Raw genomic sequence first — 144,179 nt, 5'->3', positions numbered from 1 at the left:
TCTAAAATTGACTTTGGATATTTACCTTTCACTTTCCATCTTGTTCTTAGCAAGACATATTCTTGAGTCTTTCCTCCCTTTTTTTGACAGAAAATGCAAATAAGGTCATTTTTGATCCCCTTATCTCATTTCACTTAAATTGGATTCCTGAGTTTGATAGAAAAGATGCAGAGGCCATAAGTGTGAAAAGCATAGAAAGAACACTTTTTTTCAGTAAAAAAAAATACAGAAATGCATTTGAAATAAAAAGTCAGGTAAATTATGACAGCAATTTTGCCTGCTTGGTTGATTTATATAGCTATTCATCTCACTTTTATGTGATCCAAGCTCGCGTATAATAAAATAATTGGTAGACACAAGACACAATATTAAAAAAAAGCAAATATCAATAAAACACATAGTAGCTGAGTATAATCTAACCATTCATCTGCGGAACCAGGAGATAGGCTCAATCTCATTCCTGAGTGTTCAGACAAAAGTGCCCAAGTGCTTATGAAAGGCTAACAAGGAACAGGCCAATCTAATCTCAGAGGGGATGATGTTCCAATGGGTGGATGTCACCAGTGCTTTTTTTGTAAAAAGAAAACATGCCGGAACTCACACATGTCATACAACCCGCCTTGCCTACCCTACAAGGTTCCATCCAAAAAAGGTGCCGGAACTCCGTTCTGGGCGTTCTATGAGAAAAAAAGCCCTGGATGTCACAACAGAAAAGGATCTCTTTCTGGGCTTGGTCAGATGGTACCCAGAATATGCCCTTCCTGCCACTTCAGACAGAAATAATTGGGGACAGACAGTCCCATAAATAACCCAATTCTAAACCATGAAGGACTTTAAAAGTAACACCCCCCACTTTAAAGCACTGGCACCAGAAAGTGCCCGTGCTGCTGCACTCTGCACGAGTTGGAGCTTTTGAATACTCTTCAAAGGCAGCCCCAATCATGAGCAGAACCCATTGGTCCAGGAATGAGTACAACAGGATACACAGCCTTAAGCTGTACAAAGGTCCTCCTTGGCATGGCTACCATCTGCTCTTGGAGCAACAGCTAAGAGTCCAGGAGGATGTCCGATTGTCTACTGGGTTTATCTGGGGCATTGCCATCCCATGCAAAGCCAAGGATGGAAGGTCTCAAAACTGAGAGACTGGGTTGAGTTGAAGCCAAGATGCATTAGTAGGCATTGGTAGCATAATCGGAAATAAAGAGATGCTTGAATAGTGAAAATGTGTCTTTGACATCTTGCTGAGATGGGATTTCACTGTCTTATCTAATTCCTTTTTTTCCTAACTGAAGGAAAGCATCACAGTCTTCACCTACCATCTTTTCTCCCTCTCATCCTCCCTCTGCACTTCTAAATACTCGAATCACAGCTATCATCCTTGTTCTCCCACAGCACTTTGCAGGAACAGATGGAGATTTCCTGCTTCTTGGTGCTTACGCTACAACTCTGAAGAGCTAATGTAAATGTGACAATAATTGTGTGAATTTCTGTGATGTGAAAAAGATGAATGCTTGTTGGTGCAATTCCAGAACAATAAGGTATATTTATTTGGGTTTTTTTTGTTTATTAATCAAATATATTTGCCACCCATTTTGCATTTCAGATAACCTTGAATGGTTAGAGTTAGGGTTAGGGTATATATATGGAGGTGAAGTTTAATTCACAGTCACAATTGGGACAAGTACCGTCTTTAGCTGCTGTTTTCATTTTATGCAAAGCCACTGTTGCTAAGATGCATAACCGGAGACTGCAGAATTACATGTGTTTCCTGCCAAAAATCTGGATGTACTCCCCAGATTAACTATCATTCCTGATGAATTCCAATACTTGAAATCCTTCCATATCTGTATAATGTCCACTTTTCTACTAGATTTGTAGAGGCTCATGTGTTTTTTGCTTCTTTCTGTTGCAGCTGTTGTGAACTACCCAATAGCTGTTGCATGCATGTATGCAGGGCTTTTTTTGTCATAGAACGCTCAGAACGGAGTTCCGGCACCTTTTTTGGATGGAACCTTGTAGGGTAGGCAAGGCAGGTTGTATGACATGTGTGAGTTCCGGCACCTTTTTCTTTTAAGCACTGCATGTATGTATGTATATAATCAAATTGTGGTTCACTGCTTATGTCTTTCAGTGGTAGGATAGGGGCAATAGTATGTTGGCTTGCAAGATAGTTCATAGTTTAGAGATCCTGGCTTGCATAGAGACTAGATTCTCTACCATAGAAAGTGCCTTGCAAATGTGAGTGTGCATGGGGCCAAACTGGCCTTTAGTTGCACTTATGGCATGTTGGTTAAAATATGTCTCAACTTTACCATTAGCAGGAAATGCTGGAAGTGGCAGTAGTATGATTGAAGCTGTTGAACTATTTTATACCTTCTTTGTCTTGGTAGAAACTATTATATGAAAACTTCATTTGATTAAAGACATAAAACTGTGGAAATCAATACCTATGGATCTACATGATGGTATCATGATTATGACTAGGAATATGAAAAGAATAAATGGTAAAGAGCACGAATTAACAGATGAAGTGGGGAAAAGGTTTACGGTATGTCTATTAAACAAAGAGATAGAGGAAGGAGGCAATTGAGCTGAATAAAGGTAATCTGACCATGTGGAATGGATGAATTAATACATGCAAGGAAGTGAAAGAATAGGCTTAATTATGAAATAAAGGGCTATATTGCTTCTGAGAAAGAAATAATAAAATGATATTCTCTAGAAAGATGTACATGTCCATGAATGTCAGAATCAACAAGTTGAAGTCAGTTGCATGTTATGGTCCTATCAATGTTGATTTAATTTATAAAAAATACTGTTACCATGCTTAAAAATTAATTAAAAACATGCATAACATGCACACACACCATACATGGAAAAATGAAAAAAAAACCAATAACAAGCCCCATCAATATATTATAAGAAGTTATTCCATTTTAAAATAATTAGGAAAATGTCATCCATAAGGAATTCTATTGATCAGTCTTTCCCTTCTATTGATTTTTTTTAAAGTGAGCACATTTCTTTATATGTTTAGGATTTTAGATCTGGACAGTGGTTTCCCCCCAGCCATGTAAAATCATAATTTTTAATTATAATCTGAACTTGGCAAGTCTAAAGTTTTTTGTGAATTGATACATTCCCAGGTTTCAATATGTATTTCAGTATCAAACAAACACCTTTGCAGTACAACATATTTCTTTTCCTAAAATTCACCCCGTAAGGTGAATATTCACTCAGATTGGGGTGGTCATAAGAGAAGTCAAATTCATATCTGTCAGAACCTCCATAAATACATTAGATCTCCAGAATAAAAAAAATAACCCTCATTATTTCTTAAACAGCCACTGAAGATTCCATTAAACATACTTATAAAATATGTTATTGGTGAATTATTCTTGCTTGTGTATGTATGCATTTGCCCCTTTGAGTCAGTGAAGTGGTTTGCCTTTGCCTTCTTCCTAAAGCTAAAAGTGAATGGGTCAAGGTCACTCAAATGGCTTTGTGCCCAAGGTAGGACTAGAACTCCTGGTCTGTTTTCTAGCCTGGTGCCCTAACCACCTCACCACACCAGCTCGGTCTCATTTTATATTTAATTTAAAAGACAGGACCATTGATTTTTTCAAATAGACTGCTCCAGATGGAAAAAGAGATAGGAGTTTTGGAGAAAACTATGGGCTATTCTGAATCAGTATGATCCAGGGAAAAATGGTATTTTGCTAAGTAATGAGAATGTACCAGTAGGAAACATGTTGAAATAATGAAGAAAAAGCTACCAGACCTAGGAATAAAAGAGAGCAGTATTTATTTGATAAGAACCTTCTTTAAAAGAGAGCATGTTTTTCTTGGAAAAAATGGTTTAAGTATTCTTATGAACAGATAGCAAAAGAATGAAAATAAATAAAAAAAGCATGACTGATTTGACTATTTAGAATGAAAGATTGAGAGACTTATGAAGATGCAAGAGTAACAAAGAAATAGAGACATTACATATGCCTGTGAAGGTGTCTGGCACAGCTCTGATTGAAAGGGTACAAGCAGTCAGAAAGAGTAAAAATAGATTGCAACTTATGCCAAATAGGAAGTGTAGATTTTTGCTGTTTTACAAGATGTTAAGAAATGTATGAATGTGCAAAAAGAAATTTTATTGTATATTTCTGATCTTTTAGAGATAGTGTGTGATAAAATGAATGCCCTTAAATGATGCAATGTTTTGCATGAGTAGGGAGTTGATGGTGATGATGGTAGTAGCTTAATTTGGTATATATGATGGAAGTAAAGCATTTTCAAGAAGATTTAGTTAATTATTCAAGAAGGAGTAAGGCAAAGATGTGTGATGTCCCCTTGGCTATTTTTATTTTTATTATTATTATTATTTATTATATTTATATACTGCCCCTCTCCGAAGGGACTCGGGGTGGTGTACAGGGCAATTAAAACACTATAAATAACACATAATGTATAAAAATTAAAATAGAATTGAATCAAATAGCCCTAAACAATACACAGTTTAAAATTTAATTTTTTTTAAAATTTAAAACTAAAACCCCAATCCCTCAGTCCAGGCCGGCAAGTTGAAATAGCCAGGCCTTCAGGTCACAGCGGAAAGAGCGAAGGTCGGGAGCCATCCGGAGCTCAACCGGAAGCTGATTCCAGAGGGCAGGCGCACCCACAGAGAATGCTCTCCCCCTGAGGGCCGCCAGTTGACATTCCCTGACTGACGGCACCCTGAGGAGGCCCTCTCTGTGGGAGCGCACAGGACGATGGGAGATTAACGCCGGCAAAAGGTGCTCCCGTAAATATTGATGTATTTATGAATAAATGTATATGAAATACCTTGTTGCCCTTTTGGTGTGCTGGGCAGTTTGTTTCCATCTGCCTCTTGTTTATGCTATCGTCAAATTTGGTATCATATTGTTTGTCACTGACTGTGTAAGATTCATCTCTCACAGCCAGGATGCATAAGATAAGTTCAGGAATGAACGTCTATTGAATGAATGTGGATTGTATCTTCGTAAGCTGCCCAGAATCACTGAGAGTAAGTTGAGTAGCCATATACATGTTCATAAGTAAATACATACATACATACATACATACATACATACATACATACATACATACACACATATATACATACATACATACAAAGTCAAATGAACATTAAGAAAAGAGCACTTTAAGATGCTCTTAAAGTCATATAGAAAGTATGAATGAGGATTAAATATCAAAATACTTAGATAAAAGAAGAGTGGAAGCATCAAGAGGAAGGGGAGAGTGAGAAAGTTGTGGCTGAAAGGGGTCGATAAGATCTTCAACAATAGAACAAAAAGCACTGTATGAAGGTATTTGGACATGTTAGAAGCAAGGATGACTTTTAAGAATAGAAAGATGTGGAGAGGTACACGGGAGTTAGTATAAATTAGACGTTACAGTAGGTCGATTTTGTTTTCTTACTGCATACCTTTAGCTATTTTAATTTACTAATTCTTATTCCTGATCTGCACTTTTCATAATATTGTTTTCCATGAAAGGGAATAGAGTGAAGAATATGAATGTACTTTTGAATGTACAACAGAAATGTATGTCTGTTTTATAGACCACAAGAACCGTCCTTGTTTGTTGGCTGGTGTTGGCTGGTGTTTAAGATAATTGGCTGCTTATTCTCCTATTCTCCTTCACCTTAATTTCATTATGATGTAGCCATAATTGTCGGTGCTCTGCTTCTAGGCAGCCACACGGTATCGAAAACAGGCAAAAGAGGGAAAGTTCCTGGATGAGATCACTGTACAGACTTTTCCAATTCAAGGGCTTGCTTCTTTTCATACATTAGCTGCCAACCTGGGATTTACTCAGCTCAAATAACTTATTTATTTCCAGCAAAACTGAGCCTCTGTAATTTATGCTTCCTCCATCCTGTATTCTTTCTGCTGAGAAAAGCCACGCTTTTATCTATTAGTCAACTGCAACATAAAATTTTAACAGCAGTAAAAACAGCCCAAAAAAGTTAAACAAATTCAGAAGATTTATGAGGCAGAACTAGAGTACATGGAAATGTTCATGATTTGGTGAGAAAATTCCTATGTCTAGATCTCAGTTGATGTAAGGGAACACTGCAGCCTTTATCTGCCAAATGAGGCCTGCTCATAGCACATGTAAAATGTGTCATTGTTAATGAAGTTGATTTTCTGAATGGACAGCTATGAATAGTAAGCCAGAATAGAGCAGCCATAGTATGAGCCCTGGATGGATGGATGGATGGATGGATGGATGGATGGATGGATGGACGATGGTAAAAGTTCAGGACCAAAAGACAAAGCTGGACTTGGATGAAAGAGCAAACCCAAAATCAGAATCAAAGAAGAAGCAAAGCCATTCAAGCCATCTAAGGGACCAGATGGACCTATAGCCAAACACAAGAGGAAAAGGATGTCCTCTTCAATGCCTTCCACTCTTAAGAAAATCCAGTGGGTAGACTCACTTGAAATCCCTGAGGTCTCCTGTGAGAAGTCAGACTTGGTAGTTTAGCAACTCATCTTACAGGACTGCTGTGCTGAGAACCCAGCTATGCTTGAGTACATATATTAAAAAAGCTGCTTTAATTCTTAAAGTGTAGAAACCAATAATGGTAGGCTTCATTACTGCTCAGGTGGCACTGATAACCATTCTATCTTTTCAACCATGAGATCTGCGACCAGCTTGAAAAAGGAAGTAACATCCACTGGGGAAGTGTCCTTGCAAATGATTTTTACTTCCACTTGAGTTTCATATAAGGCGTATTCCATGTGACAGGAGAGGATGCTTACTCTTTTGAGATAAGTTCAGGATAAAGCAAATTGCAATCCACTGTAAAAAAAAAACTAACAAAGGCTCAGTTCAGATTCATGACAAACTGTGGCATGAAATGACATTTCCTTGTCTTTTCAGCTATTGCTAGCGCTTACTGAATAGTAATAGATGCAGTGGCTCAGTGGGTTAGGATGCTGAGCTTGTCAATCAGAAGGTCGGCAGTTTGGCGGGTCGAATCCCGAGTGCTGTGTAACAAAATGAGCGCCTGTTACTCATCCCAGCTTCTGCCAACCTAGCAGTTTGAAAGCACGTAAAAATGCAAGTAGAAAAATAGGGAGCACTACGGTGGGAGGGTAACAGCATTCTGTGCACCTTTGGCGTCTAGTCATGCCGGCCACATGACCACGGAGACGTCCTCGGACAAGCGCTGGCTCTTCGGCTTTGAAACGGAGATGAGCACCGGCCCCTAGAGTCGGAAACAACTAGCACGCATGTGCGGAGAAACCTTTACCTTTACCTTTACTGAATAGTTAGCTGTGATGGACACCCCAGAAGAAAAAAAGGGAAGAGAAAGAAGCAGCTAGGTTCCTTCTCTTGATATGGAAACCTTGTCTGATACAACTAGTCTTCTTTTGGTGAGGTTGCACATCTAAGTTGTCTGATATTGATAATGTCATTTCCTGCTTTTAAAGATTTCAGTCAGTGCTAAAGATAGCATGAGCAAACCAAGCGAGTGGAGATTCAGTTACAATCCATGGAAAACAGATACAGTACAGCTTTCTCACTGGCGGGTAAGCACTGAAAAAGGATAGCAATATGATAGGAAGCTGTTGGGGCAGAGAGAAGCATTGCAAAGAACAGCCAACCTTTTCTAACATTTTTAGCTGCCAAGATAATCTGCCTTGTTATTTCTATGACCCTGCTTGTGTGTCAGAAATTAAATGTCAAGCTCCAGATAATGGAATGCTTCTCGCTTTTGTTGGTGGTGATCAGAAAACTGATGTGGGAAAATAAATATAGCACTTTCACCATTAGTTACATTACTGAATTTTCCGTTTTGTTTGCCATTTCCATTTATTTCCTTCCACAAATGAGCTGGCTATTGAAAGAACCCGGTAACTTGACATTTCTAGCAGTTATATAATATATTTAAGTCAGCGATAAGTTTAAAATAATATTTTCTTGTCAACATTGACAGCCACATGCACAAATAAAGAAGAGAGAGAAAGGGAGAGAATTAAGGAAAAATTGCTTTGATGTAATTGAAAATAATTAAAGAGACATGGAAAAAGATAATGGCTCCCAGTTGCTGCATAACCACATTTTATTAATGTTAGACATCTGATTAAAAAAAATAAAGAAACTTGGTGGATAGCTTTTGTAATATACAATTTCACCGCTAGGTAATACTGAACTTTATTTATTTATTTAAAACACTTATATAACTGCCCATCTTCTAACCAACTCTGGTTGGTTCCCAATCAATTGTTTCTATAGCAAATAAAGTCCTTTTCCTTTGTCTACTACAGCTTTGCAATGAAGAACAAAATGTCCATCAACATTCCATTGAATGTCTTCCTTCCTAAAGAATGAAGAAGGAAGGGTTAAATATCCCCTGCATATTATACATGAACACTAGGTGAGGTTGCCACTATTTGTCCCCTGTACCCCAGGATACCCTGGTCCTCCACTGATAAACCTGCAGTCTCAGTGAAAAAAGGCTACCAAATCTAGTAGTCTTTTTAAAGAACTTGTTCTAGTGTATTTTGAAATACACTAGAACATAATTCATTGTATTAACTCTTGGTTGTGCATATAGGATATCACTTTGAGACCTTGGGCAGAATCATTGATTATAGAATAACTGTTTATACTAACAAATGCATTTTTGTTTTGTTTTGTTTTTGTATTGTATTGTATTGTATTGTATTGTATTGTATTGTATTGTATTGTATTGTATTGTATTGTATTGTATTGTATTGTATTGTATTGTATTTGCAAATTTCTTTACTATTCCTCTCAACTAAGTAGCTCTGGGTGGTTTATAAATAAAAACTGTAAAAAGTGACATAATTAAAAACAATATGAAAAACAGAGCTAAAAAATTAAAAGTTAAGAATTCGAAAGATTAAAGTTTTTTTTTAAAAGGTAGAGGAAGTGCCCTAAGCCACCATCCACTTCCAGGGTTGCACACCACTCTTAGAACCTCATGCCAGTTGGCAGAGCCAGAATCTGACCCTCTTCCAGAAGGCTAGGTGACTGGGGGTCGGGCTCACTTCTAGGGGCAAGACAATACATAGGTTCTCTTCCTAGACCCTAGAAATTCTTTAGTCAGTGGGGTGTACAATATGGAATCTCCTCCCTGCTTGAGCAGGGACAAGTTGATGACAGTGATACAAGATGGTTTCTCAGGTATCCTGGTCCCATACCATAAAGAGCTTTACAAGTGATAACCAACACCTTGAATTGGACCTGGAAGAAGGCCAACATTCAATGCAGCTCATGTAGCAGAGGTGTCACATGTGGCTCCTGGAGGCACCCAAAACTACTTGTGTCACCACATTTTGCATCAGCTGCAACTTCCGGATACTTTTCAACAGTAGCTCCATGTAGAACATATTGCAGTAGTCCATATGAATGATGACCAGGCATGAGTGTTGGAAAGAAGGTTCTCTTAATCCAGGAAAGGGTGCAACAGGCGCACAACACAAACTTGAGTAAAGGGCCTCCTAACTGTGACTGCCACTGTTGCTTGTGCAGAAGTTTATACACCGGGTCCATCTGACTGGGACTGATTTTTCTCCTGTTATTTTGGAGGCTGGTTTTGGGATTTCAGGGACAAGCAGAAAGTTCCTTAAGTTGCAGGAAAATTGAGACACATAGAAAACTGGAATGTTTTCTTATTCACTCATTCATACATTCATGCTTACACCACTCCCAAACCACATGCATACATGCTTTAATTTTCTCTTTTCTCCTTCATCACTATGTTTACCCAGTCCTTTTTTTTCTCATGATAGTATTATTATTTGAGTCAAATCTTTGTGTGAACCATATAGAAAGTTCAAAGCCAGAACAACCTTTCTCAGTCTGTTTGAGATTCTCCAAGAGACCACAGATCTCCATGATTCATAACTCAGTAGATTGCAGATCATACATTTGGGAAGGTTGGAGAAGTGGGATGGAAACTTGGAATAACTTCAACTTGCTTAAATATGCTGTGTGAACTCAAATCCAGAGTGCAGTTGACTCAGCCACCTGATGGCATTCATAATCTCCCTTCTTGCTATCACTGATGCTGGCCATGCAAATGCATAGGATGGTTCTGCAGCTTCCTTCTGCACAATGTCAACAGGATATCTAACTAATACCTTTGATGGCTAGAAAGGATGAATTGGGTTGGAGATATGGTGGTGATAATAGTCAGCTAACGGCTTGGTTCAATGAAAATATGAGCAATTAATAACTGCACCCAGAACTGGAATGATTCTGTGAAATCTAAAATATTGTGGCTTAGCAAAATCACAGTAGTTTTGGAAGTGTTTATTGCGTATCTATCCAGATCATAGTACGGTAAGATAGGAGTGGGATATACTCATTTGATAATGAGCTGTGGTGAGAGTTGAAACCTTTCCTGTGCTCAGCTACATCCTTATGAAACTGCTATCTGTCCCCTGGTGATGGGAGATAAGTAAGAGGAACAGGCAAAATGTACTCACAGTCAAATTACAGCAGTGGGCAGCGTGGACGACACTATTAGAGAAAGTGCCATCATTCTTGCTTTTACGGTATTGAGGAATTCATGTCTGAATGACTGTTTTAGAATCCAGAAGATGAAGTTATAGTCTGAAAAATAATTAAGGTTTCCCTTATATTGAGGCATCTTTTTATTTCTTTTATAATGTTCTGCTGGCCAGTAGCAATAGCAATAGCACTTATGACTTATTTATTGCTTCACAGTGCTTTGCAATCCTCTCTAAGCAATTTACAGAGTCAACATATTGCCCCCAACAATCAGGCTCCTCATTTTACCCATCTGGGTGCCTGCAATACTATATTCTAACCAGTATGCCATCAGGGCTCAGTACAATTAGAAAATCAGCATCTTATGCTACAGTTTACTAAGAGGTCTTACCACATAAAAGAGGAGTAGATGGGATGTCATATGTGACTAGCTAAGAACGCATGGCATGTTGGAGTGTGAGGGGACCATTGCTTTGTGCTTGGGGAAGGGGAAGGAAGAATCTCAAGATGTCAGAGGACCATAACTATCACCCAAACCTGTCACTTGTTTAGCCTGAATATATGCTGGTTGACTTGGATTGGATGCAATTCGGAATGTGCTTACTATAATACATAAATGTAAACAATCTAGTCCCTATATTTTTGGCATATGTTAGTTGGGAGATTTATTAGAATTTTCATTCTGTTTTATTTAATAACAAACCTGTCATAAACACGTACATTTTTGGACTCTCTACACATTTCAAAAGAGAGGCAGTATTTGACACTCTGGTCCAGATGACATCAAATTTTGTAATCTGCACCTGAAGTGGTACATGTTCAGGGCTCCATATCAAGATATTCCCCCTGGATAAAACATTGGCATATCATGGAGGAAAGAGTCCATGAGATGTTCTTTTTCTATATTGTGCATTTTTTAAAAAAAGATGGGAGTATTTAAGCATTAGAGAAGCAAATTGTTTTCAATCAGTTCACCAGTTAACCAAAACCCATTTATTGGAACTCTTGCCTGTAGTTAAGCTTCATCATGAGACAGGTCTATAATTCTTAGATTGATAGGATTCAAACCTTAGAACCACTGTAGTCTTGAGATGGTCCTCTTTCCTTATCTCAGCTTTATAGGGTTTTTGTTAGATTAAATAAATATCTCTTTGGGAAGAAAGGAAATAAATATGCAGTTATAGACCAATGGTACAACTTCGACTGTAGTGTGTACAAAATACAATCTAGCGTTATAAAACCAACCAACCAACCAACTAACAAAAAGTTGCGGTACAGCTGTGAATGTTTAAAGGGCTTCCCCCCCCCCCCAATTCCTTTTAAAGGTTAGGATCTTTTCCGATTCTCAGAAAACATGCAGCTCTTTTTTGGTCTGAGTTTTGTTGTTGTTTACTGCCCTTGTACAAACTGAATTGCTACTATCTCATTTAACCGTAAAGAAAATATAACCGGTTCTGTTAATGATCATCATTGTAATAATGCAGTGCTGATAAATGAGGGAAAAACTACGTGGTACTTTGTCCAGAAAGACAGCATCTGTCCTTTGAAGGTCCAAGGGCACTGATTTTCGAGCAACTAATGACATCGCTTGCTATAAAGTTTGGTGGCTTTGCTCATTGTAAGAGTTTGCTTGCAGATTTACAAGGTTTTAGTACATGCTCACACCAATTAAATTAAAAAAGGATTTGGTTGCTGAGTATAGAATGTATTTTCTGCTGTGGAAAATCCATGACTTGTTTTCCTGTGCCGGGTGGATACATATTAACATTATTATTAATATTGATTGGATAATTGCAACCCTTTGTAGAGAGGTTGCATGATAATTTGATAATTAGTCACTATGCAAATAAGCAAATAAAAAGTCCAGACTGTCTCTGACTCAGCAAATGCCATACACGTTGTTTTAGCATACACTAAAAGCAATGCTTTGCATGGAACATTGGCAGCATGAGGATATAATATGAATTTGCAAGAGTGTCTGGTATCAGTAAAGTCTACTGAGCAGCAGATCATTTCCATGCAAGATGAATGGGTTTGGAAAATATAATCATCGAAATACATGGCATTTTAAAGACCATAAGAACATTTCAAAAGGCAGATCTCTCTGCTGAGAATTTGATCTGAATTTTGCAAATGCACTGAAGTGGGTTAAAATGTCCTGCAATTGGGGAAGAGTCTGGGACTGTGGAGAATGGTGTAAGGGGCTTTTTATAAAAGGGCTGAAGTCTTCTGTAGCACTTAGGTTTTCAGACCTGTTGCATATTTCAGTAGATAGGTTGCTTCTGGCACTCTGGTACAGACGACATTAAACTTTAGTTTAGTTTAGTTTTATTGAATTTTTATACCGCCCTTCTCCCGAAGGACTCAGGGCGGTGAACAGGGCATATAAATAGAAATACAAAAGTTAAAAAAGGATTAAATTATTGCCCGATTAAAACAATCAAAATATAAAAAACATTAAAACCCTAACATTCCCCCATCAGGCCAGGCCAGCTTGTTCGAATAGATGGGTCTTTAACCCGCGCCGGAAGGAGCGAAGATCCGGTGCCATCCGGAGCTCAACCGGCAGTTGGTTCCATAAAGCCGGGGCGCCCACAGAGAAGGCCCTCCCCCTGGGGGCCACCAGTCGGCATTTTCTGACCGGAGGCACCCTGAGGAGGCCCTCTCTGTGGGAACGCACAGGGCGGAGGGGGGTCGACGCCGGCAGCAGGTGGTCCCCGAGGTATTCCGGACCCATGCCATGTAAGGACTTAAAAACCATCACCAAGACCTTGAACCTCACCCGGAAGACAACTGGTAACCAATGCAGCTCGCGGAGCAAAGGTGTAACATGGGAGTACCGGGAAACTCCCAAGACAACTCTCGCGGCCGCATTCTGTACCAGTTGGAGCCTCCGAGTGGTCTTCAAGGGAAGCCCCATGTAAAGAGCATTGCAGTAGTCCAGATGAGAGGTCACGAGCGCATGAGTGACCGTACACAGGGCATCCCGGTCCAGATAGGGCCGCAACTGACGCACCAGGCGAACCTGAGTGAAAGCCCCCCTAGTCACGGCTACTATGTGATCTTCTAGAGTAAGCCGTGAATCTAGGAGGACTCCCAAGTTGCGAGCCCTATCCACTTTGAAATCTACAGTTGAATAGATGCAAGATACAAGCAACTGGGAATGGTTAATAGTAACCCAAACTAGAAAATCTTGCCGAACCATCTGGAATAGGCATAAAATGTCCTTACGTTTGTTTGTTTTAAGAAATAAACTACTCTTACATTTTTTTTTTTAAAAAAAGCTCTATTGCATCACTGCTCCACTCACTGATTGCCAAAAGGAAATTGAAAATAGGTGTCCTTCCCGGGGGAAGTCATGTCAAAGACATGTCAAACTCGCGATGTCACGTGATGTCGTGCAACGTATCGGGACAGTTTTGCCATTGCCGGCAATGGGGTGGGCAGGCAGTTTGACACCCCTGATCTAGGAGGAAATTCTACAAACAAAGAGAAACATGAAAGATGGACTAGATTATTTGAAAGATCAGAAAATATGGGTCACTGGCTGATAGAGAAATTACAGTGATGAAAGGAATCTCGAAGGTCATCCAATCTATTCCTGTGCACAGTGCAAGACTGACCATATTTAGTCATAGAACTTGAAGATGTTGATGCATTATGAAGGGAGAGGGGGAGAGACAGTGAAGCTTTTCCTATATTGCCTGCATAGTAGTAAAAAAAAGGGCTTGTGTTTTTGATGCCAGGCAGTTAAAAACAAGAGAAAGCTAATTAAAATCCAGGAATCTGCTTTACAGTCAGGTGAATACCGTTTGTCTTTCCGGAAAGCTGCTTATCCTGCTCACAAAATGAAGATTAATTTCATTCCAGGTTCCTGTAAGGATGTAGAAAGTAGCCTGTTCCCTCTTTTGTGGACCCTCCTAGATTGGGAAGAGAAGAATGATGTTCTTTGATCAAAGTGTTCTTACAAATATGCGTTGAACCTAGACCCCCATGCCTGAATCTCAGTAAGAGATTTGGAGACAATCTCAGAAAGTTCAGGCTTCTTGTCCCTTTAACCCAACATTGTCGTCTTTAGCAGCCTTCCAGGGATTTAGACCTTGCTGTTGATAATTCTTGATTCAAGAGCATGCCTATTCTTAACTCTTATATCCAATACAAATGGAACTGTCATTTATTTGTCATTGGTCCTGTCTAATGGTAGTGTTGGAAGAAAAGTCTCCATTGGGGTCCAGTCCAAGCTGGGAATAAGCAAAATGGAGACTGCTTTAGAAAGAAGGTTGCAGTTTATTGAAGAGGAGAGCCAGACAGAAAGATGGCTCTGGAAAAAGTGACGACATGTAGCAGGGAGTGGTGGGCTTTTATATCTACTTTGGGCTTTGCATTTGGAGTTCTTACTGTTTGAGGCTTTGCATTTCCTGTGTCATGCACTTTGAGTGTGCCCTTTGGGTATTGATGGGTTAATCCTATTATGTCTCCTGTCCTTAGAATTTGGTTGGGGGTATGCAGATTTTAGGTGTCTTTGTCTTCCTAATACCTTCCTGGCTCCAACCTTCCTGAATGGATTATTACATCTGCATTTCTAAAAGCTGGCCTCTGACTAGTTTCTGCTTGGAGGAGGGGGGCTAGAGCTGGTTTCTGTCTTTTTAAAGATCTTCTCTCCCCAAAATATTTTTTTCCTCTGGATTCTTCCCACAGTAGCTTAACACACTGACATTTTGGAGAGGAAAGGATTTCCCCCCCCCTGTTCCAGACATATACTGGAGGCCAAAAAAATGGAGCTATCTGGTTCTTGTATGCTAAAGGCTGCATTAATGAGAAATATTACATCTTCTTACCCATAAATGAATAGGTAACAAAGCTTTGAGCCCAGTCACTGCTTCTAGGAGAACTCACATGCCTCATACATTTTTAAAATCGTACCATTCATTCTTTAACTTATTGGTTAAAAACTAAAGCAAGAACTAAAGTTATTAATGAGGCCAAAATCCCTGTAGTTTCTTTGGCAAGATTTCAGAAGTGGTCTCCCATTGCTTTCGTCTTCCTAGGCCTGAGAGAGAGGGACCAGCCCAAACTCAACTATGTAGCTTAATGCCTAAGGTGAAACTAGAACTCATAGTCTCCTGGTTTCTAGCCTGGTACCTTAACCACTAAACCAACTTGACTCTCTTTTTAGTGTACTTGTTTTATTCTGTTCACCGCCTAGAGTAATGGGTAGAAAGTTATCTAGATGCTTGTTTAATAAATTAATTCATAAAACAAAGTACCCTTGAAAAAGTTGTACATCTCAGATGTATTGATTTGATTAATAAAAAAGTTTTCTTCACTGTCACTCAGGATTTCATTTCTTCCCCTCTTCAGTATAAACATTCACTATGCCGCCTAGTATAGTAAATATACACCTTACTATGCAACTTATTTTAAATAATCTATACTGGCCAGAATCTTCCAATAAGCTTAAAAGATTATTTTCATCTCATTCTCAACTTTTTTTAAAAAAAAAAAATCTGGCCTTATGCATACTCTCCAAAAGGCACTGAAAACAGGATTGAGTTTATCTCAACAGGATTATTATTTACACTATCTCTTCAAGATATTGTGGAGTATGTGAATATAGGTGTGGATATTCTGAATTTGTTAAAAAAAAGGTTGTCTTTCTCAGTGTCACAAGGCAACAGTATGCAAAATAGTACGTAGTTATCTTCCCTGCTAGATTAATTGGACTGATATGTATATTTTTTCCATTTTGGGGGATGGGGTCCTAGATTTTGGTGACCTTTCATGATAGTTTTAAAGAATTAACAAGATTTACCAAATTTCAGAAACCAATTATTATGGAACATAGTTTTTGCCCTGGTATGTAAAGACATGAAAATGGATTAATTAGAAATGAGATGTTTCACTGCAGTCATTTTTAAAATAAACTGTAACATGGAACCCAATGACCACTTTGCCAATCATACATCAAATCATAGTGATTTGGTAGCTGCAATTTATTCAATTTAATTTTCTTTTTTCCAGTTTGTATACTGCACTGTTTTTTTTTAACTGAGGGCCTCTCAGATAGTTCACCATACTAACTATAAGGGCTGGCCAAAATATTACAATTAGAAATGTAAATATAAAACAAACCTCTTCCCTGTACTATGGAGAGTAGAGGGGGTAGAAATTGAATATTACAATTTTAAAATACTGAACACAACAGCAACAAAATTTGGAAGAAAATAAAATCAAATTACAGCCATTGTGTGATAGAGGCAATTCCACATAATTGAGGGTGGTTGCAGTGTTGTTTTTGCTTGCTGATGACTTAATATTAATTTTCACAGGGCATCTGAGGGTTAAAGAGCCTTTGCATTTGGAACAGACACATGTTATTTTAAGTAATTTTAATCCAACTAAAGTGTTCCAGGTGTGATGGAACTTCAGCTCTGGATCTTTGAGCCTATAGCCCTGTGGCTGAAATCTCCCAACCTTCTAAAGGTTGTCAACCTGGAGAAAATGGATCCAATAGAAAAACCCCAAATTATTAAAAGAAATCAACCCCGGCTTCTTTCAGCAGCTTTGGTAACTACTACACCTTTATTTTTCTAAACAAGGATTTCAGGGAAGATTGAATAGCTCAGTTTATCTTTAACACATGTTATTTCCACTTGGTTTCCTGCAAGATGGGTTAAGCTGTGTGCTCATAGTTTAAATGGATTATGGAAAACCTACCAGGCTGATTTTGGTTTTGTATTTCACAGCACACACAGACTTGTTTGTGTTGTGTCAAACAGATTACAAAACTGTTTTCTGATCCAATTTTCCAAAGATCTGGATTTCTTTGGAAAAAAAACCTTGAGAAAGTATCTGCTTCTTTAGTACAGATTATTTCATGAGATCATAGAAGGCAAAGTTGAAAAGGATCTTGCAGTTCACATGATGAACCTCTGCTCACTGCAGGAATCCACTATTCCAGCATCCTCTACAGAAAATGCTGGAATGAGAGAAAAAAAAATACTTATTCCTATGCATTTATGTAGCTCATGCTTTCTTGGCTCTCTCATTCTCCTTTTTTCAATAGACTGCAGATTATAAAGTTATCCAATATATGCATTTCTCCTGCAAGGCACTGTTTTCTCAGCTTCCTTAACAGTACATGTATCTAAAAGCCAATGAGGAATTATTTATATGGTAGTGAGAATCTACGAGGAAGTGAACTTCTATTTGTAAGGTTTTTTTAAAATTTTTGCTTTTAGTATTGTTGACATAATAAATTGATGTATATACATTCTTTCCCACAAATCTGCATTCTGCATACACATTATTTTTTGACAAATATATTTAATCTAACCATTTTTGCTTTGTTCCTGACAAACCTCTGGAGTAATTTGTACCTTGTTTTGATGACATGCTTTCTACAAGTGCTAGGATCTATTTAAACCATTATTTCACAGGAATGGATGTTTTTTAATTCAAAGAGAGAAAAATGACATCCCCACCCTACAAAATAAAGCATTTCTATGCAAAACAAGGATGAAGGACAGCTGATCTCTAAACAAAAATCATGTTTAGAGTCAACAAAAATAGAACTACTAGTCAAGTGATGGAAAAGAAGCCAAGTCTTTTTTGAGGGTGGGAGTCAAATTAAAATTGTAACTATGCATGAATGTCAACTGGATCAAGAATTTTCAGACAAAATATAAAAAAGAAGACTAAAAGTTATCTATTCTAAAAGAAATATAATTGCTACATTTTTAAACAGCACATTTCATCTTAAAAGTACATTTTCTGTTACTATTCTTGTTAGATGTTTAGTGCCAGCCATTGGCAGTTACCCAAAAGGGTCATCAGATGGAGGCAAAGAGGCTTCTTTGCTTCCACTGATGAGCCAAGGGTCTCAGACCCCTACAGCCCCATTGGTGAGAGAGTTTTATGGTTAGGGAGGGGCCCAGACCCCCCATAAATACCTCTGCACGAGGGGCTGCTCTTTGTTCAGATTCTCTTCAGTTTAGTTCTTGTTCTGTTCCAGTTATGCTATGCTAGCTTGCTTTCTTTTCTTTTGTTCTCTCTCACATGCAGGCATGAATGCCTTCATGCCAAGTATTTCTTTCTCTTTAATCTATCATTGAATAAACTTTATACGATTGCATCTCTGCGTGATGCCTTTTACTTGGAAGCACCTTAACGACCCATCGACCTCGTGAGACCATCTCACAATTCATTTATATTTTTTACAACTGGTTAAGGGTAGCTCTTGTTCACGATGGACCCAATCCCCATGAAAACCTGGATTGTGTCCTTTCCTTTCCTTCCACTGAAATTCTGATTGCAGTGCTGACTCCAAACACCATGCATTGCCTCGAGCCAAACCCCAGTCTCTTATTTAGCCTTGATTGCTGCAGCATCTTTACTTTCCTTCTTCGTTTTTTAAAAGTCCTTTCATCTGACTGAAGGAGAGAAGAAAAAGAAAAATGGAACTGACAGATAATTTTGGAGCAGAAAATAGCATTATTTTTGCAAGACTGGAGATTTGCACATGAAGGAAATGCCAAGTGTCATAATTCTGATGTTTTGGAGAACCAATGATCACACGATAGTGGTGATTTAGAATGGTTCTTGAGTCCAGTTGACCTGGAATAGTCTTTCTGCCCATGTGAAACATCAGTAAGGAGGCCCAAGCAACGGAGAATACTTCTTTTCAGTGGAGTTTGCATCTGTTTGCAGCTGGACTTTTCAAAATGAGAGAGATTGCTAAGTGAAATCTGTTTCACAAATTCCACTGAGTCTAGTTGGAGATGTATAATATTTTGAGGCCTGACGAGCTGTATAAAAAGGACAGTGCTAGCTTTCCTGTTCTGCTTACCTAGAGTATTCTTGTCCAAGGGAACAAAGTGTAAACTGAGCTTAGTAATATCAGTAAAACATTCTTTTACAGTCTGCATATTTGGGCATTGTATGCATCTGTATAAGTATGCATGAGTTTATTTATTGGCATCTTTCCTCTGGGAGCAAAAGACAATCTACATCAGGGGTGTCAAACTCAATTTCATTGAGGGCCGCATCAGCATTGCGGTTGCCCTCAGGGGGGCCATGTGGGTATGGCCAGGGTGGGTGTGGCCTACTGGGTGGGCGTGGCTAGAGTGGGTGTGGCCTACTGGGTGGGCGTGGCCAGCTCTACATCGTTCGTATCAAGGGTGCCTATGGGGGCCTGGGCAGGAGTGGGACAGATCTGAGGGTCTCTGGAAGAAGGAGGGTCTCTGGGCCCGGGCCAAGGTAGTGGGGGGCGTTCCCTCACTGTTTCCAGGATGGCTTTGCGGGCCACATGAAACCACTTCGTGGGCCGGAACTGGCCCCTGGGCCTTGTGTCTGACATGTCTGATCTACATGGAACTGCCTCTTCCAACTTTTCCCCACCACACCCCTAAGAGGTAGGCTAACCTGAAAGAGTGTGGACTGGTGCATGTAACACTTTGTGTGTGAGAGAGAGATGGGGGGGGAGAGGGAGAGAGAGAGAGAGAGAGAGACTGTTCTGCCTTGGTATGCTCAAAAGTCTCTTCCCAGGTTCAAATTATCTATCTAAATTCCCCTGAGGGTTACAATCTGTTAAAAAGCAAAGATGTAGCTTGAAGTAACATTTCCTTATTTTTCAATTTCTGCATATATTTGAGAAAAGATACTGAGTAGCTTGAAGACTGGTCTTATTTTCTTCAGAAATGTCCCCATTTTGAATTGGTCTTGAATGCAAGCCATGACCATTTCTCACTGAATGTACAGGAATTAAGTTTCCACTTGTCATATGAAATTATCCAGCCTTAATGTGTTAATATTGGTTTTGTATTCAGTGTTGGATCCATAAACTCTTTACATTCCTCCATCCATGATGCTGATGCAGAGCTGTCTGCAAGTATCTTAATGGCAATATATTACAGTTATTTCACATTGGGGAAAAATGTAGAAAGATTACCCTTTTATTTAACTGAGTACAAATCTTTCACAAATTTGTTAGTAACTAAACTAGAATTTACTGGTCTCATTTTTGTGTGGATATTTTGTTACTTACCAATATTTTGATGTTTGGAAAGTATCAAAATCTGTCATCAAGGTGTGCATTTGGGCTTTTAGATATTTTTAGATTGACAATCTCATGGTTGGCATCCATGAATCTTAAGCCTGATTTTTATGCTACTCAGTTGCAAATGGTTGACTAGCTAGGAAACTTGAGAGAGGAAGGATATGCCCCTGAGCTGGTCATGTCTTTCAATTTAGAAACCTGAGGACAGGATCTTTCAGATGATCCTGATATTTGCAAGCTGCCATGGGAGTCACTTTGGCTAAGCAGTAGGAGAAACAATAAATGCTTTGGATGTATTTAAAATCCAAATATATTCAAAGGTATGAGAATAAATTGGACCTGGACTCATTTCTCCATTTGGATGATACTATTAAATTGATCTTGGGAAATAATCTACTGAAAAGCTTGCTGTGGAATAAGCATTTTTTAAAATCGCTCTTTCAATGCCCATGATAAGCTGCTTGGGAAAGCTCCAGTCTCAAGCTCTGCCCCTCCAATTGTGAATGAGAATAAGGGGAGTTGAATGTCCCCATAACACTAGGAAAATATTTGCCACAGCAGACTAATTTAAGGAGTTTCCATCATGTGTGAAACATACAGTGCACTGCCTTGTCATCCAACAGAAAAGAATTACCACAGGACTTAGAGAATTCTTATTGCTTCCCACAGCAATCTCTAGCAAAACTGATGTCCACCTAATGAAAGGATTGATCCGTGGTTGCTGAACCATTTCTTGGTCTCAATTACAGATCTCAAGCACTCAGTAGAGTCTGACATCATCTGATTCCCTGCAAATTATCTGAAAGAAGGAGAAGGAGAAGTCTGGCCAGTTCTCCAGCTTTCAATTCACTAATCAAATGGCTGCAGATCATAGGATGAGAGAGAGAAAGACAGAAAACCTTAGATAATATATTCAACGGTGCATCTGTGAAAAGCCCAGATTAAGTTCCTACAAAAACAACAACAACAATAAATGCAGAATAAAAAAAGTTAGCCAATTCTCAATGCCAAGGAATTCCCCTTCCACCCACTAGTCTGACTCAGATACCTTCTTAAATTTCCTAAATCCTTAAATTCGAGTGAGTTAGAGGGAGAATCAAAGCATCAAATGCTTTATGCATCCAAAGTACTGCTGTGATGAGTAAAAAGTAAAATGTGTTGGCTCCTTTTAAAACCCTGGCTTAACAGACCAATGAACAATTGTTTCCCTGTTGTTGTTGTTTTTTTATTTACAAACGTGTTGCCCTCAAGGCAGCTAAGGGGACTTTCAAATGACGACGAATCAGTTATGCATGGTTTTTATCTGTAATCTTGCCGCTGCTGAACTGCGAGAGCAACCTACGCTTCTAAAAAAAAAAGATGGGAAAGCCGCTCAGAGAGCCGAAATTTCAAATAAATCTAAGCGGGGAGCCAAAGCGAGCATGTGATTTCGAGAGTAGGAATCCTTGGAGGAATGTGATACTAATCATGGGGCCGACAACACTCCGGGGAGCGGGAGGGGTGGGGGAGAGGACGGACCGGGCGTTTCGCCGCTCAGCCTTGCCTCGAGTTCTACAAAATCAAGAGAACTCGGCCGCGGATTGGAGGAGCGAGCTCTCTTTGCCTCCTTCCGGGGCTTTTTTCTCTGCTTCGCTCGGGCTTCGAGAAAAGGAGGAATTCTCCAGGGTGCTGAATCAGTTAAGCGCGGCCAGGCTTGCCTCTGCTCCGCGCAAGCCTTTCTCCCTCTTTCCTTCCCCGCCCCAGCCAGCTGAAGAGGGCGTCCTGCTACGAGGCAGAAGGAGGATCGCTCTCTCTCTTGCCTCCGAGTGATTGGCAGCCCTGCGGCCTCACTTCGCTTTCTTTTTCGCCGTCGCGTTGTATTATAGATGAGGAGGAGCTGAAAAATGCAGATCTGGCATCACACGCACACACGCACACGCACCCACCGGAATAATTCCACGAGCAGCCAGCCCATCGGATTCCCCTCTTCTCGAGGCTGAGAGATACTAAAGCAGAGCACCGCTTAACTGGTTGTCTGCAGCTTGCCCACTGACCGGTCCCCCTTAGACTATCCACATCATCCTTTGCTTAGCTTTATTCCGGTGATTGAGCCCACGAATATTGCCTTGCACTCCCTGTCCGAAAAAAAAGCCATGAAGACAGGCACTGTTCCATGGTGCAAGACAGCTGGCCTCTTTTTACTGGGGTTCCTTCGCTTTGCCTCTGCATCTCAAAAGGCCATCTATACCAATCATTTTTTCGTTGAGTTTCACAAAGCGGGAGAAGCAGAAGCCAAGCAACTTGCTGCAGAATACGGCTTTAATGGGGTCAGGAAGGTAAGATCCCCCATTCTCCTCTCGTTCTTCCTTCCTCCCTCTCTCTCTCCTCCCCAGACCACTTAGTTCTGCATGATGTTTATGAATTTGTTCTGCAAAGTTGGCATGATCTGTGTCTGCATTTTAGTGCTCAGCTAGAAGATTAGAGAAAAAGAGTTTTTTGAAACTCTTGCGAGAGGTTGATTGTTCCTAATCTAAATGGCTCCTCTTATATATTTTTAGCACAATTTTCTTTTTTCTTTTCTTTTCTTTTTTCTTCTCTTCTCTTTTCTTTTTTCTTTTCTTTTCTTTTCTTTTTGGAGGAGAGTTGGCTATCTACCTATGTCTCTGCTTGAAGCTACAACAGTTTACATGATTCATTCTTTGAAGCTCACACTTTGATCGTGTCCACTAAGTTAAGAGCAACGCAGAGACCCTCGTGGGTGATTCTTCTGTTTCTTTGACTTCCAAGATTTAAAAAGTCAATGTGCAAAAACCCCATGGCACAATATCTTAGAATTGGATACTCTGTTTTTTAACCAAACTAATTAGAACTAAAAGGTCTTTTCTCTACTGATTAGTTTTGCACCAGTGGATCCATACTGTATAGGTACAACCCACCTATTTGCCAGTCTTCTTCTCCATTTGCAACAACAAGGGGTCAGTTGCAGTAGTGATTATGGATGGCCAGAACTGTCTCTTCATTCAAGAACCTTTCCGAGCTTTCATTCGGGAATCTCATAACAAGCCCACCTTTAGTTTTCTTTTTTGTTTCAAACAATTTCTGTCCTGTAATCTCTTGGAAGTAGAGAACATGTGTCTGTAATAACTAATTAATGTTCCTTAACTGTAACCACATATCCCTGTACTCTAAAAATAGTGTGTGGGTGATATAACATGCCAAGTTTATACATGAAGTTGAAAAAGAACTATGGTGTCTAACAGCAGGGGGGGGGAATCGGAAGACAAGATGCTTATGGTATCATTGCACATTAGTCACAAATGACTCCAATGTGCCTTAAAAACCTTTCCTTTCTGTACCTGAGAATGAAAACAAGCAGTGACTCCACGTCAAGAAAGAAATGAATTCCATTTAATTAAACAACAATAATAGAATGTTTGGTCTTACATAATGCTTCTACAGTATTGGCAAAACCCTTCTGTATATGTGCGGCAAGAACCCAGCAAAGGTGTACCTAGTATAAACCAATTTCATCATATTATCTCCCCCCCCCCCACCAGTGATTATGCAAGAAGGACCTGAAATAACGTCTACTGCAGGCAATGGGCTTCTCCCTGTTTACTTCCATAGGACTTAGCTCCCAAAAGAATGTCTGGAGAGTGAGAAATTACAAAAAAAGAAAAGAGCATTGATAATGCCTGCCTAACTTAAGATTTTTTTTTTTTAGCCAGCATGGATTTAGTCAGATAGGAAGACATTAAAAATGAAGAAACAAAAACCCCTCTGGTTTAATCCCATGGCTGTCTGATAGACTTGGCATTTCTGAAATGTCCTGTTTGACAAGGCAGAGGCATTGTGGCATTGCCAGAGTTCTGGGGAAGCGTACTTATGGACAAATATCTATTTCTAACCCAAGCTTCTTTGGTAAAGAAGTTTAGTTCTTAATGCACTTTTTGATTTCTTCCCAGATTCCCTCTCCTCCACTCTTTTTTTCCCCCCTTCTTGATTTTGAGAGATGGCTTTTTGCTAGGTCTACTTTATTCTTATTTTCTTCCATCATGTGATTGCTTCTTTTCTGCTCATCAAATAGAAAAATGTAGGGTCAGGGCAGAAATGTTCATGAAAAAGATACATAGTATTCAATAGACATTTGGGTGTTAAGTGAGATCCTGATGATGCCTGTGTGCATATAAAAAGGGTGTAACCTCAAAATAACACTATTTTTCCCCATACGCCTTACTACAAGGATCTCCGTGTGAGTTCATTTCCTTCTATTGTTACTTGTAGGGGCTTACCTAAGCATCGTTTCCTCTTCCTAAAAGGAATGAAACAAGATGATTTATTTTCATGCACAACTTAGGCTGCAAATTCCGCATAGAATAAGCTCTGCTAAACTTTAATTTTGAGCAGGTATATGCAAGTTGTATATTAACCAACAAGGTTAAAAACAAACCAACTACCACCACCTCTGCCAGAACTGGCTAGCAAACTCATAATGAAGCACTGTATGACTGATCTTAGCAACACTTTTCTTATAACAGTTGGAATGCAATAGCAACCATTATAACTCTTGTTGAGTTGAGTGACTCTTTCCTTTAGTTGATAAGTACAGAATCAAAGGCCTACTTTCCTACTGTTCCCGCGCATGAGCAACCAAAAAAATTAAAGACTTAGCCTATATGGAAACTATATCACTGAGTGGTGGGCCTTTTTCTTTTGCCTTCCTCCCCCTTATTGCATATCATTTTTCAGGGAAGGAAAAACAACCACTCCATTATTTATAAGACATATCTTTCATTTTCCATTGATTCCAGCTCTGCGCAAGATGAAATTCAGCAGAAAGTCCTTGGTTTCTCCTTTCCATTAACAACAGTTCAGATGTTCTTCCTGAGCTGCCTTGCTCTCCGGGAACATTTCTACTAAGTTCTAACAGAGATTTCCAACAGTCAACGTGACTAGGATTATTGTTAAAGAAAACTCCCCTGACAGGATGATTTTCCCCTACAAGTACAAATTTAACTGAGTTATTTTGCTTTCTTTATACTCATCATCATGATGGGGAGTTTGTGGTGGAGAGGCAGCAGGAGGAATCCAAGCTGTTTCCCAAATTGCCTGTAATTTTGTGATTCTGTTTCTCATTTTACATTATGCTGATTTAAATGGGAATGAGAAAAGACTAGTGATGTAAGAGAAAACCCGAAAATAAAAATAATAAATTCCTCGGAAAAAAGGAGAATATGAGTTAAATTTCAGTTAATAATCCCTTCTAGAAGAAGTTATGCTAGGTGAATAATTTGCGACTTTGATCTCAATTGTGGGTGGGTTTTTTCCCCCAAATTCATGCTTGTTTGGAAGTTTTTAAATGGCCTCCCATACAAGTAGCATTGGGTTGCTTCTAGCATAGTGTTTGTTGTCAATGAAAGAACAATGTGTGCTATTTTTCCTTCTGCATGATAAAAACTAGAAAGAGCTAGCTTATTTTTCCCCCTGAAGCTCTCCCAACCCCCTACCACATAATTATCCATTCTTAACATGAGAGACAAATTGCTTCTAATACTGTTTACTCCTACATGGTTATTTGGGGGGACTTCTCATTATTTTAGAATAATTCTTCCTCATGTAAATATATAATGCTAGCATGTGCAGACCTTACAACTCAACGCCTATAGCCGTACAGGAAAATGGTTACATAATTGATGCTTTTTTGTGAATGCATTAACTGTCTGGATTTCAGCTCATCTGAAAGATTGAAGGTAGATGATAGATATTATTTATTATAAAGAGGGTGGAATCATCACCATTAAAACAACAGTGACAAATCCTTATCATGTGATGAAATTGGGGAACTATTAAGTTCAGTGAGAAAATGAAGAACACAATAACAAAAACCAACAACAAAGCATTAAATGGTTACAGCACAAACCTATTCAACTCCTTTAAACCATCACCAAGTTAATATCACCTTTGCATTTCCAAAGAGATGCCTTTTTTAAATAAAGGGGAGCTGTTTCTGTAGCTGCTTGTTGGAATAAATATCCAGAGCATTAACCAATTTTCAGGATGTCAAATGTTATAATTTTCAGAGCATCAAGAGCTGGACTGGAGTAGGTCTTTCTGTGGCATGCCATAGGCTACTCTTGAAAACCTGGGAGAAGTTGGGCAGGGGCAGGATAAAAACCACATTTGCTTGAATGTAATTGATTAAGTAATATGTTTAAATGTAATACCAAGAAAAGACAAGTAATTGGAATTAATACAGTTGCTTTCCATATATATATATATATATATATATATATATATATATATATATATATATATATATATATATATATATATATATATATATATATATATATATATATATATATATATATATATATATATTTGGTAGGAATCTGAGGAAGGTGTGAGGAGACTACTATAGACTGGGGCTAAAAGTTGCATAAACTCCACTCCCCAAATCTATATGTGAACAAGAGTTTTTACAACATGACCCAGTGCTTGCTAGAATATGTGGAAAGTCACAGAGGAGAGGACAGCCGTATGCTATCCAGTGCATTTCCTTGACTTCTTCATCTGAAGCACATTAGTGAAGCTTCAGCCAGCTTTACTTCCAGATTTGCCAGTGTGAATTGGGACTTTAAAAAATATATATCAGGCTTTGGAATTGCTGCTGAAGCCAATATATTCAAATTTCAAGGATCACAATAAACACATTCCTCCTTTGGACTTTTTGTCTATTGTCCAGGAAAGAAAATGCTGCATTTTCTCACAATAAACCTCTCCAAAGTGTGGCTCTTGAAATACATTTGTGTGACTAAATGCTACTTCACTGATAATGGTCTATTCCTGGATGAAACACTGTATAGTCAACTAGAGTGATTCCATACAGCCACACTTTTCATGACCCAAACCTTTCTAGAGCAATTTGCAAGGCTCTATATAGCAATTCTCAATGGGAACTATCTTCACAGTGTGAGAACGTTTCACAGCATGCCTTCAGTACAGAAGGGCAAAAATCATCAGCCAGCTACCCCCTTGTCCCTCCATTCTAATTTAGCACAGCATTTGTCACTTTAAATAGCCAAATCTACCTGAGGGCCTTACGCACTTCAAAAAAACTGGTGACAAGATGCTATGGTGCCTTAGTTTCAGTGTAACAGTATAAAAGAGTATAAAAGAGTAACAGAGTTGGAAGGGACCAACTCCTTGTTCAGGCAGAAAACCCTATACCATTTTAGACAAATGGTTATCTTTTCTTAAAAACCTCCAGTGTTTGAGCATCCACAACTTCTGAAGGCAAGTTGTTCCAGTGATTAATTGTCCTCACTGTCAGAGGTGAGGAGGATCCCAAGAGATCAGGTGAACCAAGAGTCCTCATCAGTGAAAACCAGCTCCCACCAAGATCCAGATCTTTAGCAACAGAAGGCATTCACAATGATTCTTCTGGAACAAGTGCTGTGTTGAAAATTAATAGACTCCGTTATTCAATAGTGAAGTTGCATGCAACCATATTGACATAGAATCAATCACGAATAGTTCATATGTGAAGGGTCATGAGCTCATCAGTAAATTCCATTGCCAATCAAAGCATTTGTGAAATTCTCCATTTTTACCTAGATGGAAAAAAAATAATGGGATGACTACCAAAGAATTTGTGTTTTCTGTATCATTTTGCTACCATTTCGTGGTCATCTGGATTTTTGTAGCCCTAATTTGCTTATCCACATCAAATCGAGACAGGTTATGCCAGCAATTCTTAAATTCTTCAATATGGCAATAAGTTGAGAATGATAAATAAATGTGTAACCCACTCACCTGCCCTCTTGATGAATAAAACTAAGGATGTAATGGGTATAGGGTTAAGCAATATTTAAATATGCCGCTTTTCATAAATATATTTTAACCTATGCAAGGCAGAGATCTTCAGCAGTTGTGATACAGCTACTGTCCCCTGCAAGCTTGTGCAGGTATAATGGGAATCAAACCCTGCAAGTTTGAACAATACTTAAAATATTCCAAATGGACTTTCCAACTGCCAAAATTTGGAAAGCCATTCTACTATCTTTTTTTTCTTTTTTGCACCTGAAAAATGCATCTGAAAAACCTCTTCCTTCCTCTCTCCCTCCCTGTGGGTTTAAAAAAAATCTTGCAGGTATGTCTGATGATAGGAAAATTTTGGCTCCTTAATGTCAAAAAGGATGGAATATAACACCCCTGAGAGAAATAAATCTTATTCACACACACACATGCACACACACAAAACCACAAAGGCAATATAATAAGTAATTATTTAGCATGATTCACTCGGTTCTAATTAAAAAAAAGTGGAGAGGGAACACTTGAGAATATTTTAGCTGCAAAATAATTTTTTCGCTAATTGCTAAAAGAATCTCAGTTGTTAAAACAGATTGCAATGTGTTAAGATGCTTGCCTTCTTCCAACATATAGCTACCAGTGTTATATGTTTGGATATATATTTTTAGATATGTTAAATCACCCAAAAAGCCTTTTAGTATCAGGAATGCCATCAGGGGTCAGACCAAGGCAGAAGACTACAGCCCAACTGAGAAGAATGAGCAGGTAGGTTATCAAGCATAAATCTTAGCTCATTTTCAAATTGATAAAAAAACAGGCTGCACATTCATGCTAAAACTAATCCCCTCTGTGCAGTGCCTAATTGCATTATTATTTGATGTGCTGCTTTTTGAACATGAGTCAAGCATCTCCGGGGATAGCCTGCTATTGGAAAGATTTGGGACTCTGCTTATTTAACATCAAGCATTCAGGCTGCATTCCCAGGAATAAAAATGAGAATACTTGAAAAGCAAGATACATCTTGTCTGGGATCCCTTTCCTACTACAGGATAGATAGTTGTTTTTGAAAACTGGTCTTGCTCTTCGGTATACTTCTGCACATCCACTATTTGCTCCTCAGCAACTGATAATTAGATGTAAGTTGTCCTAGAACATAGCAAACCCATTTAGTCATCATGGCTAATAGCCACTGATGGCTCACTCTCTTCTTCGGATTGATTTGCTCTCCTCCTGTACTTTAAAGCCACATAAGTCACTGAACATCACAGCATCTTATGGCAGAGTATTTCATGAATCAGTTGTAAGCTGCATGAAGAAGACCTTCCTTTTTGTCCACCCTGAAATCCTTCCCATTTTGGAACAGGGATTGTTCCAAACTTAAAACTATGATTGGGTGGAATTATAAATGGTCAATTATGACCTTGCACTGCTTTCCTCGGCCTGGTGCCCTCTAGTTCATAAGCAGGAGGCCCTGTTGTCCTTCTGTCCTGCTTGAAAGTTTTTCATAGGTATCTGGTTATCCACCGTTGGAGCCAAATGTTCAAAGAGTTGACCTTTTGGAATGCCTGCGCAACCTTCTTCTCATGGGCATATCTAAGATGTAGGACTGCACTTCTGTAGAAATCCTGCCTACCAGGGAGCTTCTATTTAATTTGGGCCATTTATTCACAGAACAGCAATGCAGAGGGAAAAGCAGAGTTATTTAGCATGTATTCCATTTTTTATGGATTATATTCACGTGAGCAATTCAGCTAATTAAATATTTATGATGCTTGGTAGATAAAATACTTGGCATTTTGCCCTTAAGAAATGAGTTGAGAATCTTTCTTCTTACCTACCGTCTTCATCTTTCTTTAGCTCTGTCACTTTAAAACAATAAAAATAAAAATAAAAGTAATAACAGATGGTTGGATGGTCGGATGGAGGGATGTAGAAAAGTACTATTCAAAGGTCAAATGGTTCCTGCAGGAAAATTAATTAAAAGGATCTGTTTATTTTACACAATTGATGTAATAAAGGAATAGTAGTTTATCAGTATGCATAAGATTAACCTCAATTTATATGAGCAATAAATAGCTGTCATTTATTAATTGGTATTAACTATCAGTCTGTTCCTTTCTTTTACAGAGGCATATGTGGGCAATGTTTTGTTACTAAACTTTCCCCTTATTCTGAACTGGGAGACCTTAGTTATTTATATCAGATGGAGGACACTCTCTTCCTTTTTTAAAATCCATGACTTCTACTATATCTCTGTAAATTAATAATGTATAAATTATAGTTTTAGAAATACCTTGTTTTATGTTATAGATGTTAATTCCATTGTATTTTATGGTAGTTAAAGATCAACATTGAATAAAAAGGTCTCCTTACTCTTATATGCCCATTACTGGAAGGAAAAATTGGATATGGGGTGGAAATAATAAAGACCCCGCACTAGTACGAACCTTGCCTTTTTAAAATTTCAACAAAAAATCTTTCACAAATATTTTGTTGTTGTTAGCTGCGAAGTCGTGTCCGACCCATCGTGACCCTATGGACAACGTTCCTCCAGGCCTTCCTGTCCTCTACCATCTGCTGGAGTCCATATAAGCTAACGCCTACTGCTTCAGTGACTCCATCCAGCCACCTCATTCTCTGTCGTCCCCTTCTTCTATTGCCCTCAATCTTTCCCAGCATTAGGCTCTTCTCCAGTGAGTCCTTCCTTCTCATTAGGTGGCCAAAGTATTTGAGTTTTAGCTTCAGGATCTGGCCTTCTAAAGAGCAGTCAGGGTTGATCTCCTCTAGGACTGACTGGTTTGATCTCCTTGCAGTCCAAGGGACTCGCAGGAGTCTTCTCCAGCACCATAGTTCAAAGGCCTCAATTCTTTGGCGCTCAGCCTTTCTTATGGTCCAGATTTCACTGCCATACATTGCAACTGGGAAGACCATAGCCTTGACTATACGCACTTTTGTTGACAGGGTGATGTCTCTGCTTTTTAGTGTGCTGACTAGATTTGCCATGGCTTTCCTCGCCAGGAGCAAGCGTCTTTTAATTTCTTGGCTACAGTCCCCATCTGCAGTGATCTTGGAGCCCAGGAAAATAAAATCTGTCACTACCTCCATTTCTTCCCCATCTATTTGCCAGGAATTGAGAGGGCCGGATGCCATGATCTTGGTTTTCTTAATGTTAAGTTTCAACCCAAGTTTTGCACTCTCCTTCTTCACATGTAACACGAGGCTCTTTAGTTCTTCTTCACTTTCTGCCATTAGAGTAGTTGTTGATATTTCTTCCGGCAATCTTAATTCCAACTTTTGATTCATCTAGTCCTGCCTTTCTCATGATGTGCTCTGCATATAGGTTAAATAGGCAGGGTGACAGTATACAGCCTTGCCGGACTCCTTTCCCAATTTTGAACCAATCAGTGGTTCCGTGTCCAGTTCTCACTGTTGCTTCTTGGCCCACATATAGGTTTCTCAAGAGACAAATAAGATGGTCTGGTACTCCCATCTCTTTAAGAACTTGCCACAGTTTTTTATGATCCACACAATCAAAGGCTTTAGCATAGTCAATGAAGCAAAAGTAGATGTTTTTCTGGAACTCTCTAGCTTTCTCCATGATCCAGCGTATATTGGCAATTTGATCTCTAGTTCCTCTGCCTCTTCGAAATCCTGCCTGCACTTCTGGTAGTTCTTGATCCACATACTGCTGAAGTCTAGCTTGTAGGATTTTAAGCATAACTTTACTAGCATGTGAAATGAGTGCAATGGTGCGATAGTTTGAACATTCTTTGGCACTGCCTTTCTTTGGAATTGGAATGTAAACTGATCTTTTCCAATCCTGTGGCCACTGTTGAGTTTTCCAAATTTGCTGGCAAATTGAGTGTAGCACTTTTACTGCATCATCTTTTAAGATTTTGAATAGCTCAGCTGAAATACTGTCACCTCCACTAGCTTTGTTGTTGCTCAGTTTTTCTAAGGCCAACTTCACTTCACATTCTAGGATGTCTGGCTCGAGGTCAGTGACCACCTCATTGTGATTATCAGGGGCGTTAAGCTCATTCTTGTATAGTTCTTCTGTGTAATTTTGCCATCTCTTCTTAATCTCTTGTGCCTCTGTTAGGTCCCTGCCATTTTGGTCCTTTATCATGCCCATTTTTGCATTGAACGTTCCCTTCATCTCTCCAATTTTCTTGAAGAGATCTCTGGTCCTCCCTATTCTATTGTTTTCTTCTATTTCTTTGCACTGTTCATTTAAGAAGGCATTCTTATCTCTTCTAGCTATTCTCTGGAATTCTGCATTCAATTGGGCGTATCTATGTTTTTCTCCCTTGCCTTTCGCTTCCCTCCTTTCCTCAGCTATTTGCAAAGCTTCCTCAGACAGCCATTTTGCTTTCTTGCATTTATTTTTCTTTGGGATGGTTTTGGTTGCTACCTCTTGTACAATGTTGCGAACCTCTGTCCATAGTTCTTCAGGCACCCTGTCTATCAGATCTAATTCCTTAAATCTATTTGTCACCTCTACTGTATATTCAACAGGGATATGATTTAATTCATACCTGAGTGGCCTAGCGCTTTTCCCTACTTTCTTCAGTTTAATCCTAAACTTTGCAATGAGAAGCTCATGGTCTGAGCCACAGTCAGCTCCTGGTCTTGTTTTTACTGACTGTATAGAGCTTCTCCATCTTTGGCTGCAGAGCATATAGTCAATCTGATTTCTGTGTTGACCGTCTGGTGATGTCCATGTGTAGAGCCGTCTCTTGGGTTGTTGGAAAAGAGTGTTTGCTATGACCATCATATTCTCTTGACAAAATTCTATCAGCCTGTGCCCTGCTTCATTTTGTACTCCAAGGCCAAACTTGCCTGTTATTCCAGTTATCTTTTGGCTTCCTACTTTAGCATTCCAATCCCCCATGATGATAAGGACATCATTTTTTGGTGTTAGTTCTATAAGGTGCTGTAGGGCTTCATAGAACCGGTCAATTTCATCCTCTTCAGCACTGGTGGTTGGGGCATAGACTTGGACTACTGTGATATTGAATGGTTTGCCTTGGATTCGAACTGAGATCATTCTGTCATTTTGAGGATTGTATCCCAGTATTGCTTTTCCTACTCTTTTATTGACTATGAAGGCTACTCCATTTCTTCTGAGGGATTCTTGCCCGCAGTAGTATACCTGATGGTCATCTGAATTAAATTCACCCATTCCTGTCCATTTTAGTTTGCTGATACCTAAGATGTCGATGTTCAGTCTTGTCATCTCTTGTTTGACCACGTCCAGCTTTCCTTGATTCATGGATCTTACATTCCAGGTTCCTATGGAGAAAAAATCTTTACAGCATTGGACTTTCCTTTCACCACCAGACACATCCGCAGCTGAGCATCCTTTCGGCTTTGGCCCAGTCGCTTCATTCTTTCTGGCGCTACTAGTACTAGCCCTCTGCTCTTCCCCAGTAGCATATTGGACGCCTTCTGACCTGAGGGGCTCATCTTCCAGCGTCATATCGTTTTGCCTTTTGGTACTGTCCATAGGGTTTTCATGGCAAAGATACTGGAGTGGGTTGCCATTTCCTTCTCCAGTGGATCACGTTTTGTCAGAACTCTCTGCTATGACTTTTCCGTCTTGGGTGGCCCTGCACGACATAGCTCATAGCTTCATTGAATTACGCAAGCCCCTTCGCCACGACAAGGCAGTAATCCATGAAGGGGTTCACAAATATAGTTTCTGCAAAAAGTAACAGATTGGCAACAATTGGCAACCAGCAATGCAGGGTGATGACATCTGCCCCTCCCTTAACAAGGTAGTTGGAATGATTCTTTTGCATTGACCTAAGTAAGAAATGTCCCCATACCACTGATCCATCACTGTAAATGGATTTTTAGTGAATTGGGAAAATGGAGTTGGTATGCTCAGAATCGTCTGTAAGCCAACTATTTCCACTTCCACAGTTCCAGAAAGATTAGGAAGAAAAAGAAGCACTGGTTTTTCAGTTCAAGGGCTGTGATATACACACACATATATATAGAGAGGCAATTAAATCAAAAGAATTGTGTTCAGTGTTTGTGTACAGACTTTATTCACTCCAGAATGGAAAAAATATGATATGTGTATGGATAATAATTTTCTTGTCTTTGATACCTCAAAGAAAGAAGAGAAGACTATAGCTCCCATTTCAGTTGTCCAGACTGGAAAGACAGTCCCAAAATCACAAGGAAAATCTGGTGATGGAAACTCTCTAACCCTGCCCAAAGGTGAAGGAACTGTAGGATTGCAAACAAGATTCCCAAATCCATTCCCCCTAATCTTTCAGCATGCTGCTAATTTGACACCACCTACACCAAACTTGGAACTGGTCTAAATTTATTGCCCTTCCCCTGAAACTCCCTGGTCCTTTAAAAAGGAAATTGGTTTTAGCAATGAAAAGGGTAAATGAAACAGGAATGCTGTTTCCTGCCAGAAGGAACTGTGCTGAGCGCTGACTGTTGCAAAACAGTCTCTTTGCAAATATGCTTGTAGAGTCCTACTACAATTTTGGGAGATAGAATTGTTGTTTATATTAGTCTGGTTAATCATATTCACTGGAATCCATTTCAGGCCAATAAGACTCAGCTTCCAGAGGAGTGATTTAGAGAATTTATTTCCTCATGCTCTCAAATCACGCACAACTCCATAAAATACCCTTCTGTTTATGTTTGCTTGATTCTGATCTATGCTCTGCATCTAATTCACCCAATAAAAAGAATTGGTTTGTAAGCACTGCAGTAGTTTCTGCACCAAGCTTGATGCCATCATCGTATCTTCAAGTGTATTGACAGTCAGAAATTCCAAGGAATTCTAAAAGTTGTAGAATTGCAATGAAACATCTAGCCGATTGTTGCATCAGTGAAAACTGGCTTTACACCATCTTAGACACTGATGGGGCTGATAATGACATGGGTGATTGTAGGCCAACCTGACTTCTTTTTTAAAAGAGGACTGATCAACCACAGTTTATATCATTACTGTTTTAGTTGTCTGAAGTGCAGGGAGATTTGTTGTTATTTCCACTGAGATTTATCAGACTGAAACAAAGGGAATCTAGCCGTGTATTATTTAATATGCTTTGAATTATTTACCAGGAGCTTACTGGCAGGAAGGCTGTCAAAGTTATATTATAAAGAATCTGTGCTGAAGATTTATGCTGGTGATTTATGTTCCGCACTTTTCTCAAATTTTGGGATGTAAGTTTTGAGTGAAGAATGTATGTTAATGGCTTAGTGCAAGTATGTCAATAGATGATAGGGAAATTTATTTTATTTTATTTTAATTCCATTTATATCCCGCCCTTCTCCGAAGACTCAGGGCGGCTTACAAACATAGCAGTAGCCTTCATTCTATGTATATGCCTGCTTATTAGGGCTTTCACACATACCCCCAAGCGGCATTATTACAAAGTCAGCTTAATTGCCCCCAACAATCTGGGTCCTCATTTTACCTACCTCGGAAGGATGGAAGGCTGAGTCAACCTTGAGCCTGGTGGGATGCGAACTAATTGCAGGCAGCTGGTGTTACTTAAGGAGGCATTAGCCCACTGCTCCACCAAGGCTCTTTTAACTGACTGCACTTTCTCCATTCATGTTCCTTGCTGGATTTGAAAGTTCCAGTATGACTTTTTTTATGGTTTAGTTCAATGCTTTCCTGAAGCTCAGAGTGGCCAAGAATTTTTTCTTTCTTTTTTTCTTGGTGGGGTTTCCGATTGCTTTGCGTTGTCATGGGTGCTGGAAAATGTAGGTACTAGAGGTTTATTTTATATATATTTTATATATATTTATATATATTTTATATATATTTAAAATATATATATATATATATATAAAAATATATATTTTTATATATATTTTATATATGTGTGTGTGTGTATGTATATGTATATGTATATGTATATGTATATATATATATATATATATATATATATATATATATATATATATATATATATATATATATATATATATATATATATATATATATATATATATATACATATACATATACATATACATACACACACACACACACACACATTCCACATCTTTCAATCACTCTGAAGCATTCCTGGCTGTCCACATTTTACCATTTTCAAAAAATTCCATGGGAAAAAGTTCCTCTTGGTACCTTTGGTGATTTAGATGTAGAAAAATGGTGTGCCTCAATTTTGCTTATGCCCCTTGCAGATAGATTCCATAGAAAGAGAATCCAGGTGGTGACAGGAACATTTTTTTCCTGAGCTGTTGAAGGGCCTAAAAATTAGCAACTCAAAAGAGCAGTTAGTCAAACAAACCTGTCAGCATTCCTTTAGAATGTGAGCTTATTTTTCTGGTCCTGAATACTATGAGCTGATCAGAACAGTAGTCTTATCCAGAAGGACTCATCCCTTGAACAGGCATCTAGTCCTTGTCACATTCTAGATAAGACAAAAGTTTGATTCTTTTTAGATTGCCAAGGTCAGACAGTATTTCTCCATGAATGTGTGAAAACCAACAATTTGTAACTGAGAGCTAAATATTCTGGGTGGTCTCAATCCTGAGTGCCTTTGAAGCTTCCTGGGATGCATCAAGCAAAAAAAAAAAAGTACTATCCATTTTTTTTATGTGTGTGTGAGAAGAGTGAGTACAGGACCTATTTCTGGAGTTAACATTTGCTTTAGTTAGCTAAATAATTAACCACGTTCTGTGTACAGCACAGCTGGTGTTGAGCCATGAGGTGGGAGAATATCATGGTTGGCATTTTTTTTTGTTCTTGGGAACCATATGCTCCTCTTGCTAAAAATGGCTTCTTCATTAGAGTCTTCTTTTGTATCAGTATGTTTATTTTCTTCTCTCCCTCTCTGGAAGAGTTCACTCATTCTCCTAGAATGGAGTAAATATTTTTTTCCCATCCATTATTTTTGTCTTTCAAGCAGGACTAAAATTTTTGGTTCTTCAAAACAGGTTTAGGGATCAGAGAATACAGAAATAACACACTGTAGGCCTCTTAAAAACTTAATTCATGTATTTAATATCTCAGAAACAAGGGGGGGGGGGGAGAGAGAAATTGCCATTGGCAATCAGTGTTTGTTGCTGACTTTTAATGATGTGAGTCAGATGAGATGAAGAGCATCCAAAAACATCACTGGAATGCTGTGTGTGTGTATCACAGGCCACAATTACCCTCTCCTGCTCTGGCAGTAGGAAGCAGGATGCTAATCACCTTAAGAAGAGGGAACATGCAAGGTATCCTATTTTAGGGAAGCTGAGCCTATGTTTGAAGATGTTCTCCATTTGAAGGGCAGTCCACCCAGTCTTAAAGAAACAGGATCAGGAAAAGTTGCCTATCAACACATAGCACCTGAAAACAGCCTGAGCAAGGACACAGATCATAGCATTCCTTATTCTGGCAAAATGTCTTGCATCGGAATGTAAAATATGTCCATCATTTCTATATATATATTCAACTGAACATGGAGGTGAACATGAATAACTGAAACATGTCTCTGTTCTCTTTTTTCCTCCTTTAGGGAATATATTTCCTCTGGTGTTGTGTGGGTGGCTCTTTTATTAAAATGTAATTTTATTAAATTTCAAAAGCACAAATAAAGAACAAATGAGCAAAAAGAAAGAGAATTGAAAACAACAGTGAAACAGAAACCAAGATGCAGGTGTTATAAGAAAAAGAAAAGAAGAAAATGAATGACTTTTGACTTTCTTTGGTACAGATATAAAAATGCATCCAACTCTAAAATTAACAATAGCCTGTGTTATTTCTATAACAACGTATAATTCTAATCCTCAAATCCTCAAATCAAAGTTTCATTTCTCTCTGTTCCTTACAAAAAGTCCAAAAGTGGCTTTCAAATAGAAATTGGTCAAAGTATTTTCAATCAGAATAAAGCTGGAATGGTCCTGGGAGGTCTTCTAGTCCAGCCCCCTGCTCAAGGAGGAGTCCCTATATCATTTCAGACAAGTGGCTGTCCAGTCTCTTTTTAAAAACCTCCAGTGATGAAGCACCCACAACATCTGAAGGCAAGCTGCTCCACTGGTTAATTGTCCTCACTGTTAGGAAGTTTCTCCTTAATTCCAGGTTGCTTCTCTCCTTGATTATTTTTCCATCCATTGTTTCTTGTCTTTGGAAAATAGATTGACCCCCTCCTCCTTGTGGCAGCCTCTCAAATACTGGAATACTGATATCATGTCCCCCTAGTCCAGGGGTAGGCAACCTTGGCTCTTTTATGACTCATGGACTTCAACTCCCAGAATTCCTGAGCTAGCATAGCTGACTCAGGAATTCTGGGAGTTGAAGTCCATGAGTCATAAAAGAGCCAAGGTTGCCTACCCCTGCCCTAGTCCTTCTTTTCTCTAGACTGGCCATTTCCAAATCCTGCAACTGTTCTTCATATGTTTCAGTCTCCAGACCTTTAATCATCTTAGTTGCGCTTCTCTGCACATTTTACAAAGTCTCAACATCTTTTTTGCAATGTGGTGACCAAAACTGGATGCAGTATTTTCTTTAATCAGAGGTATCAATTTTGTCATCTCTGCCAATTCCATCAATTTAACCCTCTATTCTTTCATTGCATGCCCTGCCACCTTTGTGCACATAAAAGCCTCGCTACTGTTATCATATATAAAACGTTGTGGAGTGGCCTTGTGACCATTCCAAAATGATAAATACAGAGATACATGCAGAGATGGTGTTCATCTCATTGATGTCATTCCCTCTTTATCTGAAATGTAACTGATAGCATCAAATAAAATAATTGGCACTAGTTATAGTTTAATCAAGACCTTGAATATGTTTCAATTAGATTGCATTCTGGGTTTTTTTTCCTTTACCAACAATGCTATAGTTATTTCTTTTTTTTCCCACTATGAAAAGAAGAAAGAGAAAGGAAAAGAAGGAGAAGAATTGCCCACTTTGATTAGTTATTTATATTCTTCATTCTAAATATTTTATATTGGTCTTCAATAGATTTCATGTCCACCCAGCCATCTATCTGTCACACTTCTCTTTTGCCTTCTCCCTATCCTATATCTCTTTGCATTCTTCATTTTCTATACTTCTTCAAAAGCTATGGCTAGAATTCCCTTTCTTCTTAATAACCATGAAATAGCTGCCACTAGTTTATTTGGTAGTTGTTGTGCCCTTATTTGTTGGCTTATTACATTTTTATCCAAAGATCACAAAATTATATGCAAGGTTTTGCTCTCCTTTTCCTTTACCTTACAACATCTTTGTGAGGTAATTAGGCCAAAAGATCATGACTGATCTGTGTTCATCCTGGGAACTTCATGGTCAAAGGTTTTTTTAAAAATCTGAGCTTTGCAATACTTGTTAAACAATCTATTAAACAATGACTGATTTTAACAACACTGAGAAATACAACACACCTAAATGTTTTAAAATAAAATTTCGGCCTACCATTTCTAACTTTTTGTGGTTGGATAGTATAAGGTGTGATATATAATGTTTGCTAGGCCCCGACCACTGTTTGCTCTTGCTGATGTCATCTTTCAGAAATGCCAATGTTCTTAACACCCATCGAGTAACTTGCTTATTAGTGTAACTTGCTTATCAGTGGTATAAAAAAGGTGGTAATACTGTGTGTGTGTGTGTGTGTGTGTGTGTAAATTTTTTGAGCTGTCACTGCTGTGACTACTGCCTGTGGATGGCCTTGGGTTAGGCTGAAACAGGAAATAAGATTTGTCCCGTGCTTGGGGGCCTAGCAAGGTATTCTAAATACTTAACAAACACTATATATATATATATATATATATATATATATATATATATATATATATATATATATATATATATATATATATATATATATATATATATATGTGTGTGTGTGTGTGTGTGTGTGTGTGTGTGTGTGTATATGTATATGTATATGTATATGTATATGTGTGTATATATATATATATATATATATATATATATATATATATATATATATATATATATATATATATTGAAGGCACGCAGTGGCTCAGTGGGTTAGGACGCTGAGCTTGTCGATCGGAAGGTCGGCAGTTTGGCGGGTCGAATCCCGAGTGCCGCGTAACAGAGTGAGCGCCTGTTACTCGTCCCAGCTTCTGCCCACCTAGCAGTTCGAAAGCATGTAAAAATGCAAGTAGAAAAATAGGGACCACTATGGTGGGAAGGTAACAGCGTTCCGTGCGCCTTTGGCGTCTAGTCATGCCAGCCACATGACCACGGAGACGTCCTCGGACAAACGCTGGCTCTTCGGCTATGAAACGGAGATGAGCACCGGCCCCTAGAGTCGGAAACGACTAGCACGCATGTGCGGGGGAACCTTTACCTTTTATATATATATATATATATATATATATATATATATATATATATATATATATATATATATATATATATATATATATATATATATATATATATATATATACATATACATATACATATACATATACATATACAAATATGAGCTGTCACTGTTGTGACTACTGCCTGTCGATGGCCTTCGGTTAGGCTGAAACAGGAAATAAAGATTTGTCCCATCTAAATAGTTAACAAGCATTTAACACACACACACACACACATATATATATATGTGTGTGTGTGTGTGTGTGTGTGAGAATGTCTTCACTTCTGAATAAGCCTCCATGTGTTTTGGCTTTTTATGAGTAATTAAAATGTATCATAAAGCGTCATTCACTTCAAATTGCCTTTCAGGATTTTGGTGTAAATCAGCCCTGAAAAATCTAAAACTTGAGATAAACAGTTCCTGTTTGATTGACATAACTAATTGAGCCATTAACCACCAATTTCTAAAGTGCGCATTTTAATTAGATTTTAATGGCTGCCTTCCTTAAGAAAGAATAATCAATGCCACTGAAACTGGAACAATTTAGACTTTCAAATCATTCTTCATGAATCTTTGGGTTGATCTTCAGGAACATTTTTCAAGCTGTAAACGGGATCAGACTATTTGAACCATTTGCTTGCCAAGAAAGACTGTGCCAAACCATTCGCAAATCAAGTGGGAGAAAGGTTGGCCAGATAGCTCAACCTGTCCCTTTGTGTAAAATCTGTAGACAGAAAGTGAAGCAATTTTGAAAGAACAGGCAAAGCCTGCCTTTTCTAGTTTTCTTTGCAGAAACCACTGAGCCTGGCTTTTGGTCTGCTTGAAAATATGGTCAGCTTAGCTATTTTAGAGTGGAAACAAGACATTGGATTCAGAAAGTGTCCACCTGGAGAAAGTATATATATATATATAAAAAATCAAGATAGTAGCTGCAACTTTGCGACTTAAGCCCTGCCCGTTTTCAATGTGTGGCTCACACACTTGACACATGTAGAAAAGGGATGGGGACTTCAATTCCACCTTTCTCATCACCTAATTGAATTTATTTTACCCTCCCTCATGAATGCTCCTGATTGGATTTCATTTTTTTTCTTACTTGCTTACTGAGAGAGAGAGAGAGAGAGAGAGAGAAAGAAGGAGGGAGGGAAGGAAGGAAGACAAGAAAGGAAGAAGGCATGGGAAGGAAGGAAGGAAGGAAAAATAAAGAGAAAGAAAGAAAACAGTTGCTGCTTGACACGCTGCGGCCGGGCGTGTTTTATTTTTATTTATTTTTTATTTATTTTAATCCCATTTATATCCCGCCCTTCTCCGAAGACTCAGGGTGGCTTACAATCTAAGCACAGATCAATGTGCTTAGCAATAGCCTTCATTCTATGTATATGCCTGCTTATTAGGGCTTTGCCCCCCCCCCCGCCCCAAGCGGCATTATTACAAAGTCAGCTTAATTGCCCCCAACAATCTGGGTCCTCATTTTACCTACCTCGGAAGGATGGAAGGCTGAGGGTGTGGAAGAACGTGGAAAAAAAGGAAGGAAGGAAAGAAAGAAGATATAACCTTCAGCAAAGCAGCTTCCATGCAAAAGAAACACATTCGCACTTATGTGAGCAGACACGTGCCCCCACAAGCAGCTCCCCCTCCCCCCAGCCTCCCCTGAGCCAAAAAACCCCACCCTGTCTTAATTGCAAGCAAAACCTGCCGAAAGCCCAACCAGCCTGTGCAGAAGCGCTGCCTGCTTGCCTTTCCAGGGTGCTCCAGCCCAGCTTCTTTCCTCCCTTTTAGCTAGACAACCTGTGAAATCAGCCTTTGCTATTTAATTATTTAATTATTTGGGGAGGGGGGGGAATATGCAAGCATGCCAACTGGGGCAGCGGGTCAGGCCGGAGGAGAGCGGGAGTGAGGAGAGCAGACAGGCCAGGAGGACGCACGACCTCCCCATCAGCTGATCCAGGCTGAGCACCTTGCGAGCAAGCGTGCCGGCTAGGTGATGCCGAGGCCACTTTGGAAAGCAAAAGTAAGCATCAGGCAAAGCAGAGCTCGGTTTCTCAGCTTGCCTCCATCCCTCGGAGCCAGGAGGTGCAACTTTGGAGGAGGAGGAGGAGGCGCCGTCAATCCAGTTGCTGCATCTCTTCCCTCATGGGTGGGGAGGCCATTGGGGGAGGCTCCTGAGCCCCGCAGCTCTTCCAAGGGGAGGAGGAGGAGGAGGAGAGTGGGATTGGGGTTGCTTCTGCCTGCTGAAAAGAGCCATGGCTCCATTTGCCTGGCAAGGCGGGGGAAATCTGCCCGGCCTCCCCTCTGGCCCTGAGCAGCACCTTTCCCTCGCGTGCATGTTTGATAAGCCTCCGTTTGCCTGGCAAGGTGGAGGAAATCTGCCCAGCCTCCTCTCCAGCTCCGAGCAGCACCTCTGCCTCACCCGCGCATTCAATCAGCCTCCGCGTCCCCCCCCTACACCCCATCTGATCGACCCACACACCTTCTTTCCAGCAGTCCTCCGTCTCTTCTTCTGCTGCCACCACGTGCAGTCCGAAGAAGAAAAGATGTTTGTGAGCACTCCCACAAACCAAAGAAGTTCAATCAATCAATTCGTGAGATTTTTGTTTTTCGTGAGAAGTTTGAATTGATTGGTTGAACTTTTTTGGGGGGAGGGGACTGCACATGGCAGAGGACTGGGAGCTGCAGGACACGGCTGAAAGAGCCACATGCGGCTCTGGAGCCGCGGGTTGCCGACCCGTGGATTAAGCTATACATTAAGTGCCTTCCCAATTTTTCTCCAAGGCTTTGCATTCATAAAGGTAGAATGTTGCAATGTAATGACACCTAAAGTGCAATAAAACTGAATCAAAGAAAATTAATTAATTAATTAATTAATTAATTAAAACACACATGCAACCATACTAGATTTAACCAGTTAGGCAGAAATCAATAGTAAGAGCTAATTGCCTGATTAAGCAGTGCAGTATGTTGACTGGCCATAGATCTGTTTGACCTTTTTTTAAAAAAAAATGCCTGTTCACATTATTCAATTAAGCCTGTTTGTTGGATTTAACACATCACTAAAGACAGACATAAGTGTATTTTTAAACACTTCTAGTTTAAATCCCAAGATATTTAACACTTTTCAGAGACTCAGCATCATAATAGTTTGTGGAAACACATAATAGAGTCTTCTGGTATCTTAAAGGGCATCAACTGTATTGCAGATAATGCATAAGCTTTCTTGGATAAGCGTGACTACAATTGAGGCATGAAGTATTATCCTGTTTAAGGGATATAGATATCCTCTTCCTCTTATGATATAGAACCAAGCATGACATTGAACAAAGTCTAGACCAGGGGTCCTCAAACTTGGCCACTGGCTGGCTGGAGAATTCTGGGAGTTGAAGTCCACAACGTGGCCAAGTTTGAGGACCCCTGGTCTAAAATGATAATTATATAAAGAAAGCAGCCAGTTATAGAACAATGGCTGACAATGTCAAAGGCAGTCTTGCATTGGTGTTGTGATAACTGGAGGGACTCGATAAAGAATGGAAACATTGGAAAGACCCCTGTGGCTTTTCAGAGGTACCAAAAAGGACATGTGCCAATGTATTTTTTAAAACTAATCCTTTCGCACAGTACAGTACAACCGCATTAATCCCTGCCTCCCACATTTCTCATTGTATAAAAAAGATCAGGAGCATTTCATTAGGAGGTAGCCCAAGTAGGTCACTGTCCTTTTTATTGTCATGATTTGAAAGAAGATTGCAGAATAACACTGATAAAAATGGAGAGGAGCAGCTAAGGCAGGCAGTTGTGAATTATTCTGAATAAGAATGTGCACCAAGGTGTTCAGCACAGATGAAACTGTTCTGTCAGAGCAGTCTCATGGAAGAATACACATGCTTTCTCTCTCAACCTTGTCCGCCTATCTAAAAGATGTGCGTCAACAGTGTGGGTCCAACAACCCAGCTTTTACTCTTTGAAATGTCAAGAGAGACTAGCTTTAGAAAAGATTTGTTCATCGAACATTTGTCTTGTTCACACAAAAAAATGCAAAGCCTGACCTAATTTTGTTTTGGTTCTGTTCTTAAATTCTTAGTTGCCCAGAGTCGTGAAACTGAGACGGCAGCCACACAAATTAATAAAGAGACAAACAAATGTAGCATAAATACAGGCTAAATACAGGCTAAACTTCTCTGCCTGTAGACAGTTTTTCAGGGGAATATCTTACAGGATCTCCTTTCATTGACTTGAACATCTGGTATATTCCAAGGATAAATAAAACTTTCCAGTTAACACAGCAAAATAACTGATTAATACATTTGTAATTATGAGAAATATCACGAATAACACTATTTCTTCAAAGCGTAGAAATTCCAGTGATGCTCTGCCTGGGATTGGTGCTTTTAGAAGGAGATAATTTGGGGCTTATGACACTATTATATCTATGTTTGCACCCAAATGTAGATTTTTGAATAGAGGCAGATCTGAGAGAATCCTAGTTGCCTTCTGGGAAAATGAAGTAAAGTACTTTCTCAAACATATGCCCAACCCACTATACTAAAGTTAGCCTGTGAATTCTTGCTTGTTTGTCCAAAAGTCATGGACCTTGGTATTTTGGGAGTCAAAGTTTAGAGAGGGTGAGATTGGGCGAGAGGAGGCAGCTGGCATCAAATTTTATAGACTAAAATCCTGCAGACCTTGCTCTATTGGAGCTGTAAAACATGAGATACCTCCCAAGATTCACATATAATTCCTTTTTAACAGACATAGTAGAGGAATATATAAACCACCAATAGTATAGGAAGATTTATCTGCAACACATTTATAGTCTATATCATAATTGTCCAACCTTTTGGCTTGCCTGGGCCACAATGAGTGAAGAGGAATTGTTTTGGGTTGCATATTTATATCCATTAATGATAGTACATATTTTATAACAAACTCCTTTATTTTTCATATTTTTATTACCGGTATCTTGTGAGGCTGCATTACTAGCTGTCCATGACCACGTGCAGCTTTGGCCATGGGTTGCACATGTCTGGTCTACATAAATGCTGTGGGACTGATAACATTTACAGTCTATATAATGGTTACAATACACACACACACACACACACACACACATATATATATACGCTATGGGACTTATAAAATAAGGTTCATTCAAACCTGACATTCAAAATGATTTAAATATATAAGAAAGGAAACCTCCTATTATTCTAATAAAAGGGAGAATATGGATATCGCCCAAATTCTCTGTTCTGAGCTACGAAACTTAGAACAGCTTAGACTGAGGCTGGTCCCACCTCTGGATTTCTCCTATTTGTTCACTTTCTCATGCTTCACATCATCCTATTTCATTTAAACCATGGGTGCCAGTTGCAGTTGCTTTAAATATTCATTTCTTTTAGGAAGCCAGTGCTTTTCAATAAAGTTATTTTATTGTTTATAATTCATCTGTTTCTCTATTCCCCTCCCTCCCCATCTTTATGCAATCTACCAAACCTCATTCTTATTCTGTTATTTTGTACTGATTTTCTCTGCTGCAGTTTCTCAAGACAAATTCATTGATTTATCTTTCTAATGTAGTAACTTCCCAAATTTATCAGCCTAGATCCTCTCTCCTCTCTGTCTCCCTGTACAAAATATCTTTTAAACAAGTCACTTGGTGGGAGAAATAGAAGTGATACAGATTTATTTCACCCTTCCCTGGTGCCCTTTTCCAAAGCAACCAGTAAGAAAGCATCCATCTACACTGGCAGCTCATGGCTGAAAGGATTGTTCAAGGGTTCCACTTAGTAGCAGCCATTTCAAGTTCAATTATAGAAAGTAGCAGTAGTTGCTAACTAATGGACTGATCTTACAAGCAACAGTAATACAATAAGAAGAAGCCTTGCTATCCATGGATAATGATCTAACATGTGCCATTCCTGAATAAGTCCAGATGTTCAACTGGCTCATGACAATGCTTGCATGCAGGAATGCACATCAGCCCTCCAACATGGCATTCTGGAAGCAGAGCTACTAGATGGACAGAAATGGATAGAAAATGTTGGGCTAGAAAAGAGTCACCTGTCTACCATCTGTGTCTCACAGTGGGTGAAGAAAGCCAAATGACATCACATGCATTGTAAGATTTTTTATGCAGATGATACAAATGATGCCATCTAGAGCAGACATGTCAAACACAAGGCCCGGGGGCTGGATCCGGCCCGCGAAGTGGTTTCATGTGGCCCACAAGGCCATCCTGGAAACAGTGAGGGAACGGCCCCCACTGCCTTGGCCCTGGCCCAGAGACCCTCCTTCTGCCAGAGACCCTCAGATCTGTCCCACTCCTGCCCAGGCCCCCATAGGCACCCTTGATGTGAACGATGTAGAGCTGGCCATGCCCACCCAGTAGGCCATACACACTTTAGCCATGCCCACCCAGTAGGCCACGCCCACCCTGGCCATACCCACCCGGCCCCTTGAGGGCAACCGCAATGCGGCCCTCAATGAAATTGAGTTTGACACCCCTGATCTAGAGGATAATTCACGATGGAATGATGACATGGTAGATGTGATCTTCTGACCCTTTGCTCTTCACTAAGGATTTCTTTTTTGGTCTCCAGAGAGCCATTTAAACCAACATGACTATGTGGAAGCTTTCCCCAAATTAGTGCCTTCTAGTGCTGAGGAATACTGCTATATAAAGTCCTACTAAAGGTAAAGGTAAAGGTTCCCCCACACATGCGTGCTAGTTGTTTCTGACTCTTGGGGCCGGTGCTCATCTCCGTTTCAAAGCCAAAGAGCCAGCGCTTGTCCGAGGACATCTCCGTGGTCATGTGGCCGGCATGACTAGACGCCAAAGGTACACGGAACGCTGTTACCTTCCCACCGGAGTGCTCCCTATTTCTCTACTTGCATTTGCAGTATAATTTCAACAGTTGTCTGACTAGTCTTTAATATGACTGTAAAGTGTGTGCAATTTTATGGACCATTATTCCTTGCTTACCCTTATTTTCCCCTTCTACTTTTAGATCATGAGCAAAATATGCCAATTATGAAATGGTTTACTATGGAGACGGAGATGACAATATCAAGCTAACCTTAGGTGATCCCTAAAAGAGCTAAATAGGATTTAACCTGGTTAGGAATGGGATAGGAAACTACCAGAAATTCCAAGGCTGTGGGGTAACTTGGAAAGCTTTTTAAAAAAAATCTGGAAGAAGGCAATGACAAAGTATTCCTGAAAAATTATATTGACATGGCCATGAAGTCACGAAGAAATTAGTTCCACTTTAACACATGATTATCTATTTTATACAGGTGCAAACTACTTTGTTGCCCTAACAATGCACGTCTGTAGAGTTATAGATATTTTGCATTTTGAACTATACTTTTTGGTAAATTTACAACATTCATTTTTTCATAATTTTTCATTTTTTTTGTAAAAGTAAGCTTGCCAACATTTTTTTTAAATTTCTTCTTTTCTTGTATCTAAGGTAATGTCAGATGCTTTTAATGATTGCAAGTTTAGCTACATGAATAGAAAATATACTGTAATTTATTCAATATGGCTAATGATTTCAATGTCATTTTTAAAAAATTTTTAGCTTCCCTTTATGGAGGATGGCTACCACTTTTTCCATAATGGTTTAGCCAAAAGTCGAAGGCGGAGAAGTCTTCTGCACCATCTTCATTTACAGAACGATCCCAAGGTAAGTGATCTTTAATGCCATCATTCTTACTATTGTAAAAGTTATACTTCCAACCTGATTGACTTTAAAAGGAGAAAAATAAGTGATGACTCAACATGATGACTGCATACTGCATCCAAGACTGAAGTAGGAAACCACTCAGTTTTAATTGCTGGAAGACAAAATTGGAAAGGATTTTGGCTTTGTGGCCTATTCTAAGGTTTCTAAAAAGGCATTTGATTGAATGCTGTGGAAACAGGATGCTGGGTTGAAGAGACCTTTGGTCAAATCCAGAACTTATGTTACTCAGCATTGTTTCCTCCCACTTGGTTTCCAGTTGACGAGAACAACTGAGCAATCAAAGCCCTCTGCCTTTTTTTTAAGGCCAACTGCACACATTGCATGCATATAAAAAAGAACAGGGCATTTTGAATCCCTAAACATTGCTGGGTTCTTACATGTTAGCTATATCATCAGAAATAGGAAATATCCTGTTCTGTCTGCAATTTCTTATTCCTCTTGGTTTTTTTCCTCCATAATACAGCTATGCAAATATTCAGACTCAGCTCCAAAAAGTTGCTTCAGTGTCTCTAAGCATGCAAACATACATCTGTCTGCAATTATTTAAAGCAACCTCTTCTTTGATCAGGACTGCAAGAAGGCATGGCTGCTTTAAGGAGTTCCAGATTCCACCATTGTGTCCCTGTGTGTTCTAAAGTGACTTTTGGGCAATGAATCCAAAATACTGCCCTAAAAATAAATCTTTCAATATGATTTGATTATATGACCTAATTGAGATATGCTATTATATTAAGCCACTAATAATCGAAGAAGTAGGATGATGTTACACAGTGATAGCCACAAGCTGTCCCTCTAGCATTACAGTCCCATTCTCTGGTTTAGTGATAGTTTTGCCTGTTTATAGTGGGCTACAGACATCCAGTTTTTCTTCTCCTGGGGAGGGAAGTTGCACTTTCAAACAAAAATGGGCAGTTTTTCTTTCTTTTTTTTAGTTGTATATATTTTATTGGTATTTTTGAACATAACATAAATCATTCAGTAATTTGTAAACAGTATGTTGTCTGGGTAACATTTATAAGACAATCTATATTCCATATGTTAATTTCAGTTGATTTCCCCTTTCCCCAAAGTATCTTTCTTTGCAAAACATTAGATTAAAACAATTCTCATTATTTTGATAAACAACAATTAAGTATATAGTTTTTCCAATAATCCTATTTGTCATTTTAGTTGCCTTATCATAAATCCTGTTACTGTGCTTATTTCAGCTTATTTCTCCCCCCAAATTCTAAATATTCTTACTAGTGACAATTTTCTCAACAATTAACTACTTTTACATTGGTGGATTTAATTCTATTTTTTCCATATAAGCCCTCGCATACTTTTATATTTCTTAATCAATAAGTAAAAAAGTAGAAAGAGAAAAGAAAAGAGGAGAGAGACAAAAAAGAAGAAAGAAAGAAGAAAGAAGAAAGAAAAAAGAACACAAAGAAAAAAGCACTGAGATACAAAAAATAACATACGACTGAAGATATGTATCCCTCTTAATTTAATACATATTTATTCCCTCAATTTCTTATTCTTTTTTACTATAGCTGAGAATGTATTTAATCTATTTAAACTTTAAGCGTTCCATTCAGTAGATCTAATATCTAATCCCTTAACTCTCATTCAAAACACGTTTTTTTATGCTTTTCTTATCGTCACATTTAAATAACTAAAACGTTTGCTTTGTTTAAATCATTTCAACTTTTTTTTTACACAAAGGAAAAAGAAAAAAAACATATTGTATTAATTATATATATATAAAAAATCATCCCTCTAAGAGTAATATATTCCAAACTTTTTCCATTTCTTTAGCCATATTCAAACAAATGTTTCTTATTGTATTAGTTAACAAAAAAAATCTCTCTAAGAGTTATATATTCCAAAGTTTTTCCATTTTTAGCCATATTCAAACAAATGTTTCTTTTTAAGTATTCTTTCTGGTAAGTCCCATCATCTATTTTCTTGATTTCCATTTTAATCTTTTTTCTCTGGCCACTGCCTTTCTTAATCAGTATGTTTTGCTGCATCATTCGTTTCCCTGTAAAGTATTTTTTCTCATTCTTTTCCTTATCTTCAAAGTTGCTTGGACGCGTTAAAATATTTCCCATTTGAATTAAATCAGGATTTTTTTTATTTTATATAGTTTCATCTTTAAGTCTCTATCTCAGAATTATGTTCAGTCATCTCTACTGTATTTTCCTGGGAAATTTCTTGGAGTGAAATTAAGTTGGAGATAAGTTGATTCATACTCTCAAGGTTCTTCTGTATTTCTTTGTGGTTTAAAATCATTGTCCTTTGAAATTGTTGCCACTTATCATATGTTTCTTTTTGTAAAGTATTCATTGCTTCAGATTTGTTACTCTCACTTTGTTTACACAGTTGCATTTTTAAAGAACTTTGAGGGTCACAGAAAAAAAATCCTCACCCACCAGTAGGTGTCAGCGTTTGCTCATTTTTCAGGTCTTTCTAGTCTTTTTTTCTCTCTCTAAAGGGTAAGTTTCGCCGCTTCGGGTAACCAAAAGAAGGGAGTAGAATCCCCCTCCTTCCCCCCCCCCGGATATTTTGGGACTTTCTTCTTCAGGAAAATAGGTAGGATAGAGAAAATCAATATTCTTACCCAGATTCAAGCATGCTGTTTAAAATCCGCTTAGTTTAAAAGCTTATGACTTCCGTTATTTTCAGCTGTGACTGGACATGGAGTTAGCCAGCCTTTTCTTCTATTGGTTTCTGGGAGGCTTCTCCTGGACCGTTCAGGGAGACTGCCATCTCTCCTAAGTCCCTGGGATTTTCTTCCTTCATTCCACCCCTTCAGGGTGAGTTCTGTCCCCTTAGGGTCCCCAACAAAAAGAAATTTCAGCTGAAGAGTTCGGCATTCCGAATCTTCTGACTGCTCCGCTGGAAAACAGGAACCGGAAGCCGGGCAGTTTTTCTTCTTGCATGCATTTTCCCCTCCCTCCCTCCCTGGTTATCTTTTGAAATAGTTTTGGTGCCATTTACCTTAAATGGCAGTAATCCATCTCCATTTTGTAAGGCTCATGAGCAAAGGACTTTTTTTTTAGCTGTTGGGGATGATATCACACAGAGAAAATATGGTTCATTTTCCATGAACTGTTTTAGCTACTGAATTCTCTTGGCAAAAGCTATCTTCCTTTATCCTCACACATCACATCCATGTTTGTCTAAAAGAAATGTTTGCTGTAGTGAGTGGCACTCTCCTTTTCCAATTACACAATAACCAATATGATTATACTTAAGACACAAAATTCAGGAATGATCTTCCAATAAAAGTAAAAATGCAAATGATAGTATTTATTATTCCTTCCTTGTCTTGTAACCCCTCTCCCCAATCATTTGCCCAAAGCAACTTCTAATGGTAGTCTAGATTTGTAAGATTTACATCAGCTCTATAAGTTTGACCAGATAAAGTAACAGACACTGTGTAGACCTAAAGTTACTTTGATTGTTGTTGTTGTTAGTTGCGAAGTCGTGTCCGACCCATCGCGACCCTATGGACAATGTTCCTCCAGGCTTTCCTGTCCTCTACCATCTTCTGGAGTCCATTTAAGCTCACGCCTACTGCTTCAGTGACTCCATCCAGCCACCTCATTCTCTGTCGTCCCCTTCTTCTATTGCCCTCAATCTTTCCCAGCATTAGGCTCTTCTCCAGTGAGTCCTTCCTCCTCATTAGGTGGCCAAAGTATTTGAGTTTTAGCTTCAGGATCTGGCCTTCTAAAGAGCAGTCAGGGTTGATCTCCTCTAGGACTGACCGGTTTGATCGCCTTGCAGTCCAAGGGACTCGCAGGAGTCTTCTCCAGCACCAGAGTTCAAAGGCCTCAATTCTTTTGCGCTCAGCCTTTCTTATGATCCAACTTTCACTGCCATACATTGCAACTGGGAAGACCATAGCCTTGACTATACGCACTTTTGTTGACAGGGTGATGTCTCTGCTTTTTAGTGTGCTATCTAGATTTGCCATGGCTTTCCTCCCGAGGAGCAAGCGTCTTTTAATTTCTTGACTACAGTCCCCATCTGCAGTGATCTTGGAGCCCAGGAAAATAAAATCTGTCACTACCTCCATTTCTTCCCCATCTATTTGCCAGGAATTGAGAGGGCCGGATGCCATGATCTTGGTTTTCTTAATGTTTAGTTTCAATCCAACTTTTGCACTCTCCTTCTTCACTCGCAACAAGAGACTCTTCAGTTCCTCTTCACTTTCTGCCATTAGAGTGGTATCATCTGCATATCTTAGGTTGTTGATATTTCTTCCAGCAATCTTAATTCCAACTTTTGATTCATCTAGCCCTGCCTTTCTCATGATGTGCTCTGCATATAAGTTAAATAGGCAAGGCGACAGTATACAGCCTTGCCGGACTCCTTTCCCAATTTTGAACCAATCAGTGGTTCCGTGTCCAGTTCTCACTGTTGCTTCTTGGCCCGCATATAGGTTTCTCAAGAGACAAATAAGATGTTCTGGTACTCCCATCTCTTTAAGAACTTGCCACAGTTTGTTATGATCCACACAATCAAAGGCTTTAGCATAGTCAATGAAGCAGAAGTAGATGTTTTTCTGGAACTCTCTAGCTTTCTCCATGATCCAGCGTATGTTGGCTATTTGATCTCTAGTTCCTCTGCCTCTTCGAAATCCTGCCTGTACTTCTGGTAGTTCTCTATCCACATACTGCTGGAGTCTAGCTTGTAGGATTTTAAGCATAACTTTACTAGCATGAGAAATGAGTGCAATGGTGCGATAGTTTGAACATTCTTTGGCACTGCCTTTCTTTGGAATTGGAATGTAAACTGATCTTTTCCAATCCTGTGGCCACTGTTGAGTTTTCCAAATTTGCTGGCAAATTGAGTGTAGCACTTTTACTGCATCGTCTTTTAAGATTTTGAATAGCTCAGCTGGAATACTGTCACCTCCACTAGCTTTGTTGTTGCTCAGCTTTTCTAAGGCCCACTTCACTTCACATTCTAGGATGTCTGGCTCGAGGTCAGTGACCACCTCATTGTGATTATCAGGGACATTAAGCTCATTCTTGTATAGTTCTTCTGTGTAATTTTGCCATCTCTTCTTAATCTCTTCTGCCTCTGTTAGGTCCCTGCCATTTTGGTCCTTTATCATGCCCATTTTTGCATTGAACGTTCCCTTCATCTCCCCAATTTTCTTGAAAAGATCTCTGGTCCTCCCTATTCTATTGTTTTCTTCTATTTCTTTGCACTGTTCATTTAAGAAGGCATTCTTATCTCTTCTAGCTATTCTCTGGAATTCTGCATTCAATTGGGCGTATCTTTCTTTTTCTCTCTTGCCTTTTGCTTCCCTCCTTTCCTCAGCTATTTGCAAAGCTTCCTCAGACAGCCATTTTGCTTTCTTGCATTTCTTTTTCTTTGGGATGGTTTTGGTTGCTACCTCTTGTACAATGTTGCGAACCTCTGTCCATAGTTCTTCAGGCATCCTGTCTATCAGATCTAATTCCTTAAATCTATTTGTCACCTCTACTGTATATTCAATGGGGATATGATTTAATTCATACCTGATTGGCCTGGTGCTTTTCCCTACTTTCTTCAGTTTAAGCCTAAACTTTGCAACGAGAAGCTCATGGTCTGAGCCACAGTCAGCTCCTGGTCTTGTTTTTACTGACTGTATAGAGCTTCTCCATCTTTGGCTGCAGAGCATATAGTCAATCTGATTTCTGTGTTGACCGTCTGGTGATGTCCATGTGTAGAGCCGTCTCTTGGGTTGTTGGAAAAGAGTGTTTGCTATGACCATCGTATTCTCTTGACAAAATTCTATCAGCCTGTGCCCTGCTTCATTTTGTACTCCAAGGCCAAACTTGCCTGTTATTCCGGTTATCTTTTGGCTTCCTACTTTAGCATTCCAATCCCCCATGATGATAAGGACATCATTTTTTGGTGTTAGTTCTATAAGGTGCTGTAGGGCTTCATAGAACCGGTCAATTTCATCCTCTTCAGCACCGGTGGTTGGAGCATAGACTTGGACTACTGTGATATTGAATGGTTTGCCTTGGATTCGAACTGAGATCATTCTGTCATTTTGAGGATTGTATCCCAGTATTGCTTTTCCTACTCTTTTATTGACTATGAAGGCTACTCCATTTCTTCTGAGGGATTCTTGCCCGCAGTAGTATACCTGATGGTCACCTGAATTAAATTCACCCATTCCTGTCCATTTTAGTTCGCTGATACCTAAGATGTCGATGTTCAGTCTTGTCATCTCTTGTTTGACCACGTCCAGCTTGCCTTGATTCATGGATCTTACATTCCAGGTTCCTATGGAGAAAAAATCTTTACAGCATCGGACTTTCCTTTCACCACCAGACATATCCACAGCTGAGCGTCCTTTCGGCTTTGGCCCAGTCGCTTCATTCTTTCTGGCGCTACTAGTACTAGCCCTCTGCTCTTCCCAGTAGCATATTGGACGCCTTCCGACCTGAGGGGCTCATCTTCCAGCGTCATATCGTTTTGCCTTTTGGTACTGTCCATAGGGTTTTCATGGCAAAGATACTGGAGTGGGTTGCCATTTCCTTCTCCAGTGGATCACGTTTTGTCAGAACTCTCTGCTATGACCTGTCCGTCTTGGGTGGCCCTGCACGGCATAGCTCATAGCTTCATTGAATTACGCAAGCCCCTTCGCCACGACAAGGCAGTAATCCATGAAGGATTAGAATAGCTAAAAAAACAGAATCTTCCATGTCTGAATGTACTTTTCTTCCTCCCTCTTTCAATTTCATGTGAACTGGAATGGGTATTGCTGCTACTGCTATCTGAAGGATTTTCCTAAGCCACTTCCTCAAGCCTTATTTATTCGATGGCTACCTTGGCAATGAATCTTCCCTCTGCCCTTCAAAGCTGTGCTCTGTACTTCTTATAATTTCAAATCATCCAAAGTTCAGTGTATCGAAAATGTTAAGCTGATGTTTAGCAAAGCCCTAGTTTGAATTCATTTGATTCTTACTTCCTGGCTAATGGGAACATACAGTTTCAGCTCAAATGAAAACCTTCAAAATCAACTTCAGATGATCCCACTTTTACTTTTTGTAATGAATTTTCAAAGCAGACTGAAATCAGACTAAGCTTGAGAAAATATAGCTATATCTTTATTGGATCGGCAGCTACTGAGAGGTGGACTTTTTTATCTTTTGTCTGTATGTTTCTATTACATGAAGTTAAGGAAGACAAAAGCTTGAAATAAATAATAAGAAACTGCCTAGAATCCATTTAGATAGACGGATGAATAAATTTCATGAATATATGCACGTATACAAAATATTCACAGGAGCATTCTGTTCCTAATCTGCTTTACAATATGTTCTTAAGGAAAACACCACCCACAAAGCTGAAGCTGAGATGGAAAACCAATGAGAATGGAAGATGCACATTCTCACAGTACTGTAGTGAGTGAGAAGCAATGGGACCACAGCCTGGATAATACTCAGTAATACAACTTTGCTAAATGGGAGAGACAGGAGGAGATGATTCTAACCCTGTTATTGTAAATGAAAACCATTATTGGAAATAAAAAGCTAACTATCAGCTTATGTTTCTGTCCCAGCAATGGAGCTAAAGAAAATGAAAACAAAATACCCTGAGGATCACAGGTGGCCAAGGAGGTTTCTTAACAAGAATGCAATTTTATGTTCCTCCAAGCCACAGGCTGCCATGCACTCCCAGAACATTTGTGTTTTTGCAATGACTTGGTTTTTCATATTCATCTCTTCCATTTCTTTTGGGGGAAAGTTTTTGAGGAAAGAATCAGATTGGACGTTTCTAAACACTAAAATATAATATCCGAGAGCTCTAGGAACAGCCCGTAGGATCCTGATGTTTCCTCTCACCATGCATGGAGTAGGAGTTCTACCCTTGGGAAGCTCTTCAGAATGATAACGGGAGGGCCTGCCAATGTCAGAGAAAGCAAAACAAGACCATTTGAATGATGTGTCAGGCATGAGCCTTTATAGGAAACAAGGGACCAAGTGACATTGCTAGCATCATGAGACTATTGTACAAATGATCCAATATTGCAATTTGCAGCAGTTGTAGCTGTGATACACTGCATTATTTGTGTCATTTGCAGAATAAAGCCATGCAACCTGGGATATCATCATAGCTCTATTGTATGCCTTTAGCATCCATAGCTGTTTTCAGTCCTCTAGACTGGAAGCCAAACAATTTCTCTTAAAGTACCCCTGAAATGGAAGAAAGGGATATTTTGGCCTTAGAGCTGATATATAGCTTGTGCATTAATTTTCCGGCCACAATTTATTTTTAAAACACAAACAAAAGGTAAACATGAAAAACAGAAAAGAGAGGAGAGGAGAAATGGGAATGGAGTGGCTCTTTTATCTTGCGATAGCGCAGTGAAAATTTGAGCATTTGGCTGTTGTAGATTCTTCTCTCCATCCCTTGTTGACCAGGGATCCCCTGTGGCCACGCATTTCCTCTGATTTTTCATTAGCTGCTCTCACCAAACTGTAAATCTGCCTTTTAAGCAGCATTTCAGAGCAGGATGGGTCTTTAAATCTCTCTGTGTTCCAAAATTAGTCACAGCTAGAAGCCAGCAGATTATAATATACTGAATTATAGGTTAAGTGCCAAATACACAGTACATTGCAGTTGATTCTGCCTATTTGGGCCAGAACTGCTCTCTAAGTCAGCCACCTTGAAATTTGTGCCTTCCAGATGTGTTTGACTGCAGTTCCCCAAATTCCCAGCTAGTATCGTTGCTGGCATTGCTGACTGAGAATTCTGAAAATTGTAGTAATGCTAACACCCTAATTTAGAAGGAACCAGGTTGAGAAAATATTTGTGAAACATTTCTGTGGAGGCACTTACTTATAAATGAAATTGTTTAAATATTGTTCCCATAGAAAACAGTCCCAGAATGACTGCATATTCTGAAGGCATTCATTTAGTGTCATTCCAGATTTTAACCAAATATAAATATTCATTGCACAAATTATAATGTTTCTGGCATTACTTACGTATGCTTTCACACTTTGATTCTCTCCTTTAAACTGCCCCTAGGGAGCTCATTATGTTGGTAACAACAAACAAACAGTCGTTGTTTGAAGAAGACCAATGTTAAAGAAGTAAAGTATTTTTCTTCTGGATAGTTTAGTAAAATCAAGCTGACTTCCCACAAATCACCATCCTTCTCCCCCTGAAAGAACTGCAAGTTCAAATAATCGTAAAATGAAAACATAATAGATAGGTACTCGGAATCTATATGTATGTATGTGAACAAGAGTAAAATAGAGGGAAAGACAAAACTATCCATGAGTGAATAATTAGAATAAACAAAGTGTTAAGCAATCTATGAGCATTAAGGCATTGTGTCAAAAAATCCAATAATCCAATTCTTCTTGCCTTTCTTTTGATTTTGTCGCTGTTCTGAACTATTGAAGTCCAGAAGAACTGGCTTGCAAAACAACAGATGACCAATAGGTGGCAGTAAAGAACAACTTCTCTGCATCCTGTTTCTACCATCTGATGGCCATCTGTATTTCTACAGCCTAAATTGGTAATTCCAACTGAAGTAGTAGCATGTAGATTTCTTCAAGCCACACAAACATTGGAAACTGATTTTAGTAAAGAAAGGCAATATTTCTCCCAAAATAGCTCTCGGCTTCCTGGCAAATAGACTAAGTAGAAAACACACAAATACATGAGTTCATCACTTATTTTTCAGATTAAGATGCCTCCAGTATAGGCTCCCATGGAGAAGTCTTCTGTTCTGCACTATTAAATAACTGCAAGCACACAAGTGTTCACTACAGTAAATATGTTTAAAGGATTTTTATAATGTTGTCATGGAAAACAACATCTGTCCCCATGGAATGAGACACAATAAGGAATCTTTTTGAAAGATGAAGATCATTCAAGATCCAGATTATTTGGAAGAAACCCATTTACTAAAAAAAAATCATACATAGGCAGAGGCAAGAGTCTTATGCAGATAGGCAAAACAAATACAGATAAATGTATGCATGTGTTGGGACTGTGCCTGTTATTTCCTGCCCAACTGAGGCTCAACATATTCATGCTCATAGTTGTAGGCTAAAACTATAAGTCTTTCATGCTATCTGTTTTGTCTTCTCAGACATACTTTACATCATGGGTGTCAAACTCGATGACATCAAGTGATGTATTGTGACATATCGTGACGTTTTTTGCCTTTACAGAGCTGGGGTGGGTGTGGCCTGTATGTGACGCATCCAGCCCATGGGCCACCCTCCTTTACATGATCACCCTCTATGGGCATGCAGGCAGCTCCATAGGCAGGACCTCAAGTCAACAGAAGTCTGATGAGACTGTGAGGTGTGATTCCCATTCAGATTCCCTCTTCCAAGTATTCATCTATGAGTGTAATTAGAAGTTAGATTCAGTCAAAAGTAAAACTGTATTTCAAATAAGAAAATATATCTCCCCCCACCCCCTTTAATGCAATATATTTCCATTGCCATTGAATGGCTGGCATACTTCTTTTCATGAAACAGAAAACTTCTGATTCAGAAATTTACCTTGATAAAAGCCACAGTTCAGCAGGAAAAACCAGGCCAAGGAGTAAACTAAGCAAATATATGACAGCAATCTGGGTCTTGTTGAGCCAAGCGCCCCCCCCCATTTTATTTCAGTGTAGAAACAGATATGTCTCTATCTATTAAAAGAAAATGAAAAGGGAACTGAAATTAAAACTTCTACATGAATAATAATTTGGTTCACTTCATGTAAAAACATCAAACAAAGAGAAGCTAGATAGTAGTATTCATGCAGTCTAGTGTTATCCAGTAAATTAACCAGGCTTAATCTTATCTGCAAGTAATAAACACAAACTGGCTTCCACCACAATTTATGAACAAGGCTAGTCTTCATTAGCCATATATGATAGATCATAGATTTGGCTTCAGCTGACTTTCTAAACTGTAATTTAACTGAAACAGAAGCTTCCAGACCATGGGCAGTCTCAGACAGGAATAGAAAAAATAGACTTGTGAGTTAACAATTGTTAATTAGGAAATTAAACTCACTCTCAGAATACTGAATAATAATTTAGCTTCTGTCAGAATCCATTTATATCATATTCATAAATGGAATGTTTCAAAAATTATTCCATGGATTCTGCCATCTCCCGAAGAGAAGAGAATAGATGTGTATTGAACCAGTATTAGGCATTTCAAAGGAAAGGAGAAGCCTTTTGAACTGGGGAAACAAAAGGGGGGGCTAGCATCTGGCTTTTGTCACGGAAGAGAGCAATAAACATGAAGGGTCCTAAGTTCCTTTTTTCCCCACGAGGGGGATGATACGAGATAAAGGATGGGGGACTGACCAAATGGGGTTAAGGGGGGTTAAACCGGGAACTCTTTATAAGGGTTTACTTCGTGGAATAATATTAAGTCCTGTCTCGTTTCCTACAACCAAGCATGTCATAGTAAAGATTCTTTTTGGAATAGATTTGACTCCAAGAATTTTGTCTTCCTAAGACGTGGTTTGGGGTGGGTCCTGACAGCTTCTTTCTTAATGCATTCAAGACACAAAATTGGACACACAAGGAGGACCTTCTAAGACTATCAGGCTTGCAATGTTAGTTTTTTTTGTTTTTGTTTTTTAAATGCTAGTAAGGTGACAGATGCAACGAGTATCACCAATTCACAGTGATGAGTTGGAAATCTTATATTTACCCTTTACTGTGTAGAGTTTAAATTGTGCACTGGGGTAGTCACATAAAAGGAGAATTAAACAGCAAAGCAATTGAAATGAATAATAAATAAGAGAGGGGAAAGCAAATTTAGAAGCAGAAAAGCCTAATTGGCCTGTATAGTCTTGCTTAATACGATGGAATAGCATTTACAGTTAGCATTCTTATCAAATTAAAATGTGTTACATTGTCTCATTAATTATGAGGAGGTAACACAATTCTTTCATATGGAAATTAAGAGAATTTTGTTACTGGTAGAGTGCTGCTGATTCAGTGTCACTCTTCCCCCACCCATCCCCAACACTCCCATGGTAGATTCTCTTAAGCTTATTCTAATGGTTCTTTGTGACAAGTTCCATCGATAGTCCTGAAAATGGAGTCAAACTTTGTGAGACAAATGTCTTGCTATAATACCATCTATTTTTCCACAGAGCCTGATGTGAGGTTGAAGGAGTCTCAAAGGATTCATCAGCTGAAAGAGTTATGCCCTTCACCCTTGCAATGCAGCAACTCACCAAGCTTCATCTATAAACATGTCATCAGCCATGATTTTCAAAACATAGAATCTGGATTCATCTATCTCAGGGGTCTTCAAACTTGGCCCTTTTAGGACTTGTGGACTTCAACTCCCAGAATTCCTCAGCCAGTGTGACTGGCTGAGGAATTCTGGGAGTTGAAGTCCACAAGTCCTAAAAGGGCCAAGTTTGAAGACCCCTGATCTATCTGAATCTGGATTCAGACAAAAATCAAATCCTATTGAAGCCTAGTCCTCTTCCTTGTCTTTGAGTGCTGCATAGATAAAGCTTGATGAGGTTCAGAGGTGCTTCTTTCAGAAAGCTGAAGGAAATCTTAGTTGTTTCACCAAAACTTAATTTTGGGACTCTAATTCTCCAAATTCTCTGTCTATAGTCACACTAGGTAGGAGTTACAAAAAATCTCCAGTTTGGTGAGAAGAATCCAGAATAAACTTCCTTGAGATGAGGTTTCCTAGCCTTCTCTTAAACATAGCTAATGAAGGAAAGCCCATCACATCTCTGGGTCATTAATTCCACTATCTCTTATTGATAGGCTGTTTTATTTTCCCCCCTAAAAATGTTCATTCAAAATCTGCCTTCCTAGAATTTAAACACATAATTGTATTCCTTGCATTCTGGAATAAGAAGCAACCATTTTTTTTAACCTTCTTCTGTATAACATCTTTTCAGGTATTTGAAAAGTGCTGTTAAATGTTCTTAAACCTTTCTTAAAGCTAAACATACTCAGATCCTTCAATATTTTTCATACATTCCCCCTCCCACCTCACAATTTTTTGACAGCTCACTTACTGTATTACTTTTCATCAGCAGTGAGGAAGGTCTCCTGTGGATCTGATGCAAGTGTGAAAGATCTCTTGTATATATCATGACTCCATCTGGTGGACACCTCTTCAGTCACTCATTGAGGAGCAATTTGATCCTAGCAAGTTTGCGAATTAACTTTGATTCATTTGTCTGGGATGTGTCCTCCCTTCATTTCTAAAAATGAAACTGAGCACCTGCTCAAACACAGTAAATGTTGCCATCAAAGGTTGTTAGCTTAGTCAGTCAATGGGAAAAGTCCCCATGTAAAGAATAAAAAATAAGAGTACTTCTACAACCAGTGGAGAGGGACCACTGCTGTTCTCCCAAAGCACATTGCATTTTCTGGATGGCAAAGACTGGTTTGGGTTATTTTTCCCCCCAGCTATTAATATTCCAAAATAGCTGCTCAAGAATGGGAAAAAAAGATTTTTAAAGAGGCTTGTATATTCAATATGTAGCTTAAATCCTAAAATAGACAAATTCAAATTAATTTGCTGTAAAATGAATATTTGTGAAACGAATAAAGATGAAGACGAGAAATGGTACGATCTTAACTCCTCACAATACTTTTAGAATTGTTTTTGCTTGCGTTAATACAAAGCTCAATACTGAGTGTCGTCTCTTGTGGCATCAGATGCAGTGAGAAATTGGTTTTCTGTTTAGAACACTAAGCTGATGTATGAAGCAAGAAAGGAGAGGATCACAAAAGCTGTGTACCTACGCCCAAACTTGCTCTTTTGTTGTCCTGATTAAATGTATGGGTCCAATTCATGTATTTAATTTTCAGTTTTTTCTCTTCTTCATGAAGTTAAATCCAGCATTTTGTACTGATAAGTAATTTAAATCAGAAATCTTTAGAGAACAAAGTATTGTCCAATATGGTCATGCCCATTCAGTCTCAAAGCAGTCTAATTAACAGCTAGTTCATGGGTGGGTCATGAAACATACAGAAGAAGAACTGGATTTCTCCCTCCTTTGCAAAAGGCTTAGAATGTATTTTCTCCCTCCTTCTACTATACACAATATTAACACTCTGGTCAATTTCACTCTGCCTGAAATTAAAAGTTTATGATAGACCAAACTCTCCAATGTTCTCAACATTTAAAATATCTTCCTATCAATTCTCATAATCTTTTTGAAATTCATTTTGTTGTTGTATTGTGTATTCAAGTTTACTTGCACAAAATTCTTTAGTGTGATATAGTGGTTAAAATGTTTCCTAAGATGGGTGGGTGGGTGGAAAGATGGGTCTGGTTTCAGCTGCACCATCAATGACCAAAACTAACTTTGTAGCCTTGGATCAATCTCTCTCAGCCAAATTCATCTCAGAGGGTCATTGTTATTGTATGAAGAGAAAACTCCATGTAAGTTTTGCTGACCATCTGGAGGACAGGCAAGATATAAAGCTGACATTTATCAGTAGGACACAGTCTATTTCCCTGTGGTAGTACTGGGTCAATAAAGATATTTATTCCAGGTACAGAGCAATTCCTGTTTGGCTATCAGGTTGGGTGACTAATCTTCAGAGAGAAAATATTAATCTGCATTCTGAGCACATTCTTCATATTTTCGGTGTGCACAATCAGGGTATTTGGTTGTTAACAATAAAGATATTTGAAGAGGATCAATTGAAAACTAGTACAACAGAACACATTTAAAAAATGGGGAAAAATGAATTGGGGAATTTCAGAAATATACTATTACAAGCTATCTTCTCTCAAATACTATTATTTGAATATTAGTTATTGGGTTAAGAACCATTTTGAAATCAATTTCTAATCCTGGAAAAACAACTAAGCTCCATGTTTATCCCCTTATTTTGTTAGGAAATGACAGGATGTATGAAAATCCAAAGGTCAAATGGGAAAATGAAATAGGATCAAGACTGAAAAGCCTGTAAATAAATTATTCTTAGAAAAATGTCTGGTCCAAATTTTGAAATCAAAACTGACAGAAAATTCAATGTTCTTCCTTACACTGTGAGAATGAGAAGCAAAAACTCTTTGGATTCCCCCCCCCACACACATTACTTCTTAGGCTAAAACATATAAAGAATAGTTGCTGGAATTGGGTATGTCCAGTTTAATGAAAAGAAGCACTAAGGGTGACATGATAGCAGTGTTCCAATATCTCAGGGGCTGCCACAAAGAAGAGGGAGTCAAGCTCTTGTCCAAAGCACCTGAAAGCAGGACAAGAAGCAACGGATGGAAACTAGTCAAGGAGAGAAGCAACCTAGAACTAAGGAGAAACTTCCTGACAGTGAGAACAATTACTGCATGGAACAACATGTTGTGGGTGCTCCATCACTGGAAGTTTTTAAGAAGAAATTGGACAGCTATTTGTCCAGAATGGTGTAGGGACTCCTGCTTGTGCAGGGGGTTGGACTAGAAGACCTCCAGGGTCCTTTCCAGTTCTGTTATTCTGAGTAGAAAAGGCTGTTCTGTTATCAAGAAATGCTTTCAATTTCCAGAAGCAGTTGTTCAGTTTGTGGAATGCCTAACCGGGACAATTTTTGAGTAGCTGAAATTAAAAAAAAGGACTTCCCTGCCATTAGAAGTCAGAGAAAGTATACCCTATATCTTGAGGAGATGTGCCACTACTCAACATATAATCTGAGTTGGAATGATATAGACAACATGGTTTGCTAGGTAGATTCTAGATTAGACATCCTGGTTTGTATAGAATAGTACAATGGGTTTCAACTCTTCCTTTACCACAGATCCCCTTTAAATACATTTTGTAGCCATGGACCATGGCCATAGACCCCCAAGACTTGACTCAAGATTTAAACCATAACATTTCTTCTAGCCTTTGCAGACCCCCTGTGATGACATTACACATTCCCAGAGGTCTATTGGTTGAGAGCCACTGGTATAGTATAATCAGATCTGGGGTACAACTGGGCTTGGGTTGTGTTCATGATTTATGGCATACTAGCCAAAAAAGACTGGTATTTCCTTATTATTAACAAGGAATAGTGCATGAAATGGTAAAGTACTTTCATTAATGAATCAAATGAAAGAACAATACAGTAGATAGGTTGTACATCTGTGGAATTAAGAAAAGAGATAGAATATAATAGATTTAAATAAGGTTCATCACATCTTGTAGAGTGGAGGGATAAATGCATGCAACTAAACTAAAAATCTGGGTTAATTACAAATGAAAGAGATATAGTGCTTACTAGAAAATATCAGTTAAAACTATTATAAATATATATATGAAAATAGGAATGGACAGATTCATGAAATTATATGTCACATTCCAATGAATGGTATTAATGGAAGTTTTTGGAAAAGTTGAGGAGTTAAGGGAAAATTGTGCAATAGTCTGAATGAAGATGATCCAGGCAAAAATGCATTTTTAAGGTGATATGGAGGATGTGAAGATATAAGAAGATACAAAAAAGTTATTGGATCATCCAGAAACCCAAGAATAAATCAGAATTTTGATTGAGGATTGCTTGGAAAGAAGTCTGTTGTTTGGAATATGACATTTAAGCATAAATCAATTTTATGTATACAGGACAAATCTCAAAATATTACCATGTTGATTGTTTATAATGAAAACTTGAGAGAATGAAGAAAGAATGCAGGGATGATGAAGTTTTTGAATTTAGTATATGTAATTTTTTTGATAATCTCAAAAATGGGAAGTTGTCATGGAAGAAAAGGAAAAATGTGAAAGAAACTGGAATAAAAGAAAAATGATTGAAGAAAGTAGAATAGTTATAAATCTGGACTAAAATTAGTTTTATCTCCCAACAGAATAAATAGAAAATGGACTTAGAGAAATACAACATGAAAGCTGGTTGGAACACATTGAAAAGAATCACAATACAGTGTGCCATAGATTGGGGGGAGAGGGCTATATTAATAGAAAATACAAAAAAAGATGCTTCGTGGAATGAATAACTGGAAGGAGCGGTGGGTGGGGAAAATGCATATAAGAAAAGGATTGCAAGAAAATGAGCAGGATGAAATTGAAATTAAGAAACCCCGAAAGAAGTATTTTAGAGATTTGTATGGTGATGCTATTCTGTTGGCTGAAAACCTGCAGGATTTGCAGCAAATATTAGATAGATTTATCTATCTTGCTTTATAGTATAATGCAATAAAGAGAAGACCTCTGAAGCCAAGATAACTTACGTTCAACAGGTAAAGCTGACTAGCATAAATGAAAAAACTAAGTCAGTAGCTGAATCACTGTACATTTGGCAGAATGTTTATTGAAAGTGGGAATTGAGACATTTCATGACCCTGCAATTACTGACAAAAGATAGTGGGCAACATAGTGTTGTCCCTTCTGAGAAATGAACATGTGCTGAAAGATGTGAAAATGGCTGTGAGAGAGTACATTTCTGTTCACATTATTAGTTGAAAATGTGAGCTTTGTGTATCAGGAGAATAAGTAAGCTGAATGCAGTGGGAATGGGAAAACAAGAAGAGACTCAAGAATGAATGGGAACTGAATTGAGCAACCTCCAAGAAAGAAGTATGTTTTTGGTAGCTTGGTCCTATTAAGTAGAAGGAATGGCGATTGAATTTTAAAATAAATAATTGAAGAATTAATGGATTGGAATTCAGGGAGAGACCAAAAAGACAGTGACTGGATAGAGCTGAGAAGGCCCTTAAGAAGAAAGAGGTGATTAGTTAATCAGAACAGAAGACCATAGATGAATCTGTATGTAAACATAGCAGATAGGTGACAACATTTTACAAAGATAGAAACATGTGAAGAGATATATTGAATGATGTAAGTGTAAACTAATTTTAATTATATTACCTATTCTTTCCCTTATGTTGTGCTTTACATTTCTGTGCCTTACAGTTTCTTATTCCTTTTCATGCATATAATGAGTACCTACCATCACCTCGTAGGTATTTACTGCTACGCCATAAGAATAGACTTTTTAAACGTGCCAGATGAATTGGAAATACCTTTCACTTTAAACAATACGTTTCACATGTTTTCTCCCGAGTTATTGTTGGCTTTGCTGAGAAACCTTTCAGAAAGGTATGCACATTGAAACACAACCATTATGTGGGAGTTAATTATAACAGACCCAAGAAAGTCATAGAAGAGGGTTTGGTTGATTTGCAGTGAGGGATGCAATACCGCAACATCTATGGATATTTCATATTGATGCTTAGAGGACAACATGCTATTATTCAGAGTGTATTTCAAGAGGATATATTAGAGGACAGTGAAGTGGAAGAAATCGTGTACAGATGAAATAGGAAGAGAGGAGAGGAGCAAGAGAAATTGGAATGGTAAAAGGAATTCATTCAGGATATTTTTTAAAAAAATGCCATCAAATTTAGGAATGCTAATTTACGTAGAATATGAGGAAATTCAAAATAATGAGTATAATAATTTCAGTTCAGATAGTCATAAAACTTGGCAATATCACTATTGTGTTGAGCTTCTTTTACTTTCATTTCCAATAACCTCTCCAGAAATTCTTCTCTGGAGTAGATTTTGGAGATGTGTGAGGGGTGCAAGCTTGGGTAGAGCAAAGGCCAGTTGATAGTATGAATAAAAAAAATGCACATAGAACAGCAATCACAAATATAAAGAACTAATAAATACAAAATGAGAGAAAGTAAGAAAAGGGGGTAAGGAGATTAATATGTTTACATGTTTTCAGTTCATACTAGGTCATATTCAAATTAGTATAAATTAGTATACATTTCAGTGGAGTTGCATCCCCATGTGCTTGGGCATATTTCAAATATAGAAATGCAAATTGTTTCATTAAATGCTGCACCTTTACCTAGTGCCATGGTTCTCAAGCTTTTGTTCACCATGGACCCCCTTTAAATAGCTTTTGCATTCATGGACTACCAAGACTTAAGATTTAAATCATACATTTCTTGAAGCCTTCATGGACCTCCTGTGATGACATCGTGGACCCCCTGGGGTCCACGGACCACAGGTTGAGAACCACTGATCTAATATCTTTTATTATATTGATCTTTAGTCAATCAATCTGATGAGAGAGGACCCGGTGAGTAGATAAGATCAAAGGAGTTCAGAAGGCATAAAGGGAACTTCATTGAGACATATGAACCTTACTTTCTTCTGAGATTTCTGTAAAGTGAGTTTAAGCATTATCAGTGTTTTACTGAGAAAATTTAGCTGTGAAAGCATCATCATCTTCAAATTCATAGGAGAAATGCAGCTTCAGTGTTTATGTCCAATAAGCAAAAAAGTGGGAGAATTATTTAATACTGAAATAAAAATAGTGTCTTCAAACACTCGTCGATCTGAACACAATGCTAAAAATTTTATTTTTTTCTGAATATCCAAATTCATATTGGTTCAATTTTCTTGCTTCAAATTTTGACATTTTTCAGATCTGTAAGTCAAAAACTAAAAGCTATCCTTGTTCCAAGTGGCAGCCCCCACCCCAAGCCCTGCTCTTTCTATTCAATGGCCATTTCATACTGGAGGCTGCTAGGCTGCCTGATATATGTCAGCTTTTCAAGCTAGGCTAGCTTGAGGAAATATAAAACCACAAAAAGGACTAGATCTCTAATATAGGCTATCGTAAAGCCCTAAATGGCACGGGTCCGGATTATCTTAGGGAGCACCTGCTGCCAGCATCCACTTCCCATCGTCCTGTGCGCTCCCACAGGGAGGGCCTCCTCAGGGTCCTGCTGGTCAGGGTGTGCCGGTGGGCGATCCCCATGGGGAGAGCGTTCTCGGTGGGCGTGCCTGCCCTCTGGAATCAGCTGCCTGTGGAACTCCGGATCGCCCCCGACCTTTGCTCGTTTCGCCGGGACCTAAAAACTTGGCTATTTGACTTAGCCAGCCTGGACTGAGGGGTTTTAAGGTTTTAAATTTTAAACTGTTTTGGGGCTATTTATTTTATTTTATTTTAATTTGTACATTGCACTGTTTTAATTTGCCCTGTAAACCGCCCTGAGTCCTTCGGGAAAAGGGCGGTATATAAATTGAAACAAACAAACAAACAAACAAACAAATAATAAATAAATAAATAAATAAATAAATAAATAAATAAGTAAATAACAAAGTCTCATAGCTCTCCTAGCATTGGTGGGAGAGGAAAAGAAACAGGAGAATCCTCCCACTAAGGGCCACCCTAAAGTACCATCTAAGACAGAAGACCTGACCACTACTAGGGTCAAGCTCTGGGAAGTGGGGGGGGAAGGGGGGTGGTTTGGGGTGGGTGGGTTTTGGGGATATGTATTGTAAATTTTTTTGTAAAACTCTTTAATAAAATAAAAAAAGAGGAGGCAGAGGCTAAAATCCACAAAGGGGTTCCTTAAAGTAACTTCACATGTAATTGCTTTACAAATAAGATAGAACAGTAGTTCAATGCTAAACATTTGTGTAACAACAAACTTATCTAATTAGCAAAACCCAAAGTCAAAATTTCATTTTTTTCCCATCTCAAGCATAAGATCCAGAAGAGGTTTCCAAGCAGAAACAAAGATGGATATATTCTATTCTTTGATTAGAGCAGTTAATTTAGCCATCTCTGCTAATTCCATCAGTTTTTCCAATCATTTATCTCTCATGGATCTTTCTATTTTTGTGCATAAAGCATTTTTGTTGCTGTCGACATATAGAACAGTTCCAGATTTTTTTTTTAGTTCTTTATCCATTATACCCAAAATAAAAGCATCTGCCTTCCTTTTTTATATTCACTTTAAGAATCTTCTGTATTAAAATATGAATCTTACCCCAGTATTTCTTTGCTTTTTAACATATCCACCAATGATGGTGCAAAATTCCTTCTTTGCATTTACATTTCCAACATACATTTGAAATACCTTTGTACATCTGTGACAATTTATCAGGTGTTAAATACTAACAGTACATCATTTTATCAAATTTTTCTTTTAGATTATAGTTTAATGTAAATTTTAAACTCTTTGTGCACATATTTTCCCATTGTTCAAGCATTATATTGTATCCCAAATTCTTTGTCTATTTAACCATGCAATGCTTCAGACATTCAATATCCAAATTCAAATTCAGTAACAATTTATAAACCTTAGAAATAACATGTTCATCATTATCACATAGTACAATTTTAATTTCATTTTATACAAAGTCAAATGCATAACGTTTTTAAAAATTAGTTTAAACCTGCCTGTCAGTTGTAAATATGTAAACCAGTGACAGGCGTATCCTTTTGATTCCAACTCTTCTTTGGAATTAAGGGTAAATTCATCTTGATTAAAAAGAAATATTATTTGACAATAGATCCACCAGTCTGGCCTCACCATCATTTCTTTTCTGGAAAAAGGCTTCCTGAGGTGACATCCAAAGAGGTATCTTCATAGAGAACCTTGCTTTTTATTTGGCCCAAATCCTTAAATAAGCAAAATGTTTAGATATCTACATAGCTGATTGTTGGTAGAATCTGTTACAGTAAAGCAGAAGTTGAAAAGCTTTAAAAGAATGCAAAATAATAAACAGCATTTGGAAGTGTTTGGAACGCTCATGTTGCCTTTGAAGAAAATAACAACAACAGCAAAAACAATAGCAATGTTGGAAGGGACCTTGGAGGTCATCTAGTCCAACCCCCTGCTCAGGCAGGAAACCCTATACCATTTCAGACAAATGTTTGTCCAGTCTCTTCTTAAAAACTTCCAGTGTTGGAGCATTCACCACTTCTGGAGGCAGGTTGTTCCACTGGTTAATTGTTCTAACTGTCAGGAAGTTTCTCCTTAGTTCTAGGTTGCGTGTATGTTGCACATCATGTGACATCACTAAACTTCTTTCTTTCTTCTTTCTTTCTTTTGGTATTCAATTGTCTTCATGTCATTCTAGTGTGATGGCATTAATGGCAAGTAATATTATTAGCTATATACCTGACTATTAAATGCAAAAGCCAACTAATTATACTTTATTGTGTTACATTTGTTCCTCCTCTATAGTCCCATCTTTGTACAGTATTGACTTTTACATACTTACTGGCTCTTCAGAGCCTCTCAAAAACCATCACAACAGATTGTGCTGGTAAGTGCAGAAAATTGGGACTTGAAGCATTTACAGGCTTTTACAAGCTTGAGAATTAACAGGCAGGAGAAAAGGTTTATAAAAATGATTAGGCCATCAATGGATCTGTAAGAGTCTGTATATATGGTTATAATCGTTCAAGAATTTCTTTCTCAGATTATTATATTTTAAATTGATGCCTTCAGGAAGAAGTGGATCTTTGCTGGGTTAATTCCATGCAATATAGGAATGCTAGGAGTTGGCACCCCACATATATAGGGTGTATCTGGCAAAAAAAAGTTATTATTGTCATTGGCAATGACGAATAGAAATATCGACCAATCTACACATGCAGCAGAAAGGAGAATGCTGGGGGAAGATGGGAGAATGCTGAAATAATAAAATGCCATGCACGGTCTCAGATTCTATACGGAATATAAGAGATGAACATCCATTTCTCCAGTCTGATGCAATAGACAAAATTTGTGCATGGTCTATTAGTGCAAGTTCACTTTTCATATGATTAATGCCTATTTTTTAGGGTACACAAGAATGTACAAAATGTACAAGAATATAGGGACGCGGTGGCTCAGTGGGTTAGGACGCTGAGCTTGTCGATCAGAAGGTCGGCAGTTTGGTGGGTCGAATCCCGAGTGCCGCGTAGCAGAGTGAGCGCCTGTTACTCGTCCCAGCTTCTGCCAACCTAGCAGTTCGAAAGCACGTAAAAATGCAAGTAGAAAAATAGGGACCACTCCGGTGGGAAGGTAACAGCGTTCCGTGCGCCTTTGGCGTCTAGTCATGCCGGCCACATGACCACGGAGACGTCCTCGGACAAGCGCTGGCTCTTCGGCTTTGAAACGGAGATGAGCACCGGCCCCTAGAGTTGGAAACAACTAGCATGCATGTGCGGGGGAACCTTTACCTTTACCTTTTTACACAAGAATACAAATCTTACATTGTTGGATAATAGGAATTTTTCCATAATTCGGTATGTGACTATCAACTTTTTGTTAAGAAAATTAAAATTTTGTTTGACCAGTAAATAAGAAGACTTGATCATATGTCTTACATTTGCTTTATAAAGGGATGTGTTAAAGGAAATGGAGTATGAAATGGAAGACTTAGATTAAATCTAACTGACTCACTAACTATACATGCTGGGTCATATCCAATTAATTTTTCCTGTATTTCTTGAAAGAGAGCAGGAAATGAATGTGCTCATCACATGTGGGAGTGTACTTTATAATTTTAATCCTGTGATTAAAACAGTGCAGACATTAAAAACAACAATAAAGCCGCAAATAGGATGAAACTGGTCACATGGTGAATACCTCATGGTGGTTAATGTAACTGAAATACTGCACAGGGTATCTACTGTGTAAAAGAGATGAATTTCCTACTTTTCCCCATGGAAGTCAATTAAAGCCATGTAGAAAGGGACATGATATAATCTAACCTCGTCATCTCTCTTTTCTAAGAGGGTAGGAGAAGATGCACTTTACGCATATCATGGTGATAGAGAACTTGTGACAGAATCTGAATTTTGAATGAGGTATCTGGGTAAAGAAGCCTCGTTTTATAATCCTTATTAAAAAAAAAAAACCTCATCCTTGGTTAACTGAATATATGCAGCCTCACACTGGTGCAGTGTGTTTACCAGGGCTTTTTTCCCTCATAGAACGCTCAGAACGGAGTTCCGGCTCCTTTTTTGGATGGAACCTTGTAGGGTAGGCCAGGCGGGTTGTATGACATGTGTGAGTTCCGGCACCTTTTTCTTTTACAAAAAAAGCACTGGTGTTTACCATAAGCTCATGAATTCTGTTAACTGGGTTCTATTAAAATGCAAAAAAAAAAATAAATAAAAAAATAAATAACCTTCCATTGGAATGCACAGCATGTTTGCAGTTTACAATATTATGACCCTTTTCCCTTCTTCCTTTGGAAATAATCATGTATTCAACTGAATTTGTTAATTTGTTCTGCCCAGCTGTCTTGCTGGTTTTTTTTAGCATCCTGTTATTTTATGCACTGTGCTTAAGTAGAAGTATATTAAAACTCAATACCCAAGGGTCGTTTTTCCTGTTGATGTTTTCCAATCACAAGGCCATCTTTAGAACTATGTGGACTTTTTTCTCTAATGAAGAACCAATGAGAAGCTTGCTAGTAATTTAGCCATGCAAGGATAGAAGTTCTAAATATGGGCGAAGGGAAGCCATTATTAGCAGGCTAAATTAAAGGATTATAAACTGAGAGGTTTATTACTTTCATAAGAGGAAGGAGCAGATTATAGTTTTAGTTTTGCAATGTTTTGGATATAACCCTAAAAAGATAAAAGATGGCTCTGGAAAGTATTCATTTGCAAAGTATTTATTGAGCAAACACGAACTTTGGGCATCTGTATTAAAAGCTTTGCATATGGATTTTTTTCTTATAAAATCTATTTTTTTTTTACAGCTGAACCTTTACTCAGAAAACTGGTGGCTGTTATTTCTAATACCTAAAGAATCATAGTTATCTCAACTATGTATTGAGCTAAATGTGAGGATAAAAAATGTAACATTATTTCAAATATAGTCTACGTTTTTCTCATTTTAAAAAATGTTATAATTAAGGAAATGAAGGGAGTTAACAATCCCACTAGATCTTCAACAATGAATGCTGATATTTAAAATAAATTGGCACAAAGCAAGACATAAAATTAGAATTTCACATGCTAAAATCATTAATCAAAATAGCAAAACAAAATAAAAAAGATACATTATTTAGGAAAAACTGTTGTTAGCATGTCTACCGCATTGCTTGAATTTGATATATCTCATTCCTCGAAATTGATATATCTTTGTAGTAAGTAGGACATTGCAATTCTCCACCTCGAGAGTAAAAGCAGCTCCTTTGGTGAAGGGATTCATTTGGTGAAGAACTTATGATGACTTATTAACAGAATTATCTTTGATTCTTGACAGAATTATTCAAATGATTGTTTTTTGTGTTGCCTCATGGGTCCATTATCCAGGTTAGCTGATATAAGACAGAAGCTTTAGTATGTCTGTGTGTGGTTAGAGCATTAAACTTCTACATTATTTTGTAGAAGTACTATAATACAAGGGTCCCCAACTATGGGCTGCGGCCCACTATCGGCCCTCAGCCAGCTCAGAATCAGGTCTCAGAAGCAATGGGCAAGCACACATGCAACTGTACTTGCACAGGCAGGTGAGTGTGTGCACCTGCATTTGTGCAAAAGACATGCATGCATGCCCACCGCTTGTGCAAATGGAGATGCACTTGTGTGGAACCACCCCCTCTTCCCTACCAAACCCTAAGGGTTGAGACCACTGCTGTAATACATTTCCTTATTGTTGGACCTGATTAGAAATACAGATTTGACAAAGATAAATAACTTTTTTATACAAGGACAGGAGAGGTGTTCATCCAGGGGAAAATGCAAGCCAAAGGGGTACTTCCTGCTCCTCAGCTTCCCCACCATTGGTTTAATCTGCTTCAGCTCTCATCTAGTGCTTGTAAGATTATGTCTTACTATTATTTAATTTCACTCAAAGAAGAAAAGCGAAACAACATTCAAATACACTATTCAAAAATGATTTGAAAAAGAAGGTTCCCACTGTGGCTAAATAAACAATGATCTTCCATAAGCCTAGTTCTTTTGTCGCTGCTTCTACTTATTTTTTTCTCCATTTATATGATGTTATGCTTATAGCTGTAAAATTGGCTATACTTTTCCTTTGAATTGATTATCAATTCTCATCTCACTTATCAAATATTCCAAACTGTGCTCAAATGGATACATAGTCTTAAAACAAGCTCCCGTCGCATAATTCCATTTATTCCTCCATGCGTGAAGTCTCTGAGCCCGGATAAAAGAGCGAGTGACACCCAGTGAATACAGATAAGGAAGATGAGTAAGAACAAAAGACATATGCGTGCATGTTGTACCTGTGTATCTAGCCCTCCTGCAAAAGATTGTTTAAGAAGGATTCTTCACCATTGAAGATATTTTGCTTCAGTTGTTTAATAGGAGAAGCTGACTTGAGTATTAAGGTTTGGTGAAACTCATATCCTTTTCTTGGCCCGACCTGATGATCCTACTACATTCATATTGGAATTTAGTAGGATGCCTCTTTATTGTAACTACTCATTTGATATCCTTGGAACAATGTTTCATAGCTTAGCTCCTTTCAGGCAGGAGCATTGGCATCAGCGCCTTGCACGTCTGCTGAGGAAAAGACAAAACGACCACACGAGGATCATGACAACATCATGCAAATATTGCATCATATGTACTTGCATGAGACATCATGACATTATTGCAAAACTTGTTTTTTTGTGCTCTGATATTATGGTGCACTTGTTCAGACATCATTGTGGCTTCTTACAAACTTTGTTGGATAAAGCTCCCTATAGGACAGGGGTAGGCAACCTCGGCTCTTTTATGACTCATGGACTTCAACTCCCAGAATTCCTGAGCCAGCATGGCTGGCTCAGGAATTCTGGGAGTTGAAGTTCATGAGTCATAAAAGAGCCGAGGTTGCCTACCCCTGCTATAGGAACTAGAGATGCAGTAAAACTACATTCCAATCAACCAGTAACCTCATTGCTAATATTCCTAAAGAGTGCATGCAGCAAAAAGTTGTAGGTGCTCCAATACTGGAGGTTTTTATGAAGAGATTGGACAACCATTTGTCTGAAATGTTATAGGGTTTCTTGCTTGAGCAGAGGGTTGTTGATTTATCATTTTGATATCTTAAACTTTGTATGAGATTGGGCAGGTATACAGCCATCTGTAGGTTTCATTCTGACATAGTATTTCCATTGAAGAATATTTTTATTGATATATCCCTAAACGTCTTTTCACAATAATTCATACATTTTAAGAAGGAAACAAGAGTTCTGAAAAAGGAAAAGAAGTGATGTGAACCTTTTGATGTCTCATAGTTTAAGACATGTTTTTCTAGATTTCCTGATATAGATTTTTCTAGATTTCCTGTAATCTGATATGCTCAAATGCACAAATGCACAGTATGAAAAATTACTAATAATACAGTTGGAAAGGAACACAGAGTTCTGTTTTGTTTTGTTTTAATTCCTTAACAACTGTATGTTTTTAAAACTTTATATCTTTGAGAAAGCATATGGGAAACTGATTACATTGGAGATGTTGAGAAACAATTTCCCCAAATGTATAAATTAGAGAAAGTTTTCCTCTGAATATTGAAAATACTATTAAATGAATGAGGAAAATAGGATAAAACATTTTTTAAAATAGGAAACATGAGCAAGGGAATGAAATTATACTAGATAGAGGTTTTGTTTTGCTTCATTTTGTGCCTTCGAGGCATTTTGACTCCTGGTCAAATAAATACATGTACCTGACAATATATGGCAACCCAAAGTCCTTAGCAATATTTTTGGAAATGCCATTCCCTTCTTCCTAAAATTGAGAGAGAGGAATTGGCCCAAAGTTACCTAGTTAGTTTTTTCTGTCTAAGGCAGGGGTCAGCAACCTGAAACAGTGAAAGAGCCACTTGGAACCGGTTCCCTCACAAAAGGAAAAACTGGGAGCCACAAAAAATGTGTGCACATGCGCGTACATACGCACATGCGCAGAACAGGATTTGACTGAAGAGTGGAGCCAAGGCGAGATATGCACCTACCCTGCATATTTGAATTGATTGGTTGAACTTTTTTAGTCCCACTTTTTTTTTTGGACTGCACATGGCAGAGGACTGGGAGCCGCAGGAGACGGCTGAAAGAGCCGCATGCGGCTCCGGAGCCGTGGGTTGCAGACCTGTGGTCTAAGGCAAGGGTGTCAAACTCACTGCATCACGTGATGTGTGACGACGTATCATGACTTTTTTTGCATTGCCGAAGCTGGACTGGGGGTGGCCTCCACATGATGCAACCATCCCACAGGCCTACAGTTTGACACCCCTGTCTAAGGCAAGATTAAACCTCGAAATATCCTAATTTATAGCCCAGTGTCTTTAACCATTATACCATACTGACCCCGATAAATCATACTAGATATATTTGCCCGTGCTATATTGTGGAGGTCCTCACCTTGAAAAACATACCCTATTCAAATCAGCTCAAGGTTTCCTAACCAAATTGTAATGCACGCTGTACAATACTGCCTCTTCATCTGCCCTAATATCTACAGTGTTGCATTTTAGGATTAAATACAATATTTTAGGATACCAAGTCACAAGGGTCAGCCTCGTCACACATTGCTCACCCTTTGTAAAATGCTACAGCTTGGTTTTAAAACCATTCACAATTGGCTTGTTTCCAGCAGTTGCATTTTCATTTCCTCTGTATCTTTCTCATTCTCATCACAAAATTTTCAATAATAACTCTTTAATCCTTTTCCGAATCCTTCTATCTCAGTAATGCTTTGCACGAGGTAGTATTCTATTGTTCAATTATAAGCTTTAAAAAGCATTTATGTATGCTATCTGGTATCACTAGCTGTAGCTCTGTAGATTTCATAATTAGATATCCCTATATATGAGAACACACGAAGCTTTGCATTTCATTTTCTCTGTACGTTCAACACTCACCTTATCTGTGTCATTGAATCTGGCTGCTGACCAAGTAAGTTCTAGCAACTGAATTTTTCCTATTTGAACTTGAAAATTCCAGCCATTGACACTCTTCTCTTTTCTTCCTGCTCAAAATTTCCTCCATTATTTGATTGCATTTGAACTCAGGGGAGATCTGCTGGCAGTCCACCTCTAGCTTGACCATAAATGACAAATGAAAAAGTGGGACACAAATGCCTATAGAAACAAGTCTGGAGGACATCTAGTGCATTTTGGTCTTAAAATTATGCTGTTCATTATTGTTCTGTTGTTCTCTTTCTTTAAGATTTCTTAACCACCCCCTTTTGCAACACTTTGGTGACTATGAATGCATGCTATACTGGGTAGTGTGTTGGTCAACACGCAGGTGAATGGACTTAAAAATAACTATGTACTTAGCAGAAAAAGGTGTTTCCTTGATTTTGAATTAATCAGATTTCAGCTCATCTTCTTAGCATTTTTAATAACATGTATAACCAATTTTTTTGAAGAAATATTACACAAGATCTAGCGGAACATATGATCAGATTTTCTGAACTTATCATCATAACTTTTGTAATTGGTCAGTATGAGATTCCCAATATGGTAGTTAGAATCCAAAGAAAGCCTAAACCTAGGTTACCAACATAGCCATAGGTCCTTGACTATGCCACCCATCCATCTCAGTTTTCCCTATTATACAGAAAAATAATAATGAGAAGAAGCGTTGGAAGGATTTTATTAGAAGAAGCCAGTGAACCTACTAAATATAAGTAATTTACTGATCCCATTAGATATCATCCCATAGTTTTGAGTGCGACCTATCAGGATATACATTTTCCAGAATTTTTGGATGTATGACTTTCGATGTGAGTTAATTAAACCAGTCTAACCAATAGCATAAAGCAATAGTGAAGCTACATTCCATCCCATGGTTGATAAAATTGCCTCATTTTGGACATAATACATGATGTTATCATATGTTTTGTTTGCCAATATGAGTTTTCTATTTTGATAGAATTCTTTATTAAAAGTTCATTCCTCTGGCAGTTTTGCCAGGCACAGATGAACTGAAAAGGGTTCACTGAGGATTCTGGTATTTATTTTAAAAATTACAGATTGCATTCAGAACAGAATGGCACTTTTCAATTTATTGTTGTGTATTTAGATATTTAAGGAAAAACATAGCTATAAAGGGAAAATAAGTATAATTGGTAAGAAAAAACTGCAAATCATATCTGAATGTGAAATATGAAATATGAAAGAATCAGTTATCTTCAAAGTCAACCATGAGAATATTTGCCTACAATACAAGATGATCTGATGTACTATTTTTGGGCAACATGAACAACTTTGGGCAAAAGTCATGTTGTAACCCCTGCCTTGCTTGTGATGCAAATTCAGATTTTCTGTTGACATAAAACTGAGATGGGAAAAGATGTAAAAGTTGGTGAAGCCAAAAGAAATATTTAATCTCCAAGATAATCCATCCTGTCCAGATTGTTGTATGGCTCCCAGAGTCAGTTTTTGTAAGATGGGTAGCTATAAAAATTATATAAATAAATATCCCATCCTGAACAAGTTATTACATTTAATGAACATAGCAAACAACAACAACAACAACAACCATAAGCCACCATAGATTCTGCTGTCAAAGCAAGAACATCTGATGTTAGAGATGATAAGAATTGGTGTGCTGGAGAACTGGAGGGAGGGCCTGCATTTCAAACTAATTGGAGAATGTGATTTATGACTGTAAATTAGAGGAGGGAATTGTGTTTTGATACTATGTGCTCAGGGGAGGGGAATTCAGATTTTGGCATTGGCTATGTAAGTGCCAATGCTATGCTTCTCAAATAAAGATTCTTTAAGGTAAGCAATACCTCAAAGTTATTTGAAGAGTTTCATCTGTCAGAACCATGACATTTGCTGAATTTTAGTAAGATAGTAAAATAATTCAGGGAATGGGGAAGAGAGCAGCTAGCATATGGTGTCTCTGAACCCAGGTTTTGACCTTCTCTTTGTGCCCTCTTGAGGGACGTGCTATGCATCAAAAGTAAAATTACATCTTTTTTAGGGACGCTTGCTCCTGCACTTCTAATTGTAAAATAGGATAAACAAAAACACTTACGTTCCAATAGATACATATACTTGATTTTTGCAGGTAAAGAAAGTTGTGCAGCAGGAAGGTTTTGGGAGAAAGAAGAGAGGATACAGAAGTATCAATGAAATTGACATCAACATGGATGATCCTTTATTTACAAAACAGTGGTACTTGGTAAGCAGACCTAACACTTTCCTTCTTCACAGCAGGAAAATGTATTGCCTAATATGAGGCCCTCTGACAGAACTTGGAATAAAGCAATGGAATGGTTGTGAAATATAATTAATTATTTTTGCCAGAATGTAAGCTCTTTTAAATCCCCCTGTATTGCCTTGGACAATTTTAAATCAAGAAAGTTTTGTATGGATAGGTTAGGTGGATATCTTCATCAAATTTCAATTGGCACACTGCAGTTGGGACTGAGCATTTCCTTCCCTTCCTTTCCCCTTCCTTCCCTGTCTAACATGGAGCTACTAGATTAATACTGTGGATGGGTTCCTGAAAAAAGAGGTAAAGGGGGAGGACCAGGATGAAGAAATTGTATGCGATATAGGAAATATGCCTTTGAACTGAGAGGATGAACACATGATGCAGTAATAGTCTGTTTAGGAGAATTACCAAGGAAAATATGGGCCAATTATCTCACTGGTCCAATATAACATTTGGCTGACAGAGAGCTGTGGACAGCCATTCTGCCTGTTGGCTAACTTGTACTGCACTGGATAAAAGATTGATCTCCATGTAAAATTTATCAACTCAATCTAAATAATGGCTAACACAGTGGTGTGCTAACCTGTAAGGTGTGCTTTGAGGACAGAAGACACAGGCAGGTAGCTCATTGCTTTTGTGGACTCAGATCACTTTTCCATAGCTGCCTTCTGCCTGTTATTCTGTTTGTGCCCACATTTTTATGGGCTTAAATGCAGCTACATTAACTGTAACTCTCTTACACTAGTCCTGATGATAACTGACTCCACTGAGTGAACATGCTACTTTTTAAACTAGTGTTTTTAAGAGGATTAAGTTTCTCACTTGCATATAAATGATTTCTGTATCTAGTTATCACTAGATATCCATATGGGGGCAAGGGTTACATTGCTGGGATAATTAACATATGCATTATCCCTAAATCACAAATTTCCTTAAAAGCACAAATTTTGTCCTTATAATAAATCAGTGTGTCCTTTCCATGGAGAATTTTGATGTCTACTGTAAATAAAGGTTCAGGCTATGAAGCAAGACTCATAGCAGCAATTGGACAAGACTAGATATATGGACAAGACTAAATATAGCAATTCAGGACCATGGCCAGTTCTACATATCTGCTTGAAGCTAGCAAGTACTGTATGTAATTACAAATTGAATTGTGTTTATTTATCAAATACATATATATGGCTGCCCATCTACCAGAAGGAATTCTGGATGGTGAACAAAAATAAAGACAGGATTTTATATCTAGACCAGGAAAGTCTTTTGAAAGCTCTGCCTTTCGAAGGTTATAGATAACTTTCTTTTTTAAGGGCCCATTTGGAGTCTGGCTTTTACAACAGCTTCTTCTTAGTAGATATATGAGGAAGTAAACAATAAGAACAGTGAGGAAAATATTGTGGAATGTTTCTCAACTTCTCCTGCTAACTGGAAGAGGCTAAATAATAGTCTTCCAAGTCACAATGCAGCAGCTACATTGCTGGGTGTCACATTGGATATAAGAGAGAAAGCCAGTTCAGAAGAGCAGGATCAGTGCTTCATGTCTCTTAGAGCATCTGTGGCTGGTGGGCTTTTGGTCCTGGGTCATGACACAATGGCATTTAAAACTGTTTCTCTCTATTTTTACTTTGCCCTTTATTTTATTACTCTCTAAAGGTTTGCATATCAGGTCTGGCTTTCATGAATATTTTAATGCAGACGGCTATGCTGCTTCTTTTTATGTATTAATTTGATATTTAATGAATATGTTGGTTGCAAAGTCTCCTGTGGAGTTATAACAAATCCTTATTTAATTTGAAATTTAATTTGTTTTGAGTGAGCGATCAACTGTATTGCCATGTTTTAAGACATGGCTATCTGGATAGCAAATGCATTTATCTGTCTGATGAGACATAAAATTTTCAGTGGCATAATCCTATTTTATGACAAAACAAGTGCCTGGATTCCAAGCTATCTTTAAAGAGTGTTTTATATACATATATTTATATATAGTATGTTCAGGAACAGGAAGCACTCAACATGCTCAGAGCTGAGACCCTGCCATTTTCCCATACTTCATATGATCAGTTGTTGAGTTGTGCCATTAAAACTGCATTTAAAATAGCCCTTCACTACAGCAGTGGTATCCACCAAACAATGAAGTCTATTAAACTGGTTGCATTGTGACTTAAATGAGATCCGCATTTTATGCCGGTATTTGTAGATTTGTGCCTCTTTTTGGGCTGCATTTCCAAGGAAATGAAGGCCATTTGGTGGCCGATGAATCAGAAAGAATCTCAGTGGATGTAAACATTCCTCTTTGTGCCAAGCAAATTAGTCTCTTATGCTTTTTGTTTGAAATGTGATTCATTAGATCAACACTGGGCAAGCAGATGGGACTCCTGGCCTTGATTTAAATGTGGCTGAAGCCTGGGAGCTGGGCTACACAGGAAAAGGAGTAACAATAGGAATTATGGATGATGGTAAGTGAAAAATAAAATATCGTGACTCGCTGTAAATTTCACCCTTTATTGTAACAAGGAATGCAATGTAACGTTAAAACTCACTCCATTATTCACTTCCTTCAAAATTCTGAAATGTTAATTAAAAACCTTAGAAGATATTCAGACATAATTTTTAATAACAAATCACCATCCAGACAAAGTTCCCTTTGGATACAGTCTGTGCATAATGATAACTTCTTAAATCCAGCCTAGTGTAAAGCATTTAGTTAAAGCAAGTTAGTTTACTAATTTGGAGAAGGGCTAGCAGAAGTAAACATTGAATTAATTGCATATTGGTGTGTTTTTTGTTTGTGTTTCCCCAATGTATTTCTAAAAAGAAAAAAAAGAAAAGAAAAAAAAGAAATTTTAATGTCTTCCTCCATTTACCTGAGCTGGACTTTTAGACTGCATTGTAAGCTTTCCCCTCACAGTGCTAAAAATAATCAGAAAAGTTGCTATGCTGGAACAAATCCACAGGGACTTATTCTTGCTAATGCTGATGCTCCACTGGATAAATGAGGCTGCTTGTCTAGCGATAGCACTATCCATTTGCACATGACTCACAGTTCCCTGGCTCCACAGAGCAACTTGTTACATTGTGCAGTGACTGAGCACAACTGAGAGTTTCTGTGTCCAAGATCTCCCCATTTATCTTTATGCATTGGGGATGGGCTAGGGGACAAGGAGAGCATAGAATGGAAACACTGCAACTTTCTATCATCTAACTGTAGATAGTTATTGATTTGCATCACTGAAAATCTTAGGAACAGCTTTTCTGCAATCTTAATTCCAACTAGTTTGGATGTCCCTACAACCCCATGATTTTTACCCACAAAAGGTTGCATCGTTGAGGAACTAGGTCATCATTACCATCATCAGTCCTGGTTCAAAAGTATACAGACCCACATCTACTGGGCCTAAATGCAGATTAGATCTAATTAGTTTTGCACTTTCATATTATGTCAAAATTTCTCATAACTGACATCAAAGTACAAATCTGAGAAATTATGTGGAAGTATATTTTAGACAGTTATAAATACCAACTGATATGGAAGTAGAATGGAATAAACAAGGGTGTCATTAGAGTTAAATAATTCCCCCCCCCAAAAAAAACCAACTGGTTGGAAACTCAGCAGAGCTAAGCAATGGTGCAAACACATTTTGGGGATTTAGAATCTCAGCAAAGTTGAAAGACAGGGCGGAGGAAGAGGCTTAGTTATATCTAATCAGCCTTCAGACTGTGTGCCAATCCAGAACATCTAGCCTCAACCCATTGTGAGTCTCTGCAAGCAAAGAGGAGCAATAAGCTAAATCCTGATCAATTGATCTATAGGCTGCCTACTAGAACTACTTAATAACATGAAAACAAAGCCTGCTGTAAGGTGCAAGATCAACAGTCCAAGTTCCTGAATCCTTGACTTCAAATTGTTTTCCCCCTGCCTCTTGCTGATTAAAGAGAAATACACTAATATTGAATGAAAGTAACTAGCAATAGCACTTAGACTTATGTAACACTTCACAGTGCTTTATAGCCCTCTCTAATTCTGACAGTCAGCGTATTGCCCTCCCCCCCAACAATCTGGGTCCTCATTTTACCAACCTCGGAAGGATGGAAGGCTGAGTCAACCTTGAGCCAATCAGGATCGAACTCCTGGCAATGGGCAGAGTCAGCCTGCAATACTGGATTCTAACCACTGTTCCACCACAGCTCTTATAAAAAAAGTAACTAATTTACAAAGCAACATTGAGGAAAAGTGAAAGCCCCTGAATACCTTGCTTTATTATTATTATTATTATTATTATTATTATTATTATTATTATTATTATTATTATTATTATTATTGTTGTTGTTGTTGTTGTTGTTGTTGTTGTTGCTGCTGCTGTTGTTGTTACTGTTACTGTTATTGTTATTGTTATTGTTATTACAAAACTTTTATTCATTAAACATGAACCTCAGTCAACTGAACATTCAAATTGACTGGCACTAATAGTTGACATGGATTATTATTATTATTATTATTATTATTATTATTATTATTATTATTATTATTATTATTATTATTATTATTATTATTATTATTATTATTATTATTATTATTGCAAACTTCTGTAAAGAACCACTTTGGTAAAGAGCAGTGCAAGCTGAATAATAAATAAACAGAGAATTGAACTTACTTAAAATGGAAGTCTGCACAATTTTGCTGTGCTAGCTAGAGGGAATAAGGATTACAATTTTTTCACGGAGATGGAATTGACTTTTTATTCCAGCCATCACTGCCATTCAAAAATATTTCTTTTATGTCCTTTCACATTTCTAGCCCGCGACAGAAGACCATATTAATAATTGATTATGGTTTTCTATACTGCAGCTGTAGCCAATATGGTTTCAGCTGGAAAACATGACACTTTGCCTAACTATTCTGAAAGAATAAATGTTCTGGAATAAAATATTAATTGGCATGGGTGATACAAGTAATAAGTTGATAGTAGATTTTGTATGCGTGCTCTGGTCAGCATGCTGGAATTCTAGGCATTCAAAATTCTGGTTCTCAACTGTGAAAATGTGCAAATTAACACATACATATTTCCACAGATGGCTTAATTAATAGGATGTTTTAGAGAGTTTGGTTTGTGCTTAAATTGTAAGCCGCCCTGAGTCTTCGGAGAAGGGCGGGATATAAATGGGATTAAAATAAAAAATAAAAATAAAAAGAGGGGGAGGAGGAGGAGGAGTCTGTTTGCTCTTATCCATTAGTGGTTTGAAATGGACTGCATAATTGCTAATCACACAAGGAAAATGCATTTAGTGGAATACACTTGTTTTTAATGGAAGGTAGTTTATATTTTACAGCTGAAGGCTGAGGCATCTAAATGTTAAATTTTTCATCAAAACAAAAAACCCATAATGGTTTTTCTCTAAAGCATAAATTGGGAATGATCCAATACATGATCATCCTTACAGAAGGAATAGATAACTCATGTACATAAGGTGCCTTGGTTTACAGCATTTGTAAATACCAGGCACTATAACCAATGTCAAGAGATTTATGGGAATAACAGTCTCAGACCTCTACTATAATGGGGACTGGATTTCCCCAAAACAGCTATGAAATGCAGAATGGCTATTATGCGGTTTCCTTTCCCTTGCTACAAAAATTTCTGAGAGATCATATTGACCACATATATTTGGATTGGCACTGAGAAATATCTAATGATCTATGTTCAACAGTTTCCAATAAATCTGAATACTGACTAGCTTGGAATAATTTGACTAATAAAAGAAGCATCAATGACATGAGGGCATTGTTCTGGAAAGACTTGTGATGAGCATAGTATCCATCTCAGAAACAGGAAGCCAATGCCCTGATGACTGTAAGCCAAGTCACATAGAAAAGAAGTTCCGAAGGGAAAAGTAGAAACAATTGTTTTATAGAACTGATGGCATAAAAAATGGCAAGAAGGGTAGTATGAGGGCTATGATTGTCATCTGTACCATAAATTTGGCATTAAATCATGGGCACCCAGGGAGGAGAAGGGGACAAATATCATCATGAGGGTAACATGTCAATAAAATTATTTAGGTACTTTAGTTGGAACTCATGACATCATTGCATCGTTGTATCATTTGTATGATAATATCATGGCACAATGGGTTATCATTTTGACATCATTATGGCTTGTTATGGATTTTGCTGAGTGACAATTTCCAGTTTAAGATCATTGAGGTCTTTAATTTTGTTGAAACTGTTGGCTTTGTAAGACTCTAGCTTGATAAATTAGGACCAATTGTAAAACTAATCTATCTCACCAGTATAGCAGCATTTCAATATCTCAGGGGTTGGCACAAAGAAGAGTGAGTCAAGAATCAACGGATAGAAACTAATCAAGGAGAGAAGCAACCTAGAACTATGGAGAAATTTCCTGACAGTTAGAACAACTAATCAGGGGAATGACTTGCCTCCAGAAGTTGTGAATGCGCCAACCCTGGAAGTTTTTAAGAAGAGACTGGACAACCATTTGTCTGAAATGGTATTGGGTTTCCTGCCAGAGCAGGGGATTGGACTAGAAGACCTCCAAGGTCCCTTCCAATTCTATTATTATTATTATTATTATTATTATTATTATTATTATTATTATTATTATTGTTGTTGTTGTTGTTGTTGTTGTTGTTGTTGTTGTTGTTATTGTTATTGTTATTGTTATATCTGACAACCTAATTTCTGTGTCTCACAATCACACATTTCTGAAACTGGCCTGCCAGCCTACATAAGAAGTCCTAAGGCCCATGTTTTACATGGGATATGCTTACTTACAAAGTAAATTGATTTCACAGCTGTTCAAAACATCATGAGTTCTACTATTTTTTCCCCTTGAATATACATTATTTATGGTTTATTGCTGTTCTTGATTTTTGCAGGAATTGATTATCTTCATCCAGATTTGGCTGCCAATTATGTAAGTATACCATTTCCTTCAGGTTACACTTCTATATTTTTCTAGCTAGTCATTTTTACATTAAATAGTTGATGCTGAAGAATATTAATAGCATAACTATTGTTGATTTAGGTGACAAAATGGATACATAAGATATGTACTCTCCATAATAAATATAGGCAAGGAAATTCCTGTTTAATCTGACAATTTGTGAATTGTAGCAGATATAGGTTCCGTATAGGAAATGACATAGCTTTCAAATGCCAAATACATTTTATTAGTAATATTCAGCTTTCAAATGCCAAATACATTTTATTAGTAATATTCAAATGTGCATAATCTCAAAATCTTTATGTAAAGTATCAGTCACATAATGGCAGCAGCCAAGATAATTTACAAAAAGTTATTACCTGAATTGGAATTCTTTCATATTTAGAAGACACTAGAATATGATGAGAATAATAAAAAAAACCTTATCAAAGTGCACCGGATAGAAGAAATTTGGTCTGTGCAAAATAAAATATTTGGATGGGAGATCACATTTTAAAAATCTGGCAACAGCTTACGGCAGGAAATTAATATATTCATGTTGCACAAATGCTTGTAAAAGTGAGAGTAATTAATCCTGGAAGGGATTATTGCTTTCAAATTAAGGTAGGTCCCAAAGTTAGTTCCCATTAGTTAGTTCCCATTCACTGAATATGTAGAAAAGGTTCAGATTTCATTGTTTTCATTTAAAACATTTCAAGTGGCAAGGCTGGGACAAATTATGTCTGACACCTTGGTTAATTCCTATCAGTAATAGGAAATAATTTGGGTTAGGTAGACCAGGAGAAAACAGCTCTGTTGCTAAACTCAGATGATGAAAATAAGTCGTCATCAAAAAATAATAGAAGGTTAATGAAGTAGCCGAAGGACCGCTCGGGACGACAGGCTAGTTTAACAACAAGTTTATTAGAGCAAGACAAACAGAGAATAACTTGTCCGGCTTTTATAGCCGGCAGCTGGTAGCGAGGACCAATCAGATGTATTTATTTTGGCGCCGTGTCAGGCAGGGACCAATCGGCGTCGTCTTCTGTTGACAGCTCCGGCTTCCTCGTGGTGTGGTGTTTTGACAGCCGCGAGCTGTCAGTGGCTGCGCCTGCGCAGTGTGGCGGACGCTTTGACAGCTCAGTCTTCTTCACGGTCCGGAGTTTGACAGCCGCGAGCTGTCAGTGGAGGCGCCTGCGCAGTACGGGGAACTTTGACAGCTGTCAAAGTTCCCGCGTGTATTCCTGTCAGGCGGCTTTCCTATATATATGCTTTGACGATACTTTTGTGCTGTTAACATATACACTCAAGGGAATGTTTACATCATATATAATACACCCCTTACCCCTCCCCTGGTGCGTTTCTTTCCTCTTGGATGTTTGACCCTGCCCACTGATAGTCCTTTAGGTAGGTGGGTGGTCTTCGATTCCTGGATGATCGGCGAAGGGGTGGTGGATGGTCTGGTTCTGGTTCTTCGTTTTGGTGTTCAACTTCCTGGTTTGGGATAGGCAGCATTTCCGGAGGGGGTTGTAAGTCGGCGTTGGTTGGTTGCTCGGAATTGTGTGGCGGTTGTCTGGGTCTGAGCTGGTCAATATGGCGGCGTATGTTGCCCTGTGCCTGCGTAGCTATGAGGTATGAGATGGGCCCTGTTTGTTTTATTACTGTCCCTTGAACCCACTTGTTTTTATCTGTGTATGATCTTGCCCATATTAATTGACCAGGTTTGAGTGTGCGGCCGGGGTGGGGGTGCTGTTTTTCTTCTGGGTATGTGTCGGGGTGCAGTCTGTCGAGACGTGTTATTAGCCTCCTCCCCCATCTTAATTCCGCCGGTGATTTGCCCGTTGTGGAGCATGGCATTGTGTGTTGTGATAAGAGGAACTGGCTGAGTCGCCTCTGCCAGTTCCCTTTAACGAATTTTTTTAATGCTTCTTTCGTGGATCGTACCATAATTTCAGCCATTCCGTTCGACGACGGGTGGAACGGCGCCGACGTGACCAGCCTAATACAATTCTTCGTAGCGAAGATCTGAAATTCACGAGAGGTGAATTGAGGTCCATTGTCGGAAACTATGGTGTCAGGTAGGCCGTGCGTTGCGAATATTTTTCTTAAGGCTTGAATAGTGGCTGCGGACGTTGTTTTTCTAAGGGGCGTGACTTCCAGCCATTTGGAATAGCTGTCTACTGCTATTAAGAAACTTTGGCCCTGGATAGGTCCTGCAAAATCTATATGTATACGTGACCAAGGGTTCCTTGTAGTCTCCCATTTATGGATCGGTGCCTGGGGGGGTTCGCTCCTGGTCTCCTGACAGGTATAACACCCACCCACATACTTTTCAATTTGTTTATCTATGCCAGGCCACCATACATAACTTCTAGCCATTGCCTTCATTTTTACAATTCCAGGGTGCCCCTCATGTAATATGTGTAATGTTTGGTCTATGTTTTTCTCTGGTATGATGACCCTATTTCCCCATAGCAGGCATCCTCTATGTGTTGAAATCTCGTTTTTCCTGTTATAATAAGGTTGGAATTGGGGTTGTGGGTTTTGAGCTGGCCACCCTGTTGTGGCCCATTTGAGGACTCTGGCAAGTATTTTATCTTTTGCTGAATTATTAGCTATAATGTTTGCCGTCAAGGGGCATTCTGGAAGCTGAGAGATTGCTAAAATTAGGCTGGCTGGGGCTGGATCTGAGTCCCTGGTTTGTATGGGCAGTCTGCTGAGGCAGTCAGCATGTCCCAATTCCTTACCTGGTTTATGTATTAGTTGATAAGAATAGGCTGCTAAGAACGTTGACCATCTTAAGATTCTCGGGGAGAGAATTTGTGGTGTAATTTTATTCCAAGTAAATATGCCTAGCAGGGGTTTGTGATCTGTAAATATCGTAAATGGTCTTCCATACAGATAATCATGAAATTTTTTGACCCCTGCTACTATCGCTAGGGCTTCCCTGTCAATTTGTGCATAGTTTCTTTCAGCTTTGGTCAGAGTGCGAGAATAGAAGGCTATGGGTCTTTGTGTGCCGTCCTCGAATAGGTGACTTAAGACTGCCCCAATTCCGTAGGGAGAGGCATCGCAAGCGATGCATATTGGGGTGTCTTCTCTGAAAAGGGTGATGGTTGAGCTTTGACAGATGATCTTTTTTAACGATTGGAAACTATTTTCATGTTCCTTGGTCCAGGACCAAGTTGTACCCTTGTCGAGGAGTCTATGGAGAGGCTCTGCAATAGTGGCTTTGTGGGGAATGAAAGCATGGTAAAAGTTTAACAGTCCCAAAAAGGATTGAAGCTCTTGCTTATTCCTAGGGCTGGGTGCGGTTTGAATAGCCCTTAGTTTCTCAGAGGTGGGGTGGATGCCCTGGCTATCGATTTTATACCCTAGGAATTCTGTAGAAGTGACTCCAATGGAGCACTTTTCCCGCTTAAGTTTGAGACCGGCTTCTCTGAGCCGGCTCAGCACAGCTGACAGCCTGTCAGCTAAACTAGCTTCATTTTCTCCGGCGATGAGAACATCGTCGAAATAGGGGCAGACCCCGGGTATTCCTTTCAGGGTCTTTTCCATGATACCCTGGAAGATACCCGGGGCTGCAGATATGCCGAACTGAAGCCTCTTAACTTTAAAAGCACCGCGGTGGGTGACAATAGTTTGCGCTTCCGCGGTGTCGTCTGTGACAGGCAGCTGTAAATACGCCTGCGAGAGGTCAAGCTTGGCGAAAATGGTGCCAGAGCGGATGGAAGCAAATACGTCCCTTACCGCTGGCACCGGGTAAGCATGGGGGCTGAGGGCTAGGTTGACTGTCGCCTTATAGTCAGCGCATACTCTCACTTCGCCATTAGGTTTGATTGGGGTGACAATAGGGGTCTCCCAGGTTCCCCCATCTGTTGGCTCTAGCACCCCTAGACTCACGAGTCGGTCAAGCTCGTTTTCAATTTTTTCTTTGAGGGCAAAAGGTACCCTCCTAGCTCTTATTTTAATTGGTTGGATTGCTGGATTTAATTGCAGGGAAATGGGGGGACCTGTATATTTCCCTAAAGTGCCCTCGAAAACGTCGGCGTACTTTTCGCAAACGGCTTCCAGGCTGGGTGTTTGAATGGTATTAACCCCTGATAAGGCGATGCCTAGTGGAGTGAACCAGTTAAGCCCTATCAAGTTGGTACGGTTCCCTGGCGTAACTAAAACCTCTAGGGTGCCTTTGAACCCCTTATACTGTACAAGGACCTTGGCTTTCCCTTCCAACGGAATAGGGGTCTTCTGGAAGTCTGCAAGGTGAACCAGAGTTTGTTTCAGGGGAATTTGTCTTCGGCCTTTCTGACAGATCTCCTGATAAGTAGTTAGCGAAATTAAGGAGACCGCTGACCCTGAATCCACCTCCATGTGGCAAGGCACCCCCTGAATTCTGACCCAGACCTTAACCTTGGAACTTATGCAGTTTACCCTATCGATTGTCTCAACCCGGTTGCCTGGTGGGGTTTCCCTGTTGGCCTGGGCAGCTGGCCTACCTGGGGGGTTTGCCTCCACCTCATTGACGTTGTCCCGGCCCTTGCTGCGGCACACCGGCTTGATGTGGCCAGTCTTCCCGCAGTTGTGGCATTTTGCGTTCCTAAAACGGCAGTTTCCACGGGCATGGTTGCCCCCGCAGCTGGCACAGGCGGCTCGTTGCACGTAACGTGGGGGTGGCGGTGGAGGGTCCCTGGATCCTCGGCGGTCCGACGTTTTTCCCCTCCTCGGCTGTCGGTGCTCCATCCTGCGCTGTAGGGCTTCTCCATCGGTGAAATCTACCGACTCTCCGCTGTCGCTGAAGGTTGCGCTTTCCTGGTAGACGGTCGCCGGGGACTCTGGGGTCGTGTTCGTCGGCTTCTTTTTGTGGCTGTGTTCGTATGCCATGATCTCCCTGGTCAGCTCAGCCAGATTCATGTCGGGTTTGGACGTCAGTTTTTTTTGTAGCTTCTCGTCCCTCAGACCGATCACCACCTGATCTCTGATGCGGTCTTCCAGGTCGGGGAAGCAGCAGTTCCGCGCGGCGTGTCTGACCCCAGCGATGAACTCGTTGGCGGGCTCGTCCTGCCGTTGTTTCTTTTGTGCGAATTGCACCCGCCAGTACAGTTCCGAGCGAGCCGGCATGTAATACTTGTTCAGCTGGTCCACCAGGTCCGCGTAGGAGACTTCCGTGATGGGCACTGGGCTGAACAGCCCGACGGCTGCGTCGTACACCGGGGGCCCGCTGATGTACAGCAGGGCGGCGGCCTTTGCTCGGTCGTCAGTGATCTTACTGACGAGAAGAAATCCTTCAACTTGGCCGAGGTGTGATTGCCATCTCTCGGGATGGCGGGTATCAAACTCCCTCACACGGCCGAAGTTTGCCATGTCGTCCGGTCCTGGGTTGCTCCGATGGAAGTTAAAACTTCCGTGTCAGCTCTTGCCGGGAACTCTCTTCCTCGGCCGTGACTTCAGCTCCGGAGCGATCCCACCTTCGTCGCCAGTGAAGTAGCCGAAGGACCGCTCGGGACGACAGGCTAGTTTAACAACAAGTTTATTAGAGCAAGACAAACAGAGAATAACTTGTCCGGCTTTTATAGCCGGCAGCTGGTAGCGAGGACCAATCAGATGTATTTATTTTGGCGCCGTGTCAGGCAGGGACCAATCGGCGTCGTCTTCTGTTGACAGCTCCGGCTTCCTCGTGGTGTGGTGTTTTGACAGCCGCGAGCTGTCAGTGGCTGCGCCTGCGCAGTGTGGCGGACGCTTTGACAGCTCAGTCTTCTTCACGGTCCGGAGTTTGACAGCCGCGAGCTGTCAGTGGAGGCGCCTGCGCAGTACGGGGAACTTTGACAGCTGTCAAAGTTCCCGCGTGTATTCCTGTCAGGCGGCTTTCCTATATATATGCTTTGACGATACTTTTGTGCTGTTAACATATACACTCAAGGGAATGTTTACATCATATATAATACAGTTAAGACTAGGGATTGATACACCAATTGATTTGAATAAAAAGTCTGTTAAGGAGACAACAGCAGGCCAGGCAACCCTTTATCAGCTTACTACTCTATTCTTCAGTTGTTTAAATAAACTTTTTTTTTAGTGGAGCATAAAATAAAGTGATTAGAGTAAGTAGAAAGAAATGACAAGTGGAAGAAATGACAAGAGAGACAGACGGATGGATGGAAAGGCAGACAGTTGGACAGATGTGGGATGCAAAGTACAGAAGAGGCACAGTTATTTTTATTATACTTAAACAGTTCACTTTTCTCTAGCAGAATATGCAAGAACCAGAGCTCAGTTCAGTAAAATTTTATGGTGTGGCCATGATGTACATTGTACCATATTCCAAACCCGATTGTGTGTTGTTGTTGTTGTTGTTGTTTTAAAAAATACTAATTTTTAACTCATTCTTTTTGAATTAGTACTGTAGGCTTCAGGCCAACTGCATAATAATCAGAATGCCTAGAAAGGGAATCATCGTAGAATTAGGCTGAATTTTTGTTCATTCTGGTAAATAAACAAAATGAGGGCAACACGGAGGAATATTTCAACATGCATTCAGGTCTGAGAGACAGCAGGCAAAAGCAGAGCTTTATGGAATGAAGGATAATTGCTTCAGATTGATCCCATTCCTTGAAAATGGCAAGTCTTTTAATTTAGGGATAGACTTTCATTCAGGTGGTGGATATAATGAAAGGACAGTACTGGGCCTTGCGGTACTTTAGCGTTATATACATAACTTAAAGTGTCTGATTAAAAGGTAAAGGTAAAGGTTCCCCCGCACATGCGTGCTAGTCGTTTCCGACTCTAGGGGGCGGTGCTCATCTCCGTTTCAAAGCCGAAGAGCCAGCGCTTGTCCGAGGACGTCTCCGTGGTCATGTGGCCGGCATGACTAGACGCCAAAGGCGCACGGAACGCTGTTACCTTCCCACCGTAGTGGTCCCTATTTTTCTACTTGCATTTTTACGTGCTTTTGAACTGCTAGGTTGGCAGAAGCTGGGACGAGTAACAGGCGCTCACTCTGCTACGCGGCACTCGGGATTCGACCCGCCAAACTGCCGACCTTCCGATCGACAAGTTCAGCGTCCTAACCCACTGAGCCACCGCGTCCCTTCTAAAGTGTCTGATTACTTACTAAATTATTCATTGTCTGATCTATTGGAGCATCCTTACACTTTTGAGGTTACAAAATGTGATGCAGTAGATGCAGGGGCAATTTACAACTTTAGTTTAAGGTGGGTTTTTTTTTTAAAAAAAAGCTAAAATAAATAACGTTGCTTCAACAGAAAGAGGAAACTTCCCTAGAAAAAGATTTGTTGTGATTCAAGACTCCTATTAGCATTTAGTCTACCTTTCTAGTAACTGGGTGGGTTGGGTTGAAGTCACAAATACAGCGAACCCATTCCAGCTCCCTATTTTCTCTTTGGGGCAATAGCAATACCAATAGAACTTAGTCTTATATACCACTTTACAGTGCTTTGCAGCCCTCTTTAAGCAGTTTACAGAGTCAGCGTATTGCCCGCAACAATCTGGGTCCTCGTTTTATCGACCTTGGAAGGATGAAAGATTGAGTCAACCTTGAGCCAGTCAGGATTGAACTCCTGGCAGTAGGCAGAGTTAGCCTACAATTCTGACCACTGTTCCACCAAGCCAATGGTGATTAAGGAATTCAGATTCAGTCACATGTGAGTACAATCCTCTACTTAATTAGGATCCTTATTTTATTGCTTTATCAGTATTTCTGATTATGTGACAATTTCTACTCATCCTTCTTTTCTAGTTAGTGGGAAGGATGGGAGGAAAGTGGCCAGAGACAATGCAAGGAATGTATGTACTGTATGTATGTATGTATGTATGTATGTATGTAGGTAGGTAGGTAGGTAGGTAGAGAGAGAGAGAGAGAGAGAGAGACAGAGACAGAGAGACAGAGACAGAGAGACAGAGAGAGACAGAGAGACAGAGACAGAGAGACAGAGACAGAGAGACAGAGACAGAGAGACAGAGACAGAGATAGATTAGATATAGATAGATAGATAGATATAGATGTATAGATATATAGATATAGATATAAATATATACTGTCAAACCAAAACAGATAGGGAGGAGAAAGATTTAAAAAAAGGGATAGCAAGACCGGATTGCAAGGGAAGCGATGTGAGACAGTCAGAACAATCATGATTGGCTAGAGCAAGGTCCATCACGTGGCCAATGAGCAGAGCATGGAACCAAACAGGCTTACCAATGGTTTTTCAAACCTTCAATGCTTTCTCTGATGATGCTGGCAGAGGACCAGCAAAAGCTTAGATTAGGTAGATATGCTTTAAACAGTTACTTTTTATTGCTTATTATGATCTTTTAGCAATGAACGACTGTTTTTCTTATCCATCCTGGTGTTCGAAGATTTTATACTATATATTTGTCCCGTGTTTGGGGCCTAGCAAGGTATTCTAAAAATACTTAACAAACACTTAACATATATGTGTGTGTGTGTGTGTGTGTGTGTGTGTGTGTGTGAAGTATTTGTCAAGTCTTTTTGAATACCTTGCTAGTTAAATCTTCTTTAAGCAAGGTATTCAAAAAGACTTGACAAATACTTAACACATATATCTCCCTTGCTTCCTAGCTAATAAAGAGAAAGAGCCTGTGGCCTAGGGGTTAAAACAACTGCCTAATATATAATTAGCCCAGGTTCGAATCTCAGATAAAGGGTATGACTGACTGATGAGAACAAAATAAGTTCAAAATGGCCATATCAGCCTCCCAAATTCTTTATTAGCAATTTGAATAATTTACACATATATATATACTATATATATATGGATCTTTGGTCATTCGGGTTTTTCCCCACGTAGAATTGAAGGTGTAAGAGCAACGTTTCGACGAAATCCCATCCATCATCCTCAGGCTGGTGGCTTCAGCTTCCTTCTTCTGGGAGAAGTATATATATATACTTTCATCAACTTTCCAATCTTCCCATGTACAAATTAATTGCTGTTATCAAAAATAATTCATCCAACTGTCTGTCAAGCATGTGGCAGCTGCACCTTTAGATGTTGGTGGCATTTACACAGTGGGGTAGCTTGGTGCTATAGTGACTCATGCTGACAATAGATGGAGTCATGTTCATCATTATTTAACACTTCTTTGAAATCTCCCCAGAAGAAACCTTCTGTTGAGTGGGAAGAAAAAGCACCTGTTGCCAAAAGAAGAAAATTAAAAGTGGGGATGACGAAATATTGCACAGGATAGGTGACATTTACAACTGCCCTTTTGAATTTCCTCTGGCAGCACAATGTATACAACATGTTGTGACAGAATACATAATGGACAATTTAAACAGAGGTGACCAGAAAGAACAGCACAGTTAAGGTGACTTTTAGTTACACTCTTTGGATGGGGAGAATGGCGTTTCCACTTTGTCTACCATTGGCTGGAAACATTTGAGTTTAACAAAGGAGATTCAATAGAGAGATCTGAAGGATATCATCAGAAAGAGAGATTACTTATATTCCTTTAGTAAGAAGGAATATGAAACAGTAGACTGAATGGAGAAGGTCTAGGTTATTGTCAAAATGCCTAGTATGACTGAGAGAAATACAGGGGTGAGCTAGATGGACCAATGGCACGGCTTTGCAAGATGGTGACTACATTCCCTCATTGAATTAAGCCATAATCCATAAATAATAAATTTTATATATTTATCATAGGTATTAATGAAATTGAGCTGAACACCTGAAAGCAGGTAGAGTCTGGCCAGTTTATAGAATACAAACTCATAATACATATTAAAATAGCAAGTAGAGATAAAAAAACTAAAATTATAGAATTATGGAAGACGGTCCATCTGGGTGAGCTTAATTCCCAAAGGCCTTACAGAAGGGGCATGTTTCTACCTGCTACTGGAAGGTCATGAAGATGGGGTCCATCTGTGCTTTAGGAGGCAACTGTGATTCCTAAGTAGACCAGGTCAGGATACAGACATTAAAAGAATTAGTGAAACTCTACTTGCAAGGTAAGTTAAAAGAATGTTGAAAGCCAAAAGGTTTTCCTCTGCCCCCTTTTATACTAAAGACAATCAATATGGGATCATCTTGAATTTCATTCTCACTCCCTCTTTCCTCCCAGAGCTAAGCTGTTTTTCATGCAACTCTTCTTGCATTCCTGAATTTATACATATCCTGGGTGGTGGAGAGGTCTAACTGAGCAATTTATAAATCCTTGAGAGTCAAGGATCCAGTTTAGGCTTGACACTGCTGAAATGCTTGTGGAAAATAATGGAATCTGGGTGGTTTTTGTTTTTTGCTTTGGTAGGGGTAATATTATTTGAGTCTGGGAAAAGGGACAATTGGGTCAAACAATTCAAGAATCACTGCCCTAAACCATGGTTTTCAAATGGTATCACACTATGCTACAACCTAACCAATTATTGTGAGCTCATTTAATGTGAGAATCCAAATGGTGTCTACCATTTCTTTTTCCTAACTGAAACTGCTTCTGTCACAACAATCATTCTGGAGAGATGCCACATGACATCTTTCTCTTCCATCTCTTTTGACATTTTTTCTGCCCAACAAGAACCAACTTCAGACTGCTGGGAAAATGAAATGCAAGATATTCCTTTCAACCATTGGGACACAATATAGGCTGAAAGATCAGCTGCCCAAGTTCAGTTAAGAAGAAGCTTATGATTATTATTTGAAGAAAATCCAGAAGGTTCAGCGAGAAATGGCTGGATAAGAATAAGAAACAGCTGATTTGGAGAACATCCAAAAATTTAAGTGGACAAAAAAAAAAAAAGATCCTGAATGCAAGTTGGATGTCAGGAGCCTTGGTGGAGCAGTGGGCTAATGCCTCCTTAAGTAACACCAGCTGCCTGCAATTAGTGCAGGTTCGCATCCCACCAGGCTCAAGGTTGACTCAGCCTTCCATCCTTCCGAGGTAGGTAACATGAGGACCCAGATTGTTGGGGGCAATTAAGCTGACTTTGTAATAATGCCGCTTGGGGGGGGGTGTGTGTGAAAGCCCTAATAAGCAGGCATATACATAGAATGAAGGCTACTGCTAAGCTTGTAAGCCGCCCTGAGTCTTCGGAGAAGGGCGGGATATAAATGGAATTAAAATAAAATAAAATAAAATAAATAAAATAAATACTTTGGTATAGCTACCATAGCTTCTTTAAACTGAAAAGATGCGTGGCTAAGCCATCTCTTTTTTTTTAAAAAACAACAACAGCAAACCCAGTTGTTGACTAACAAGGCCATTTACATTTCTCACTATATCCCAGTTCTGTGGCATTGTGAAAAGCTTCAGTGATGCCCACCAACGTTGACCCTTGGAGTACCATTGGTTTCTATCTTCTCTGCCTATAAATGTGCAACTGCCCAAGAAGAGGAAACAGAACTGGTGCTACAATGGGTGTTTTGTCCATGGTCTCTTCAAACCTAGAATGTGCTATGGTTGAGACATGAAAGTCATGTACATCACATCGTCCGAATGGCTTGAAACCAGCATGAGGATTCTCTTTCCTCCCCCTTCTTCTCAGTTTTTTTTCTTGAATCAACATCAGGCTGAACCTGAGTTAGCATCCATACTGAAGTGCATTCAAATTGTCCAGCAGGATGGGAGATGTCAGGGACAAGATTTTTAATCCAACTAGGCACTGAAACCTCTCTATTAGGAAACTATTTATTTATTTATTTTCTAGCACCTCCATCTTTCACTAGGACAATTTATCAATCCTGAAGAAGTTTAAGTCAGGAAAATCATCCAGCTGACAGCTTGACATTAAAAGTGTTATCTAAAGTAACAGCTGGAGGAACAATGAGAAAAAGCTTCCTTGCTATACTGCACAATATAAGCGCTGTTGTATTCATGTCATATAATTGCCTTTCAGTTATTGTCTCTCAGTTGTTCTTGCTCATTTATTGGGAGCAGCTCCGGATAACCACAAACTAAGGATGCTGAGATAAACCAGCACCATTGATATCTGCAGCAGATAGCATATTCCCATTGGTGCAATTACCCCCAAACTAGTCTGTTCCATCCAATTTACTTTCCTTCAGATTGGGGGAGGGGGAATTTCTGAAACCAGAACGCTCTCCTAAGCAATTCTTTCATTGCAATTCTGCAATGATTTACTGTTATATCCGAGGTGGCTTTGGCACAAAGAATTAATATCCCAGTCTGATTCTTTTCATACCTTTTGGTTTGGTGGAACAATGGCTATTTTGGAAAAGTGAAACAACATGGCTGACATAAAGGCTAGAAAGCTGTGAAAAAAACTGGATACTGGCCTTTTACAGTGACATCTGGCTTATTAATATTTAAATCAGGCCATTTATTTGTTACTTCATTTTAATGAATCCATTTTGTCCTGGAAAAGAGAGAATATTCTTGCTGGGTGTAAGTGGTAATTAATATATTTCGACTGACACCATATAACTTAACATCCTTGGTCACTTTCATAAGAAAAACACTAAAAACCCTCTCAAAAGGAACTTTTTATATGAATTCTAAAAGCACTAAACAGACATTCAGCTGCTGCTATTCTGTATTGTTTAAGGATGCATAATTGAGTATCTGGTGCAAAGCTCAACTCAAAGACTAGAAAAATACTTAGTCTTTTTTGTATTTTTCAGAACTTGCTTTAGAACAGCAATGTGAATGGGACATGTTGACATTTTCCCATCTCACTACTTGCACACCGTGTGGCAGTGTTAGTTTTAATTCACTTCATGTAACTGCTAGCTAGAAGCAGCTGAGCAGTTCAAATCACGTGAGCATGAGCTGAATGATAGCGTTTGTTTCAGATCTTGCGCACCTAGAAATTCAAAAACATGCAAATGCAAGTAGATAAATAGGTACCACTTTGATGGGAAAATCACAGGGACATGAAAGGAGCCCTCTCAGGCATACTCTGGAGAAAAGTGATGTCACCAGCTATTCCTTTCAACTTGGAGGTGCCTTGGTAGGTGGTTCCAACACAAATGCAGTAGTGGTAGTAGTAGTACTACGAGTAGTAGCTAGAAAAGAAACCATCGGGTCTCAGATTTTGGGCTGAGGGACATATTATGTCTCTGAAGATGGGGTAAATTAAAAATCTGCCCTAGAGATGTCGTGTGGCTTAAGGAAGAGACAAACTTGCTTATCTTCTCCCCCCAGGCTTTAAATTCCATGAATTATAAATCCTTTTTTTCTAAGAGGAGTTTTTCTTTTGAACTGATCATTAAAATATCAGCATAATGTATTCCATGGTTCACTTTTTAGTTCACAGTACTCACACAAAGCCACTAATTTTGTCAGACAAAACCTCTCCAAGATAAAAGACATTCTGGAGGGAATAATAAAGCTGTTCTACAATGAAGGGGAAAAAACATTTATTATAAAAAAATGAAATGAGGAGAACAGCTGTGGATTTTTTGCTGATCAACTGTTGGGGGGAAGATTGAATGAAGGCAGACTGTAGTGAAGGATGCTAACTGCAGAACTTTATGCATGTCATTCAACTCAAGCAAAATCCTACATACAAACCTGGGTACCAATCCTCAAACATTTTCCTCCCCATCTATAGAGATGGTGGGTTTGGATGCAGCAAAATATAACATCACTTTGGAGGAGAAAGAAGAAATAAACAACAGAAAAAATGTCTGTAAAGTGCTTCAGGTTCAGTTTTAAAAAGAACTGCAGAACAACACAGCATCCCAAATGCAACACATTGCTACTTTTCCTGGGATTGCATGCGGTCCTTTTGAAAAGTTGCAGGTAGGTGCTACATTCCTGCCTCCAAGTACTCCTAAGCACCTTTTTGGAATCATATCAAAAGAACTTGATTGTTCCTTGCTGGATCAGAATACACGTGAAAAGAAAATTTTTGTCCACTTGGCCAAAAATGGAAATTAAATCCACAGAGTTGGAAAATGAAAATCACAGCTTGCAAAGATGTCCAAAGTGTTCCTTTAGAAAAACTACACACCAGGGAAATGGAAGTAAAATGAATAGATGTGTGTCCAGTGCAGGAGAGTTTCATGCAATCATCCCTACAGCTTGACTATGTATTGTGATCTTGGACTACAGATATTCAGAATGTAGGTTTGGATGCTATATATGTTTACAGATCTTAGGTTTCCCAAGAATGCACACAGAGCTAGTTCTTGTCTCTCAGCTGTAGGAAGAAGACAGCGGTAAACCACTTCTGAAAATTTTGCCAAGGAAACTATGTGAACTTGTCTAGGCAATAGCCAGGAGTCAAATGTATATAGTGATCTTATGAGTGATGTAAAACTCTACTGAATATGGGCATCATTTTTCATTTTGATTGTGTAAATTTTCATTTTGATAGTGAAATGATTTTGTTATCACATTTAGTGTTGCTTTTAATACATAATTTTAATTTTGGCTATTTTGTTTATTTCTTAATTCCCCCCCCCCCACTGTAGATAGTCACTCCAGCAGAAAAGCAGGATATCAAGTAAAAAAATAAATACTGTTTAGATATTGGACATTTGTTGTTTTGACATAGACCATGTTTGTTAGAAATAAACCTGCTGAATTATTTATCCTGTGGGAGATTCCATACCAACGCTCATTCACTACCTTTATACAATTACTTGCTGCTTATAGTCTAAACTGCTTCTGTGCTAAACTGTTAAATGTCAAAATAATATCACAAGTTGCTTCTCCTTCTGTATGGGACAAATGTATGCATCCCAATATAATCAGGTCATTCTTTGATAGTCACATACCTTCCTAAAGCAACCTAAAAATTAGAGCAATCCCATGCTTATCTACTCAGTAGTAAATGCTACTGAATTCACTTGGAATTTCTTCTGTATAATAACATAGAATTGCTATCTAAAGCACATTGTATTTGAATATGGATATAGTAATTCCTTATAATATATAAAATCCACTCCCTACAGTCAGGGTGAGCATATTTGCATAGCCCAATTCACTTGTACTATGAAATAAATTATTTAAAGCATATACAAATGTGGAAGTATTATATATTCAAGGATGTTTAAAGTAACAAATATATTTTTATAATTCAATATTATAATTCAATATCACAAAATAGATGTTTTAGATGTCCCCCCCCCAATTCTGAATTTCATTATCCTTGAAGTTGAAATGAATTGCATGTTGAATACAAGTTTTAATTTTTTAAAAAAAATGTACACACAATAAATAAGATCCCTTAGTTTTCCTTTCATGGACACTGAATACCTAACCTGTCCTCCAGCCAAGATTGTGTCTGAAGATATTAAGTGTTTTCTGCTAGTCTTGTTTGGACAAATGTATTGTGTTGCATCCATGGTAACTTTTGGACATAGTTCAGAAACTACAGGTGGTTAAAAAATGAATTTAATCTGGGACTAGATGATGCCCATATTGTACTGTATACCATCCCTGGTTTGTGTGTACTGTTTCCAGCTTCTTTTAGAGTCAAGGGTTAGGGTTTTGACCTCTAAGACTATCAGTGGTTGATGCCTTTTTGATGAAAAAAGGTTTTCATTCAAATGTTCACAGGGTGGAAGTAGAAACATTTTCAGACATGTAAGAGAATAAGAGAGTTCTGTTTTGCTTTTTAAAGATGAGATCCCTCTCTTGGAGTCTACACTGTTATTTTTAATCTGCTTCCCTAACTCACAATGGCAAGAAACTGCTGTTTTCAGCAATCCTAGCCACAGAGATCCTAAATAGGAGCCGTGGTTGCAAGCTGCTTATCTCTGACCTAAAGGAAAGCCAGCTAGGTCAATGTTGAGTTGAGGATAAAAGAAACATGATTTTACCTGAGTTTGCCTTTGAAAAATCAAAGGCAAGGCAATTTAGTTTGAGCCAAATTGGGTTTAAAAATTCAATGAGGGGAAAAAATGTCTAGTCTTAAGGCTCACTACTGCTTCATTTTTTTGGTAGAATGGGATGAAGATGAAAGTACTGCTAGATACTTTACAGAAAATTAGCTCTACTCACCTTCAGATGAATAGCCTCCAAGATTTCGATGCAATATCATTCAAAAGATTCCCCAGCACCAGTTTTAGGACAAAGGTATCAGGGTTGAGGAAAGCACAGCAGTCTTAAAATTATCCAACAAAGGTCATCTTGTATTCCAACTTAAAAATAAGAGCTTTCAGGGTTTAAGAGTTTAAAAAGTAAACTTACCTCCACAGCCCAAATCACTTCAGCAAAACAAATCTTCATTGTTGTGCAGTCCCGATTTGTTTTCCTGTACTGAAATAAACCTGTAAACCTGGTTAGACAGATTGATCAAAATGAAGCTTCATCAAAGCAAAACACATCTTTACAGCTTCACAGCAGTCTAATTAATAGCTTATTTCCAGTGTGTGTGTTCTAAAGTCATATACATGAAAAAGGCTCTTCTGTCTGTGACTTTTTTCTGAAATTTGAAGGGTAGCTATTAGAGAAAGAATGGTTCTGATAGTGGACCCTTGATGTGGGTTTTTACTTCCAGAAAACTTTGAAGTTTCTATGGAATCTTCAGTGCAGTCATTCAATTCTGAAGTGATCAGGACTGTAGCTGAAACTGGACATAAATCCACCTTGACATGCATACGTTCACCATGGCATGCAATTCCTAGGGACAAATTGAAATAAAAGAAATATACACCTACTTCTTTGAAGGAAAAACTATTTCATCACTTAAATCTGTTTAACAATCTGTACAAAAGCTGCCAGATATGGCTTCAACTTCCATTTCTTGGTCTTCACTCAGTTCATCACTGCTATGGAATGGCCTATGGAAAGTATCTCCTGAATAAGTAGAAAGGAAAGATAGAAATGAGGGTTATGTTCATGTGGACTACACCAGATCTCTGGGTGGCCATCCCCAATGATTTCAAGATTGTGATTGAATTGTGTGGGTTTGTTTTTTCATTCCTGTCTGGGTTTTTTTTTGTCATATTCACCATCTTTTATTCTTCATTTTTTATTGTTGTATTTCTTCTTGTTTTTAGTGTTTTTATTTAGTAGTAAATACCCTATTCAAGTATCATGATATCAGACCAAAAACTCTCATGGTCACCTCCTGATTGCTATCCTGCTCATAAAATTGGAAACATCATAACACTTGGGTTTCCATCTTCCAACCCGTTTAGTCATAGTATCCCACTGTCAATGATTTCCCTAGAATCAACATGGTAGCAGACTATGGTTGTCATCCCTGATAAGGACACCAAGGCTACCTTTGTGAAATATCCCAGTGGGAAACCAAGCTGAACATGGACCATGATGGAGCAAGGAGCCTGCCATCCACCAAGGGAAATGTCCATATGTACCACATTGTCAATTTCTGTATTAAAATCATCCAAATGTCTTAATGAAACTCTAACCAGCTATCCAAAAAATACAAGAAATAGGGCAAAGAATGGCCTAGAATGGGAAAATTACAAAGACTTACCCAAATGGGCAAAAGCCACACACCTTAATTGAGAACAGGAAGGTCTGGGAGTACTTTATGAACTAAGAGCTTGGATTTGGCACAAATATGTCATTTATTAAGAGGAAAATTCCAGCAAATTAGAGGTGGATTTAATTTCCTCTAGTCTGCTGAAATTCTTACTATGAATAATACATGGGTTCCTTTTTAATTCCTTATTCACAAACCCTTCTCCCTCTAGTGAAATCAAATGTATAAATGTAATTATACATATTTGGTCATTTGTTTTCTCCATTGTTTATGTCACTACAATCACTTTGGAAAAGCTGATGGGCTCATTCTTTGTAGGCCCTGTAATGGAGGGTATTCAGAAAAGAGGGGAAGGGAAAGATTTGACCCTTTTGGAGTACGACAGACAGGAAGGAAAATGCTGATCCCATTAGTGCCCTGACAAAAGTAGACAGGTGACAGGTCCAGATGGATTCAGTCAAGGATGAGTATTGAAAGGAAGATACCTCTTGCGCCAGGCTCCTTTGCCAACCTTAGCCAACCTAGTCTGCCATGAAATATACGGCTTGAGGCAGCAGGCTAATAAATAATTCTTTCTCTGATTCTGTCCTTGGAGAAACAAATAGGACAGAATAATGGCATGCAAAGTATGGATGCTGCTACTGAGGTTTGGTTATCTTCTAAAATGTCTGTGGGATTTACTATAGGACCCAAAGGAATTCTTCTAACTAAACGTTATGTTAACAGCTGATGTTTTGCTTTCTAGTATATATCACCTCTCTTTGTGTCTCTCTCTTTCTGTTTAATAATAATTTAAAAAGCTATCTCTAAATGAATGAATAGTCAGATGAGTAAGAAAAACAACCTGTCAGGTATATATATTGGGCCACATGAAATACAAATTATACTCAAGCTGAAAATAAGTTTCTTAACTATTCATGCTTTTCTTGACTGCAATCAGTCATATATGTGGCATAAACCATTTTTACAATTATTTGTGTTTCCCAGAATGCTCAAGCCAGCTATGATTTTAGCAGCAATGATCCATATCCATATCCTCGCTACACAGATGATTGGTTTAACAGGTAAGAAATTGATTCAAATCCTTTGCTTATCAGGAATTTTTCACCCCATTCAGACTTCTACTCACCTGGAGGAATAGCTCAAGACCACTGTTCCACAACCTCTACAAACTACATATTTTATGAAGTCAATGTTTTTTTTTATTGAAAAGTTTTATCATACATTTTATCTTTAACAAACCCCCCTACCCCTCCCCTATCCCTCCCTCCTTACCCCTCCCCCCCTCCCCCCCCGACTTCCCAGAGCTAAGTACAAGGTATAAAAAACAAAAAAAAAGAATCATAAACAACCATATGCTAACAACCGTAAACTCTAAAATCTATCACTCTCTAGCTCATATAGGATAACTACAAACACTATTAATATAAAATATATAAAAAAAGAGGAAAAAAAAGAGAAAAGAAGGGAAGACTTATTCAAATGCTACATGAAACTTTTTAGTCCCATATTTGTTCTGGATATACTCAATCCATTTTCTCCACTCCATAATATAGCGTTCTTGCGAATGATCTTTCAAATAGGCCGATATCTTTGCCATCTCTGCCAGGTCAGAAACCTTTAAAGTCCATTCTCCTATAGTCGGCAGTTCCTCCTTCTTCCAATACTGACCTATTAAGAGTCTTGCTGCCGTAATTAAATTCAACATCAACTTAGTGTCCACAACTGTAGCATCTGTAATTATTCCCAACAAAAAAAGTTGCGGACAAAACTTTATCCTCTGTTTAAAAATCTTCTGCATGTTCCACCAGACTTTTATCCAAAAAACCTTAACCTTTTTACAAGTCCACCATATGTGAAAATATGTTGCGTCTTCGTCACCGCACCTCCAACATTTAGGCTGATAATTCGGATACATACTTGCAAGCTTGTTTTTTGTTTTTTTATTAAAGAGTTTTACAAAAACAGGATTTTACAATATATCCCCAAATCCCCCCCACCCCAAACCCGCCCACTTCCCCCCCCCACTTCCCAGAGCTAAATACAGGATTATGGTTATAATATATTCTAAATAAAAATTATGCATAATATACAATTAACCAAGTTCATAATGTGCTTTAACTCCCCTTTAACATAACTACATATGAAGTACCAATAACAATATCCCTCTAAAATCTACTCATAAGCTAAATGGAACTTTTTAGTCCCATATTTGTTCTGAATATAATCTATCCATCTCCTCCAAACTGAAATATATCTTTCCTGTGAATGATCTTTCAAGTAAGCAGAAATCTTAGACAGTTCTGCAAGATTCGAAACTTTAAACACCCATTCTTCTATAGTAGGCAAACTATCCTTCTTCCAATATTGTCCCACCAGTTGGAAATTGAAGTCAATGTTCAAGTCAAGATTCATAGACCCATTATCATGTGGCTTGTGTACTTTTAGCTTAGCCTGTGGTCTGAACTCAGCCATTGTGAACTCTCTGCATTATAGCTTAATGTATGGGGTGAATCCAGCTAGTATGGTTTAATCAAAAACTCATGGCTTGATGTCTATGGAGATTCTCAGTCATCCAGGTCAAGGTTGTCTCAAAGGTGCTCTTTCATAAGGCAACTGGACTGTGTTTTTTCCTTGAGGAAGAAGACATTTTGCTTCTCGCCCAAGAAGCTTCATCAGTTCTGACTGCAATGGTGGAGGGAAGGGAAGGGAAGGATTAGTTTTGAACTAACCCTTCCACCACCACCACCCCAATCCTAATGCCTCCTTAAGTAACACCAGCTGCCTGCAATTAGTGCAGGTTCGCATCCCACCAGGCTCAAGGTTGACTCAGCCTTCCATCCTTCCGAGGTAGGTAAAATGAGGACCCAGATTGTTGGGGGCAATTAAGCTGACTTTGTAATAATGCCGCTTGGGGTGTGTGTGAAAGCCCTAATAAGCAGGCATATACATAGAATGAAGGCTACTGCTAAGCTTGTAAGCCGCCCTGAGTCTTCGGAGAAGGGCGGGATATAAATGGAATTAAAATAAAATAAAAATAAATAAATAAATCCAGTCAAGACTGATGAAGCTTCTTGGAAGTGAAGTGAAATGTCTTCTTCCTCAAGGAAAAAAAAATAACACAGTCCAGTTGCCTTTTGAAAGAGCACCTTTGAGACAACTCATGGCTTAATGCTATGGATAAATCCAGTCACCATTTCACAATTCATGTAGGAGCTGCTGGAGACTGACAGATCATATGTTTCTTTCCCTTCTTAAAAAAAATGGATTAGAAAAATAGATGTTTATGTGATTTGATATCCATGGTGAGAACTGAAACCAGATATTGCACTACAGTATTGGTAGGATGAGAAGAAAAGCAGCATTTGTGCCTCCGTTACATAAAGCTTTGGGCTTGCCTAGTAAGGTTTGTAGCCAAGGATCTCCCTTTTTGCAAAAAAGAAAAAGAAAGAAAGAAAAAAGAGAAAGAAAAAAGAAAGAAAGAAAGAAAGAGAGAGAGAGAGAGAGAGAGAGAGAAAGAGAAAAAGAAAGAGAGAAAGAAAGAAAGAAAGAAAGAAAGAAAGAAAGAAAGAAAGAAAGAAAGAAAGAAAGAAAAAAGAAAGAAAGAAAGAAAGAAAGAAAGAAAGAAAGAAAGAAAGAAAGAAAGAAAGAAAGAAAGAAAGAAAGAAAGAAAGAAAGAAAGAAAGCAAAAATCTCACATGGAATACCTGGGTCAAATCTATGTCTGCAATCAATTTTAATTTCTGTATTGAGCACAGTCTGTTTACTTTTGAATTTCACCAGACTGCCAAGGGAAGGTGCATTTGATCTATAATTGCTTACAAAGTAAGAACACTAAAAGGGAGTCTATGGATTTGGGCTTCATTGGAATCTCAATCCTAGGTCTCTGAGCACTCTGGCAAGGCACATTAATTTTGCTCAGAACTCTTTCTATAAAATCCACTTAACTTAATTGGGCCAAGCTTATGTTATCCCTTCTTTCCTTTTTTTAAAAAAGCTTTTTTCAAAGAAATATAAACATGCACTTAGAAACATTCTCTTCTAGCATGAATATTTTCCCCCTGGATAAATCAGAAGCTTGCAAACCAAAGGGTATCTTTGCCTTCAAGAGAAGGTGGTAGGAACCTCTTCAATTCATTTATCTTCTCCGGTCACCTATTGCAGAAAGACTGGAAACATCTTTCTTACATTTTCATGCAACATTTAGTGGATAATGGCTGGGAGGTAGTGGCTAAAGGCCAAATTAATTAATAACTGCATAGATATTTTTTAATCAATCTCCTAAAGAGAAAAGAAGGAGCCAATCATCTGTTATTTGTTAAAGTTCTGATCTTGTTATTCTTAGGGGGAAAAAGGTAATATTTACACAAATGTATGCTTTCTTTTCCATGAAAAGAAAGCAGACATGGACAACCTGACCTACCTCATCTGATTTAGATGACAGATCCAGCAATCTCATACTTTGAGCATGCTGATTGTGGGAAATTAAAGTCTAAAGTATCTGAAGGGCACCAGATTGCTGCTGCTTGTCTGGATTTTTTAGTCCAGATCTGATAGTTTTAACAAAAGATGGTTTGGGATCAATCAGTATATGTGTCTTTTTGTTGTCTAGGTTAATGATTCCATCAGGCTATTAACAAGTGATTCCATCAGGCTATTAACTTGTGTCCTAAGACAAATGGAACTCAGTATTTATTTTTGCTATTGGATAGAACTACTGGGCTGAAGAAATTAGATATTGGGTAGTGCTACAGGAACCTCATGACCACTAGATGACAGAAAACAGATAAGGAACCAAAAGCCCTAGCTCTTTGCTGCCTTCCTATGGTCATATAAAAGTTTACAGTCCAGAAATGACTAAAGTTCAAAATGCAAATAATTTGTGCAAAGTCTTTGATTGCAATGATAGAATATTTGTTCTCTGATATTTATCTTGCAAGGGTTCAAGATCATCTCTCATGGATTCATTTGTGTGAGACAACAAACATTTTGGTGCACTGGAAAATATCAAAAGATAAATTCCCACTCGGAGAGATATTAAAATGAACCTTGTCAGACGTCGCTGGGGCTTCTTTTTAAGTAGAATGCTTAATATTACACTGTTAATTCATGGAAAAAAGTATGAGAGAAGAGTAATATTTCTCTAACACCATAATCAATTTTACTATAGGGGGAGTCAGAAATATAAATGAAATAAGTAATTGGCTCATCGGTCTGGAATGCCTTTATTTTGGCTCCTATAAGATGTTTATGATTGCCCAGCTACAGGTTCCATGTTTGGACGGGGAAAAATGATTTTTTTAAAAAAACAACAACTATATATAGATTCATGCCTACAGGCATTTGTTTTGAAAAACGGTAAATGAGTTCTCTTATTTATAGTTTTCCCCAGTTGTTCAATATCACAAATATTTTCATTTCTGCTTGAAGATGACAGGACACTTGACAGGCAACCAATACATTGCAATTAATTAAGAAAAAGAAGAGCACAAATTTCCAAAGCTGTTCAGGTTTCTGCATTCCAACAAAACATCTCAGTTCACTAAGTGAAATTCCTTTAAGCCAAAGGCTTAGGTTTAGTAAAGAACAATTAGTTTTATGTTTTGTATTTCTATCCAAGCAATTCACCTTTTTTAATTTCTTAGAGAAATCAGCCAAATATTAGGCAATTCCTTCCTGGCTTAGGTTTTTCTATGATATTGCAAGCTGTAGTGATTTGGTCTTTGAGGGAGATGGATGGTACATACATGCATACATACATAAATACATGTACACACACACACACACACACACACACACAACATGCATATATAAATATACATATAGGTAAAGGTAAAGGTTCCCCCGCACATGCGTGCTAGTCGTTTCCGACTCTAGGGGCCGGTGCTCATCTCCGTTTCAAAGCCTAAGAGCCAGCGCTTGTCCGAGGATGTCTCCGTGGTCATGTGGCCGGCATGACTAGACGCCAAAGGCGCACGGAACGCTGTTACCTTCCCACCGTAGTGGTCCCTATTTTTCTACTTGCATTTTTACGTGCTTTCGAACTGCTAGGTTGGCAGAAGCTGGGACGAGTAACAGGTGCTCACTCTGTTACGCGGCACTTGGGATTTGACCCGCCAAACTGCCGACCTTCTGATCGACAAGCTCAGCGTCCTAACCCACTGAGCCACCGCGTCCCTTTTAAAAATATACATATACACATATACATATACTGTACACACACACATAGTATTACTTAATTTAACTATAGTTAAAACAGTTACAACTTGTGTCGTTTTTATTTAATCAATTTAAAAGAAATATACATTACAGATAGTCCTCAACTTACAACAGTTCTTTTAGTGACCCTTCAAATTTACACCAGCACAAAGTTACAAGTGACCTGTGACCATTTTTCACAGTTATGACCTTTGCAGCATCTCTTTGCATGATCATGTGATCAAAATTCAGATGCTTGGCAAAGGGGTTCATGCTTATGCCCCGGGGTCCTGCGATGCAACCTTCTGACAAGCAAAGTCAATGGGGAAGCCAGATTCACTTAACAACCAGATTACTAATTTATCAACCGCAGTGGTTCACTTAACAACTGTGGCAAGAAATGTTGTAAAATGGAGCAAAAATCCCTTAACCAATGTCTCACTTAACGACAGAAATTTTAGGTTCAGTTGTGATTGTAAGTCAAGGACTACCCATTATTTCTTTGTCCTGGGCCTGCTACTGTATAAATGCAGCCTTAATAGTCAGTCCAACCTTTGGGTACCAATTATTTTCTGTTCAAATACTAAACAGACTCAATCCTATTGACAGCACCCAAAAGTTAGGGAGATGGGAGGGGGATATGCTGTTTTGGGGGGGGTTGCTTGTCTCCATCTTTTCTCTGGGAATTCCATTGGTGAAATCAAGCTATCCACCTGTCAGCCCCAACGTATTTGTTTTTTCCCCCCGATTTATTTTCTCTCTTATTCCAGACTTGCTCCTTTAGCAGAACTGAGATTTACCTGTTTTTATACCTAATGTGACACATACTAAAAATTAACTGATATGGCCATTGCAAATGTTCCAGGGACATCCATGAGAGGAATAAATAAAGTCAAGATGAAGGTCCAAATGGACACGATTTTTTGGGAAGTGGTTTCCCTTGGATGCTTACTAGGGCTAAGAGTGTGTGACTGGTCCAAGGTCACCCAGGTGGTTTTGTGCCTAATGCAGGACCAGAGTTCCCAGTCTCCCAGTTACTAGCCTGATGAATGAATCACCACACTAAACTGGCTCTCTTATCTATTACACCAAACAAATTCTTATGTAAGTTATATGTAACACTAGAAAGTGCCTCACATTTGTACGCAGGACACAGATACTGAACAATAGATGCCTAGCAACACAGGATCTCTGGCCATTTAATGCTATTTTCAACAAATCCCCCATTACTGAGGGAAATTTTTCTCCCAAAGCAAACTTTTAATGTTGGAAAAGAAAATAAATCTAATGGAAATCAAAATAAAGCTAAATAAACAGACGGTACCAGAGAAAATGCACACCTCTTATCAGAACAACATCACTTTTCCTGTTGAATACCGATGCCACATTTGTAAACCAGCAGGAGCACTGTTTAAGAATGCTTTGATTGAGCTCAGTGAAAATAAACATTTGCCTTTCCTGACTTAAGTCCTATGGGGGGAAAAACATTAAAACAAAGACAGCAAAGTCAGAAATGTGCCTGTGTTTTTCCTTGAAGGATTATTAGGATGCCCTTCAGCAATGACAATGGGACACATCACTTTGCAATCAGAATAAATATACTGCGGCCTGGTGGCAAAAGCTAGTGAACACCACCGTATATTTATGATCAAAATATTGGCACAGCACAGCACTGACTCCAGGAAGTAAGGGAACAATAGAATATTAAGTCCTGAGACACAAAAACATCCCAGGTCTGAGATGGATCTAAGCAAGATATTTCCCTTTATTTGTGTCTGATCTCTTCTCTTCATGGACATTCTCTCCACCACCATCAGTCCTTTATTGGATAGCAAAACCTGGTTTCCTTTTCTTTTCCCTTATTTATCAAGGAAATTTAGGCATCTCCACATCTTTAATGGAAAGAATGAAAAGATATTGGGGCCCAGTAAAATGGCAGACAATATCCCAATTTATATAGTGACTTTTTTCTCCCCTCTGCATATGTCTGAAAGGAAGTACAAATGGAAGAATGGGCAACCCTGGACAAATGCCCACTTTATACTGAAATGTGATATGTGCACACATACCTACAAACACTATTATTCTAGCACAGTTTTGTAAGCTATAGTTTCGTCAGTTTCACTTCCAGAGAATAATTGATTGTCCGATAATTGTAGCTATTGTTTCTTCTTTACAGAGTGGTACAGTACAATTCTCTATGATATCCACTATCTGACTTTCTGTGTCAATCGTTCTTGCTCTCTCACTATTGTTTCCTTAATTCAGCGAATGAGTTTTACGGTTACCTTTCTTCTGCTTTGGCCTCTGGTGAGAATTCAACAAGGAACCTTCTAAGTTACTTTAAAGCCATACTTGGTGGTTTGGATGGAAGAAGAAAGAATGCTGCACAGAGTTCAAAACTCATAATTCTTCATGGTATTAGGAAGAAGCGGCTCCATTTCTTGTCTGTCAAAAACTGGATAGCAATCTAAACTGTTGTGTGCACAAGGAACACTTAAAATGATCTATGGCTATACCCAAAGGAGCATGCTTCTTGATGTGTATGGCGAGTCTCAATCATCCAGGTCATGGTCGTCCCAAAAGACTTTTTTCCCAAAAGGCAACATGATATCCAAAGTTCTAAACTGAAGAAGCTTCTTGGATGAAAAGTGAAATATTTTCCAAGAAAAAGACCAAGGAAGTCCAGTTGCCTTTTGGAAAAAGCATCTATGGGACATGCCTCTTGATGCTTCCATGAGCTTTGGTTATAATTTCTACCTTTCTCCACAGTCATGGAACCCGATGTGCCGGAGAAGTGTCTGCTGCAGCAAACAACAATATCTGTGGAGTTGGAGTGGCTTATAATTCAAAGGTAGCAGGTAAGGCTTAAACTAGAGATTTTCTTCCTTAGCCATATTACTCTTTTATTTTTAAAAAAAGGATGTGTGAGAAGTAGATTATTTGCAGTATAAATTTTCCAACATGCTATACTTGAAAAAAATGAATGTATGTACATTTGTCTTTTGGATATATAGAACTGGCCCTCTTTGTTGACTTCCTTTCTGAATTTTTATTGGTACCTTGTTGATGAACACTGCTGAACTATATATATGAAACCATAAAATACTCCTAACATATAATTCTTGGCAGGAAGCTCATCTGATAAAGAGGCTGACCACAGGGCTTCAAGATGGAGACAAATTGATGTAGACTCCTCCTGTTACAGGAATGCTATTGATTACTATTTCTGGCATTGATTCTTTGTTACTATTATTTTTGTTAATATTTCATCATTTTATAATTGTGTTGGCATGTCTACTTTCAAAAGCTTATTCATGTATACAAGGACTATAAACTACTCACAGTTTGTAAGCAATAGGAACAGTATATGTCAGAATACGAGGAAAGGAAGGAAGGAAGGAAGGAAGGAAGGAAGGAAGGAAGGAAGGAAGGAAGGAAGGAAGGAAGGAAGGAAAAGTTATGTTTGTTCCCTCAGAGTGGTAGCATGAGTGATATTGGATTTGTCAAAGTCTTTGGGGGAATTAATTTTTGGTAAAAAGACCCACAGTCTCTTAGATAAGATTATAGTTGAGGTCTAGCACCATCAAGTGGTCACTAACTGAAATATTGGTGAAAAATCACTAACTCAAATCCAGGAAGGTTGCAAATTATTCTTCACATTTCAAGCCTGTAGTGGAAATGGTTTTAGTAGTGTGTTGGGAAAAAATGGAAAGAGTCATTTCAGATTTTATTCTAGAATGAACTCTAAAACTTTTATTTCAGAAAGGAAGCAAGTTAGAGGAGGGAACTGGAGAAATACTTCTCTATGATGAGTTTGTTTATCACATTAAGGAATATTTTTTTAAACAAAATATTAGCTGAGGAATTTTAATATTATAGTTTGTTTCAGATTATAATGTTACTGTCTAGAATTTTCTCTGTATCTTATCATTTCCTACAAATATCAGTTGAAAAGAATAAGATAACTAGAACAGTAACTTTGGCTGTTATTCATACTGGTATTAAGATGAAAGAATTGACTTGGTATTTATGTAATGTACTTGATCTAACAATTTTAATAAAACCCTTTTGTTTCAACTTTTTAACTTTCTATCTACTGCCATGTACATTTTCTATTTAGATACATGAAATCAAAGCCTGCTTAGATTTGGGTGAATTAAATAGTCCACAATATTGAACTTGCAAAAATTAATCTTGCATTCCAAAACTGTTGGCACATTTCATGAAAGAATCACTGCATTTGCATTTGCTTGATTCTGGATGTTAATTATGTTTTGTGGCAGGAAAAAAAATCAAATCATGATCTGAATTTTTATACCAGATTTTCTAAAAAAAAAAAAAAGATGTTATAACATATGCTAGGCTTTAAATTCTGGGTGTGGAAATCCCCTGTTGGGAAATATTATTATAAATTTGTTTAATTTAAAAAAATACTCATTCTTTCTCTCTCTCTTCATCAATATATATATTGATGAAATCTGCAGGTATCCGAATGTTGGATCAGCCATTTATGACTGACATTATAGAGGCTTCTTCTATCAGCCACATGCCTCAAGTAATTGATATTTATAGTGCTAGTTGGGGTCCGACTGATAATGGAAAAACTGTGGATGGGCCAAGAGAACTAACCTTACAAGCCATGGCAGATGGAGTAAATAAGGTAGTGCTTTGTTTTATGTTCCCCCCCTATTATATTGCTGTAATATCACACTTCAATGAAAGTCACTTATATTGTAGAAGAGAACAAATTGCCTATAAACATTACCTTATCAGAAGACCTTTCTTTTGAAGGACAGATGAAAGTATAATAAATTATCAATAGGAAAGTCTGTTGTTCCAGTTCAATAATAATAGGGCATATAAACATTAAGTGGTGGCTGTTATAATGAGTACAAAGCGGAGATTTTGCTATCTGGATACTTTACACATCAGAAAGCAGGAAGTTGTAAGTAGGCTTTCTAGTTTGTTCCCCCACATATATCTTTAATAGGGGAGGGAGTCCTGCAACAAGCTGAGATTTCAACAGAATGTTGAAATGTGCCTGACTGTGACATCATGATCTTACCCAACATCACAATGCAATTACAAAAGTGGCAAAGGAAGGAAGCAAGATGATATTCACACCTGAGATAGGCCTTCATTGGCCAACTATGTAATTCAAGGGGAAAGGACAGGACCGTTCCTTGTGATTAGAAACCTTATGGGACCAGGTTTTCTAATTCTATGAGAGAAGCTTTGGACTGTAAGTGCTGCTAAGAAAAAGAAAAACACTTTATTATATGACACATGGGTAAGCTAGGCACTTTGTTCCCACCATATTTATTTTCAAACATTTCTACCTAGCTTTTTCCTCTTAAAAACGTATTGTGATGATGTTCACAACAACTTCATGAAGGATCAGCCTCAGGGCTTGTTTAAAGAATTTGGGAGCCCAATTTGACTCTAGTTTTGGTCCCTCACACACTTTGGTTGACTTTGTATATGGATTTCTATGTATTCAAAATGAAATTCTTATAGAACCTCAAGTAGACAAAAATTATGTATCTAGAAAAAATGTTTTAGATACAAAAGACATCTCCCTGTAAAATTCTTCTTGTTGACCCAACACAGTGTTATCTTCTAGGAGGATTTTCCCACCCCCAAATCCAACCAATCCAGTGTACTCAGTGGCTATCCCTTAGCTGAAGTGAAGCTGGATTTGCTCATGGGTAGACTGGAACACTTGAATTTCTCTCAGCCCCACTACCCACTGGCTAACATAGAGCTGAATTGGCTGCTAGGTGGTCCTGCCTATTCAAAACATTTGTTAGCTCAGTATATCCATTGATTAATATAGAAGAGGGTTAGCTTCTGGGTGGCTCTGCTACTCTGAGCAACTTGAGGGAAATGCAAGGCGCAAAGAAAAACTGAAGAATCGAGCTACGGTTTGCTTTTATGTCTTCACTTGTCCACAGCCTGCTTCAGCCCACCACGTTGCCTCTACCATCCCATTAAATCAGCCTCAGCTGGACCATAAATAGCACTATTTCTTCAATCATTATCTTTAAAAAGCAGCTACTGAGAAGTCACCGTAGGAGAGATTATTGATGTCTGGTCCAAGATTGAGAGCTTCCTGAAAATATTTGATTCTGGATTATGTGATTTCACAAGATTGGATACAACAGGAGTTTGACTTACTCTAGCAAGACTTTCCTTTTATGCCCACATTTTGTGGTAGCTGCTAGGAGATTTCAGGTGGTGTTTAAAGCTTGAGCTTAGATGAATCAGTGCAGCATTTAATATACAGTATTTTATTTTTACTAGAATGAAAGAAACTTTCAGGATTCTTATGGAATTTATCAATTATCAGAGAGAGCTGCATTTTTTTATTACAGGATCAGAGTTTTTATATTAATTTTTATTTAGGTTATCAAAAATTGGAAAGGAAAAGGAATATTGTAACTACCCCAATAGCCTGTTAATGTCAATTATTACATTGATGAACAGAAAATTAATGCAGGAGTAGTAATTGAAGAGATCGGTACAGGAAAATGTACTGCACTTAGCACAATATGTTTAATTGAAAGGAAATCACTGCTAATGTGTACTTTGAATGGCAATTCTATGGCGCTTCATTCAGCATTTTGTTGAGTTCATACTAAAAAGTGGCTATCTTCCTTAAGAGCAAATTAGCCCAAGGCTTGGTCTGGATTGCATTCTAATAGGCTGCAAACCTAACCTCTCAGTAAAATCTTACAACTGTTCCGATCCCAATCTAATCTCGTGTGGAATTCACTTGCCAGAGAAACTGACCATATTTTAGCCAATGTTCTTAAAAATTAGGATTTAAGAATTTCTTCCAGTGAATATCCGTACATATGCTTGCCACTGCAAGTCATTCAATATTGTCTTAAATCTTCTTTCCTGATTGTGTTTTCTAAATTAGCACTGGGTACTTTTAATTAGCCAGCTCTGGGGTCAAAATATTCCTGCCAGAATGCTCTAAACCAGGGATCTCCAACCTTGGCAACTTTAAGACTTGTGGACTTCAACTTCCATAATTCCCCAGCCAGCCATGCTGGCTGGGGAATTCTGGGAGTTGAAGTCCACAAGTCTTAAAGTTGCCAAGGTTGGGGACCCCTGCTCTAGACTGGTTCCTCTGCTTGCCATGAGGGCATATGCTACTAACGATAGAGCAGACATGTCAAACTTGCGACGTCATGTGACATCGCGCAACGTATCAGAGCTTTTTCCCCACTGCCGGCAATGGGGCGGGTGCAGTTTCCTGGTGACACATTCAGCCCCCAAGCTGGCAGTTTGACACCCCTGCAATAGAGCAACTGGGAGAATGCTTTTCCTTGCCTTGTTTGTGATTTCAGGCATTGCACAGAGAAGATACTTATTTTCTTCTGAAACAAAGAGCACAGCTTGCTTTTTAAATGAGTTTTCAGGGAGAGGTTAATCAGGGAAAGAAGCAGTGCTATATCAGGAACACTTGCTTTCAAGTGTCCCTTTCTCACCTAGCTCTTGTTTTTAAAATGAGAAACAAATTGAGAGTCCTAAATCTCTACAGCATATGCCTAAGAATGCGGCAAAATGGAAATGCAACTAGCATGTATTGTTGTTTCTGAAATAGACTTATTTTTATTGGCCGTGGTCCGAAAATTTCTCCGTACACCAAATTACAAAGCCTTAGACATGATAACCCTCCACAGAAAGTTTTCTTCAGAGGAGGAAACTCTTCTTCACTAAGAACCTTTTCTAAATCTGCTCTTGTCCCATGTTGAGCAGAGCCCATCCATTCTAGGTTGTTTCCTTGAATCCATAAAGTCTTTCCCTTTCTCCAGGGCCCGCCCTCCCTCCCTCCCCACAACTGCCTTCTTTTCCCGCCATGTGTGGGAAGCTTCTGTGCAGCATCTGCCAATAGACCTCTAGCTCTGCTCCTCAAGTTCTCTGGAGGAAACCTCTCTGGAAAACATAAATAGTCCAATTCAACACAATCAATTCTTTATAGGTGAGCCAATAGGAATGTTCATGGGGACACCTTTGCTAGACGAAAGCCACCTGATTTATAGTGAAGATGGATGATGACATGGGAAATACAGAGTAGGGGTAATGATCTGATTTTTGGGTCCTTCCTATGTTCTACTACTGATATGGATATAACAAATGAATCGATAGTTTTGTTGGTTTGGGTTTGGTGCAATATATGATCCCAATCATGTTTGGCTTGTTTGGCAAACAATGGTAAAACCCAACATGGCTTAGGGTGATGTGTTCTGGGCTTTTATCTGGAAATATATATGTCTTAAAATAAAAATGGCTTCAGTTATATTTAGCTGAACTAGAAAGCCTAAGAAGATTGTGTACTGAATTATAGATGCATGTGTTGGAGAAGCATCCCAATATCTGTCAGGTTAAGTTCAGTTTCAAAGCTATTAACAGTACAATATGAGGACAGCTAGAGAGAGGAGCTGTTAATACTCATGATACAGTCTTACCAACTCCAGCTCACCAATACTTTAGAGTGAGGATGGGGTGGGGGAGGGGGAAACTCCATTAAGGGTTCCCAAGACCCTTAATTATCTCTTAGGAACCATAGGTAGTGTATCTTCTTTGATTTTTTGCTAAGATATAAATGGATCCAAAAACACAATAAAATCATCTTAAATCATGTAAGAGAGGTTACATACGTATGTTGGAGGCAATTCATACGTATGTTGGAGAAGGATAATTGCAATAGCAAAACATTTAGCACTACTTTTAGTAGTTATTAAACAACTTGAAGCTTATTTGGTTATCATTTCAGAACTATTTCCTTACTTAGAGAAACAGAATGATCGCAGGTAAAAAAGGCAGTAGAAATGGGAGCAACTTCCAATTTTCTGTCAGCATCCTCATTGGATTTCTTTGTGAAAAGATGGCAGGGAGCGAGAGAAATTACCCTCCCTCTTTCTCTTCCCCTTCCTCCTTCCCTCCCTCCTTCCATTCCCCTCCCTTCCCTCCCTCCCTTCCTCCCTCCCTTCCCCTTCCTTCCTTCCTATCTTCCTTCCTTCCTTCCCTCCCTCCCTCCATTCCCCTCCTTCCCTCCCTCCCTCCCTCCTTCACTCCCTCTCACCACATTTAATTTGCTTGTACAAAGCTTGCACAGAAAAAGTCAATGAGGAAGCCAGCAGGAGCTTGCAAGTTCAAGGCAGATAAGTGCCTGTTGACAAATGGGGGAGGGAGCAAGGGGATGTCTTTCAGGAATGTTACCTGGAATGTATGAGAGATGCCGCACAGGCTGAGAAAGGTGTGTGGATGTGCACAGAGATGCTCCATAGGTTGGAGGGGGTGCACGGATGGGCACCATAGGTCAGGAATGTATATGGGGGTATGTGAGTGTTGTTGTGTGGATCAAGTAGGGTGTGCAGGAGGCAGTGAGAGTCAAGAAATATGCATGAGGTTACGGGGTATTTGAGAGGTGCTACATTGGTTTGGAATGGCACACAGTTGGTGGTATGGGTTGGATGGGTATGCTTGGAAGTGCAGAAGAGGTGCCATGTTGGTTAGGAATGCATGCAAGGGGGAGGAGTGACATGGGTCAGGAAGGGTGTGGGGGGATGCCCAGAGCTGTTGTGTGTGTTGGAATAGTCATGCAGGAGAGGCATAGGTTGGGAATGCTGCATGGGAGTGCACATGAGATACTGCACAGCCAGGGAAGGCATGCAGGGATAGTGCAGGACTGAAGGCTGCATAGGAGCATGCAAGAGATACCCCACAATTTAGGAAAAGAGTGGGGGGGCAGTGTGGGTCAGGAACAGTGTGTGGGAGTGAGCAAGAGGTGCTGCGTGGGTTTGAAAGGCACATGGAGCCAGTGGAGGGAAGATGCCTGGGGGTTGCACAGATAGGGGTAGTGCACAGGGAGTGACATAGGCTGGGAAAGGTGTGCAGGGATACATCCCTTCCCTTCCCAGCAGGCAGGTAAATGGCTGCTGCGGGGTGGGGGAAGGAGTGAGACATTGTGAGACTTCCTGGGAAATTGCCATGGAACACTGAAAGCGAAGACCATGTGACCATAGCAGCAGTTCAGTAGTGCACCAGCAGCCAGTAGCACTGAAACAGCCATGACTCCTGTTTCATTTCCTCGGAAATCGTGGGTCTCAGGTGTTGAACACATTCTGTAAGTTAGCCCATTTGAGGTATCTTGGATTGAAAACTGTTGTCCTATGGTGCACTGTTTCACCAGGTAAAGGACATAACACAAGAGTTTTTGTAGTATATAGATATCCTGATTCAAGAGCAAAAGAATGCTATGCCTCTTCATCATAAACCCTGATCCTTTGCCTTGAGCTGAAACTTTATGAGTCCTCTGGATTTCTCCCTCCATGCATCAGCGCAAGGTTATATGACTGGCATTGTTAATTATTTCTGATCCATTTCTCCATAACAAATGACGACAATGCCACGATAACAGTATGTTACGTTGTTGACATAATCACACACTTGTCACTGCCCCTCTTCCCAGATGCCCCTGGCAAGGTATTTGAGGATTAGGACTTTGGGGGATCTGCCTCTAAAAGAGCAGAAGGCAAAACATTGCCTATATTTAAACAACACCAGAAGCAAGATAGCTGTGTACTTTCTCGGGTTCCTCTTTGTCCCTTGCTTCATTCTATTTTCAGACTTTGAATTATGTAGGGAAGCATCCAAGGTTTTTCTTTTCTTTGGAAAACAGTCAATGGTTGCTGCCAAAAAACAGATAATTAGCACCCCCTGCTAAGATGTTCTAGCTGAAAGCTTAGGCAGTATGAAAATTGCAAGAAAGGAAAATATTATAGATTGGAAGCATGACCTTCAAAATACATTCTGTCTTGCAGCAATTCAATTTCATATTCATTATTATCAGACCCCCCTTCATCTGGCTTGCTTTAGTGTGGTTCAAAAGAAAATAGAAATGGTTGCTGGAAATCTGGAATAATGTCAATCTGAATTATTTTAGGCAGTCTAGTTGAATGTACAATTCAACGTATCTTAAATTGCCCTAACCCTGCAGGGCTTCATATCAAGTAATAGAAATCAAGATTCAGTCTTATATTGCTTCCTTGTTTGTACACTGCCTTCTCTGAATATCTTTAATATTGCCCTCTTTTGCTATCTTTACTAAATTTCAATATTTGTACAGATCTTACCCAGACAAGTGACAACTCAAATTATATACAAATTTCCCAGCGATGTTAAGTCTTCCAGGGTCCTTTTCATAATTTATGGCAAGTTTACAGTGAATCTCCATTGCAAGTCACCATTTTTTAACACCTCAATTTTCGGATTAGTTTGGAAGCAGTTTACATAAAATAACCATAGCCAATAATTGAGGTTCTCTAGTTGGGGATTGTCATCAAGTAATTAAATTTCCAGTTATCTGCATGCTTAATTTCAAAACAGTCCTATGAAACTCAACTTAATTTACCTTTCATAGTTTATACTATAGGATTACCAACCTGCATACAGTTAGTTGAGCTGGAAATAACCAATAAAAATTGAGATCTATGAAAATGTCTATAACAACAAAAATTAAACCACACATGTGGATACAACCAACATATCAATTAACAATATCAATTAACTAGGAAGCAGTGCTTTCTATTTCTTGAGATAGTCTCTTCCTTTCCAGGTATCTTGTAGGTCAGTCAATCCAGCTTCCAAGATATCCTCATATGGATTATCTGTATTTGAAAATAATCCTTTATCTGAAAAGCTAATTATAACTTAATCATACTTGGAACTACTGGAGAAATGAAGATGGAGGAAGTGATTGATGAGGTAATAATTGAAAAGGGTGTAATTATTTCAGGTCTATTTTGAACTATCTACTAGAGACCATCCATAACAGGTAAAACAGATAAATAATGAATTCCTTAGCTAATTTTCAGTTAAATAGAGTACACTGAAGTTTATTTTGCATTACCAATCATGTACTGAGCTATGGGTTTAGATACATCATTTTGAAATAATAGAAAATACTTGTAGCTCAGGTTTTAGATTTTTCTCCAAGCATGTTTTAATATATTTTCTGAATATTTCATTACCAAACTAGGTAACGTCATCAGCAGGATTTTCTTGTCCTATTCTCCTTAGCTCATAAATGTCTTGTGTGCCAGTGTGGTCAATTTGTCATGTGACTGGTTGTTTGTTAGGAGCTGTATTTGAATTCTGAGAAACCGATTGGTTCCCTTGTTGATTGGCACTTCGAATGGCCTGGTTTCTGACAGATTGGTATGTTGGATCTAGCTCAATATGCTTGTTAATTGCTCCTTCAGTGGAATACCAAAGTATTAGATACATAGTTTCCAAAATACCTGTCAACATTTGATTTTAAGTTAAGATTAGAAATATGCTGCATTGTTCCATGGCACCTAGCAGTAGCAAAAGCTTATTTGTAGAAGTAACATAGACTGGAGGGCAGGACACTTAGTAATCTTCCATGATCAATGACAGAACAGATGCAGGAGATGACAAGGCTCAGGCTGAGAGAGGAAGCCAAGCGCGTCATCAATCTCAAGTCCCTTTGTGCCCACAAGTGATCTAAGTCCAGCCCACCTTGAATTCTGTTGACTCTTATCTACCACCAATTTGCTTTGACCATTTGTAGCTCAGATTCTTGTAAATAGTCTTAGCATACAATAGTTATTTGTATGTAGTTATTTGAACTGCCTTGCTTCCTGATTCATTGCACATGACACCAGATAGACTTTTGATCTGGTTCCTCAAAACTCTCTTTCCAATCTTACAATTATATTGCATTACAGGCAGTACTCTACTAATGGTCACAATTGGGACCAGAATCTCAATTGCTGAGCAAAGTGGTCATTAAGCGAGATGCCCATATGATTGCTTCACTGAATGATGGAAATCACAGCTCTCTCAGTTGCAGTCATTAAGTGGACGGAATGAACGTGCTCCTCTCCGTGCGTAGAAGGGAACTCAAGTACCTGGGTAGTGAAATGAAGCAGGAATCTTTGCAAACCCTTCTTTGTTTCTCCAGCTCAGCACACAAGTGCTCTTCCTCTCATGTGCTGGACTGGAGAAATAAAGCAGGGATGCCTCATTCTGAACTTTGTTTCTCCAGCCCAGCACACAAGTCCTCTTCTACACATGGAAGGGAGATGGGCCAGAGAAATGAAATGGAGATTCCCAAGGAAAGTGAGCTTCATTTCTGCAGCTCAGTGAAGGATTTCCGCACATATTCCCTTGCTTGGAGGAGAGGGGAAAACTCTGGGCAGGTTACAACCTTCCTTGACAGCTTCCTCATTGACTTTCTGGGAAAGCCATGAGAGAAGATTGCAAATGGCTATTGCATGATTGAAGGGCACTTAGCAACTCGGTTGTAAGTGCAAACAGATTGCCAAACACCCAAATGATGATCACATGACCAGGGGGAGGCAGCACAATGTTTTATGATGTCCGGAAGTGCTTTATAGACTGTAGAGCACCCTTTTGGAGCTGTTGCAATTTTGAACAATTGTTAAGAGATCAGTCATTAGTCGAGGACTATCTGCATCCCTGAAAATGTCTGCATCTGTATCCCAGACATAAAAATGGTCCTTACCTGGAAACTAGTCATGATGGAGCTCCAACAATACTTTTAGAATAGGAAAGTACTTATTCAACAACCATGTCATGGATCTTTAATAAATATCTGACATGAATAAACATGGAGACCCTCATTTTACTTGCCAGGTTTTCATTTTTATATTCCAAGGAGATTACCCATGATTAAATGAGAAAAAGTGAAATATTAGCCAAGCAAGAAAGATATGTCAAGAATTTTAATCTGCTAGCAACCAGGAAGTGATTATTTTCAGTATCTGGGAAGGGATATAGTAACAGTCTCTTGCTCCAGTCTGATATCCTCATTTTAATTGCAATTAAAGCAGACTATATGTTATTTGGAATGATATGAAACACAGTGTTTTTCATCATATTCAGCTAAGGTGATTCATAAAGCAGCTGCTTGCAGTAAATTCAATGTCATGTAATAATTTGGATGAGCAGCTTAGTAGTTCCCATACAGAACTTTTTCCCTGAGTTTTATGCATTGCAAATAGAGTCACAGCTGTTTTCAAGAAAGAAAAAAATAACAATCCAGATGTGAAACAGCTGTTTTTCTGTGAAAGAAGAGTGGGCAATGTGAGAGCCCCTAGCCCTGGCTCTCCCTATTTGATTTTGGTGTCCATGAAATGCTGCTGCATCTTGATAATAAGTTGCTGAAAAGCAGTGGAATAATTTCCTTTTAAAAGAAAGAAATGACAAGGAAGGTGTAGCAACTGAAAAATAGAGCTACTTTTAAGTTCTTTTTAAGGTAAGGTTCCTGGATATCAGGAAGAAAATTACCTGCTTTCTGTCCAGCCTCTTTTATAGTGGGTTGCACCAGGTTGCCCATAGATACTGCCTTTATTACTTTATTTCCATATTTTTAATTAAAAAAAATGACAAGCAAAGTGCCACCTTCCATCTTTATATCTATTTCTAAGAATCTGCCTGAACTCTAATTAACCCCGTAGCAAATCTTAGCCAATGCAAAAGTTTGTTGTCTTGGTGGGAAGCTCAGAAAACAAAAACAAAACAAAAAAACAACTAGCAGGGGTAATAAAGAACATTTAAAAAGCTAGAAAACCTACCAGGGAGACTAAATGCTGAATTTAGTTTTTAGTACTGAATTGAGACTACAGTAAATTGTCTTGTGAATGGCCCCTGGTAGCTCATTGGACTAACAACCATATCATGCTTTTGCAATTCCTGATCCTGAACGTGCGCAAAACTGTAATGAGGACCATGACCAATTACAAGGATTTTAATTATTTCATGAAATATGAGTATTATGTGGTAGATGTTGAGGATGAAAACAAATTAGCAGGAACTGTTCAAGGGAGCACCTGTTTTCCTTTCCTACCTTCAAAGTGATATATCATAGCTGGGAAAGGAACATTGGAGATTTATAATGAGTTCCATTGTTTGGAGTTCATGGTCAGAGAGGTAGTATCCCAAATGATTATTGGTGCAGAAGACATCCTATCTCCTGCCCCACACAAGATTTCAGAGAGTAACAGACCTCTCAGAGGTTCTTTACATGTTGCCTACCACTTCTTCCTCTTCATGTAAATCAATCAATATCCTGTTGTCCAATGTTTTTCCAGTCACACCAAGCTTGTCTCTTCTGCCTGGCTAGGCTAGAATGAAGCATAAGGCTGAACCAATCCCCCTTCTTGCCTTCTCAGGACACAGGAAGTCTAATCAAAACTTATCTACTTCCTTTTTTTCCACTATTAAGATGTAACTACAATGAAATCCTTCATTCTCTTCTCCTTCAGTCATAATAAACTAAGGCAGCTGCTTCCACCAAGCTTGAGAAGTACTGTAGCTAGAAGACATTCCACATGTGACAGATCGCCCTTCATTGATTTAAACATTTTTTTAAAAAAAATGTATGCAACCACTTATATATTCGTCAGGTGATTACAGATTGTCCTAATGGCTAAAAATTCTAGGAGTCCTAATCCAGCCCTTCTAGAAGGCACCAGGTTAAGAAAAATTGATTTAATGAGGTTAATGTCCATGAAGTGGGGGAAATGCCATGGGCCTTAGGGAAGAAATAATGAAGATTGCACTTGCAATTCTCTTTTAAAAGTCTTGCTGTTTATGAGCAGTTTAACAAGGCACCAAAAATTGGCACATTGGTTTCTCTTGTGTCTTCATTTATACGTTTGGCTTCATTACTGCTTGTTTCCAGTTTCTATTTGTCCTTCTAAAAATAGTTAACTAAGCTGTTAGCTATCTGCCCCCTGCCTTTGGCCAGTCCAATTTAAAGGAAGGCCTTTGGAGACCGAGTTAATTTATTTTAGTTGTGATCTGCTCCTTTTCCACACATTTGGGGGGTAGTGCTGGGGAACATTATATTGCTTCAATAACTTGGCTTTGCCTAAGGGACACAGATTCTGCAAAGGTAGGAATGATTACCTAAAGAGAAGCATTAAGAATTTATAATTTAATCATGGCACTGTAATTGGATTCTCTGGTGAAAGGAAAAGCATGAACATTTTTAAAATGAGAATCATTACTTTCTTTTCTTTTGTTGCAAGAGTTAAAAGTGACTTGACTTTTTATTTCTAATTCTTGCAGTAACAAAATAATGGAAGGTAGAGGCCATGGATAGTATGCTTAAGAAATGTGACATCAGCAAGACTTATTTTTAAGATGTCATATGGGACTGTGCTCTTCATAAGCAGAGTTATTTTTCTGTATCTCTTTGCTGCCATCTGGTGACCATCCAGATGTTTTCAGATCATATATAGTACCTGTAAGTTATTTCCCTTATCAGGAGGCCACTAAAGTGTTTCTTTCTTCATTTATTTAATTACAATTTCTTCAAATCTCAGTTGTTTTGTTTATTAGGATTTGTGATTGTTTTACAAATCAGGTGTGTGTGTGTGTGTGTGTGTGTGTGTGTATGATCTAGATATATTCATTCTACAACATCTTCTTAGATTCAGTCCATCCCAATAAATTAAAGTATACTGCAATCTTCCACTCAGATTTCACCTTCATGTGTTTCTGACTAATAATAATATGGATCAAATACTGACAACAGAACTTGGTAGAACAATCATGAAGGCCTTCAAAAAAAAATATTCGGCTACCAGGATGTGTCTATGTCTACAAAGATATTGTGGAAGCCATGGCATTTCCTGTAACAATCTATGGAAGCACAAATTGGACTCTTAAAGAAGCAGGTTAGGAAAAATATTGATGGCTTTAAACTTTGCTGCTGGAGATGACGTCTCAGAATGCCGTGGAGCAGCAAAGAAAACAAAGAAATGGATCAATGGACAAATCAATCCAGAATGATTGTGAGAGGCACAAATGTCCAGGTTCACATTGTCCTACTTTAATCACACCGTGTGAAGATCTACTTCTCTGGAAAAAGTTCTAATGCTGGGAAAAGTGGAAGGAAAGAGAAGAAGAGTATGACATGTAGCAGGGTGGATACACACAGTTACAGTAGTAATGAGTGAACAGCTGGAAGACCTGAACAACAAGGTTAGGGATAGTTCGTCGTACAGGACATCAATGTATGTGGCTGCTAATCTTTTCCCAACCTGTTCCTTCAAATCTTCCAGTGCTATACTCATTGCTGCTCTAAGAGAGTCCCTCCAATTTGCTACTGGTTGGCCCCTTGTTCCATTTCCTTCCAAATTTCCCAGCATTATAGACCTCTTCAAAGAATTAAGTCTTCGCATAATGTGTCCTAAATATGACAATTTGAGCCTGGTCATTTGTTTACCCAGCTCAGTAAATTATTTTGACAGGTTTTTGCCTGCTTGACAGTCATACGGGATAGGCTCAAGTCGATTCTCTGCTGGGGTCATCTTGATAGCTCAGAGAGGTTTTTTTTCCTTTAGTGTCAGGAACAAAAGGCATGCTGAGAGTGGAGATATCAGTGCTGGATATCTGTATAATTGTTTCAATGATTTTAGCTACTGATGGAGAGAGAGAGAGAGAGTGAGAGACCCCCCCAAAAAAGGTGGTTTTCTTCCTCCTTTTACAGCAATTTACACCTGAGGTAAAAGTATTGCTTATCCAAGTAATGCAGTCTGGGGAAATAGAAAGTGAAAAGAGGTGAAAAACGAGGGTGAAAAGGATTTAAAAGGGAGAAGAGTAATGGTTTTCCTCCTGGCTTCAAGAAAAGCATGGCCAAAAAGTTGATGGTCCTAAAAGCTTGTTCATGATTTTGGAACAAAAAGAGATTCCAAAGAAGAGGTAATGAATAACTGAAACATATCCGTATTGCTTTGACTGATAGAAAGATTGACTCAGGACTAGTTCATTCTAACATTGACTTTTGTTGCATCTGCTACTGCTTTATTAAGGTCTGGGAACTGCCAATGCAAAAGGGAAGAGTTGAAGGCATATTTGCCCCATGTTGTTTGGAAAACCCATCTCTTGGGTCCTCTTCATATTTTTATGTTCCTTGTTGCTACTAGAATTGCTCTACATAGTAGATTATCTGATGATACTTTTCTTGAGGCTGGGATTCTTTTACCAATTAGACGTGCCTATCAGAATACCTTTTAACATATAAGGAGATCAGAACTATTTACTGCAATTGATGTTTTCTTATCTGTTGGCTTGACTCTAATATTAAAACACTGCAAACAATGAACCAAGTTGGCAGTACAGTTGGGGGGAAAAGTGGGGGAGAGGGAACAAACCAGATAACAGTGCCAAACATATAAATATTTAATTTAATTTAATTAATTAAATTTTTATACCGCCCTATTCCCGAAGGACTCAGGGCGGTTTACAGGGCAGCATAAAATACAATATAAAAATAGTATAAATTAAAATAGATTAAATTACTTAAGCCCAACAATTAAAACAATATTAAAAGCTAAAACCCCTTCAGTCCAGGCCTGATAGATCAAAAAACCAGGTTTTCAGATCCCGGCAAAATGAACGCAGATCGGGGGCGGTCTGAAGTTCCACCGGTAAATCATTCCAAAGGGCAGGCGCGCCCACAGAGAATGCCCTCCCCCTGGGGATCACCCGCCGGCACTCCTTAACCGCCGGCACCCTGAGAAGGCCCTCCCTGTGGGAGCGCACAGGACGATGGGAAGTTGATGCCGGCAGCAGGTGTTCCCTTAGATAATCCAGACCCAAGCCATTTAGAGCTTTATAGGTCATTACCAGCACCTTGAATCTCACCCGGAGGGCAACTGGAAGCCAATGCAGCTCACGGAGAAGAGGTGTTACACGGGAGTATCGGGAAACTCCCATAACAACTCGCGCGGCTGCATTCTGCATATGATTTATTTATTTATTCTTTTGCAAAGCTTGTTTGACTATTAAAGGTGAGAGAAAAGTGGAGGTGACAAGGAGGAAGATCTGGCAACCTTCCTCCTTCTCCTCTGTTCTAATATTTTAAAAATCTGTTCCCCCCATCCCTGTTTTATCTATGAGTAAGGAAAATATGACTTCCCCGTCGTATGTGGTGAAATGAAGATGCTGAAATGAAGCAAAACATTGAAAGACAGAGACTCACCCACTGGCTACTGTTTATGTGTACCACTGCTTAATTTTCTTTGCTGAAAACTAAATGATGTATTCCACTGGTCCCACAATAAATCAGAGAAGCACAGTTAGAATGAGCCATACTATTCATACAGGTAGTCCTCAACTTACAACCATTTGTTTAGGGACCGTTCAAAGTTACAACAGTGTTATAAAAAGTGACTTATGACCGTTTTTCATTGCAGTATCCCCGTGGTCACATGATCAGAATTCAAGCACTTGGCAACCGGCATGCATTTTTGATAGTCACCCTGTCTTGGGGTGTCACGTGATTCTCCATTTGTAACCTTCCCAGATGGCTTCTGACAAGCAGATTTGCTTAAGGACTGCACGATTCACTTAACAACTGCAGGGATTTGCTGAACCACTGTGGCAAAATGGGGCAAAACTCACTTAATTGCCTTGGTTTAGCAACAGAAATTCTGGGCTCCTTTGTGGTCGTAAGTCAGGGACTCCTTGCAGTCAGATTGCCGAAGGGCTGAACGATAACAGCATAACCCTATGAAACTTTAGATAGCAATAATTTATTGTGTTCAGTGAGACTCCTCGTGGAAGTCTATAGACCTGATTTTTCATTCAGTGATAGTACAGAGATGTAGCTGTACCACAAACCTGTGTAAGTTATAGACTAGCTTCTGTAATTGAATTGATGTTCCAATCATCCCCTACATCCCACACACTCAGTTCCTCAGGAAAAGGAGAATGATGCTGAAGGTTATCTGATTACTCAAATAGAAAAATACAATCTGTCTGTCTGTATCTGTCTGTCTAGACTCTGGGAAGTAGATTGAATCTCAATAGCTTTGGAGAGTTAAATGATTTGTCCTTCCTTCTGAGGTCCTGATCTAAATTGGATGTCACAGATCTGCTCTCTGGAGTGGGAAGAAAGCTCCCACTTGTCTCAAGTATGTATCAGAGTTTAGGATTTTAATTGTCCTCAGTTGTTAAGAGAAACAAGTAACCTGGGAAGTGAAGTGGACTTCTTTCTATTGTTACAAAGGGCAAATCCTGCTCCTATTATTCCCTGCATTGATCTCCCTGGGACGCCTTAGTTCACTGCTGGGGTGGGGTGGGGGAATCAGCAGCTGAGTAAGTATATTGATAAATGGGAGTACAGCAGATTGTGAAATTGGCTGAGAAAATCTTTAAAACAGAAATGTAAACAATTCTGTAATTTATCACTTTGAGTAATTGTGTGTTTTATCTGTACGAGCAGAGCATTTCTAGCCATTTGTTCATGTGCTTTGCCTGTACAAGTCTGCCCAGTTACTCCAGGGCTGAAAATGGAAGGAGGACATTTATTATCTAAATTGTTCTCTCCTGCTCACCCGGGATTGTATGGGGAGCTGGGATGACATTTAGGATCCTTTATGCCTTATCCTCCTCTCCACAACTAACACTTTTGATAGAACTTCCATACTCACAGTTTCATAGTCTTGAAAATGAAAACTGAGACTGCAGCTCACATCTGATGTACCAGGTAATTGACAACACTCTCAAAGATCAGGGGATTCCACCTGAAACTACTTTTTCCCACATTAATACCTCTATCATTGTTTTTGTGTGTGTGTGTTTTTTTACATATAATGGCTAAAACTGATTGCCTGGATTTACCTGTTCTGCAGGGCCGTGGTGGCAAGGGAAGTATCTATGTCTGGGCCTCTGGAGATGGAGGAAGTTATGATGACTGTAACTGTGATGGCTATGCATCAAGCATGTGGACTATCTCCATCAATTCAGCTATTAATGATGGGCGGACAGCTTTATATGATGAAAGTTGTTCCTCAACTTTAGCTTCTACTTTTAGCAATGGGAGAAAGAGAAATCCTGAAGCTGGTGTGGTAGGTGGAACAATTATACATACATACGTGTGTGTGTGTGTGTGTGTGTGTGTGTGTATAATCCTTTGTACACTTTATTAGTTTGTCTTCATTCAGCTGATCGACTGAATAATGGCTTCCCTAATATCTGTCCAATAATTTTTGAAAACTCAAGGAAACAACACTAGATGAGAAAAATCCTATTTTACTGCTGTTTAATAAAAGAACTGAGAAGTTTGGCTGAAAGGAGATTTACTTTTGGAGAGTCTCATTATTTAGTGAGAAGACAAACACGGAAAGGTCATGAATGCTTTATGAAAATCAAGCAAGCCAATCTTCATTTCTCGCGTCAGCAGATGGTTGGTGACATTTTAGTTATAATCTGAGGAATTATAACTAATTCTGTTTTGAATAAAGGCTTTCAAGAATATGTTTTTTTGTACTTCAACTTGCTTGAGAAAATGCACAAAGTTGGTATCAGATAGCAATTAATGTCAGTCTATATGCAAATATATTTAGTACGATAGTTCAGTTTTAAAATTAAGCAAAACTAGATGTGCGAATTAAAAATGTACTTAGTAAAATGTTAACTAATTATACAGTTGTTATAACTTTAAAAGGCATTTAACTGTAAACTTAGAAACCATCTGGCTGTAATGCATGTGAATAGCTGCTCACTATCTTAGGAAAGAGGGACGCGGTGGCTCAGTGGTTTTAGGACGCTGAGCTTGTCAATCAGAAGGTTGGCAGTTTGGCGGGTCGAATCCCAAGTGCCGCGTAAAAGAGTGAGTGCCTGTTACTCATCCCAGCTTCTGCCAACCTAGCAGTTCGAAAGCATGTAAAAATGCAAGTAGAAAAATAGGGACCACTATGGTGGGAAGGCAACAGTGTTCTGTGCACCTTTGGCATCTAGTCATGCTGGCCACATGACCACAGAGACATCCTCGGACAAGTGCTGGCTCTTCGGCTTTGAAACAGAGATGAGCACCGCCTCCTAGAGTTGGAAACGACTAGCACGCATGTGCGGGGGAACCTTTACCTTTACCTTTATCTTAGGAAAAGACACTTTAAGGAATTGCAAACAAATGCTCTCCTCACTGAATTGTCCAGCTTCACATTTAGTTTAAGTATTTGCACACAGGCCCTACTTTTGCATGTTCCAACTTCTTGCACAGCCTATTAGCCATATGCTGGGGGGGAAAAACTATAGAAGAAAAAGTCTTCACAGAAGTCGATCTTCGATTCTATCTGTAACAAACTATGTTGAGATAAGGATATCCTGATAAAGATATACTGTAGAAACATTGTTGCCAATTTCATGATTATCACAAGGTTGGTTTACCTAAGAATCTGATTCAAAAAGATACATAACATATCACCCTGTAGTGATTATGTAATAAAAACAAACAAATGTACCACATGATGAACAAAATGAGGATCATCTATTCCGGAATAGTCTATTTGTGTCCTATACCAACACAAAATTCAGCCTTGCTCCATTCTGGTGTCATCAGCATTTGAATAACACCAGATGCAGCCCTTCAGATAATGGGAGAGTGACTTGTGCCCCTCAACCCTGAGAAAAGTATCCAGTTCTAATACACATTTAAAAAATCCTTGATGTTATAATGTGGTGAATTTTATCCATAATTCCCATGAATGGAACTCATTCACAGGAAGTTGCCATTAAGGGCAAGTTGGGAGACATGATATATGGCCAATCCTCCTTTACCAAGCTTTATCCTAAAATATGTCTCCAAAAATGTACTCCAGAGCAAGGGAATCCAGTCTTGGCAACTTTAAAACTTGTGGACTTCAAATCCAAGAATTCTCCAACTAGCAGGGAATTCTGGTATTTGAAGTTCACAAGTCCTAAAGTTGCCAGGTCGGACACCTATTCTCTAGAGTAGTGTTTCTCAGCCTTGGCAGTTTTAAGATGTGTGGACTTCCCATTTTTCATGTGGGCTGGAGAATTCTGGGAGCTGAAATCCACACATCTACTAGAAGTTGCCAAGGTTGACAAACCCTGGAGCTGGAACTGACAGTGACCTGACAGTCTTGGAGGATGGCATGGAGACAAGAAGCTGCAGAAGGCAAAAAGCAAGAAACTAAGAAAACAAAAGAAAATGAACCCTCAAGAAGAAGTGATTATTCTGTTTGACCTTTATTTATCTCTTTATACACCTTGAGGACTCAAGTATCATTTATCTCACTAAGTTTGTTGTACTTTTTTGCAGGCTACAACAGATCTATATGGCAACTGTACATTACGCCACTCAGGAACATCTGCAGCTGCCCCAGAGGCTGCGGGAGTGTTTGCTCTGGCCTTGGAAGCAAAGTGGGTGAAAGCAGCCCTCTGTTTATTTTGTTATAAATGAAAATAACTCCACTCGATGGCTCGGTACCCAGCATCCACGAACTGAACATCAGTTGTTATCTAAAGCAGGCTGCACATGGAAGCCTGTTTTATGTTTTTCAAAAAGTGTGCAAAGAGAAAAAGGATTTTATTTTATTTATTGATTGATTTATTCTTAAAAAAAAGATTTTAAAAGGATTTTCAGCCATGCAGGTTGCTTCCATACCTCTTGATTTTCATGTATTGACAGAAGAATCTGAAACCACTTTCGGTGCAATCTGCTCCATGATAGCCTCTATTTCTCCTGCACATATTCTTGAAACTCATCAAGAGGGCTTAATTCATTGGAAAGCAGTTAGGTTAACTTTAGAGGAGGTACATGGAAGATGGCACTTATTCTTGAAGAGGCATTGATTTCTCTAATGCATTTTTAACCCAATGGTCTCTTAAAGATCTGTCTCCTCCCATTCCATCCTGCTATGACTTAGTTATTTCCACCCTGATTGCTTTTAGTTGTGTATATTTTCGTAATACACTGTATGGCTTTCTACAGTTTTCTAGCACGCTTATTGAATATGTAGGAAACTGTGCCTCTGGTTGCGGTCTGAAAATCAGTTGCCAAAGTATTCTAAGAATAGGGCAGAACATTTTTCAGATAGTTTGATTCAAGAAAAATCTACTATATTCTCTATCTATCTATCTATCTATCTATCTATCTATCTATCATCTACTATCAATGATTTATCTATCTATCATCTATCAACTATCATCTATATCTCTCTATCTATCTCTCTATTATCTAACTTCTACCATCTTCTATCCCATATCTATCTATAATATATATATATATATATATATATATATATATATATATATATATATATATATATATATATATATATATATATATATATATATATATATATATATATATATATATATATATATATATATACATATACATATATATGTGTCAAATGCTTGTTAACTATTTAGATTACCTTGCTAGGCCCCAAACATGGGACAAATCTTTATTTCCTGTGTCAGCCTAACCTGAAGAGTATTCACACCGGTGACAGCTCATATTTGTGTAAATTTTAAATTGCTAACAAAGAATTAAGGGAGACTGATATGCATTTCAAACTTATTAGTTTTCATCAGTCAGCCATACCCTTCTGAGATTCGAACCTGGGCTGATTACACATTAGGCAGTTGTTTTCACCTCTAGGCCACAGGCTCTCTCTCGCTTTGTTAGGCCTAGCAAGGTAATCTAAATAGTTAACAAGCATTTGACACATATCTCCCCTTGCTTCTCAGCTAACAAAGCGAGATAGAGCCTCAGAAGGGTATGGCTGACTGATGAAAACTAATAAGTTTGAAATGCATATCAGTCTCCCTTAATTCTTTGTTAGCAATTTAAAATTTACACAAATATGAGCTGTCACCGGTGTGACTACTGCCTGTCGATGGCCTTCAGGTTAGGCTGACACAGGAAATAAAGATTTGTCCCATGTTTGGGGCCTAGCAAGGTAATCTAAATAGTTAACAAGCATTTGACACATATCTCCCCTTGCTTCTCAGCTAACAAAGCGAGAGAGAGCCTGTGGCCTAGAGGTGAAAACAACTGCCTAATGTGCAATCAGCCCAGGTTCGAATCTCAGAAGGGTATGGCTGACTGATGAAAACTAATAAGTTTGAAATGCATATCAGTCTCCCTTAATTCTTTGTTAGCAATTTAAAATTTACATACATACATACATTATATATATATATATATATATATATATATATATATATATATATATATATATATATATATATATATATATATATATATATATATATATATATGTGTGTGTGTGTCTGTGTGTCTGTGTGTGTGTGTGTGTGTGTGTTAAATGCTTGTTAACTATTTAGATTACCTTGCTAGGCCCCAAACATGGGACAAATCTTTATTTCCTGTTTTAGCCTAACCGAAGGCCATCGACAGGCAGTAGTCACAACAGTGACAGCTCATATTTGTGTAAATTTTTTTTAGATTGCTAACAAAGAATTAAAGGGAGACTGATATGCATTTCAAACTTATTTGTTTTCATCAGTCAGCCATATATATATAAAACTTCTATTTTCTCATCATTGTCATCTGCAGGGAGTGTGTCAAAATCTGCAAGATTTTGTCATAATCCAAGACCTGTCATGCATTGATATAACATATGCTTACAAAAGGGGCAGGACTTAAATAATGGCATTACACTCATTTTTTGAATTTTCTTCCCCCATCCCAGGCAGAAGCACCTGCTTATATAGTGCTGCTATTATTTATTCACAGAACCATGTATTTTTAAAAGTGTATTGTTTTTATTGAAGAGTACTTTATCCTGGATTGTTAAATCAGAATGTGTTCACCATAAGACATTGTTAGAGCTTTCAAGATAGTGAGGGTGAGACAGGTGAATGAAATGACCTTCTAAGATTCAAATATATTTGAATGCAATTTTCACATTGTTTGGTTTTGCCAAGATAGGGTTGATCATAATGCAGATCTTTCTTTGAAAAACACAACTCTGAGAAAGTCCAAAATGAATCTATGTTAGGACCAGCTATTGAAAGGTGACTGTTTACCAAGTTAAAGTATTAAGCAAAGAGCAAATCAGAGGGGAAGGGTAGCTTGATGTAGATAACAATGATCGTAATAGTGGTGGAAGACAGATGTCGCAGACAACATTTTCAAAAAAATCTAGTTTGTACATTATGCACATCTTAAAATGAAGGGCAAGTATATGAATGGAAGAATTTGCCCTCTCCTTATGATGATTCTTTGAGGCTTAAAAATAAATCCTTTCTATTTTTAAAAGTTTTGCTTTTATATGCCTAGCAACTGTCTGAGATGTATAATTGTCTTTGTCAAAGTAGATTTTCTCTCTATGTCATCTCTCTCTATTTTGCTCTCTGGCAGTGTGGATCTGACTTGGAGGGACTTGCAACATTTGACTGTGCTCACATCCAAAAGGAACCAGCTTCATGACGAAGTTCACAAGTGGAGAAGAAATGGAGTTGGCCTTGAATTCAACCACTTGTTTGGCTATGGGGTCCTAGATGCTGGGGCAATGGTTACAATGTCTAAAGACTGGAAGACTGTTCCAGAGAGATTTCACTGTGTAGGTGGATCAGTCCAAGAGCCTCAGTAAGTAACAATAAACATATGGGTCTTAGAGCTTTGCATATATCATTTGCTGTGCTTTCATTTCATCCTGTAGCTGGGAAGAAATCACACTGACATAAATTGCAATGGGAATTTAGGAATGGGACTATGCTGTGCTGCTATCCACATTCTTTGAGGGCAAGTGTTTGGTTTATTTTCCCTGGATGGAATTTAAACATCAACTGTTAGAAAAGCTAAAACCACTTATATTACAGAATGTTTTCTGACCTGATATTTCAACCAATCCCTCCCTTCTTTGCTTTTGCCCCTCAAAAGACCATCTATCAGTCAGCCCATTGACAGCAAAAAATTATAGCTTTCTTAGTTGTAGTGAAGACACTGGCTGAATTTGTGTAGTCCGGATACAGTTGTTGAATGAACTCTTTAAACCAAAGTTCAGGAAAGGTGTTCTGTATAAGAGAGAACACTCATCAGCTATGGGGTAATCTCAGATCGACATATTTTTTTCCAAAGCAATTATTGACCTGGTAGACTATCAATCTATCAGCCATTAAGATTCAACATCAAGTTAGAATTTTTGTCTCTCCCGGACACCCTTTAGAGGTCATCTGGATTTATGTAGTTGAGGCAGACGATTATGGTTGAAAAGCTGCAGTATGAAACATTACTTCATAGATGTTTGTGTCAAATCACAGCATACATAGTTTATTACATTATCTTCTTCAAAAGGTGCTTCTGTGTGGGTAATCTTCTGAACTAATCCTTGCATTTTTCTTGGCAAGGTTTTTCAGAAGTGGCTTACCACTGCCTCCTTTTTAGGACTGAGAGTGACTGCCCCAAAGTCCCCCAGCTAGCTTTGTGCCTAAGGTGGGACTAGAACTCCCAATTTCCCAGTTTCTAGCCTGACGCCTAACTGAGTCTTCAAAAGGTAGGGGAGGAAAAAATGTATATGTTGAAGCCATTCCTGTGCCAGGTGACCTTATGTGACAGATTAAGCCTTTCAAAACAAGATTCAATAAAGAGAAGAAGGGAGGAGTCAGCTCAGCAGGTGTTAGGAGCACAAGAGCCAAGCCCTTCAATTACATGTGTTAGGCTGAAGAGGGACTAATCAATTTCAGGCTTTCCAATTTCTAGGTCCACCAGTCAACTGACCTCTAAAAAAAAAAGACAGGAAAAAAAAGGAAGCTCTGTAGTAGTAAGTTTCTTCTCTGACTTGCAGCCAGGGCTTTTTTCCTCATTGAACGCTCAGAACGGAGTTCCGGCACCTTTTTTGGATGGAACCTTGTAGGGTAGGCAAGGCGGGTTGTATGACATGTGTGAGTTCCGGCACCTTTTTCTTTTACAAAAAAAAGCACTGCTTGCAGCCAAACCAGCACTGCAGGATTGGTGACAAACCCCCACACTGAAGAGAATGGGGCAGACCTGTCAAGCTACAACCAAGCAAATCATACCCCTCAATTGTGTCATTTAAGTCTCCTTCTCCGTGTGACGCAGATTGTCAGGATGAGAGGTCTTTCATTTTCCCAGGAAAAGCATTAATTTCATGCCAAAACACCTTGACCCAGCTTCAGTCTGCCTCAGCTGTGGGCTGCCTATAAGAGGAAGGTTTGACCCACAGAAAACATTTGTACTGACGAGTCCTTAATCCAATTTAAACTTACAAAACTGTTTCCTCACTTCAGTGGATTAGTAATCCTTTACTAATTTTCCACAGGTAGGAATAAAGAACAGGGTTATTCAATATGATTCAGATTACCCACTCTTATTTAGAAGGAGAAAATTGGAGTACTAAAGCCAGTTTGGCAATTATGGAATTTTTTTTTTAATTAATTTTTTATACCGCCCTTCTCCCGAAGGACTCAGGGCGGTGTACAGGGCAATAAATATCAAAATTTAAATACAAAAGTTAAAAAAGAGTTAAAAAGAATTAAATAATTATGCCCAATATAATACAATAATAAAAGTGTGTTAAACTAAATCCAACCCCAAACCCATCAGACCAGGCCAGATTGTTCAAATAAATAAGTTTTTAAATCGCGCCAGAAGGAGCAAAGGTCGGGGGCCATCCGGAGCTCAACCGGCAAGCAGTTCCACAGGTCTGGTGCGCCCACAGAGAACGCCCTCCCCCTGGGGGCCACCAATCGACATTCTCTGATCGGAGGCACCCTGAGGAGGCCCACTCTGTGGGAGCGCATTGGACGGAGGGAAGTTGATGCCGGCAGCAGGTGCTGCCGTAGGTAATCTGGACCCATGCCATGTAGGGCTTTGTAGGTCGTAACCAGCACCTTGAATCTCACCCGGAGGGCAACTGGCAGCCAATGCAGCTCGCGGAGCAGAGGTGTAACATGGGAGTATCGGGAGACCCCCAACACAACTCGCGTGGCTGCATTCTGCACCAGTTGAAGCCTCCGAGTGGTCCTCAAGGGCAGCCCCATGTAGAGAGCGTTGCAGTAGTCCAAACGAGACTACTCCAAACGAGCGCATGAGTGACTGTACGCAAGGCATCCCAGTCAAGATAGGGCCGCAACTGGCACACCAGGTGAACCTGGGCGAAGGCCCCCCTAGTCACAGCTCCTATATGATCTTCTAAGGAGAGCTGTGAATCTAGAAGGACCCCCAAGTTGCGAGCCCTATCTACGGGGGGTAATACCTCACCCCCCATAGAAAGAGATGGAATATTCTGAATATCCTGAGATGCCGGCACACACAGCCACTCAGTCTTGTCAGGGTTGAGTCAAAGCCTGTTCCTCCCCATCCAGACCCGAACCGCCTCCAGGCAACGGGACATCACGTCGACAGCATCACTGGGGTGGTTTGGGGTTGAAATAAAAAGCTGGGTATCATCAGCGTACTGATGATAACCAACTCCAAAACCACGAATGATCTCACCCAGAGGCTTCATGTAGATGTTGAACAGGAGAGGCGAGAGGACCGATCCCTGAGGAACTCCACAAACAAGGGGCCTCAAGGTCGACCTCTTCCCTCCTGCCAACACTGACTGCGAATGCCCCAGAAGGTAGGAGGAGAACCACTGAAGAACTGTGCCTCCCACTCCCAACCCCCTGAGGCGCCGCAGCAGGATACCATGGTCGATGGTATTGAAAGCCGCTGAGAGGTCTAATAGGACTAGGACAGAGGAACAGCCCCTGTCCCGAGCCCGCCAGAGATCATTCACCAGCGCGACCAATGCCGTCTCCATGCTGTACCCAGGCTTGAAGCCCGATTGGTACGGGTCTAGATAATCAGCTTCCTCCAAGAACAGAGGGAGCTGATGCGCCACCACGCTCTCAACAACCTTCGCAAGAAAGCGAAGGTTGGAGACCGGACGAAAGTTATTTAATACAGCTGGGTCCAGGGCAGGCTTCTTGAGGAGGGGTCTCACCACCGCCTCCTTCAAGGCGGCGGGAAAACTACCCTCCCTCAGAGAAGCAGTTATCACTGCCTGGAGCAAGCCTCATGTCCCATCCCGGGCTGCATAAACCAGCCAGGAGGGGCACGGGTCCAACAAACACTTCCCCATGATCCTGTCCACATCTTCAGGAGTCACAGGATCAAACTCCTCCCAGATAATATCGACAAGAATTTCCTTTGGATATAAAGCCAATGTGATTGGCTGAATCAAAAAGTGTCAAGAAATGCCTTCTGAAAAAGAGTTTGGTGCTACATTCCACACTTTTAATAGCAGAAAATAGATTTCACGAAAAGTTACAGGATAGGAATTCTCAAAGCACTATGTCAAGCAGCTTTCTATGTGTATTTCAACATGTAAGAGCCATGGGAAATAAAAAAGGCATGTTTTTTCCATCAGGGAAACCCAATTATTATTTTGCTTGTCTTCATTTACAAATAGTAAAAAGGGGGCACCTTCCAAAAAATCAGAAAATAGTTCTTCCTCCTCACCCAAAAACTGATAGAAAGTAGGAAAGCTGTAGTCCTTGATTGGATTAGCTGGAATGTAGCAGAATCTGAGTGTCTTACTGTCCTTTCCAATAGATCTTCTTTCACATTGGATCATATTCTATGATGCTTTGCCCAGTCTTTTTCCTGGTGTTGATAAAAAAAGCAGCAACAAACGAGCACTATTTCTGTCAATATATCTATTCCTTTGTAGTGACTAAGTATTATAATCATCTCTGAAATTCAGTTTTTCAGGATGTCTTCATGGTCAAGTGTGGCTCAGGTAGAAAATAGCATACTTAAATCACAGCGGGAAAATATAGGCACAGGATGCATTTGTATTGGGCTGGGAGTAAGAGTAGGATGACGACATTCACTTTTGCACTCAAAAGTTGCTATATTGGTAATGGGTCAAGCAGGAAGTTTGGATCTGCCCAAGGATGCTCTTTGTAGGAATGCTCATTACAAACTTACATAACAAATAGAGTACTATAAACAAGTTATGACCTGAAAAGGCAAGCACAGAATTTCATGATCCATGAAGCCCTAAAAACATGGAGGGCCTGGAGATCACAAATGGAGACAGCCAGTCGAATGGCTCATTTGATTGTGTTGTTGATGCCAATGGAGATGAGGGGTGGTTTTTCTTCTGAGTTTTATTATATGATGGGTTTTTTTTATGTTGTAAGCCACTAGGAGTCACCTATGTGTGAGTTTTGGACAGCTACATACATGTGTATGTAAAAATAAATCACCTATTAATTATCTTGATTCAGTCTTTCTATATTTGCATTCTAAGTCTTAATCTGCACTTGATAGTACTATGGAAGACACAGTATTCAGCATTGCTTTTCTTTGCAAATTCTAGGAAAATACCGTCTGGTGGCAAGTTGGTTCTGACACTTTCAACACACGCCTGTGAGGGGAAAGAGAACTTTGTCCGTTACCTTGAACATGTTCAAGCAGTTATCACAGTGAACTCTACAAGAAGAGGGGATTTAAATATCAACATGACCTCACCAATGGGGACAAAATCCATCTTGCTGAGTCGGCGGCCAAGGGATGATGACTCCAAAGTGGGCTTTGACAAGTGGCCTTTCATGACTACACATTCTTGGGGAGAAGACCCCAGAGGTACTTGGGTTCTCGAAGTTGGGTTTGTTGGGATCTTTCCCCAAAAGGGAGTCCTGAAAGAATGGACATTAATGCTACATGGAACTCAAAGTGCACCCTACATAGACCAAATAGTGAAAGATTACCAGTCTAAACTGGCCATGTCCAAGAAGGAGGAGTTGGAAGAAGAATTAGATGAAGCAGTAGAGAGAAGTCTCAAAAGTATATTAAACAAGAATTAGCACTGCTTTGCATGCCAAATGGCTAGATTTCCCCTTTGGCCTTTCCTGTATGTTCCCGTTAGGCATATACCATTCATTGTCTCTCAGTCACTATCCCAACCTTTTCATTCTACAATGGTGCATTGTCTAATTTAACTGCAGTGGAAATTTCTGAATTCTGAGCCACAAATATATGATAACATACCATTCACTTTGTAACAGTGTATGGCTGTAACTATTTTCATTTGAAGACAAATTATTTCAGGGCAGGGTATTTTATTTTGTTTTGCTATATTTGACCTCACACAATATGAAACAACTAACTAGAAAAGTTGTGGTCACATTTCTTTTTATATTTTTATGGCAGATACATAACGTACAATTCTATTTTAAATTTCTGAAGAGGGCTTGCTGATATAGACTTGCTGAAATACTGCCAATTAAAAAAGGGGAAATGAATGTTAAAATTTGGGGCTCTAAATTATATTTTATTTATGTTTCCATGAAGTGCTTTGAAATTAAACAAAAGCAGCTGCAAAATCTTGCATCATTCTCCTGTTGAAAATCTTCCTCATTGGTGGCTACTATTGGCCTTTGAAAAGTCTATATTCACTAACCAATATCTTCACCAGCATGTAACAGTAAGAGAGAGGGTTTTTTGGCAAGAAACTGGTGCAACTGTTTATTTTATTTATTTATTTTGTTTGCTGCCACAAGGCAAATGTTTATGTAGGGGTTTTTTTTCCTTAAAAAGAAACCCCTTTCATTCCCCAAAACTTAATAAAATGTTAAGCACAGTTTTCTTTTTCAAAAAAGTATAAAATACAGTTTGGTCCTAAAATCAGTTCAAGCACATTCACAAAACCAATAAAGTAAGAATCATAGCTTGTCAATAGTTATAGAATACTGACTCTATTATGCATTATCACAAACTGCAAGCCTATAGTATTCTAGAACTAAGCCCATAGAATTCAGTGGAAGTTACTTTTGACTCTGTAAGGTTGAAATTGCCCTGAAATAAATAGATGAAGCCTATGGGAAAGCTGGTTTTCTGAGCTATAATGTCTACCCAGGTTCACACCCACACCTTCAAGCTATCCTAGGCTGCAAAAAGTCACCAATCAGTATCAGAAGTGTTTGTGTAGCACACTTTGAGAACTAAATTTGTTGCTTATTAAATAATTTCCTAAAGAGCAGGGAGATGTGTACTTTTTGGAAGATATATCAAAACGAAACACTAGTGGAGTTTCTGCTACATTCATAATCCCCACATTTGCTATAGTGTGGCTGTTCTTCTGAGGTCTTGAGTTCTAAGCTAGAAGTGATAATTGTGTTCATGGCTGCCAGCTCATAGTCCTGCTTTGATTACTTTTCTGATGTCCTGCACGTGAACAGATGCAAGATTCAAAGACGGACCAGGCAAGCTAAGCTGATCCCAGTATGCAAAAATCATGGAGTAGGAAAACAGTGCAGTGACAGAGATAGTGATTCTGGTTGGGATCCCCACTAGTGATGTGAAGCAGATTCTAGAGACCCATTGCTATTGATGAAGCAAAATATACCATCTCATTATTATTGCTATTTTAGCACAACAATAGTTGGATAAGATTAAAAGGTGCTCAGTGTGTATTTGAGGATCCAACCTTTCTCTTTCCAAAGGCAATTAAGTTGATTGGGGAGGGAAATAAGCATCTGCAATCTTTACCAGTGCCTCATGCCCACTTCTCATCTCTTCTCATCCTTGCCTCCCACCTAAAAGAGTGTTGATCATATACACCAACCTTCTGTTTATGATCATGAAAGTTCCCCTGTTGGATTCCACAGGAATGAGACCCATTTTACATTAAACACATGAAAGGGACATGCATAATAACCTGCCTGGCAAAATTTTGAGGAGAAAATACAAATGAATCAATACCCATCTTTCTCCTCACTCCTCACTCCTCAATAATATTCCCACAATGAGGAGAAATGATGGGTAGGACTGTTTACTTCTTCTTTGCAGTGTCTGGGGTGGGCGGGTGGGGGTGGACGTTGCTGAAGCTCTTCTGTTCCATAGAAATTCCAGAGTGCATAAATCACAATGGTGTCTGCAGTTCAGTGTAAATAGACTTTGATGCCAAGGAGGTGGTGTTAGCTATTCCTTGCCTGCATTCAATTTGTCATTGGACACTTCACAGAATCTTCATTCAGTATAGATATTGCAAGAGATTGGATGAGAAAAGATTTCTTATGTGAGAAGTCGGACTATGTGAAATGAGAGCAGAAGCAAGCACAATTTGTTGCTCACATTAATGGCTTCAAAACCCAGCAAGTAATGTTGTTGTACCCTTTTCCTGATGCTTTCATGCTGGGCTTTGGATTCTTAGCAGCATCCCATTATTTTTTTTTGCTTCCGCTAGCACTCTGCATGCAAATAATAATTCTAATGAAATGTGGAATAATTAGTGTCTAATTTTCAATGCAAACTGATTAGGGCACACATAATTTGTGCAATGTTTCATACAAATTTATGGGCTGCAATAATGTTTGAACTGTCTCTCACTGTCTTCTTCGTGTTTGTCCAGTCTATCTTTTTAATGTGCAGTATTTGCAAAGTTAAAACCTCAAGTGTTT

The 144,179-nt window shown here is 38.9% G+C and overlaps 1 protein-coding gene across 1 annotated transcript; it reads left to right on the top strand.

The window, feature by feature from the left end:
• The first annotated feature begins 22,671 nt into the window (after positions 1-22,671).
• PCSK2 (proprotein convertase subtilisin/kexin type 2) lies at positions 22,672-141,601 on the top strand. Its single transcript, XM_081345971.1, has 12 exons — positions 22,672-22,902; positions 48,297-48,401; positions 79,218-79,331; positions 81,718-81,826; positions 86,265-86,302; positions 104,694-104,770; positions 112,677-112,765; positions 114,392-114,567; positions 130,619-130,834; positions 133,051-133,151; positions 136,126-136,353; positions 141,098-141,601. The coding sequence occupies exons 1-12, from the start codon at positions 22,720-22,722 to the stop codon at positions 141,582-141,584; spliced, it is 1,923 nt and encodes a 640-aa protein (XP_081202097.1). The 5' UTR covers positions 22,672-22,719; the 3' UTR covers positions 141,585-141,601.
• Positions 141,602-144,179: the final 2,578 nt, after the last annotated feature.

The sequence above is a fragment of the Vipera berus genome (assembly GCF_964194415.1).
Source record: "Vipera berus genome assembly, chromosome: 1".
Classification (NCBI taxonomy): Eukaryota; Metazoa; Chordata; class Lepidosauria; order Squamata; family Viperidae; genus Vipera; species Vipera berus.
Note: the sequence above shows the minus strand (reverse complement) of the source record. Positions and strands in the feature narration are given on the sequence as shown.

Bases quoted from the DNA above. Each gene is read 5' to 3' on its own strand.
- PCSK2 (XM_081345971.1), top strand. From the start codon at position 22,720: ATGAAGACAGGCACTGTTCCATGGTGCAAGACAGCTGGCCTCTTTTTA. The intron at 79,332-81,717 runs GTAAGCAGACCT...GTGATTCATTAG, and splicing joins TTACAAAACAGTGGTACTTG to ATCAACACTGGGCAAGCAGA. The intron at 133,152-136,125 runs GTGGGTGAAAGC...GCTCTCTGGCAG, and splicing joins GCTCTGGCCTTGGAAGCAAA to TGTGGATCTGACTTGGAGGG.